This window comes from Cucurbita pepo, chromosome 15 (assembly GCF_057944985.1).
Source record: "Cucurbita pepo subsp. pepo isolate OVF chromosome 15, ASM5794498v1, whole genome shotgun sequence".
Taxonomy (NCBI): Eukaryota; Viridiplantae; Streptophyta; class Magnoliopsida; order Cucurbitales; family Cucurbitaceae; genus Cucurbita; species Cucurbita pepo.
Window position 1 is genome coordinate 7,938,002 of NC_141812.1, and position 114,066 is coordinate 8,052,067.

The following is a 114,066-nucleotide window of genomic DNA, read 5'->3' on the forward strand; positions in this document are numbered from 1 at the left end:
TAATCCCTCTCAAGAATAAGATAAAAAGAAATAAACTTGTAAGCTTGGAGAGAGCAACAAACAATGAAGACTTTGAACAAATGAGGATTGGAGAATGTATGTAAGTTGTTTTTTTTTAAAATGTGGGGAAGATGAGTTTATATAGAGGAGAAAAGTGGCAAAATGTAGGATTGAATATTGACCATTGGATTGTGTTAGGAATAATGGAAGGTGGAGATTAAAAGTAAATAAATAAGAAATTTTTCTAAATTCATTTATTTCAAAATTTTAATATAATAGTAATATAATATAATAATAATAAAAAGTTATGTGAGTAACGGTCAAATGAAATTCAAAATTTATTATAAATATAATAATATAATAATAATAAAAACTATGTGAGTAACCACCAAAATTTTAAAATATAATAATATAATAATATAATATTGTAATAATAAAAATCGATGTGAGTAACGGTTAGATTCAAATTTATATTTTGTAAAAATAACTTTATTTAAAAATATAGTAATAAGAAAAACTCCACCATTTGTTACTCTCCCAAAATCATAAATGTCATACTTTGATATATTTTGATTTGTCCATCATTTTGATTTTGCTGCCACATCATCACGTCGGGTATGTTGTCTCGACTGTAATTTCTTCGTTTTAGCTCTGATTTGAGTAATTGAAAAGTCGTTGAAATTGTTATTCCCGACCTTATACTGTGGACAGTTCAAAATACTGAAAATAATTAATAATTAAAAAGTAGGTTTGTTATCATCAAAACATCAATTAATTGATTGAAATTAATTAAAGTGAGATCAAGGCCAAAAAGCCAACAGTCGTTACTACGTCCAAGGAGGCGTGGGATACCCTACAGTGGATGTTTTCGTGGTCCGCGTGTGCTCGCATTATTCAGATCCGTGTTGAGCTCGCCACGTCCAAGAAATGTGATCTATCTGCTGCAGATTATTTTTGCAAGATCAAAGGGCTGGTCGTTGTCGGCTCTGCCTTGCGGGATGATGGCGTGAGCGCGTATCTCCGTGCTGGTCTTGACCCTAACTATGATCCCTTTGTCACCTCGATGACTACCAAGAGTGAATCCCTGATGCTTGAAGATGTGTTTACTCATCTAATGACGTTTGAAAATCGCTAACTACAACACCAGGTTGAACTTTAGTTAAATCCGGGATCTTCGACCAATTATGCTTGTCGTGGTGGTTAGCAGAAGATCCGTGGGCGTAGGGATTGTGGTCATAGCCATTCTCAAGATGGCATGCCCTCTCGTCCTGCTGGTGATCGTCGTGACCCTTATGCTCATTTTTCCTGTCATATCTCCGGCAAAGTGAGGCATACTGTCATTCGGTGCTGGCCTAGGATGGATGATTCCTATTAAGATGAACCGCCTTCTGCGACACTGGTGACTACTTCCTCTTACAAGATTGATCCAAATTGGTGCAGCGACATAGGCGCCACAGATCATATCATCAGTGACCTAGATCGTCTTGTTGTGCGTGAACGCTATCATGGAGGTGAACAAGTTCAAGTAGGCAATGGAGTAGGTTTGCGTATTTTGCATATTGGTCATTCTTCAATTAATACTGCTTTTCGTCCTCTTGCATTGCGTAATATTTTGCATGTGCTTGAAATTTCCAAACATTTTCTTTTCGTTCATAAATTTTCTCGTGATAATGACGTATTCTTTGAATACCATCCTTGAAAGTTTTCTATTAAGGATCGACGGTCGAGGAAAAGTCTTCTAGACGGAAGGTGTGAGTCTGGTCTCTATCCTATTAAGTCATCTGATGTCGATGATCTCAAGCACGCCTTAGTTAGCAGATCTACTACTCACGCCCAATGGCATGCACGTTTTGGACATCCTTCATCCCAAGTAGTAAAGTTAATTTTGTGTCTTAATAATATTTCATGTGCTAGTGAGTCACCTTTTCCAGTTTGTAATGCGTGTCAGTTAGCAAAAAGTCAATAGTTACCATACACTAGTTCTTTTCATAGGTCTTCGTCACCTTTGGAACTGATTTTTTCGGATGTTTAGGGTTCTACACCTCCATTTGTTGGGGGCTTTACATATTATATCAACTTCATTGATGATTTCAGTAAATTTTCGTGGATCTATTTGATGCAGGATCGTATAGAAGCTCTTAGTATACTTTTGCAGTTCCATGCTCATGTTGAGTGCCTCCTAGATACTAAAATTAAGTGTGTCCAATCTGATTGGGGTGGGGAATATTAGAAAATTCATAACACATTCTTTCCTTCCCTTAGAATTGCTCATCGTGTTTTGTGCCCTCATACCCATCAACAAAATGGGTATGTTAAACGCAAGCATTGTCATATTGTGGAAACTGGCCTAGCCCTTTTAGCTTATGTTGATGTACCTATTAAATTTTGGGATGATGCGTTTCTAAAACCATATATCTCATCAATCGTCTTCCTACTCGTGTCAATAAAAAATGCCTCATAGACATTGTTTTCATACCCCCACCAAATTACTCCTTACTAAAAGTTTTTGGGTGTGCTTGTTGGCCTCATCTTCGCCCTTGTAACAAACAAAAACTCTCTTTTTCGATCCAAGGAATGTGTCTTTCTATACTACTTTTCTTTACATAAAGGGTGTAAGTGTCTTGACATCGATTCTGGTCATGTCTATATTTCTAGAGACGTCATATTTGATGGGAATGTTTTTCTATTCAAGAGAGCCCCATCCGGTTCTTCCTCAACTTCGCAGCCGACGCACAATGCCCCTGATTTGTGCAACTGGCATTTGGGTAACAACAGTACTAATTTGTAGAATGATCATATGCATATATCTGTGTCTACTAACTCTTTGGATGCAGAAAATATAGTGCACACATCAGCTTCAGAATTGCCGCCGCAATCCTTTGCCTTGTTGTTGCGCGAATCTACATCTGTTGTTCCACCAATGATTGGGGCCTCAGATCCTCCGCCAGTAGATGATATAGCGTAATTCCTGGTCGGATCCTCGGCCGCTGGTCAACCGACTACTATAGCACCGGTTGCTCCCTTCGCAACGGTTGGTACGACTGTCTCCTCAGTTGTGGATCCTGCACCTACTACTCACCTGTATGGTACTCGATTGAAGAACAATATCAATCAACCCAAGGTGCGTACATATGGAACAGTAACATATTCTATGGTTCGGTCTTCTGCCTCTGAACCTACTTCACATATTACTGCTATGGAGCATCCCCTCTGGTGTCAGACAATGAAGGATGAATTTCAAGCACTTCTAAAGAATAAGACATGACACTTAGTTCCTCCTCGTGCTGATCATAACGTTATTGATTGCAAATGGGTTTTCAAACTCAAGCAAGCCAGATGGCCTACAAAACACGCCTGGTTGCTAAAGGGTTTAAACAGCAGTATGGCGTTGATTATGATGATACCTTAAGTCCAGTTGTTAAGTCCACTACCATTCATCTCTTATTATCTCTTGTTATTTCTCGTGGTTGGGCTATTCCGCAGATTGATACTCAAAATGTTTATTTCATGGTTTTCTTAATGAAGATGTTTATATGAAGCAGGCCCCTCGATTTTTGGATTCTCAACATCCTGGTTATCTCTACAAGCTGGATAATTCGCTTTATGGCCTCAAAAAAGCTCCGCGTGCCTAGTTTTCTCACCTTAGCTCCAAACTATTATAGTTGGGTTTTACACCTTTAAAGGCTGATGTCTCTCTTTTCATTTTTAACAAGACAGGCATTCGAATGTGTATCTTCATCTATGTTGATAACATTATTATCATCAACTCATTTTCTACGGCTATTGAGAAACTTCTTACACAGCTTCAAGATGATTTTGTAGTCAAGGATCTTGGCACTTTGAGTTATTTTCTTGGGATTGAGGTCTGATACTTCCAATGGATTTGTTCTGACACAAAATAACTACATTCAAAATTTATTTTCTAGAACCAATATGCCCACCGTGCTCACATCTATGCTTCCTAGTGAGAAGTTGTTATTGGATGGTGGTGAAAAGCTCTCGCCTGAGGATACGACTCGCTATCAGAGTGTCAGTGGTGCTCTCCAATATTTGTCTCTGACACGTCCTGATATATTCTTTTGTGTCAACAGATTGTACCAGTTCATGTCCTTCCCGACTTCTGTACATTGGGCGGCGGTCAAACGAATTCTCTGTTATCTACATGACACTATTGATATGGACTTATGTCTTACAAAGTCCAGCATTGATTTGTTTTTTATAACGTGAGCATATCGCAAAGGAATATTTCTTAAGAGTGATACTCATTCATGCCTAAAGTGACTCGAGATCTTCCACCATGTTGTGCTTCTTGAGACTTATATTTTCCTCTTCTAGGTGGGATGCCCTACACCATGTTTTTAATAGAAGAGGAAAATAGGAAAATATGTGGCTGGGCATCTCACATGGTGTACGTGGCTGGGCATCCCACCTAGAAGAGGAACCTTATGTTTCCTTCACCTAGATGAGATGCCCAGCCACATACTCTGGGAGACCTTGTGGGTAAACAGCATCCTCACGTACTCTGGGAATTGAAGCAATTCTATGTTGGATGACTTCTTAAAAATATTTCTAGGATGCATGTGAGTTAGGACAAACACATGGTGGGAGAACTTGTGTTAGTCTATAACGACCCTAAATTTCACCTATTTAATCTAAGGTCATTGTTGTACCTTGAAATGCGGAATATACATTAAATGGGCCCTGTTCATAAATGCGACTTACACTTCCCTTTTATTACCTCGTGAAAGATAAAATGATTACAAGGGAAAGAAAGGAAAAGAACATTATTGAAATAAAAGAAAAGAAACAAAATCGAAATGAATGTCTTATACTACCCTATGGTTTATTATGCGAATACAATTCAACCTATACTAACCTATACTAATAATGCAAAGCGAATTCAACCTAGACTATGAAATGAAAAAAAAAAAAAAAAAAAAAAAAAAAAAAAAAAAAAACAACAACAACTACCCTATGCTTGTGCCACAGTCCCGGAGTGTACGATGCCGCCGTTGATGTCACATGGGTGCCTTGCCCTTATCGGATAAGTAAAGTAGCACAAGGCTTGAGTATTTCTAGAATACTCAGTAAGTGACCCCTTATCGGGGTTATGCCACAAACACATGCAATGAAATGATGGGACCTATCTTTCGTTTTGTTTCGTTTTCCCTACAGTGTTGTCCTAACGGGTAATCGTGGACGTGTACCATATACTCTACACACAGCCCATACGTGCGAGTGTGGGCTCACCAGCTAGTTCACACACCGTTGGGCCACTTTCCTTATCCGGTGGGCATACTCTGGGAGCCCCTTATGCCGGGACCCGTTAAAACTAGTAACCGTCACGGCAGCGCTATGCAAAGCATAACGATCGTTGTCCTGCCATTGGATGTACGCGTCTGTACCCTCGTGATGGGATAGGAGTATCCCCCCAGCTGCATGAACACACAATATGCATGAGGTCCCCACTAGTCCTACATTTAACATTAATGAACATAACCCTTGTCACGTTTCATGCTTACATGTCGTTCTCATTTTCATTTCTTTACGTATCATACATATTCCTATCGGGGTTATGTTTCCATGCAGTTTACCGTATTTCATGTCATACATTTCATGCTGTTTACATTCAAATATTTCGTACAATCATGCCATAATCATTGAGGAACCACATATCGTCACATGCATATCATATCACATCAAACAAAGCAACATACATAACATACATTCACGTTCACATGAGTTCGTACTTAAGCACATTAAACTGGCATACAATTCAATGACACATGCAAATCCACGGGCACGTGCCAACATACAACAATTAACGCGTAACCTACGACGGGTGAGCCACTTACCTGGTTAACTTAAGTCGTTGTCACGAATATATCCTTAATGGAAGTTTGATTCTGTCCTTTGAAATCCAAGTCAACCTATGTGAGCCCATGACATTAGTTTCAAGTTTGAACTCTCTAAAATTATTTCTCTAGTTTACATGGTTAAAATTCTGATATTTAGACAAATTGAATGGAGTTTCATGCCCTCAAATATTTTCTGTTTTATTTTTAAATTTTGTTCAACAAATTTCTCTTCTCCCTCTTTGTAATTATTTTTCTGTAAATAAATTTTGAGTTCTGTAAACATTTTCAATTATGTAATTAAGATATTCCTCTAATTCTATATTTATTTTTATTCTGTAAACAAATATTGTTGGCCAATTTTAATCGATTGTTTGGCTACTACCGATTTATGGATCTGCTACTGTCTTAGGAATTTATGGATCTGACAACTAAAATTTTATTGATTCTAACCTTATTTACTCCCAGTGCTAACAAAAAAAAATGTAATTAATTGAATATGAGATCTCATTATTATAGGATCGAGTAAAATATGAAAAAAGATTTTATCCTAAATTTGATTTCTTATACCCATAACTATAAAGGAAAAAGGAAATCTGAGATATGTAACAAGCAAAATCTCTCCAAGTAGATCTGCATCATATCCTTGTTGAAACACCCTTTTACTTTTTCACATTTTTTTTTTCTGTTTATTTTTCGATGAACTGTGATATGGTGGGGCTGAGGAAAGAGGATGGGATTGGGACTAGGTTGGTAGAGAGAGGTGGGTAAATTTTATTTTTATTTTTGCTCCCCAGCCCATGTGTCGGGGTTGGATTTTAGCACTCGTTACCCATGATGCATGTCGTAAATTGTTTAGCATGTACACGAAAAATTCTGATGCTTAAGAGAACCCAGATGGATAGACGTTTGAAATGTCCAAGTGAGATGATTGACACATTGGTCAGATCCAAACGGATGTGTCCGAGCAAACCAATATGGTCGAGCTATCCCGAGACATGAGATTACTTCATGATTCATGGGTCGTATTGTAGGAAACCGAGATGACGATGAGATAAAACAGTGTTGTGTCACACACGGTTAAACATGCATGCATAGCGTGTGGTCAAACAAGCTTGGATTCTACATAAGTGATGTTTGGTTACCGAAGGCAAACATTGCCTAAGGTCCGACAAAGCCACAAAGTCGGGTGAAAAATGTGAATGTTGATTGAGTACCCCTTAAGATTTATCGTGAACGTGTCAAGATCACGAGGCCATACATTTAAAGAGGTATAAAATGGTCGAAGTAGGATTAGACTCTTTCCATAGTAGACACATTTAAAAATCATGAGGTTGAAATGACAGTTGTGAGATTTGAACCCGTTGGAACAAAGCCTAAATCTAGCACCTTGTACCCCTTAAGGTTTATCATGAACGTGTCAAGATCACGAGGCCGTACATTTAAAGAGGTATAAAATGGTCGAAGTAGGATTAGACTCTTTCCATAGTAGACACATTTAAAAATCATGAGGTTGAAATGACAGTTGTGAGATTTGAACCCGTTGGAACAAAGCCTAAATCTAGCACCTTGTACCCCTTAAGGTTTATCGTGAACGTGTCAAGATCACGAGGCCGTACATTTAAAGAGGTATAAAATGGTCGAAGTAGGATTAGACTCTTTCCATAGTAGACACATTTAAAAATCATGAGGTTGAAATGACAGTTGTGAGATTTGAACCCGTTGGAACAAAGCCTAAATCTAGCACCTTAGACCACTCAGCCAAACTGTGTTAAAATATATAATGATGGTCGAGCTATCTCAAGACATGAGAAATCTAGCACCTTAGACCACTCAGCCAAACTGTGTTAAAATATATAATGATGGTCGAGCTATCTCAAGACATGAGAAATCTAGCACCTTAGACCACTCAGCCAAACTGTGTTAAAATATATAATGATGGTCGAGCTATCTCAAGACATGAGATTGCATCCCGATGCAAGAGTCGTGTTGTTGGAAACCGAGATGACGATGCGCATGTCAAGATCACGAGACCGCACAACTGAAGAAGTATTACTAGACACTCTTGACAGTAGACATAACTAGATGGGCTAACAGTGGTCAATCTAGCACAATAAACCACTCGACCAAACTGCCCCAACAAAAGAGTTTGAATAAATAAAGATAGTTGAGCTATCTCGAGGCATGAGATTGCATCACGATGCAAGGGTCGTGTTGTTGAGAACCGAGATGATGATGAGATTCAACGTTGTTGTGTCCCACACGATTAAACATGCACACATAGGCGGCGTGTGTGGTCAAACAAGTTTTGATTCTATAAGAGTGATGTTTGAATGTCGAAGGAAAACCTTTCCTAAGGTTCAACAAAGCCACAAAGTCGGAGGAAAATGTGAATATGGATTGAGTACTCCTTAAGGTTTTTGCAAGCGTGTCAAGCTCACGAGGCCGCACAATTGAAGAAGTATGATCATGACTCTCTCAGTAGACGCGTTTTAAAATTGTGATGACAAAACGTAACTAGATGTGCTTATAGTTGTCCTGAGGCTTTACAAAAATTTAAAATAAATGACAGCTGTGGGTTTTGAACCCAGAGCCTAAATCTGGTGCCTTAGACCACTCAGCCAAACTATCCCAATAAAGATTTTTGAACAAACAAAGATGGTCGACCTATCTCAAGATATGAGATTGCATCTGGATGCAAGGGTCATGTTGTTGGAAACCGAGATGACAATGAGATTCAACATTGTTGTGTCGCACACGATTGAATATTAATGCATAGGCGGTATATGTGGTCAAATTTAAAGAAATGTAGCTTTTGCATGGAAAAAGTTAACTTTCTTGGGTTTGTAGTTTCATCTAATGGTGTTGAGGTTGATGAGGAGAAAGTGAAGGCTATAAAAGATTGGCCTACACCTAAAAATGTAAGTGAGGTAAGAAGTTTTCATGGTCTTGCAAGTTTCTACCGTAGGTTCATTAAGAATTTTAGTACAATTGCTTCACCCTTGAATGAACTTGTTAAGAAAAATGTATCCTTTAAATGGGAAAAAGATCAAGAACATGCTTTTAATACTTTGAAAGAAAAATTGAGTTCTGCTCCCTTGCTTGCATTACCTAATTTTGAGTCTACTTTTAAAATTGAATGTGATGCTAGTGGAGTAGGGACAGGTGCTGTATTAATGCAAAATCAAAGACCTTTAATGTTCTTTAGTGAGAAGTTGACTAGTGCATCTTTAAGGTATCCAACTTATGTCAAAGAGCTTTATGCTTTGGTTCGTGCATTGCAAACCTGGCAACACTATCTTTGGCCTAAGGAGTTCATTATTCATACGGATCATGAAAGTTTAAAGCATTTGAGAGTACAAAATAAACTCAACAGACGACATGCTAAGTGTTTAGAATTTATTGAAACATTCCCTTATGTCATAAAATATAAACAAGGTAAGGAGAACATTGTTGCAGATGCTTTATCACGAAGGTATGAACTCCTCAATACTTTGAATGCTAGGTTGTTGGGTTTTGAACACAAAGGATTTGTATCAACATGACATGTTCTTTGCTCCTTGTGAAAAAGGATTCATTGTGGATAATTACTTGTTGTTAGATGGATTTTTGTTCCGAAAAGGCAAACTTTGCATACCATCTTGTTCCATACGTGAGCTACTTGTGAGGGAAGCTCATGGAGGTGGTTTAATGGCACACCATGGAGTTTCTAAAACTTATGATATGCTCTCTGAACATTTTTTTTGGCCTAAAATGAGACATGATGTTCATAAAGTTTGTGCTCGTTGCATAGCATGTAAACAAGCTAAGTCTAGGCATCAACCACATGGTTTATACTCCCCATTACCGGTTCCTAATGGTCCATGGATTGATATATCAATGGATTTTATTTTAAGTTTACCTAGGACTAGGAAAGGTTATGATAGCATTTTTGTTGTGGTTGATCGATTTAGTAAAATTGCTCATTTTATTCCTTGTCACAAAACTGATGATGCAAAACATATTGCTGACTTGTTCTTTAGGGAAGTTGTACGATTGCATGGCATTCCTAAAAGCATCGTTAGTGATCGTGATGTAAAATTTTTAAGCCACTTTTGGCGTGTTTTATGGGGTAAGTTAGGAACTAAGCTAGTATATTCAACTACTTGTCATCCTCAAACAGAAGGACAAGCTGAAGTTGTTAACAGAACCATGACTGCTATGCTTAGGGCTATTATTGATAAGAATCTTAAGACTGAGGATTGTTTGCCATTTATAGAATTTGCATATAATAGGGTTGTTCATAGCACTACTAAATGCACACTTTTGAAATTGTTTATGGCTTTAATCCTTTAACCCCCATTGACTTGTTACCTATACCGTCACAAGAGTTCGTGAATTTTCATACAAATGCCAAGGTTGAGTTTGTTCATAAACTGCACAAGCAAGTAAAAGAACAAATTGAGAAACAAAATTCCAAGGTTGCCACCCGAATTAATAAAGGACGCAAGATTGTCATCTTCAAGCCAGGAGATTGGGTTTGGGTGCATTTCTGAAAGGAAAGATTTCCTACTCAAAGAAAATCTAAGCTTTTACCACGAGGAGATGGACTTTTTCAAGTTCTTGAGCGCATCAACGACAATGCTTATAAAATTGATTTACCAGGTAAGTACGGTGTTAGTGCAACTTTTAATGTTGTTGATTTGAGTTCTTTTGATGTAGGTGATGGCTTGGATTCGAGGACGAATCCTTCTCATGAGGGGGAGAATGATATGAACCACGACCAAGGAATTTCCATACCTCAAGGTCCAATTACAAAGACGAGAGCCAAGAAGCTACAACAAACCTTATACAGTTATATTCAAGCTATGGTGAGCTCATCAAAGAAAATTCTAGAAGACGCTCGAGACCTCCCTTATATGTTGTGCAAAGTTGAGGATCAAGAAAGAGATGAATTAAATGCACTTTAAGTTGCATTTAATGAACTCCGCTGAATTTATGAAACTAGTCTAACTAATAAGCACATTTTATCAATTGCATTATTTAATTATAGTTTAACTATTTGTTTGTCATATTTAAGCTAGTTTTAAATATAGGAGTTATTATATTATAACCCAAATAGGTTACTCTAGTTATTATATTATAACCCAAATAGGTTACTCTATTCCAATCAGATTTTGGAATTAAGAATAGAATTTTTATTTTAGCTCTGCTGGGAGCTAAACTTTCTTTGCAAATTCTTTTTTTATTTTAGCTGGGAGCTAAACTTTCTTTGCAAATTCTTGTGTTTAGAATTTGCATGTAGAGTCATTCAAGTGGTATTGATCAAACCTCTTGTGGAGTGATTCAAATCACAAGTTTTCTTTACTCTTGATCTTGATCATCAAGGTAATCCGTTCCATACTTTCCCTTGGGTTGATTTCCATATCATGTTTGAATGCCGAAGGCAAACCTTGCCTAAGGTCCGACAAAGCCACAAAGTCGGGTGAAAAATGTGAATGGAGATTGAGTACCTCTTAAAGTTTGTCGCGAGCGTGTCAAGATCACAAGGCCGCACATTTGAAGAAGTATGACCGTGAAACGATGCAATTGTCGGAGTAGGGTCAGACTCTCTCGACAGTAGACGTGTTTTAAAATCGAGAGGTTGACAACGAGACATAACAAACAAAAACAGACAATATCTGCTAGAACCATTTTAAAATCGTGATGATGACGACAAAACGTAACTAGATGTGCTAACAATAGTCTTGAGGCTTTACATAAAATTAAAATAAATGACAACTATGTGATTTGAACTCACACCCTTTTGAACCAAAGCCTAAATTTGGCGTCTTAGACCACTTAACCAAACTGTCCCAACAAATGTGTTTGAACAAACAAAGATGGTCGAGCTATCTCGAGACATGAGATTGCATCACGATGTAAGGGTTGTGTTGTTGGGAACGAAGATGACGATGAGATTCAAGGTTGCTGTGTCGCACACGATTGAACATGCACACATAGGCAAACGTTGTTGTGGTCAAACAAGTTTTGAATCAACATAAGTGGTGTTTGAATGTTGAAGGCAAACCTTGCCTAAGGTCTGACAAACCCGTAAATTCTAGTGAAAAATGTGAATTTAGATTGAGTAGGCTTAAGGTTTGTCGCGAGCATGTCATGATCACAAGGCCGCACATTTGAAGAAGTATGATTGTGACACAATGCACTGGTTAGAGTATGGCTAGATTCTCTCCATAATAGACGCGTTTTAAAACCATGAGGTTGACAGCGATACATAACAAGCCTTAGACAATATGTGCTAACAGCTGACAGCGATACATAACAAGCCTTAGACAATATGTGCTAACAGCTGACAGCGATACATAACAAGCCTTAGACAATATGTGCTAACAGAGAGCCAACTTGAGTCTTTATAGTCCTAATCTGAACTTAGTAGTACATATAGGGGGTGTTAAAGTTAGAATAGTTCATATCTATAGATAGTAAGATAATCTACTGATTTCCTAGTTTGTTACCATAGATCAAAGAGAATCTACTAGTTTGTTAACATGGATCAATCCCACCATGTAATCCTCATTAACACATTTATAAATACATGAAGTCGTGACCTATATAAGTCATAGTGTCATTCAACTTAACAAGGACAAAATAACTCAAATAAAGCCTATCATAAAAGGACGAAGGATTCAAAGAAAGAAATTAAGACATTCAAATAAGGGGCCATAGTAGTCAGCAAACAAATAATTTCAATACCTTAACCAGTAATAAAAAAAGATGCAATGAGGCGTGATCAGAAAATCCTCGATATCTTAGTTTTCAACTGTTTGGATCTTCACTGAATTTGATTATGTTCTAGAGGAGGTACACATCATCACATCCATCAACCATAAGTCAAATTTGAGGTCATTTGCTCGAGAGGATAATTCCAACGAGAAATTTAAAAACCTTAGACTCCAAATTATGATGATTCTGAGAGTTTTAATGTCAATTTAAGCCCCCTCTATAAAGTCTGAAGTGGGGACTTTCATTTGGATCAAGAATCTAGCCATTGAGTGTTTGGGTTTCCTATTCTTGAGTTTCTTCAAAACTCGAGAACTATAGTTCACCATTTCCCTTCAAACTTGTTTAAGAAACAAGATTACCCACAAGTTTGGTGAAGAAATGAAACATAAAAAACACCTAGAACCCATCCCCCAATCCTATCCACCGTTAAAGAAACTCAAAAAAAGCTTGAAAATCCAATCGGAGTCTACATGCAAATTCAATGAGTGAAGTCTATCCCATTCAGTTTTTGCACCTTCAAGGAACATTTTTGTAGAAGACCACGAAGGTTAACAAGTCCCGGAGTGTTCCAAATTGGAGAAAATCAGTTTTGAGTTCAAAGTGAGGGTAAGGATCGAATTTCTATCTACCGTTCATGGTTCTTAATGTTGAGCATTCCTTTAGCTTAAGAGGATTGAGATGAGTAACTTTGATGAAGAAATAGAGAGCTAAAACGCCCTACAACAAGATTACCAAAAAAACGAAAATTAGGCATTTTGGGTGAGTTGCAAATGCAGGAGAAATTTCCAAAATTAAGGCCACACATTTAAAGACGTCCCTCTAAAACAATTTCTTTAGCTAGAGGGAAGAATAAAAAAAAAAAAAATCATAAAGAAATCTGGCCCTGAAAAATCTCTAGAATCCGCAGCCTAATAAGAAGTTCTCTAGTTTGAATTTCGATGAGGAAACACTTTTCGGACAAATTTTGAAGGTGAATACCTTAAGTTATGATCCAAGAGAAGGTATGATATCAATCTCTAACTATTCTTTGTAACACCATCTTTAAGTTTTATGAAGAAATTGAGGGAGAAACATAATAAATCGAGCTCGAGGGAGGCGTTTTTCAGGAAGCGGAGACATTGCACGTGCCGAGATGGAGAAAAAAATTGGATTCCCGTGCTGATAAGCCGAGATGGAGCTGCAAAAGCCACCGAGCCATTTGAGCCGTCTGAGCCGAGGGCATGTCGCGCCGCGGGTGTGCCACGTGACGCAATAGGAGTCGCCGCGTGTGCAAGTCCTTTCGGGTCGAGGCGCTGGTCGAGCGCGGGTTGCGGGTTGCTGGCTGCGGGCTGCGGTCACAGGTTGTTGGTTGGGCCGCGTTGTCTGGTTTATGGGCCAAAACGCGGGCCGCGGTGTCGTTGGCTGTAGGCATTTCTGTTTGGGCCGAGAAATTGATTTGGGCTTCACAGTTTCTAGCGGTCACGGGCTACAGGCATATTACCAGTTTAGATTCGACCTGACCTGAAGTCCACGAACTTTGTCTTCTCCACCCGACTCATAAATTATATAAAAGTTAAACCATTGAATTACCAACAAATCAGAGTGGCGCAGCGGAAGCGTGGTGGGCCCATAACCCACAGGTCCCAGGATCGAAACCTGGCTCTGATAAAAAGAGAAAGGCTTCCGACTTCGACATCTATTTTTTTTTTCTTTTGGGTATTAGACGAATTGGGCCGGATTCAGAGGATGTTAGGCCCAAATTGGGCCCATTTAGATAATATAATAATTTTAGTGGATAAATTAATAGTTTTTTCTAACAGAACTTTTGTAAAGCTACTAATATTTTTGCCTGGTAACTCCTAATTTTTTTTAATTTTTTAATTTTTTAATTTAGATGTGCATATCTTAAATAAAATATGGAAAAATTCAATGAAGCTATCAAATTTGAATTTGAAATAACATTGCTTTTTAACATGAAAAATGAAATAAACAACCTATCGACTACTAAATGAAATTTACTTTAAAAATATAAGTGTAGCACGTGACTTGAGTATTTTAAGAAATAAGGTAAATCACCTCACTGTTAAGGTTAGTAATGCAATCACACACATAACATGATTGAGACCTATCCTTTAAAATCATAACATGACCTTAGTGTCTTTCTAGTTCCGAGCATGGTTGGACTCTTATTTAACATGACCTTAAAATCTTTCTAGAACCGTTAAGTAGCATAAAATCATATGTATCTTCACAATAACCATTGAATCCGTTGGATTGAGCTTAAATTTTTATATGTCCAAGAAGACTTGATGATCTTTAGATCCAACGGTTGAAATGCAAAATCATTGTCGGCAGCACCCTTATCGAAGTAGATATTTACGCCGAGTATTCTAGAAAAGTTTAGAAAATTCAGCACCTATTATGAAACAATCCATGGGATGCAAGCTTATCTATAAATAATCTAAAATGTCTAGTGTTATTTATAAAAATACGAGTAATCCTGGTTTGTCTTCTAAATCTAAAACTCTCTCGCTTCATGTAACAACGATTATAAATAATTTTACCATTATACACTTTTGGGTATTGCACATATTAAAAGTTAATATTATAGAATTATAAAAAAAATAATTTCTTTAAATAAAACTATTTAATATTTAAAATTTAAAATTTAAAAATGGAATGATTAAAATGGAAACTGTATTAAGACATCATTGTATATTTACAATATTGAGAATAATAGGTTACATGAAATTTTTTGATAAAGCAAGATGGATTGAGCAATCCTACATTAATTTTATTTATTAATACGTGAACATGATGTCATAAACATAATATAAAACTTGCACGTTTTATAGTTTATTCCTTAAATTGAAGGGTCCTTTAATATGGCCACTCCCCAATGAGATTGCCAGGTGGGTCATAGTTGCAGGTAATGAATGTACCACCATTGTTGCACCTCACTTTTGCACATCCAACTTTTGTCGTGTTTTGCCACACCACTTGAGTGTAGTGACCGCACATTTTTCCTTCGGTGCAGGTGTTGGAGGCATAATCGTAGAATTGTTGCTCATCCACCCACATTTGAACTGCTTCAATGCCTGTCATTTCACTAGAATGCATTGCAAGATTCTCGCCATAAGGCCCATTAGAGTGCAACAATTGACAGTCGTTGCCACGTTCATTGGCATATTGTGTAGCGTAGTTTGCAAGTTCTTCATCCCACTGGATGGGTTTGATACCAACTTGGACAGCAATCACTTGAGAACGAGCAATATTGTGAGCATCAACATAGTCTTGAGGGGAGTCTTGAGCGAGAGATGAAGGAAGGATAGTGATACAGAAGACACAAAAGAGAGACAAGGAAATCTTTACAAGACCCATTTAGATTGGTTCGTAAAGGTTGAAAAATATAAGGAAATGGGTGCGGAGAGAAATGGGATGGGCATGGTTTGTATTTATAAGCATCAAATTTAGAAATACTTATAATATAATTGAAGTTGGAAACTTATTGGGTGATGGAGAAGTTACCCAAGTTGGATGGCTATTTACAATTTGGCCCCACATATTTAAATAAATACGAAAACAACCCCTTTTCAAATATTTATAATAAAATAAAAAATAAAAAAAGAAAAAGAATAATACATTAGAGTTACCCATATTTTGTTTTAAATTACTTTTTGATCCCTTATTTTTCACAATTCCTTTGTTCGGCCAAGAAATTTTAGAATGTACCCAATTGAAACTAGAAATTTTAGAATGTACCCAATTGAAACTAGAACGTACATAAATCGCATAATCATCTATTTCAATTTTTTTTATTTTAAATTATCATGGTACGTGTTATATTCACGCATTAAGCAATTAATTTAACAAAACCTTTACGTGTTCAACACATCTAGATTCCTATAAACCAAATCCAAATTGAAAAAAAAAAAAAAAAAACTAAAACCGATAAGAATACCCTTAAATTACCAAAATATTCAAAAATAGCAAACTACCAAAATGCCCCTAACGTTTAAGAGTATTTAGGTAAATAACACTCATCCTCTTAAGAACTTTCAAATGACAAAGCTCAATGTATAACTTGAATCGATGGAAATTCAATCGTCCACCACCAATAGATACGAGGAGTTTTAAATCCAATAGCTGAAATTGAGTTTAGAAAGTCCATAGAGGGACGAAGAAGAGCAAACTTTTGGTGGGTCACATCAAAAACAGTAATAACTAAATTGAGTTGATTCTTCTAAAACTTTCCATTATAAATAGGAGGTTTGGTTGGACTATTTTGGGATAGGAATCATGCTTTGAGAGCTCTAAGGTCTCATGTCCATGGTTGAAAGTGGTCGTACCTCCTTTCTCCGATTAAACCCACCATTAAAATCTTAGGAAAAAACTTGAATTTGAAATCCGAGGTTACATAGGAATTCTTCTTGTCTAACCTATCTAATATGGGTAAACATAGTGGTTAATTATGGTCATAAATTAAGAAACCTGCAACTCTTGGAAAGTCTCATGGAAGGTTAAGAGTTTTGATTTTGAGGCTATATAAAGTCATGTATGTTAACTTTGTAGGAGAGACTTGGAAAAATACAGTAAAAGAAGCATTTGTGCTTTCCTCCCGCCAATGACTAAGTTTTTTTACAATTCTATGTAGTTTAGGTTGTATGTAGAAACATTCAAGTTCGACATGATCAATCTTACTTGTGAAGTGATTCAAATCTAAAACAAGTGTTCTTGTCTTGAAATATTCGATCAACAAGATAATATGAATCTTACTCCCCTTGTAGTGATTCCTTATCATTTAGCATCAGAATCCTTGGGCTAGTTCCATATCACAAGGCTTCATATTCCAAGCGGCATATTCTGAAACCTGCATCCAAAGATTCTTACTTTCCAACAGATGCAGTGGGAAACCTACTTCAAAGGCTTCTTAAGTTCCAGGCGTCGTAGTATAAGTCATTAATATGTTGTACCATGAGAGGTCTAAGAGTTTCTTGTCTTAGTGGACATAAGGGTTGTGTTGTTTTTTGTTTTTTTTTTTTGTTTTGGTCTTTACGAGTACTTTTTTAGTTTCTTAGGTTTCTTAGATTTTTGCCATTTTACATACCTCCTTAAGCCCTATTCAAAAGCTCATGAAAATCTTATAATACGATGCATAAATCATTTATAACCTCATAATATCTTAACATCGTAGTGTCATAATAAATCTCTGGAGGTTCATGGAAACTTTATGAATTCTTGTAAAGAGGTCATTAGAGGTATTTTGATCTTTAATACTTGAGTCTTAGTTCATACCTCAAACATGTTCTTGTCTAGTGATAAAATTTCATGTCCCCATGATCTTTTAAGTCTTTGTGGCCTTTTTTTCTTTAGTAAAACTCCTCATTATGCAAGTGAACCAAAATGCACAAACTCTTCTTGGGTACCTCGATTCTTACTTTCTTAGGCCACGGCTACTTCATGAAAAAATTTCAGCTCAACCCTCTATAGCTAATGGAACGATCAATTAGAAACGAGAAGGACCATAGGTAGAGAATTCAACTTTACCCCAAAACTTACCCGAAAATGATTTCTGAAAATTCAAGGTATTTCTAAGCTAGTTGCCTTTTCTTGTCTTTAATAGAAATAATTCTTGAACTTTGAAGAAGTGATTGGGATTTGTTAGACATTGAAAATTCGAATGAACCTTGGATTGCAATTGCAAGCTTTCTTCCAACCTCCTTTTCAAGGCGAATGAATTGGGCAAAGGGGTTAAGGACACTTTCCACCCTTATTTTCTTCATCAAAATTGTGGACAATCTTATTTAGAACGTGTAGAACTGATTTGAATGAAATGATTTACATCCCTAAATTATAGAAGAAACGGGAGGCAATGATACCCAAAATGAAACTCGTGTAACTCTTGTTTCATACTCCAAAATGATAGCGTATACTTTATAATTTATAGATGGAGCCTCAATCGATTTTGAAACATCAAGAATTCCCATAAATTTAAAACTTAAGGTTTATCGTGAACGTGTCAAGATCACGAGGCCGTACACTTAAAGAAGAATAACTGTGACACGATGCAATGGTTGAAGTAGGATTAGACTCTTTTCATAGTAGACGCATTTAAAAATCATGAGGTTGAAAGCAATACATAACAAGCCAAAAGATAATATGTGCTAGCCGGGCTTGAGGCTTTACAAAAAATTTAAGTAAATGACAGTCGTGGGAGACCAAAGCCTAAATCTAGCGCCTTAAACCACTCAACTAAACTGTGTTCAAACAAACAAAGATGATTGAGCTATCTCAAGACATGAGATTGCATCCTGATGCAAGGGTCGTGTTGTTGGAAACTTAGATGACGATGAGATTCAACGTTGTTGTGTTGCACACGATTGGACATGCACACATAGGCGGCGTGTGCGATAAAAAAAGTTTTGATTCTATAAGAGTGATGTTTGAATGTCGAAGACAAACCTTGCCTAAGGTCCAACAAAGCCGCAAAGTCGGGTGAAAAATGTGAATGGGCATTGAGTACTCCTTAAGGTTTTTTGCGAGCATGTCAAGATTACGAGGCCGCACAATTGAAGAAGTATGACCGTGACACGATGCAATTGTTAGAGTAGGGCCAGACTCTCTCGACAGTAGACATGTTTTAAAATCGTGATACTGACGACAAAACGTAACTAGATGTGCTACAAGTGGTGTTGAGGCTTTACAAAAAATTAAAATAAATGATAGGTGTGGGATTCGGAACAGAGGCTAAATTTGGCACCATAGAACACTCGACCAAACTATCCCGACGAATGTGTTTGAACAAATAAAGATGGTCGAGCTATCTCGAGACATGAGATTACATCACGATGCAAGGGTCTTGTTGTTGGGAACCGAGATGACGATGAGATTCAACGTTGTTGTGTCGCACACGATTAAACATGAACGCATTGACGGCGTGTGTGGTCAAACATGTTTTGATTCTATAAGAGTGATGTTTGAATGCCGAAGGCAAACCTTGCCTAAGGTTCGACAAAGCCACAAAGCCGGGTAAAAAATGTAAATGTGGATTGAGTACTCCTTAAGGTTTTTCGCGAGCGTATCAAGATCACGAGGCTGTACAACTGAAGAAGTATGACCATGACACGATGCAATTGTCAGAGTAGGGCCAGACTCTTGACGACAAAACGTAACTAGATGTGCTAACAGTTGTCTTGAGGCTTTACAAAAGATTATTAAAATAAATGACAATGGTAGGATTTGAACCCACGCTCTTTTAGACTAGAGCCTAAATCTAAAGCCTTAGACCACTTAGCCAACAATGTTTTAAAACAAACAAAGATATTCGAGCTATCTCGAGACACAAGATTACAACGTGTATGAGGTGCGAAAACTTATCCCTTGCGTGAGTACAGGCCTCGGTGATCCTTTTCGTGGTAAAATTTGGTGGTTTCGACATAAGTCTTCCTTTGTTCAAGCTTGCAGGTGTGGCTGAAGGATAGGTGGGAAGCGTGGCGATTTGTGGGCAGCAGAGGAGAGTAGATAGGAGTGTTGGAACGAGAACTCCGGTGCTTAGAGTTCTCGAGTGTTTGCCGAATTTTCTATTTTTTTAATTTCTTACCGTTACAAAAAATGCCCCTAAAGTTTAGAGTATTTACGCTAATAACATTCTTCGCATTAAGAATTTTTTTAAGGACAAAACCAACTATATAACTCAAATTGGTGGAGATTCAATCGTCCACGTCGTCCCAAATTTGAACTACCGTCAATAGACACGAGGGGCTTTAAATCCAACATCTAGAATTGAGTTTGGAAGTTGGCAACTAGATGAACACAGCAAACCTTTTGTGGAACTAGTGAAGAATGATGATATAGACATCTAGTACCACCCTGGAAAACAAACATGGGTGTTAATGCCTTAAGTCGAAAGACGACACGCTCGTCGACCATCATTACTAACAAGGTATGAGTACAAAAAGATTTCGAGCGAGCTAATATAGCTATAGTGACTGAAGGAGACATGAACGTAGCTATGGCATTTCATCTAGGTGAACAAAACATAAGGCCCAAACGTGACATCCTACTAAAAACATGGTGCAGGACATCCCACCTAAAAGAAGAAAACATGAGTCTCAGGAAGCATAGCGTGGTGGAAGATCTCGAGTCGCCTTAGCCATGATTAGAGTATTACCTAGCATTTTTTTTTTAGGGTTATAGTAAATTTTTAGGGCATTGTCATGTTCATGTCCTTAGGGTAGCATATCTTAGCATAATTTCATGAGTTAACCCTTGTTCATGAATTTCGAGGTCATTAGGGGTATTTTTGTTTTATATGGTTTGAGTTTGAGCCATATCCAAAACATGTTTCGTATATATCATGCATGAATTTCTTATGCCTTTTCATGTCTATAGTTGGAGTGCTTTCATATTCTCATAGTCCGCTATGTCCTTACTCTAAAAAAATTATTGTTAGAGCACAATTTCACAAAAGTCATGTTATAATTTTTTTAGACGCTAAAACAATTTGCACCCTCTATAATAATATATATATATATATATATATATATTTTGGGTGAGATATAACGAATAAAATAAAATAAAGTTTAGTTTTTAATTTAATTATTGAAATATGGAGCAGAATATTAATAAATTTTGTATACATTTTAAGTAGATTTTTTAAGGAATATTGAAGACTAAATAAAAAGAATCAACATACGTCCAAAGGACCAAATAATTATATTTTGAAATAAATCTAGAACCATTAAATTAACAACAAATTAGAGTGGCGCAGCAGAAGCGTGGTGGCCTATAACCCACAGGTCCCAGGATCGTAACCTGGCTTCTATAAAAATAGAAAGGCTTCCAACTTCGACTTTTTTTTTTTTTTAATTCTTTTGGGTATTAGACAAATTGGGCCCGATTCAGAAGGTGTTAGGCCCATTAGATTTATCCGTTGGGCTTCGGCAGTCTCCGGCTTCCGACATTTTGTTTTTATTCTCTCTCCAATTATGACGGTTTAATCGAATTGGGCCCATTTAGAGGGTATTGGGCCCATTGGATTTTCTTATTTAATACACATTCAGATTTTATTGAATTATATTTTCTATTTTTTATTTTGGTTTTACTTTTCCATATATATTTCTTTATATTATTTTAATTTACTCTCTCAGTTCCTTCCCATAATCTAATAATTTTAGTGGATAGAATTAATACTCCTTTCTAACCGAACTTTTGTCACGCTACTAACTTTCTTGCCTTATAACGCTTCTAGTTTTCTTACTTAATTTAGACAGGTCACGACATGCATGCCTTAAATAAATATGCAAAAATTCATAATAAACACTTTAAAATGAAACAATTGACTTAACATATTTAGTTCAAAACAAGAAATTAGAAATAATACAGTCTTTTAACGTGAAAAATGAAATAAACATCCTACCAACTACTAAATGAAATTTATTGCATACTACTCCCTATCTTGATTTCCATGGTCATCCTAACATTCGCTGTCATCTGTGTAGGAGTGCTTCACCTTTACCTTAAAAATATAACGGTAACACGTGACTTGAGTATTTTAAGAAATAAGGTAAGTCACCCCACTGTTGGGGTTATTAATGAAATCACACACATAACATGATTGGGACCTATCCTTTAAAACCATAACATGACCTTAGCCTCTTTCCAGTTTCGAGCATGGTTGGACTCTTATTTAAGACGACCTTAGAATCTTTCCAGAACCGTTAAGTAGCATAAAATCATCTATATCTTCACATCCAACTATTGAATCCGTTGGATTGAGCTTAAATTTTTATATGTCCAAGAAGACTTAATGATCTTTAGATCCAACGGTTGAAATGCAAAATCAATGTCGACAGCACCCTCATCGAAGTAGATATTTCCGATGAGTATTCTAGAAAATTTTAAAATAAAGAGAGAAAATTCAGTACCATTATGAAACAATCAATGGCGTGCAAGCTTCATCTATAAATAATCTAAAATTTCTAGTGTTATTTAAAAAAATACGAGTAATCCTGGTTTGTCTTCTAAATCTAAGACTCTCTCGCTTCCTATAGCAACTATTATAAATAACTTTACCGTTATACACTTTTTGGGTATTGCACATATTAAAAGTTAATAGTATAGAATTATAAAAAAATAATTTCTTTAAATAAAACTATTAAAATTTAAAATTTGAAATGGAATGATTAAAATTAAAAAGTGACAAACACGATATATTTAATATTTTATTAAGAATAATAGGTTACATAATAAACTTTGATAAAGCAAGATCGATCGAACAATCCTGCATTATTTTTATTTATGAATACGTGAACATGATGTCATAAACATAATATAAAACTTGCACGCTTTATAGTTTATTCTTTAAATTGAAGGGTTGTTTAATATGGCCACTCCCCAATGACATTGCCAGGTGGGTCATAGTTGCAGGTAATGAATGTACCGCCATTGTTGCACCTCACTTTTGCACATCCAACTTTTGTCGTGTTTTGCCACACCACTTGAGTGTAGTGACCGCACATTTTTCCTTCGGTGCAGGTGTTGGAGGCATAATCGTAGAATTGTTGCTCATCCACCCACATTTGAACTGCTTCAATGCCTGTCATTTCACTAGAATGCATTGCAAGATTCTCGCCATAAGGCCCATTAGAGTGCAACAATTGACAGTCGTTGCTACGTTCATTGGCATATTGTGTAGCGTAGTTTGCAAGTTCTTCATCCCATTGGATGGGTTTGATACCAACTTGGACAGCAATCACTTGAGAACGAGCAATATTGTGAGCATCAACATAGTCTTGAGGGGAGTTTTGAGCGAGAGATGAAGGAAGGATAGTGATACAGAAGACACAAAAGAGAGACAAGGAAATCTTTACGAGACCCATTTGGATTGGTTCGTCTAGTTGAAAAATATAAGGAAATGGGTGTGGAGAGAAATGGGATGGGCATGGTTTGTATTTATAAGCATCAAATTTTGAATATACTTTAATATAATTCAAGTTGGAAACTTATTGGGTGATGGAGAAGTTACCCAAGTTGGATGGCTATTTACAATTTGGCCCCACATATTTAAATAAATACGAAAACAACCCCTTTTCAAATATTTATAATAAAATAAAAAATAAAAATATAAAAATAATACATTGGAGGCTGCTGAGTAAAGATTTAGGATCAAATTTGTACAAATAATTAATTTAAAGCCCATTTGTACAAATAAATATTTAAGTTTAGAATTGCCCAAATTATAAACCATTTTTAATTGCTTTTTTATCTCTTAGTTTTTTTGTTATGAAATTTTAAATAACACAATTAAATACTCTATTTTATTTTTAATTATCAATAATTCATCCCAAAAAATCTTTAGGTATCCAAGAGTATGTTCAGTTACCTTAAGAAGCTTCATTATGTTCACTTACCTCAAGAAGCTTAATCCAACAATTTTATGCTCCTTCCAAGAATACGAGAATAGATCGACCAACCTTCTAAGAATACGAGAATAGATCTTAAAATTCATTTTTTTGTACTAAAAAAACACTTCAATAGTTCTTGAATTGACCCCAAACATCAAGAAAAACTCTTAAGCTAGTTAAATTAAGGGAAAAAACTATGGATTCCCGTAAGATCTAAAATTTTCAGCCCAAAAACAATCGAGAGAAAATTGAGAGCATACTCGAAGCATGAATGGCAACAAGAGTTATAATACCCGATAATTTTAAGGTATCACATAAGATCTATATAAAGTAGTTAAAATGATCTATATAAGCCAAAATATTAATGATAAAGGGGGAAAATAGTCTTTCCAATTTTTATAGAATTTATGGATTTTTTATAGAATTTTTGGAATTTTTAATTACTTAGAGATTATAGAGAAGAAATTTGAAGATACTAAATAAAAAATGGAAAAAAAAATAGAGTAATAGATAAATTTTAATTTTTTTTTTGTATTTTCCATATATATATATAGCAAATTTGTAACGTTTAAATGTAGAAAAGGTCATATCTATCTAAGAAGAGAATCTAATGATTTTCTGGTTTGTTAACATGGATGGAGGAGAATCTACTGATTTACTGAATTCTTACCATGAATCAAGAGAATCTACTGATTTACTAGTTTGTTACCATGGATCAAGGCCTACCATGTAATCCTCGTTATACACATTTATAAATACATGAGGACCCGACCCATATATGTCACAGTATCATTCAACCTAACATAATATCAAAACCAAGGTTTATTCATTAACAATGTCTATCATATCTTCTTCTTCCTCCACATCCACCACCTCCAACACGATCTCATCTACCATGGCGTCGACTTTTGGCCCAATCCCTCTCGACCACGTTGTCACAATCCGTCTCACCAAAAACAACTTCATCATATGGCGCGCCCAGTGTCACGGTCATGCTCGAAAGTGCGATTGTGACACCCAGCTCCTCCCCTACCTACGGAGTACGAAGCTTGGGCTACCTCGATGGCACCATTGCCACACCTGCCAAGTTGGTCCCTTCCTCAACCGCTGTTGCTGCTGGCCTAGTCTCTAATCTGGCCTATGATCGGTGGTATGATCAGGATCAATAGGTCCTTAAAGGCCTTCTCTCCTCCATGTCTGAGGAGATTCTTCATGATGTGGTTGTCGCTACTACGTCCAAGGAGCCGTGGGATACCTTGCAGCGGATGTTTTTGCCGTCAACTTGTGCTCGCACTATTCAGATCAGTGTTGAGTTTGCCACGTCCAAGAAACGTGATCTGTCTACTGAAGATTATTTTTGCAAGATCAAAGGGCTGGACACCGAGCTGGCTGTCACAGTCATGGTCGTCCAAGGCGTGTTGCCCATGGTCACGCCCATGACAAGCCAAACCCTTTATATCTTTCCATGTTGTAGTGTTTTACTTTTGTATTTCTAGGAAATATGACGTTTCGGAAAAATCATGTCTAGGCCTGCCAGACATGAAATGCCTCAAAATGTACTATGGGGGATATGACTAGTTATCAACTTCTCCCTACCCGATAGTTATATGCAGTAAGCCGTTGTTGTTGCCTTTTGCTACATTCCCATATAACACCAATCTCTGCCCCCGTTTTCTAAAACTTTCTTCTTGAACCGGGGCCAAAGACTCAAGCATACGTCGCTTGGCCGTAGGCGATGTAAGAACGAATATGCTTAACTCACTTGTTGCTGGAAAGTGAGTGCCACACAATCGCAAGTCCGCTGTCATCAAAGTGCGATTGTGACAAGTGGTATTAGAGCTTTGTTAGCTCCGTGACATAGTAAAGACCAAAATTATGTCGACACCCAAATCACAAGCGGACCGACTTACTTTAATAGAGGAGGAAATGTTGTTCCTCAAAGAAGTTCCTGACACCGTCCGCTTCCTGGAAGCACAAGTGACAAAATTGAATGGAAAAGTCGAAGAAATTGATGCAATGGGCAACTGCCTGGATGGGCAGCCTATCAAAGAACTAATGTTTCGAGTGGTCTTGCTCGAAGAATGAGTTGCTCCTACGAGCAGCTCAAGACCTGCTGGTAGCCCTGATAGCTCTGTCGCGCACAAGGAGGGATGTGACAAAGAGTTCGATGAGCTACAAAATACCATGATGAAGTTGTTTAATGGATTAGCTGATGAATTCAGAACGACGATCGATGCCATCCAAGAAAAGATGGCCGAGATGAATATTCGAATTGGGGTGACCATGAAAGCCATGAAGAACGTCACAGCAGGGCAAACTCATACAAGATCCAACAAATTGAAGTTTTCAGACCGCATACCCTTCAAAGGGAACCGGGATGCCAAAGAGTTGGAGAACTTCATCTTTGATATCAAACAGTACTTCAAAGCCACAACGGCCTGTACCAACGACATAAAAGTTAGAGTAGCCTCAATGCATCTCATAGACGATGAAAATGGATTATGCACCATCGACTCGAGGGAAGACCTCAAGAGAGAGTTGAGGGACCAATTCTTCTCAAAAAATGTAGAATACATAGCAAGGGAAAAACTAATAGCATTAAAACAAACTGGAAGCATAAGGGAATATGTGAGACAGTTCTCGACCCTGATGCTAGATATCAGCGGCACGTCAAAGAAAGACAAGGTATTCCTCTTCATAAATGGGTTGAAATCGTGGGCCAAAACAAAATATACAAGAAAAAGGTTCAAGACCTAGCCACCGCAATCGCCAGCGCCGAAAGACTCCTAGACTTTGGAAGCGACGCGAGTTTAAAAAAAAAACAACATAAACCCCAAACACTGGGGGCAAAGCATATAAACCGCCAGGTCATCGAAACGTAGGCCTCAATAGGCCAAATGGAAGTAACGACAGACCAAATGGATGGGCAGATAGACCTCCTCAGAACAACCAAGCGGGGACATCTCGAGAACCTTACCCTCAAAAGAACTACACGACGACACCTTTACAATGCTTGTTGTGTAAAGGCCCCCACAAACTGTCCTACTGTCCTCACCAGGCCTCTCTTAGTGCACTCCAAGTGTCCATTCAAGATAGCAACGACACAGGAGTCGAGACTACGCAAGACAAGAGGGAAGATCAAGACAACCCCCGAATGGATGCGCTTAAATTCTTGTCAGCCCTCCAACGGAAGGTCGACCCAAAGGAGATAATAGAGAAATGACTTATGTTCATAGACGCAACAATAAATTCACGATCGAGAAAGAGCACCTTGATAGACTCAGGTGCCACCCACAACTTCATCGCCGACCAAAAAGCCCAAAGATTGGGACTCACCATAGAAAAGGATCCCGAAAAAATGAAAGTTGTCAACTCCGAGGCCTTGCATCAACTTCCTTGGACATGTCATCAGTTATGGACAAATTGGTATGGATAGCTACAAGATAAAAGCTATCCAAGAGTGGAAAATTTCTACTTCCGTATCCGTTTTATGATCCTTCCTGGGATTGGCGAACTATTATAGGTGATTCGTCGAACGGTTTTCACAACAAGCCGCCCCATTAACAGAACTTCTGAAGAAAGACCACCCTTGGTCATGGTGAAATGAATGTCAAATGGCCTTCGAAGATCTAAAGGCAACCATGACGAAGGGTCCTGTCCTCGAATTGGTGGATGTTTCTAAATCATTTGAAATAGAGACAGATGCTTCCGACTTTGCCCTAGGTGGTGTCCTTATCCAAGAACGTCACCCTATCGCTCATGAAAATCGAAAGCTCAATGATGCAAAAATGAGGTAAACTGTCTCTGAAAAAGAAAAGCTAGCTATAGTCCATTGCCTACAAGTCTAGAGACAGTACCTCTTGGGATCACAATTCATGGTGAAGACGGATAATAGCGCCATTCGCGACTTCTTCGATCAACCGAAGTTGACGGCAAAACAAGCTTGGCGGCAAGAGTCGTTGGCTGAATTCGACTTCAAATTTGAACACAAGACAAGGAAGAGTAACCAAGCAGCCAACGTGCTAGGTCGGAAGGGAGAACATGTGGCCCTATGCATGTTAGCCCATATTCACTCAAGTAAGATCGATGGATCGATGCACGACATCATCAAAGAACATTTACATAGAGACCCGTTAGCCAAAGCCGTTGTTGAACTAGCCAAAGCTAGGAAGACACAACAGTTTTTGGTCGAGGGAGACCTTCTAATGACAAAGGGAAAGAGATTATACGTCCGAAGAATAGGAGAACTAAGGAAGAAACTCATTCAGGAATGCCATGATACTTTATGGGCCGGACACCCTGGGTGGCAATGAACTTATGCCTTAATCAAAAAGGGTATTTCTAGCCAAATATGCGGACGACATAATGCAGTACACCAAGACGTGCCTCATCTGCCAACAGGACAAAGTCGAGAAAGCCAAAGTCTCAAGACTCTTGGAACCTCTACCCGTGCCAACAAGGCCTTCGAAAAAGTGTCTCTAGACTTCATAACACACCTCCCAAAAGTCGGGAAGTATGATGCCATCTTGGTTATCATATACCGATTCTCGAAGTACGCAACGTTCGTTCCTACCCCTAAATTATACTCGGTCGAACTAACAACCCAACTATTTTTCAAACACATTGTGAAGTTATAGGGCATTCCATCGAGCATCATCAGCGATAGGGATGGTAGATTCATTGGCACATTATGGACTGAGTTATTTGCCTTCTTGGGAATGACTTTAAACATCTCCTCATGCTATCATCCCCAAACCGATGGATAGATAGAGCGGTTCAACTGCTTGCTCGAAGAATACTTACGTCACTTCGTCGACGCATGTCAGAAGAACTGGATACAATTGCTAGATGTCGCTCAATTCTGTTTCAATTGTCAAACGAGTTCGTCTATAGGAAAGAGCCCCTTCGAATTGTAAGTGGACGACAACCAGCCTTGCCCCATATTATTGATCATCCTTATGTAGGAAAGAACCCTCAAGCTCAAAAGCTTCACCAGAGAATGGAAGCAGGCAACAGATATAGCCCGGGCGTATTTGGAGAAAGCTTCCCAGCACATGAAGAAGTGGGCGGACAAGAAGCGTCGCCCCCTCCAATTTCGAGCAAGAGACCAAGTCCTCATCAAGTTGAGGCCAGAACAGATCAGATTCCGCAGTCGAAAGTTCCAAAGACTAGTTCAAAAATATGAAGGCCTGGTTGAAGTCCTAAAAAAGATCGGGGATACTTCTTACAGAGTTGTACTACCCACATGGATGAAAATCCACCCAGAAATTCATGTGAGCAACTTGAATCCCTATCACCCCGATCCAGATGACGATCAATGAAATGTAATCACAAGATCGAGCATCGATCTTAAACAAAGAGACACCAAAGAAATAGAGGAGATCCTAGCCGATAGGGTTAGGAAGATAGGAAGACGGAGGATTTGCGAATTCCTTGTCAAATGGAAGAATCTCCCTACGGAAGACACAGTTGGGAACGCGCTGAAGATCTGGACTCCACCGCTACCCACATCGCCAGGTTTGAAAATAGTTGGTTGACAGAGACGTCAACCAATTAGGTGGGGGAGGATGTCACGGTCATGCTCTGTTGACTTTTGGCAATTAAGAGGAGAACGTCGACGGAGTAAAAAACGACAAAGGAAAACTTCTGAAAAAAATAACGAAAAATAAAGGGAGAGAGAAATATTTGCGCTGAAGACCCGATTATTATTTCTAATTCAGTTGGATATTTAAATAAAAAATTTAATTCAAAAAATGGAAAGTAGTGGGCAACTTAATTAAAGGGCTTCCACTTGACGTGAACTTCCCACTCACTCTAATTGTGTGGATTTAACATAAAAGATAGTTACCTAAAAACTAGGAACGAATTTCAACCTAGCGATTTACCTAACAATCTTCTACTAAAGCCCTATGGTATATGTCTACCATATTGTTTTAACTCCGATTTGAGTCCTATGGCTCAGTGTCCTGGCGGCATGTCCTCCAGACTCCACGTTCGAGCTCGCGCGCCGCCAGTTCAGGTGGTTCACCTCCTCCCAGTAGGTCTTCCATCCTCCGATACCTGGCCACAAGATCATCATCATGATCGGCATCCAGCGTCGAATCCGCTATTCATGGTGTTGCAAACTTCACTGGTTCAGGGGGTGTAGCCGGAGTTGTGGTTGGGGTTGGCGTAGGCGTGCTAGGTGCAGCTGCTGGCGACGGTGACGATTTCTGATGCTGCACTCCTCCTTCTCTCAGCTCGGTGATGAGATACTCCACCGTGAATTGATTTGGGTTTCGGTCTGCCGCAGTCACGTTGTTCCACTACCAAAAGGTGCTCTCGTCAAAGATGACGTCGCGCGACACGTGAGCTCGCCCCTTCGCAGGATCATAGAGCCTGTACGCCTTACTCCCAAGTTTGTACCCGATGAAGACGACCTTCAGCCCCCTAGGATTGAGCTTGGCGAGGTTGGGACGCGCTATCTTCATGTATACGATGCAGCCGAACACTCGGAGATGATGTACCACTGGCTTCTTATTGTACCAGGCCTCATGTGGCATCTCCCCGTTGAGGCTACCAGTTGGCGATCGATTGAGGAGATAGACGACCGTCATTACCGCGTCTCCCCAGAATCTCCCGGGCATCCCGACCATCATCAGCAATGACCTCGCTGTCCTGACGATGGTCTGATTTTGACTCTCCACCACTCTGTTTTGTTGGGAGAAGTAAGGCGCCGTTAAGTGCTGTTGTACGCCGAACTCGTCGCAGTACTTACCGAAACTTGCCTAGGTAAATTCTTCGCCCCGGTCCGTGCACAACACTCGCATCTTCTTCCCACATTTGGCCTCTATTCGTGTTTGAATGCGCTTAACCGCCTCTGCCGCCTCACTTTTCGCTTGCAGCAGGATCAGCCACATGAAGTGACTTTTGTCATCGAGTAGCAGGAGGAAGAGGGTCTTGCCGCATGTGGTCTCCAACTTGATGGGCCAGGAAATATTGCCATGCACGAGCTCCAATGGCTCACCGGCGCGGTAAGATACCTGAGACGGAAAGGGGGTACGCCTTTATTTGCTGATGAGGCACCCGTCGCATAGCTTGTTCACGTACCTTTATTATTGCTCATTCAGTTGAATATTTAGAGGAGAACGTCGATGTTGTAAAAAACGGCTGAAGAAAATAACGGAAAACAAAGGGAGAGAGAAATATTTGCTCTGAAGACCAGATTATTATTTCTCATTCAGTTGAATATTTAAATAACAAATTTAATTCTAAAAATGGAAAGTAGTGGCAACTTAATTAAGTCCCACTCACCCTAATTGTGTGGGTTTAACAGAAAAGATAGTTACCTAAAAACTATAAATGAATTTCAACCTAGGGATTTACCTAACATGCTCGTCCAAGGCGTGTTGCCCATGACCGCATGCCCATGACAAACCAAACCCTCTATATCTTTCCATGTTGTAGTGTTTTACTTTTGTCTTTCTAGGAAGTATGATGTTTCAAAAAAATAATGTCTAGGCCTACCAGACATGAAATGCCTCAAAATGTACTCTAAAGGATATGACTAGTTGTAAACTTCTCCCTACCCGATAGTTATATGTAGTAAGCCGTTGTTGTTGACTTCTGACAATCGCGAGGAAATCGTCGATGGAATGAAAACGGTCGAATGAAATTTGTTGGAAGAGAAAAATATGACTAGTTGTAAACTTCTCCCTACCCGATAGTTATATGTAGTAAGCCGTTGTTGTTGACTTCTGACAATCGCGAGGAAATCGTCGATGGAATGAAAACGGTCGAATGAAATTTGTTGGAAGAGAAAATAACGGAACTAACAGAGAGAGAAAGTATGCGCTGAAAATAACGGAACTAACAGAGAGAGAAAGTATGCGCTGAATACTCGATGGATTTCATTTCTGATATTTAAATAACAAATTACATCTAAAAATGGAAAGATATGGGAAACTTAATACGGAACTAACAGAGAGAGAAAGTATGCGCTCAATAATCGATGGATTTCATTTCTGATATTTAAATAACAAATTACATCTAAAAATGGAAAGATATGGGAAACTTAATTCAGGCGAATTACATGTACTTCCCACTCACTTTAATTGTCTACGTTTAAAGTTACCTAAAAAATAGTTAATTAAAAATTAAGGATCACTCTCCCTGAAAGGCAGGGATTTATCTAACAGTTGTTGCCTTTTGCTTACATCCTATATAACACCCATCTCAATTTCTCCAATCTTGCTTTCAAAACTCTCTTTCGAAATCTCTCTGCCCCCGTTTTCTAAAACTTTCTTCTTGAACAGGGGCAAGAGGCTCGAGCATACATCGCTTGGCCGTAGGCGACGCAAGAACGAATAGGCTTTACTTGTTGTCTTTGACTGAGCGAATGTGAGTAAATCTTTATGGAGGAAAAAGCTGAACAAATTGTTGGGAGAAGAAAATAGCCAAAAAAACAAAAGAGAGAGACAGTATGCGTTGAAGGCGGGATGATTTTATTTCTCATTCAAGTTGGATACTTAAATAACAAATTACATCCTCAAAATAGAAAGAAATGGGCAACTTAATTAAAGCGCTTCCACTGGACATGTACTTCCCACTCACTTTAATTGTGTGGGTTTAACCGAAAAATAGTTACCTACAGAATAGTAACTAAAAACTAAATAATTTTCAACTTAGGGATTTATCTACATAACTCACTTGTTGCTAGGAAGGGAGTGCCGCACAATCGCAAGTCCGCTGTCATCAAAGTGCGATTGTGACACTGTCCGCCACAGGCTATGCCTTGCGGGATGATGGCATGATCGCGTATCTCCTCGCTGGTCTTGACCCTAACTATGATCCCTTTGTCACATTGATGACTACCAAGAGTGAAGCCCTCATGCTTAATGATGTGTTTGTACATCTAATGGCGTTTGAAACTCGCCAACTACAATACCAAATTGAATTGTAGTTAAATCCTGGATCTTCAGCCCAAGGTGGCGCGCGCTCTCGTCCTGTTGGTGATCGTCGTGACCCTTCTGCTCGTTTTTCTTGCCAGATCTGCGGCAAAGTGGGTCATACTGTCGTTCAAAACCTCCTTCTGCGGCACTGGCGGCTACTTTCTTTTACAAGATTGAAACAAATTGGTACAGCGACACATGCGCCACTGATCATATCACCAATGACCTGGATGGTCTCGTTATGCGTGAATGCTATCATGGAGGTGAACAAGTTCAAGTCGGCAATGCAGCAGGTTTGCGTATTTTGCATACTGGTCATTCTTCAATTAATATTGCTGCTCGTCCTTTTGCATTGCGTAATATTTTGCATGTACTTGAAATTTCCAAACATCTTCTTTCTGATCATAAACTTTCTTGTGATAATGACGTATTCTTTGAATACCATCCTTGAAATTTTTCTATTAAGGATCGACGGTCGAGGAAAAGTTTTAAGTCATCTGATGTCGATGATCTCAAGCATCCCTTAGTGAGCAGATCTAGTACTCACGCTCAATGTCATGCATGTCTTCGACATCCTTCATCTCAAGTAGTAAAGTTAATTTTGCGTCTCAATAATATTTTGTGTGATAGTGAGTCACCTTTTCCAGTTTGTAATGCGTGTTAGTTAGCACAAAGTCATTGGTTACCATACATTAGTTCTTTTCATAGGTCTTCATCACCTTTGGAACTAACTCTTTGGATACTGTAGCACTAGTTGCTCCCCTCGCAACGGCTAGTACGGCTGTCCCCTCAATTGTGGATCCTACACCTGCTACTCATCCGTATGCTACTCGATTGAAGCATAATATCAATCAACCCAAGGTGCGTAAAGATGGAAAAGTAACATATTTTGTGGTTTGTGCTGATCTTAACGTTATTGATTTCAAATGGGTTTTCAAACTCAAGCTAAAGCCAGATGACTCTCTTGATCGTTACAAAGCACGCCTGGTTGCTAAAGGGTTTAAACAACAGTATGACGTTGGTTATGATGATACCTTCAGTCCAGTTGTTAAGCCTACTACCATTCATCTCTTATTAACTCTTGTTATTTCTCGTGGTTGGGCTATTCGGCAGATTGATACTCAAAATGTTTTTTTCATGGTTTTCTTAATGAAGATGTTTATATGAAGCAGCCCCCTGGATTTTTGGATTCTCAAGATCCTGGTTATCTCTGCAAGCTCGATAATTCGCTTTATGGCCTCAAACAAGCTTCGCGTGCCTGGTTTTCTCGCCTTAGCTCCAAACTATTATAGCTGGATTTTACACCTTCAAAGGTTGATGTCTCTCTTTTCATTTTTAACAAGACAGGCATTCAAATTTGTATCCTTATCTATGTTGATGACATTATTATCATCGGCTCATTTTCTAAGGCTACTGAGAAACTTCTTACACGACTTCAAGATGATTTTGCAGTCAAGGATCTCGACACTTTGAGTTATTTTCTTGGGATTGAGCTCTGCCATACTTCCAATGGACTTGTTCTGACACAAAAATACATTCAAGATTTATTGTCCAAAACCAATATGCTTAGCTCCAAAGGTGTGCCCACACCTATGCTTCCTAGTGAGTTGTTATTGGATGGTGGTGAAAAGCTCTCGCTTGAGGATACTACTCGCTATCAGAGTGTCATTGGTGCTTTCCAATATTTATCTCTGACACGTCCTGATATATCCTTTTGTGTCAAGAGAGTGTACCAGTTCATGTCCAACCCAACTTCTGTACAGTGGGCAGTGGTCAAACGAATTCTCTATTATCTACATGACACTATTGATATGGACTTGTGTCTTAAAAAGTCCAACACTGATTTGCTTTTGATAACGTGACCATATCGCAAAGGAATATTTATTAAGAGTGATACTCTATTCATGCCTAAAGTGACTCGAGATCTTCCACCACGTCGTGCTTCTTGAGACTCATATTTTCCTCTTCTAGGTGGGATGCCCTACACCATGTTTTTAGTAGAATGTCACATTCGAACCTTATATTTCCTTCACCTAGATGAGATGCACTAGCCACGTACTCTGGGAGATCTCGTGGGTAAAGCATCCTCACGTACTCTGGGAATTGAAGCAATTCTATGTTGGATGACCTCCTAAAAAAATTTCTAGAGTGCATGTGAGTTAGGACAAAACATGCTGGAAGAACTCGTGTTAGTCTGTGGGGATAGTCTTCACTCTTAAGAAGTGAGATTGACCGCCGCCCAATGTACAGAAGGTTATGTGTCCTCGAGAAAGTCATTGAGGATGATTACTAAGTTAAGTGGGGGAGAACTTCACAACCTCACTTTGAGAATGTAGGTTGTGAGCCCCACTCCCAAGAAAGACAAGGGGTGACCCTCAAATGGCACCCATCCGGCAACAAGAGGGCCAAGATTGAGAAGTCTCATAATGCGACCGAGGAGAACGGTGCATTATGCAACACACCTAGATAATGAATTGAAGCTAAGTTGAGGAATAAACAAGTTAAAAGAGAACGAGACAACATAAGTGTCGAAGACAAGCTCAAAGAGGGTCGAGTTTTGGCCTTGCGACATAACCTTAGAAGTCAGAATTTTGATATGAGTTTCGACATGTAGCTCGAGAGTGAAGTCCCTCGAGAGACAAAGCCACAAAGTCAAGTGAAAAATGTGAATAGAGATTGAGTACCCCTTAAGGTTTATCGTGAGCGTGTCAAAATCACACGGCCGTACATTTAAAGAGGTATAACCGTGACACGATGCACTGGTCGAAGTAGGATTAGACTCTTTCCATAGTAGACGAATTTAAAACTCATGAGGTTGAAAGCGATACATAACAAGCTAAAAGAAAATATGTGCTAGCAGCGGGCTTAAAGCTTTCCAAAAATTAAATTAAATGACAATTGTGGGATTTGAACCCACGCAATTTTATACCAGAGCCTAAATCTAGGGCCTTAAACAACTCAGCCAAACTGTGTTTAAACTAACAAAGACGGTCGAGCTATCTCAAGACGAGAGCTTGTATCCCGATGCAAGGGTCGTCTTGTTGGAAATCGAGATGACGATGAGATTAAACGTTGTTGTGTCGCACTCATAGGTGGCGTGTGCGGTCAAATAAGTTTTGATTCTATAAGAGTGATGTTTGAATGTCGAAGGCAAACCTTGCCGAAGGCTTGACAAAGCCACAAAGCCGGGTGAAAAATGTGAATGGGGATAGAGTACTCCTTAAGGTTTTTTGCGAGCGTTTGAATATCTGTAAGAGTGAGCGTTTGATTCTATAAGAGTGATGTTTGAATATCTTCTAGAATCGTTTTAAAATCGTGATGCTGACAACAAAACGTAAAACACTAGATGTGCTAACAACTGTCTTAAGGCTTAATTAAAATACATGACAGCTGTGGGATTTGAAACCACGCCCTTTTGGACCAGAGCCTAAATCTAGCGCCTTAGACCACTCGGCCAAACTGTCCCAACAAATGTGTTCGAACAAACAAAGATTGTCGAGCTATCTCGAGACATGAGATTGCATCGATGCAAGGGTCGTGTTGTTGGGAACCTAGATGACGATGAGATTCAACGTTGTTGTGTCGCACACGATTAAACATGCATGCATAGGCGGCGTGTGTGATCAAACAAGTTTTGATTCTATAAGAGTGATGTTTCAATGCCGAAGGCAAACCTTGCCTAAGGTTCCACAAAGCCACAAAGCCGGGTGAAAAATGTGAATGTGGATTGAGTACTCCTTAAGATTTATTGCGAGCGTGTCAAGATTACGAGGTCGCGCAATTGAAGAAGTATGACCGTGACACGATGCAATTGTCGGAGTAGGGCCAGACTCTCTCGACAGTAGACGCGTTTTAAAATCGAGAGGGTGACAACGATACATAATAAGCAAAAATAGATAATATCTACTAGAACCGTTTTAAAATCGTGATGCTGACAACAAAACGTAACACTAGATGTGCTAACCAACAGCCCTAAGGCTTAATTGAAATAAATAACAGCTGTGGGATTTGAACCCACGCCCTTTCAGACCAGAGCCTAAATCTGGCGCCTTAGACCACTCGGCCAAACTGTCCCGACAAATGTGTTTGAACAAACAAAGATTGTCGAGCTATCTCGAGACATGAGATTGCATCACGATGCAAGGGTCGTGTTGTTGGCAACCTAGATGACAATGAGATTCAACGTTGTAGTGTCGCACACGATTAAACATGCATGCATAGGCGGCGTGTGTGATCAAACAAGTTCTGATTCTATAAGAGTGATGTTTCAATGCCGAAGGCAAACCTTGCCTAAGGTTCCACAAAGCCACAAAGCCGGGTGAAAAATGTGAATGTGGATTGAGTACTCCTTAAGATTTATTGCGAGCGTGTCAAGATTACGAGGTCGCACAATTGAAGAAGTATGACCGTGACACAATGCAATTGTCGGAGTAGGGCCAGACTCTCTCGACAGTAGACGCGTTTTAAAATCGAGAGGGTGACAACGATACATAATAAGCAAAAATAGATAATATCTGCTAGAACCATTTTAAAATCGTGATGCTGACAACAAAACGTAACACTAGATGTGCTAACCAACAGCCCTAAGGCTTAATTGAAATAAATGACAACTGTGGGATTTGAACCCACGCCCTTTCGGACCAGAGCCTAAATCTGGCGCCTTAGACCACTCGGCCAAACTATCCCGACAAATGTGTTCAAACAAACAAAGATTGTCGAGCTATCTCGAGACATGAGATTGCATCACGATGCAAGGGTCGTGTTGTTGGGAACCTAGATGACGATGAGATTCAACGTTGTTGTGTCGCACATGATTAAACATGCATGCATAGGCGGCGTGTGTGATCAAACAAGTTTTGAATCTATAAGAGTGATGTTTCAATGCCGAAGGCAAACTTTGCCTAAGGTTCCACAAAGCCACAAAGCCGGGTGAAAAATGTGAATGTGGATTGAGTACTCCTTAAGATTTTTTGCTAGCGTGTCAAGATAACAAGGTCGCACAATTGAAGAAGTATTACCGTGACACGATGCAATTGTCGGAGTAGGGCCAGACTATCTCGACAGTAGACGCGTTTTAAAATCGAGAGGGTGACAACGATACATAATAAGCAAAAATAGATAATATGTGCCTAGAACCGATGTGCTAACCAACAGCCCTAAGGCTTAATTGAAATAAATAACAGCTGTGGGATTTGAACCCACGCCCTTTCGGACCAGAGCCTAAATCTGGCGCCTTAGACCACTCGGCCAAACTGTCCCGACAAATGTGTTTGAACAAACAAAGATTGTCGAGCTATCTCGAGACATGAGATTGCATCACGATGCAAGGGTCGTGTTGTTGGCAACCGAGATGACAATGAGATTCAACGTTGTTGTGTCGCACACGATTAAACATGCATGCATAGGCGGCGTGTGTGATCAAACAAGTTTTGATTCTATAAGAGTGATGTTTCAATGCCGAAGGCAAACCTTGCCTAAGGTTCCACAAAGCCACAAAGCCGGGTGAAAAATGTGAATGTGGATTGAGTACTCCTTAAGATTTTTTGCGAGCGTGTCAAGATTACGAGGTCGCACAATTGAAGAAGTATGACCGTGACACAATGCAATTGTCGGAGTAGGGCCGGACTCTCTCGACAGTAGACGCGTTTTAAAATCGAGAAGGTGACAACGATACATAATAAGCAAAAATAGATAATATCTGCTAGGACCGTTTTAAAATCGTGATGCTGACAACAAAACGTAACACTAGATGTGCTAACCAACAGCCCTAAGGCTTAATTGAACTAAATGACAGCTGTGGGATTTGAACCCACGCCCTTTCGGACCAGAGCCTAAATCTGGCGCCTTAGACCACTCGGCCAAACTGTCCCGACAAATGTGTTCAAACAAACAAAGATTGTCGAGCTATCTCGAGACATGAGATTGCATCACGATGCAAGGGTCGTGTTGTTGGGAACCTAGATGACGATGAGATTCAACGTTGTTGTGTCGCACATGATTAAACATGCATGCATAGGCGGCGTGTGTGATCAAACAAGTTTTGAATCTATAAGAGTGATGTTTCAATGCCGAAGGCAAACTTTGCCTAAGGTTCCACAAAGCCACAAAGCCGGGTGAAAAATGTGAATGTGGATTGAGTACTCCTTAGATTTTTTGCGAGCGTGTCAAGATAACAAGGTCGCACAATTGAAGAAGTATTACCGTGACACGATGCAATTGTCGGAGTAGGGCCAGACTATCTCGACAGTAGACGCGTTTTAAAATCGAGAGGGTGACAACGATACATAATAAGCAAAAATAGATAATATGTGCCTAGAACCGATGTGCTAACCAACAGCCCTAAGGCTTAATTGAAATAAATAACAGCTGTGGGATTTGAACCCACGCCCTTTCGGACCAGAGCCTAAATCTAGCGCCTTAGACCACTCGGCCAAACTGTCACGACAAATGTGTTCAAACAAACAAAGATTGTCGAGCTATCTCGAGACATGAGATTGCATCACGATGCAAGGGTCGTGTTGTTGGGAACCTAGATGACGATGAGATTCAACGTTGTTGTGTCGCACATGATTAAACATGCATGCATAAGCGGCGTGTGTGATCAAACAAGTTTTGAATCTATAAGAGTGATGTTTCAATGCCGAAGGCAAACTTTGCCTAAGGTTCCACAAAGCCACAAAGTCGGGTGAAAAATGTGAATGTGGATTGAGTACTCCTTAAGATTTTTTGCGAGCACGTCAAGATTACGAGGTCGCACAATTGAAGAAGTATTACCGTGACACGATGCAATTGTCGGAGTAGGGCCAGACTATCTCGACAGTAGACGTGTTTTAAAATCCAGAGGGTGACAACGATACATAATAAGCAAAAATAGATAATATCTGCTAGAATCGTTTAAAAATCGTGATGCTGACAACAAAACGCAACACTAGATGTGCTAACAACTGTCTTAAGGCTTAATTAAAATAATGACAGTTGTGGGATTTGAACCCACACCCTTTTGCACTATAGCCTAAATCTGGCGCCTTAAATCACTTAGCCAAACTATCCCGACAAATTTGATCGAACAAACAAAGATTGTCGAGCTATCTCGAGACATGAGATTGCATCACGATGCAAGGGTCATGTTGTTGGGAACCTAGATGACGATGAGATTTAACGTTGTTGTGTCGCACACGATTAAACATGCATTGTAACGCAAAAAAAAAAAAAAAAAAAAAAAAAAAAAATCCAAGGGGAACCCCGTCAGATTCCCTGCAAAAGAAAGAAGGAGTTAGAGAGAAATCAGAGAGGAGTCAGCCGGGAAGATTAACGGACCACCGCCGGAATCCATCTCCAGACGAGACTCGTACAAGGATTGAGAGGCTAGCGGCCGACGCTCCGTCAAAACCTAAGAACATTTCGTAGGTAAGGTTTCTGAACGACATTGCTCAGATCTGAGTTTTCCCCTACGTGAATCAATCCTAAAATGCTGAAATCTTCACTTAGGAACAACTCACGCACGGTATAGGAAGAAGTTTGGCCGAGACCTCAACCCAAAGGCGGAGATCCGAGAGTCGTCCGAGAACGGTGAGCGAAATTCCAGCGTTCTTAAATCATCCGATAGTTAAGAAAAAATTACATAAAAAATACTAGGACGTAGCCTGTAACATGATCTAGAACTTTGTCGAAGGAATCATATCGATCTGATCTACGGATCGAAACATATTAAAATTGGAAAAAACAGACTGGGTTTCGGTTTTCAGAGGACAAACAAGAAAGAAGAAAGAAAAAGAAAAAAAAAACGGCCGGCGGGCGGTGGAGGGCGGCGACTGGCGCCGGACACACGTCGACCATTAGCTGGAGCAACGCAGCTCCAGCGATGCGTCGACACGTGTCGCCTACAAGTCGGGCCGAACCGCAACGCGAGCCGAACTGACCAGACCGGGCCGGGCCGGCCAACCGCGACTACGCGCAAGAGAGCGCGCGTGCAGCCTGCGACTGGCGCCTTCCTGCGCGCGTGACTACGCACTCACAGCGCGTGGACCGGCCAATTTGGCTCGGTTGTTTTCTGTTCGCCCGATTTTTGTCCCGGTTCCAGTTCTAATACTGTTTTTACGTGAACAGGGACCTAATTTAAAGAAATCAGTATTTTTAGACACCTCACGGGCAAAGAAACGCTAGCAAAAGACCACGCGTCAACCAGGTAAGTCACCACCCGGTATTTAAGAACAAATATTTGTAGGATTCGCTCGGATTGCATGCATGCTAGTGGTCCTGCTTCATATTAGCTCTCCATGTAAACTATTAGTCAGATTAACTGTTGTGTTTATATTGGGTAAATTATGTTGTTGTATGCTTTAAGTTTCCGCTGTATGTATGCATGCGTTAATTTATGTTAGGGTTGTGTATGCCGGGTTTCGGGTGCTTGATGGACGAATTCGCCCCATTGAGCCCGAACTTCGTGCTCTGGGTGCTTGATGGAGGTCATCGCCCCGCTGAGCCAGTATGCCTAGTCCCATTTCTATGATAAGATTAGGGAATTTCTGTTAGGAGCGGGTTTCGGGTGCTTGATGGACGAATTCGCCCCATTGAGCCCGAACTTCGTGCTCTGGGTGCTTGATGGAGGTCATCGCTCCGCTGAGCCAGTATGCCTAGTTTGCATGAATTACATACTATGATGTTAGAAGAAGATTGCATGCACCCTATGTTAATTGCTAGGGCCCATTTCTATGATAAGATTAGGGAATTTCTGTTAGGAGCGATATGCCGCTCTAGTCAGACTTAATTTTCCCCTAGAAACTTAGCGGTTTACCACGGCAAGAAGGTACCCCGGAGTGTTCATGTATTGCTAGCGTGTGAACGGTATCTATAGCTTCGTGGGAGGACCAAGGGGTCCCTGATCAGTCCTTACTACTCTTAGCCATTTCGCATGGGAAATGTGTCCCCACGTCGTACAGCCCATTAGCTGCATGGGAACGGGCTGGGTCGCGCCCCCCATAGGGGGATTATATGGGCGTAGGGGTACTCAGCACACCCCTAGGTTAAGTACCATGTAGCCCAGATAGCCATGTAAAGGTAGCACCTCATAGAGAGATACCGACCACATTAGCTTGGCATAAAGGACCTCTAGGCGTTTAATGAAAGAACGAAGAACTAGTGAAACCCAAGGGACCAAGATTAGAACCAGATGTTCTAGAACCGAAATAGGAAACCGTGGCAACCTGTTAAATTAAGATGCGAAGGGAGCCTACAAGTAGGTGGCTTACTGAGTATAATTTTTATATTCATCCTTGCTATGTTTTCCTTTTTTTTTCAGGAGCGTGAGGCGTCGGTCAAGAGTGGGCGTGATCAGGCGGGAAGTGTCATAGAGGAATGGGTTGTCCCGGGGCGTCAATCTAGTCTTAGTCTTTATTTTTATATTTGCATTCTTTTGAAATTTATTTTCCAACGGTCTTGTGTTCTGTGGTTGTCGTTCGAAAAACTTTATTGGAATTTGATGATTTTCTTTATTTCATATTTAAATCTCTTTGTGCATTTGTGTCGTGTCGTTAGTCACGGTACGTAGTAAAATATTGGGTTGTGACAAATTTTGTATCAGAGCAGCCAGGTTACAGGTCCTGTAGACATTTAGGATAGAGAGTCGTGTCCTCTGTGACTTCGCTCGTCAATCACATGCCGCTCACGACCAGACGTTCCCACGCGACGGAAACATAGAAACAAAGGCTAAGTTAGTATTTATAGAGTATACCATGACAGACTATGGCATTATATCGCACATTACCTAGGAGATGTGCTATGAATGAATTGTGACCATAGTTCCTTTTTCAATTGTGGTAGATAATGGCACCAAAGAGACGCGAACTGTATGTAGGGCCAGGACCCATAAGGGGTAGAAGAGAGGAAGTCCAGGACACCTCGGTTCCAACACCTGAAGAGGAACAACCTGAATTTCAGGAGGAGGTTGGGGATATGCCCCAAACTAGCGAGGGGACGGTACCACAGCCATCAAGATCAAAAAGACGCCAAATGAAGGCCAAGGCCCGAAGGCTGCTTGATATACCCCTTACTACTCCCTTCTCCGAGGAGGCCCCATCGGATCCAACCCCGTGTACAGCAGTCCCGCTAAACCAACCATTAGCCATGCCCTCAGTTGAGATGTTTCAGACGTTCATGATGACGCCGATGGAAAATCAGGCTCTGACGAACCAGATGATTCAGACCATGATGTCTAATCAGTCAACAGGGCAAGGGGGCAAGGATTTAGGGACTATGACTGTGGAGTTCCGCTACTTAAGAGATTTCCAGAGGCATAAACCGCCTTCATTTGACGGAGGCAAGGTGGATCCCATTGCCGCCGAGAACTGGCTAGAGGCCATAGAAACGGCCTTCCATTTTATGAACTGCCTACCAAATTATAAAGTTCATTGTGGGACATATATGCTGAAAGGAGAAGCGCACTTTTGGTGGAAAGGTGCTCAGAAAACCATTGTACCACAAGGAGAGTTTATTACATGGTGTTAGTTTAAAGACGCATACCTCCACAAATACTACCCAATCACTGCTAGAGTGAAAATGCAGGCAGCGTTCCTCGCATTGAAACAGGGAGACAGATCAGTGGAGGATTATGACTTGGAGTTCAATAGGCTGGCAAGGTTTTCTCCAGCCAATGTTAGTTCTGAGGAGTTGAAGGGCGAACGATTTATCGCTGGCCTGAGGGAAGAACTAAGGGGGAATGTGGCATCCCAGTCATCCTTTGTCTATACGAAAGCCCTTCAAGTGGCAACCCTGCTCGACTCACCCCGTACCGACAAGCTACAGTTGGGAATAGCACAATCATCCCACACTGCAACCCAGGGAAAGGGGACATACCCTAGCCACCCCAGAACTGGCAGACCACCTCGTGGCCGCACTGATAGGCGAAGGAGAGCCCAAGTATGGAACATGACCTTGTGTCCTAATTGTCGGCGTCCTCACACGGGGGAATGCAGAGCAGGAACAAGCGCCTGCTACAGATGCGGTCAGGTAAGGCACTTTGCAGTGGATTGCCCTCAGAGAAACGATCAGCTGGCTAACATCAGTAGGGGCGAGCTGTAGCCCATGCAACAACAGCCAGGCAAGCTGACCAGCTTGACGCAGTTGTCACAGGTACGCTACCCGTATTTGGTCATCTTGCATTAGTGTTGTTTGATTTGGGTTCGACACATTCATTCGTATCTAAAGAGTTTGTAGAGCTAGCACATATAGAGAAAGAACTTTTAGAGATTACCCTATCAGTGTCTACCCCTTCTCACGAGTTGTTGCTAGCTACCCATAGGGTTAAGGGAGGTGGAGTAACAATATCAGGGCGTGTCGTCGAAGCTACACTGATAGTGTTAAGCATGCAAGACTTCGATGTCATCTTGGATATGGATTTGCTAGGCGAGAATCGCGTTTTGATAGATTGCAAGACTCGAATAGTGACTCTCAGGCTCCCGTCAGGGGACAGCATACCTACAAGGGAGCCACTTCCAAAGGTGTCCCAAGCGTTATAACATCGCTAAGGGCTAAGAAGTTGATTCGTAGTGACGCAAGTGCATTTCTAGCCAGCGTAACCTTAGATAATAGTAACAAACAAAAAACCTCATCGGTACACATCGTCAGGGAGTTCGTAGATATCTTTTCAGAGGATCTCCCAGGTTTGCCCCCAGCTAGGGAAGTCGATTTTGGGATCGATTTAGAACCAGGAACGGTGCCGATCTCCAAGGCACCTTACAGGATGGCACCTGCAGAACTCAGGGAATTGAAGGAATAGTTACAGGAGTTGATGGATAAGGGTTTCATCCGACCCAGTGTATCACCCTGGGAGCCCCTGTTCTGTTTGTCAAGAAGAAGGACGGGTCCATGCGGTTGTGTATTGATTACAGGGAATTAAACAAGGTCACTATAAAGAATAAGTACCCTCTCCCGAGAATTGACGACCTGTTTGATCAGCTACAGGGAGCAACAGTCTTCTCGAAAATCGACCTAAGGTTGGGGTATCATCAGTTGAGGGTCAGAGAAGGGAATATACCCAAGACAGCGTTCAGAAGTCGTTATGGACATTACGAGTTCCTCGTTATGTCCTTTGGCCTTACCAATGCACCAGTCGTTTTCATGGAACTAATGAACAGGGTGTTTAAGGAATTCTTAGACACCTTTGTCATAGTGTTCATCGACGACATTCTGGTATACTCTAAGTCAGAGGCAGATCATGAAATACACCTCAGAAAAGTCTTGACAATACTGAGAGCCCAACAGTTGTATGCCAAGTTCTCTAAGTGTGCGTTTTGGTTGTCTGAAGTTGCATTTCTGGGTCACGTGGTGTCAAGCAAGGGAATTACAGTGGACCCAGCTAAGATAGAAGCAGTGATGAGGTGGCCACAGCCGACCACAGTCACAGAGGTAAGGAGTTTTCTTGGGCTAGCTAGTTATTACAGAAGGTTTGTTAAGGATTTCTCCAAAATTTTCTCAGCGCTGACTCAGCTAACCAAGAAGGGCAAGCCCTTTGCTTGGACTCAAGCCTGCGAACAGAGTTTCCAGGAACTCAAGAAGAGGTTGGTAACTGCACCAGTCCTTACAGTTCCAGACGGGTCAGGTAATCTCGTGGTGTATAGTGATGCATCAGGGAAAGGCTTGGGGTGTGTGCTCATGCAGAAAGGTAAGGTGATAGCATATGCTTCTCGACAATTAAAAGAATATGAACGAAACTACCCCACGCATGATCTCGAGTTAGCAGCGGTAGTATTTGCTCTAAAAACGTGGCGGCACTACCTGTATGGGGAAAAAGTACAAGTCTTCACTGATCATAAGAGCCTCAAGTACTTATTCACGCAGAAGGAGCTCAATATGAGACAAAGGCGATGGTTGGAACTGGTAAAGGATTATGACATAGAGATCTTGTACCATCCAGACAAAGCCAACGTGGTAGCTGATGCATTGAGCAGGAAGGCTGTGCATACTTTTGTGATGATCACCACACAGGAAAAACTACAAGATGAGATAAAGAGGGCTGGGATAGACGTGGTGGTTAAAGGTGGTAATGTTCAGATGGCACAGTTAACGATACAGCCCACCCTACGAAAGAAATTTATCGACGCTCAGAGGTCTGATGAACACCTCAGTAAAGTGTGGAGTTAGACTGAGACAGAGAGGCCAGTAGGGTATTCTATCTCCTCAGACGGGGGTCATCTATGGCAAAACCACCTGTGCGTTCCCCGAGACGAGGGAATCTTAAAAGATATTATGACCAAAGCCCACGATACATCTTATGTGTTCCACCCTGGAAGTACGAAGATGTATCAGGATCTGAAAAGGTTTTACTGGTGGTCCGGAATGAAGAGGGACATAGCGGATTTTGTAAGCCGTTGCTTGACCTGCCAGCAGGTGAAGGCCCCGAGGCAGCGCCCAGCAGGATTGCTACAGCCCCTTAGCGTCCCTCAGTGGAAATGGGAAGCACTCTATATGGATTTCGTTTTGGGATTGCCACAGACAAAGCAGGGTTTCAACGTCATCTGGGTAATTGTAGACAGACTGACTAAGACAGCCCACTTCATTCCAGGAAAGTCCACATATCGAGTGGATCAGTGAGCTCAGTGTCCATAGTATCAGACCGGGACACTAGGTTCACCTCTCAGTTCTGGAGGAGTCTTCAGAAGGCACTAGGAACTTAGTTGAGATTCAGTACAGCATTCCATCCTCAAATGGACGGACAGACCGAAAGGCTGAACTAGGTTTTAGAGAACATGTTGCGAGCCTGCTTCTTAGATTTCGCAGGGTGCTGGGATGAACATCTGCCTTTAATGGAGTTTGCCTACAACAATAGTTATCAAGCGACCATTCAGATGGCCCCCTTCGAGGCACTGTATGGGCGTAGGTGTTGAACACCTGTGTTTTGGGAAGAGGTAGGCACGCAGCAACTACTAGGACCAGAGTTGGTCCAGGTCACCAACGCAGCGGTGCAGAAAATCAAGCAGAGAATACTCACCGCACAGAGTCGACAGAAAAGTTATGCAGATGTGCGTAGAAGGGACCTCGAATTTGAGGTGCGTGACCACGTGTTCCTGAAGGTGGCCCCTATGAGGGGGGTGTTGAGGTTCAGAAAGAAAGGGAAATTGAGCCCAAGGTTCATAGGCCCCTTCGAGATTCTAGACAGAGTTGGGCTGTGGCTTACAGAATTGCCCTACCACCGAACCTTGCCGCCGTGCACAATGTGTTCCACGAATCCATGCTGCGAAAGTATACTCCCGACCCTACTCATGTAATCGAGCATGGGAGGCTTCCTCTTCGAGAAGATCTGTCTTACGAGGAGAAGCCTAGCAGAATTTTGGCTCGAGACACTAGGCGGTTGCGTAATAAAGATATTCCCTTGGTAAAGGTCTCATGGGGTAACCGCCGTGAGGAAGAGGCAACCTGGAAACGAGAAGAGGATATGAGGAACACTTATCTCGAACTCTTCCAAGAGATAGCTACTTTCGGGGATGAAAGTTCCTAAGGAGGGAAGAATTTGTAACGCCAAAAAAAAAAAAAAAAAAAAAAAAAAAAAAAGCGGGGGGCTAAGTCAACTAAGGGGCAAAAAGGTTATTTTGCCCCTCCAGCCCTAATAGGGGTTTAAGGAGAACCCCGCCAGATTCCCTGCAAAAGAAAGGAGTTAGAGAGAAATTAGAGAGGAGTCAGCCGGGAAGATTAACGGACCACCGCCGGAATCCATCTCCAGACGAGACTCGTACAAGGATTGAGAGGCTAGCAAGGCCGACCCTCCGTCAAAACCTAAGAACATTTCGCGAGGTAAGGTTTCTGAATGACATTGCTCAGATCTGAGTTTTCCCCTACGTGAATCATCAACTAGGAACAACTCACGCACGGTCTGTGAAGAAGTTTGGCCGAGACCTCAACCCAAAGGCGGAGATCCGAGCGTCGTCCGAGAACGGTGAGTGAACTTCCAACGTTCTTAAATCATAAGATAGTTAAGAAAAAATTATAGAAAAATACTAGGACGTAGCCTGTAACACGATCTAGAACTTTGCCGAAGGAATCATATCGATCCGATTTACGGATCGAAAGATATGAAAATTGGAAAAAATAGATTGGGTTTCGGTTTTCAGAGGACAAAGAAGAAAGAAAAAGAAAACAAAAAAAAGGCCGGCGAGCGGCGGAGGGAGGCGACAGGCGCCGGACACGCGTCGATCATCGGCTGGAGCAACGCAGCTCCAGCGATGCGTCGACACGTGTCGCCTGCAAGCCGGGCCGAACCGCAACGCGAGCCGAACCGACCGGACCGGGCCGGGCTGGTCGACCGCGACTACGTGCAAGCGAGCGCGCGTGGCAGGTGCGCGTGCAGCCTGCGACTGGCGCCTTCCCGCGCGCGTGGCTACACACTCCCAGCACGCAGCTGGCGCGTGAGCGCGCGTGGAACGGCCAATTTGGCCCGGTTGTTTTCTGTGTGCCCAATTTTTGTCCCGGTTCCAGTTCTAATATTGTTTTTACGTGAATAGGGGCCTAATTTAAAGAAACCAGTATTTTTGGACACCTCACGGGCAAAGAAACACTAGCAAAAGGGCACGCGTCAACCAGGTAAGTCACCACCCGGTATTTAGGAAGAAATACTGGATTCGCTCAGATTGCATGCATGCTAGTGGTCCTGCTTCAGATTAGCTCTCCATGTAAACTATTAGTCAGATTAACTGTTGTGTTTATATTGGGTAAATTACATGAGTGTTGCTGTATGCTTTAAGTTTCCACTGTATGTATGCATGCGTTAATTTATGTTATGATTGTGTATGCCGGGTTTCGGGTGCTTGATGGACGAATTCACCCCATTGAGCGCGAACTTCGTGCTCTGGGTGCTTGATGGAGGTCATCGCCCCGTTGAGCCGGTATGCCTAGTTTGCATTAATTACATACTATGATGTTAGAAGAAGATTGCATGCACCCTCTGTTAATTGCTAAGGCCCATTTCTATGATAAGATTAGGGAATTTCTGTTAGGAGCGATATGCCGCTCTAGTCAGACTTAATTTTCCCCTAGACACTTAGCGGTTTACCACGGCAAGAAGGTACCCCGAAGTGTTCATGTATTGCAAGCGTGTGAACGGTATCTATAGCTTCGTGGGAGGACCAAGGGGTCCCTGATCAGTCCTTACTGCTCTTAGCCATTTCGCATAGGAAATGTGTCCCCACGTCGTACAGCCCATTAGCTGCATGGGAACGGGTTGGATCGCGCCCTCCATAGGGGGACTAAATGGGCGTAGGGGTACTCAGCACACCCCTAGGCTAGGTACCATGTAGTCCCAGATAGCCATGTAGAGGTAGCACCTCATAGAGAGATACCGACCACATTAGCTTGGCATAAAGGACCTCTAGGCGTTTAATGAAAGAACGAAGAACCAGTGAAACCCAAGGGGCAAGCCCCAAGGGACCAAGATTAGAACCAGATGTCCTAGAACCGAAATAGGAAACCGTGGCAACCTGTTAAATTAAGATGCGAAGGGAGCCTACAAGTAGGTGGCTTACTGAGTATAATTTTTATACTCATCCTTGCTATAATTTCCTTTTTTTTTTTTTTTTTTCAGGAGTGCGAGGCGTCGATCAAGAGTGGGCATGATCAGACGGGAAGTGTCATAGAGGAATGGGTTGTCCCGGGGCGTCAGTCCAGTCTTAGTCCTTATTTTTATATTTGCATTCTTTTGAAATTTATTTACCAAACTTTATTGGAATTTGATGATTTTCTTTATTTCATATTTAAATCTCTTTGTGCAATTGTGTCGTGCCGTTAGTCACGGTCTGTAGTAAAATATTGGGCTGTGACATGCATGCATAGGCGGCGTGTGTGATCAAACAAGTTTTGATTCTATAAGAGTGATGTTTCAATGCCGAAGGCAAACCTTGCCTAAGGCTCCACAAAGCCACAAAGCTGGGTGAAAAATGTGAATGTGGATTGAGTACTCCTTAATATTTTTTGCGAGTGTCAAGATTACGAGCTCGCACAATTGAAGAAGTATGACTGTGACACAATGCAATTTGCAATTGTCGGAGTAAGGCCAGACTCTCTTGACAGTAAACGCGTTTTAAAATCGTGATGCTGACAACAAAACGTAACTAAATGTGCTAACAACTGTCTTAAGGCTTAATTACAATAAATGACATCTGTGGGATTTGAACCCATGCCCTTTCGGACCACAACCTAAATCTGGAGCCTTAGACCACTCCGCCAAACTGTCCCGACAAATGTGTTTGAACAAACAAAGATTGTCGAGCTATCTCGAGACATGAGATTGCATCACGATGCAAGGGTCGTGTTGTTGGTAACCTAGATGACGATGAGATTCAACGTTGTTGTGTCGCAAACGATTAAACATGTATGCATAGGCGGCGTGTGTGATCAAACAAGTTTTGATTCTATAAGAGTGATGTTTCAATGCCGAAGGCAAACCTTGCCTAAGGTTCCACAAAGCCACAAAGCCAGGTGAAAAATGTGAATGTGGATTGAGTATTCCTTAAGATTTTTTGCGAGCGTGTCAAGATTACGAGGTCGCACAATTGAAGAAGTATGACCGTGACACGATGCAATTGTCGGAGTAGGGCCAGACTCTCTCAACAGTAGACGCGTTTTAAAATCGTGATGCTGACAACAAAACGTAACACTAGATGTGCTAACAACTGTCTATAGGACCAGAGCCTAAATCTGGAGCCTTAGACCACTCGGCCAAACTGTCCAAACAAATCTGTTCGAACAAACAAAGATTGTCGAGCTATCTCGAGACATGAGTTTGCATCACGATGCAAGGGTCGTGTTGTTGGGAACCTAGATGACGATGAGATTCAACGTTGTTGTGTCGCACACGATTAAACATGCATGCATAGGCGGCGTGTGTGATCAAACAAGTTTTGATTCTATAAGAGTGATGTTTCAATGCCGAAGGCAGAGCTAACCCTAGGGTAATGCATAATGGTAACACATCCTATCTTTATGGCATGCTTAGAATCCATGACCCTAAAATACATCATTGTTCATGAATTTCAAGATCATTAGGGGTATTTTTATCTTATACAGTTTGAGTTGGAGTCATACACAAAACATGTTTGGTATATATCATGCAAGTTATGGCTTTTAGTGTCTATAGTGGCCTTAAGGTTTGTGTCATACTCCTTTTTTGGTACTTTTTTTATATTCACATAGTTTATTAAGTCCTTACTCCATGCACAATTCCACACAAAATCTTGTCATAATTATTTTTTAGACGGTAAAACCATTTGTCCCACCCAAATATATATATAATTTTTTTTTAGATTTAACGGTTGAAATGAAAAACCAATGTCGACAGCACCCTTATCGAAGTAGATATTTCAGAGAGTATTTTAGAAGTGTTTAAAATAAAAAGAGAAAATTTAGCAGCATTACGAAACAATCAATGGCGATGCAAGCTTCATCTATAAATAAGAAATTATGTGCAATATTTTATGACAAGATCGAGTGATAAGAATTCCTAAAACTCGAGTTTGAAGCTTTTAGATTATGAGTTTTTCTTCCTCGGATTTCTTCGAAATTTGAGGGCTATGGTTAATCATTTTTCCTTCTACCAACTCCTCGTTTCCCCTCCTACGAACTCCTACACATTCCATATGGGACTTCCAACCAGTTTCATGAAGAGATTCGGGGATTGATAAGTTTTAGAACATCCCAACCAACAAAAAGTTTTCTAGGTTTATTCGGAACAAGAACATGTTTTTCGACAAACTTTGGAAGGGTATCCATCGAGCTACAAATCACGAAACGGTATGAAATTGGTCTCTAACCCTTCTTTGAAACTTCATCTAAATATTTTTAGAAGAAATTGACTCAATTCAAGGTCCATACAGAGCTTTACGAGGGTAAAACTAGAGGTATAAAATTAGAAAAAATCATGATGTTCAAGCAACCCAAAGAAGAGGAGCCCTTCTAATTTAGTTCTAATGAATTTCTTTATGGTTGCTGAAACTAGACCAAAGATAGATCTAATAAAGAAAATTTGGAGCAATTTTGATACCGGAAGCTTGAGAATCGAGGACCTGAACGTGAACATCGAGGCAAGTAGCCATCTTAGATTTTTCTTAAGAAATAATTGTTGGAATAATTTGAACTTTAATATGGACCTTAATCTAGATACGAATGAAACGAATATGAAAGAAAAACACGAAGAACCATGAGTTAAGGCTCTGAACCGAGAAGTTTTCTCGGGATTCAAGTAATGTTAAAATAACCCATTAAATGAGCTCCGCTGCCCATAAAATTTTAATGCTAAGTATATTATAGAATGTTAAGATTACATATAAAAATTAGTGGTTGTTAGACAAGGTTAAGTAGCTAAAACAAGTAATGATCTAAAATGACCATAATGCCCCTAAGGTAACTTAACTTCGATTCATGATCCAAATGACCTCCAAATATTATCAAACTTTATGAGATACCTTATTCCATGATTTCTAAGGATTTTTTAAGTTTTAGAATCATTGGATCATGTTTGGGGCTTGAACCAAGTTTAGGATGCAAAATGACCAAAATACTCCTACCACCATTATCTTTTGTTTGAGACCTAAATGACCTCCAAATACCATGCAACTTTATGGTAGGCCTTATTTCATGATGAGTAATGAGTAGTTTTAAAGTTATTGGGATAGAAGCTAAAAAAAGAATTAAAGTGTAAAATGACTAAAATGTCCCCAAGACTCTTTAAATATTTCAAGGTCTAAACATCATCCAAATGACTCAATACTTTTGGTAAGGCATAAATATAAGAACCTAAAGATATATTCAAGATTATAAGTTATTCATAGCAAATTTGGAACCTAAACTAAGTTAAAGGCCTAAAAAACCTTGATCCTTGCCCAACATCCAAGACCCTTCTAGAATTATGACTTCATGTTATTTTTTATGACTTATAAATATTACCGATGGGTTCAGAATTTATGAGATTTAAGAAGGTATGTTATGGCCTATGCCACAAGAAATTAAAAACTCTCGAAATTTATAAAATTAAGAATAATTTGATTGTATAAGACCCAAGGATCCGATCCAAGGAAAGAAACTTAAGGGATTAAGTAGGACAAAGATCTTAAAAAAAATTACTTCTATGTCCTAACAAATAATTTTATGGATTTAAGGTATTTGGAAAAGGAATCGAAAGGAAAAAGTGAGCTTAAACGACAAAATTGTCATTTTTTCAATTTTGTAGGAACTTTCCAATTTTCAATTCCTCATCTAGAAGGAATTTAAGATGCTCAAGGGAAAAATGATCTTCTCCCAAGAATCAGAACCTCCATAATGACCTAATGCACAAAATTTATCGACTCTAAAAAACTAGTCACTGGATCTCCTCCAAAATTGGGCACAATCTAGAACGTTCACAGATCACTACACCTAACAGTGAGAATTCAAATTGAAAGTCGGTAGCTCGTTGATCGAAGAGGATATTTGCAATGGATTATCCAGAAAATTCAATCTTCAAATCACGAAGATTCTGGAGGTTTCAATGTCGGTGTATGTTTCCCCTATAAAGTCTGAAGTTAGAGCAATAGTATGGAACAAGAATCAAGTTGAATCGAGCTCCCAATCACAAGCAATAAGCATTTAGATTTTTGGTCTCCTACTCTCGAATTTCTTCCAAATTCGAGAGCAATTCCCCACCATTTCTCTTCAAACTTGTTCCTACAGTTTCTAAACAACATTAACCACAAGCTGTCTGAAGCAATCAAGCGTTGATAATGCCTAGAAACCATTCCCCCAATCCAATCCGCCATTGAAGAGCTTCATGGAAAACTCAAAAAATTCAATCCTAGGATACATGATAATTCGTCAAGCAAGGACAATCACAATAAGCTTTTACACCTCCAAGGAGTGTTTTCATAGAAGCCTACGAAAAGAAATAACCTCAGAAACGTGTCCAATTGAAGAAAATCCATTTCGGGTAGAATTTGGGGGTAAATATCGAATTCCTATCTATAGTCACGTTTCCTTCAAATTGGATAACTTTGATGAAGGAATCGAGAGCTAAAATATTATAGAATGAGCTGCCCAAGAAAAGAAAATTTTACGTTTCCAGGCGAGTTGCAAACCGAGGACGATTCTCTAAAATTAAAGTTTCATGCTCAAAGTCGTTCCTCCAAACCAATTCCTTTAGCTAGAGGGTGGATAAGGAAGAAGTTCCGTGAAGAAATCGAACCTTGAAAATCCTAGAATCTGCTGCACAATAAGATCCCTTATTTAGAACTCGGGCGGGAAACATGATTTTTGACAAACTTTGGAGGGTAAATATCTTAGGTTACAATCCACAATAAGGCATGAAATCAACCCTAGATTTTACTTGTAACACCATCTTTATGTTTCATGAAAAAATCGAGGGAAGAAATGTTGTAAATGGAGCTGTAGAAGATGAGTTTCAGACGCCAACACAGAGGACGCGCTCATCTTCTTCCTATCTAGAGGAAGAAGACAATGACGTGGCTGATTCAGTTGAACCGGCCATGTCAAACCACAATCCAATCTTTCCTTGGTTTTTTTCAATCTTAACCCTTTTCCAGATTGGTTCTCATGAATTTTTTTTTTTTATGGTTCCAGAAACTAGACACAAAAAAAAAAAAATCTGTGTAAGAAAATTTGAGGTAATTTGGATACTAGAAGCTCGAGAACGGAGGTCTCGAACGTCGCCAACGAGGTAAGTAGCCATCTTAGACTTTTCTTAAGAGATACTTGTAGGAATCGCTTGAATTTCTATATGAATCTTCAAGCAAGTATGAAATTGAGTATATATGAGAGAAAAACACCAAGAACCAAGATTTAAGACCCTGAATCGATTAAATTGCTCAAAATTTAAATAATGTTAAAATAACCCACTAAATGAATTTCGTGTGGGGTTTTATGTCCTAAAACTCATAGTTTGTAAACAAAGATATATTCTATTTTCAATAAAGTTATTATTGATGTTTATTCAGTAAAAAATTGTTATTGAATAAAGTGAACTTTACGATCATTAATCTAAATCCAATAAACTAAGAACACTCTGGCTATAGTATGATTACTTGAACTATATGTAGAGACATAAGAGTGGATCAAGTTCAAGTATATAGTCAAAATGATCTATAGTATAAGGATAAGGCTGAGTACCTTATTCTGGGGACACTATGGATGCGGCCCACTTTTGTATATGATATAAACAATGTGATCACTAAATTGTACATGTGGAGACATGTGAGTGGGGGCGTCCTATGCAATGAGTATTGCATAAGATCGGACCATGAAGAAAACCACTCTCACTTTATAAAGTTGTTTACTGTTGAGACTGATTTTCTTTTCATTCGATAACCTAGGTAACTCGGTTTTAATCCTGAGCTAACCATGAACTCCTGTTTATTCGGAATTATCCTTAGATTTGCATGGGTGAGAGTGGCTCTAGTTCGCCGACTCAACAGGCCTCCCATTTCAGGGGTAAGACTGGGTGAATGGCTGGGGACGTGGGGTGCAAGACGGAATTCACTCCTACCCACTTTTAGGGATAGAAGAAAGGTAGTTCCCTTAAGCACTGACTCCAGGTCTTGAACAAGGGGCCACACCCTCTCATTGGCCTGAGAGGGATTCGGTTTACTGGTTGGACCACAAACCAATTGTTCATTAGAGGATCAGTGAGACATAAGGAACAAGAAGTAACTTCAGGGGTAAAACGGTAAATTGACCCAGCTCTAGTTACGAACAACCTGTGAAGGATCGACTTACTAATCATGGTTATATCAGATGGACAGAAATATATCTATAGTGAGGGGAGTGCAACTACTAGGCTATAGTGGAGTGTCCTAGTAGTTAACGAATGTTGGTTAACCAAGTTAATGAGTTTAATCGGTTAATCTTGGATCGTTGGAGCCCATGATCTATAGGTCCATTAGGTCCCTCTGCTAGCTCATATCGGACTAAACCATAGAACAGTGTGACGAGTGAGTTCGAAGTGTTCGAATTCAAGTTAGGGAATATGCGTTACATATATACGATATATTTAACCGCAATTTTGTTTTATTTACGAATTAAACGAAAAGAGAGAATCTGAGATATTTAAATAAGATTTAAATATCTTAATCAATTATGTGTCGGAATTGATTGTGATTGGCATTTGAATTAATATTAAATATTAATTAAATAGTTTAATTAATCATTTAATGTTACCTTACTTTGAAATTCATTATTCAAATTAATTTTTGAATTAAAATGAAGAAAGTCAAAATGTTGACTTTCATCTAATGGAAAAATCCATGTTAGTGGAATTTTGAGGTGTCAAAATTTGGTTTAACCAAACTTGCATGTTTGCCAAATAAACCCCACAAGTTTGAGTGGAATTTTGAGTGTCAAAATTTGGTTAACTCAAACATGCATGCTTGCCACATAATCCCAAACATTTGAGTGGAATTTTAAGTGTCAAAATTTGGTGATCTCATTGACTCTTTAAATAGAGTGATCATGATACTTGGAATCTTCTTCTTCATCTTGATGAAAAAAAACCTTGAGAAAAACCTCTCACAAACACTCTCTTTCACATATACAAAATCCCTCCCAAGTTTAGTCACTCACCGGATTCCACAATCTCGTTCTAAGGCCGGAGGATAGTGGAGAAGACACTAGTGGTGGTTCGAAACCGGTTCGTGAGGCAAAAGGAGTTTGAACTACAAAAGGTTAGTATTTAAACTCATTAAGTTTTAATACTTATGAACATGCTAGTTATTTACAATAATTGATGTTCTAAAAGTGCCTAAGATCCAAATTGCTTCCGCATGTGTTATATTAACACCAACATTTCGCTGCCCATGAATTTTCAATAATGAGCATATTATGGCATGCTAAAGTTATATATGAAACTTGGTAGTCGTTGGATAAGGATAATTAGCTAAAGCAAGTAATGATGTCAAATGACTATAATGCCCCTAAGGTAATTTACCTTCGGTTCATGACCTAGATGACTTTTGAATGCTATGAAACTCTAATAGATCTTATATTATGATGTTTGATGATATTTGGAGTTTGAAAGCCATTGGAACACGTTAAATATCAAAACCAAGAATTAGGAGTAAAATGAGCAAAAAGCCCATATCACTTATGATATTTCAAGGTCTATCGGTGCACTAAATGACCTACTACTTTCTATAAGGCCTATTCTTAAGGACATGAAAATATATATGAGATTTCATGTTGATTAGAGTAAGTTTGAAACCTGAACCAAGTTAGGACTCAAGTAACACCTAAAGGAAACACCACAAGACTCAAGACTCTCCTAGAATCCTCTAATGAATTCATTACGACTCTATGCCTTTCTAGAATAACTCAGGCTTGTTATTATGATGGGTTCATATGTTTATGAATGTATGTTTCAACTTTTGTATCAAGGAATTATGAAACTTAAACACTTACAAGATTGAGAACTAAGGACAATACCCCACAAGCTCTACAACTACCCAGGTAAGAAGAATGCTAGGTACCACTCAAGGATAAGGGACCAAGATACTTAGACACAAAAACTCAAGAAACTCTTAAGATCTCCCACGGTGCAACATGTTCATGACTCAGACTACGCTGCTTGGAACGTATGAAGCTTAGAGCGTATGTATTTAGACTAAATTGTTCATGTGGAAGCACGTAAGTGAGGATATCAAATTGGACCACGAAATATTTGATCTATCTTTACAAATTCATCAATAGAGAAGATTAATATTTCTTTCGATAAATCATATGTGACTTGATTTCAATCTTAGGTGAGTTGTGAACTATGAGATCCTACATCGGTTGGGGAGGAGAACGTAGCATTCTTTACAAGGGTGTGAAAACCTCTCCCTAGTAGACGCATTTTAAAAACTTTGAGGGGACGCCCGGAAGAGAAAGCTTAAAGAGAACAATATTTGCTAACGGTGGGCTTGGGTTGTTACAAATGGTATCAGAGCTAGACAGCGGGTGGTGTGCCAGTGAGAACGTTGTGCCCCACATCGATTGGAGAAGGGAACTAGTGCCACTGAGGATGCTGGACCCCAAAGGGAGGTGGATTGCGAGATCCACCTCGGTTGGGGAAAAGAACAAAGCATTCTTTATAAGGGTGTGGAAACCTCTCCCAGTAGATGCCTTTTAAAAATTTTGAGGGTAAGCTAGAAACGGAAAGTCCAAAGACGATAATATTTGTTAGCAATGGACTTGGACTATTATCTGAACTCTTGCCTGTTATGTCTTGTTCTTTAATTTGCTTGAGTAATAATAACTTTTGTAGGCGATTTAATATGCCTACATTTTGGAAGCTTGACTGATTGAGAACGTGTGAACATAATTATATGAAATGGAATTCAATTTTTTCATATAGGATAAATAGATGAGAACTTTCGCCTTTTATACTAATTTGACATTTGTAGAAGCATTTTGAAGCCAATCATTTTGAATAACCAATCAACTTCGTCTCTTGAAACTCATGGTAATTCTACAAATGAGAATTTAGCTACGAACATTATCGACGTTGGTGCACTTTTGTTAGCCAAAATGGTCGCTTTGACCTTTGATGTGCTTTTGAGGGCTACCTCTCTTGGCTTACTGAGAGATGTGTCTTTGGTTATTGCACGTAGATTGTAAAAGATGACGAAGTTTACATTAAGAATGACACTGCAAAGACATACGAGCTCGTCCATAAGTGGTATGGCTAAGTTTAAAGACCTATCAAACTAATAATTTCGTCAAACACTTTCAATATCCTTCATTTATATCTCTACTCATGTTTGTACACGTGACTTTTATGAATAAGATTCGAATCAATGTCTATTAATGACAATTTATGATATATGTATTGTATTTCAATTCTAGTGTTCAACCAATACAACTTTATTGTTAGATCCCACATCCCTTGAATGACAATTTATAATAAACTTTCAAGGGTATTTTTTAAACATAGTACAGACAGTTAGAATATATTTAAACTTTTTTAAAAAGTTTGATAGGTATTAATGAAACTTTTTAAAATTTAAGAATATTTTTGAAATATTATTAAAAGTTGAAGAGTATTTTTCATCTAAAACTAAAAAAAAAAACAATGGTCAGAAGGACTATTTCCAACTTTGAGAGTTAATATTTGTACGGTTAGAGTAGTAGATGAAGTTGCTATAAAAATACATTTGATTTATAATATGGTTGAGTCCACAACTTGGAGTGCTGCTGCACAACCCCTTGAATTTGAAACCCGAAAAGACATGCCGTCATCAAGAGGCGCCGCCGAGAGCCGCCCTCCGTACATCCCCAGATCCTCCTCCTCCTCCGCCTCCTTCAAGGGCTGCTGCTGCTGCCTGTTCCTCCTCTTCTCCTTCCTAGCTCTCTTAATCCTCGCCGTTGTCCTTGTCGTCGTCCTCGCCCTAAAGCCAAAGAAGCCCCAATTCGATCTCCAGCAGGTGGGCATCCAGTACATGAACATAACCACTCCCAATCCCACCGCCGCCTCCCTTTCCCTCAACATTCGAATGATTTTCACCGCCGTTAACCCCAACAGAGTGGGAATCAAGTACGGGGAGTCTCGGTTCACGGTCATGTACCGAGGGATTCCACTTGGGAGAGCCTCAATTCCCGGATTCTTTCAAGACCCACATAGCCAACGCCAGGTCGACGCCACCATCGCCGTCGATCGTGTCAGCCTCCTCCAAGCAGACGCCGCTGATTTGATCCGTGACGCCTCGTTAAACGACCGTGTGGAGCTGAGGATACTCGGCGATGTCGCCGCTAAGATCCGCCTCTTGTCCTTTGATTCCCCCGGCGTTCAGGTACCACTAATCTCTCTAAGGACATCCTTGTAATTTCATCATTCTAATGCTCTTTTTCCCCCACATTTCTAAATCCTCAAGGCCACATTATGCATGACTAGAAAAGATTTGGATAGTTGTACTAAAACCCAATTACGATCGAGCTAAACTCATTTTAATGAGAACCCAATTACGATTGAGCTAAACTCATTTTAACGAAAACCCAATTATGATCGAACTAAACTCATTTTAACGAAAACCCTTTGATGTATGATTGTATTATAGGGTATGGTAATACGAACTATTAAAAAGATTTGTGTTAAGAACGAAGAACATAAGTGAGATAGAAAGTGTTATCTAACCATATACAAGTTACCTAACTGTTAGTAATGATTTAAAAAATCTGATCAATTCAGACTATCCACTCAAACCATAAAAGTTGAGTTGCATTAGATTTATTTATTTATTTTTGGTTGAAAGTCTAAAAATTCAATTCAGTTTGACTGTTGACATTTTTTTTGATCGAATCAATCAGACCAATTAAAAAATAGAGTTACAATCTGACACAATTTGACACAATTTTAATGTGACTTTTGGATTTTAATGCGACTTTTGGATGAATGTTTAGGTATCAGTGGATTGTGCAATCGTGATTAGTCCAAGGAAGCAGTCTCTCACATATAAACAATGTGGTTTTGATGGCTTAAATGTATGACTCACTCCCTCTTCCCTCTACATCTAAAAAAAATTCTTTCATTACTTTCGTCTTTTAACTCCTTCGTTTCGGTTCCTAAATAATTAGGTCATTCGGTCCTTATCGACAACTCGAAGGGCTTAAATAGATGAAAATTTAGAGACTTCAAGATTTTTTTCGAAACACGAAGTTGAAGTTAATATGTGATAACAACTTATATTTATAAAATTGAATGTTGTAATATAGTGGTGTAAATTATATTAAATGAAATATAATTATAAAATTTATACAATATTAATAATTTATTAAAAAATAATTAAAAAATTAATGTATATATAAAATAATTATTACAATAGAATACTTATTTATTTTTTATTAATTATAATTATAATTATAATTTGAATTAATTAATTATACCCATAAAATATATCTAATTGAAAAAAGAAAATAGAGTTATAAAAGAGAGAGAAACAATACTAAACTTATATAGTTGAAAAAAAAAAATTATATGTAACCACCCTAAATTTTTATATATTTAGAGTCGTTATCGATGTCTCTTGATATGGAAATACAACTCTTAAATAAACATCATTTATAACATGTACTTTGAAAACATTTAGAACAACCTTAAATTTCTAGAAAATACTTTCGATCTTAGGTGTTTCGAACAAAAACACTGGAATTTAAAACAATAAAAACAATTACAAAATAAAATAATTTAAATGATGAAATGCAATCATCCTATTCTAACCTAAGACTAAGAAATTAAATATGTGACTATCCTATGCACGTGCCACCGTCTCTATTTGCGATGCCGCTGTCATCTGTATATGAGCGTCTTGCCTTTACCTGAAAAATGATATGACACACATCTTGAGTATCGAAGAATACTCGGTAAGTGATCCCACTATAGGGGTCATGTTAATGCAAACACATGCAATCATGCTCTTGGGACTTATCTTTATTCTCTTGGGGTGGCCTCTAGTCTTGGACTAATTTGGATGTGTAGTACTTCCCTACCCACGACCCACACGTGCGAGTGTGAATCCCCAAGGGGCTTGCACACCCCCTGGACCCTCTCCGGTCAAGCTAATCTGTAGCGACGTTTGGAGGTCAGCTGAACCCCTTGGTGTCATGCTCCCCATGAACACACTCATCATCATACTGTGCGTGTTCGCACTCATCGTCTTTGAGGAAGTATCTCTATGCTTATGAACATACAACATGCATGAAATCCCTCTAATGTCCACCGTATCATCTCTTCTGACACAATCCTCTAGTTTCATCTATTTGTTACATTACCACATGCTCGTGAATATGTATATTAATATCATGTTCATGCTCTTAGGGTTGTGTCCTATGTCGGTCTATCGACATGATGCAATATGACACTCATCATCATAAAGCATGCTTAACATGGAAAACATCAACATATTAAAATAAACATCATGTAATCATCGTACTCATCATAATGCCATCAAATGCATCAAACATATCATGTACGTCATGCATCGGAACATAAATCACGTACATATAACATGCATCACAGCTCAAACATCATACTCATGTATCATCATAGCTGATACATCATCATGCTCGTAAATATAACTCTAACGCATACAATTTTCTGGTCTATCCTATAGTAAGGCCACTTCCTTGGTTGGCCTTGGCCGAAGTACTCCCTAATTAGCTAAGCGTAAGCTCTCGTTCCTTGTGAGCTGCTCCAAACGTTGCCGGAGTTTGTTTCCTATCACATCGTTCGTCACCTTCCGTTAGTATTTCACAATTAAATTAATAATTAATTAATAAACGTGAAATATGGCCCAAAATGACCTCAATTACCTTAATCGGGGTCGAAAATAGTCCAAAAGGATCGAAACGGTGGAAACCAAGCCAAAATCGAAGAGTCGAGCCAAACAGCCGCTGGGAGCCTCCGAAAAGCCATCGAAAAATTCGTCGGAGAGCCACCGGAGGGAGACTACGAGCCGTCTAAGCTGAGACTGCTTGTGTTGCTGGGTGCCATGTGGCAGCAACAAAGCGTGCCACATCGTATAGGCGCTCTGGGTCGAGGCACGGGTCGAAGGCTGGTTCGGGTCACGTCTGCAGGCTAGCTTCTGGACTTTAATTCACGGGCTAGGCCGCAGGTGAGTTTGGGTTGTGATGTTAAGGATATTTAGTAATAAATTATAATTTACCATACATATTATATTTGATATTTTATTATTGCCTTCCTTACCATAGGTATCTTTCCATTTATTACTCCTTCCATATCCTTTTAATTTATTTATTATAAATAAGATAACTTTCACATCGGTGGATTAAACAAACATTCTCACGTGGGCTACTGGGTCGAGCTAGAATTTGGGCCTCGGGTTTGCGGGCTGGACCGCAAGTTTGGGCTGCTGAACTTGGGTCGTGGATATGGTTGACTCGGATTGGACGGATCCTTCTTCCTTACCAGTTTGTCGCGATTTTCTCTCTCTTCTGTGCGGTGGTTTTCTACGTCTATTTCAATCAATTCTAGCACCTTCCTCTTTGTCTCCGTTAGCTTACTCTTCCATAAGGTATTTCGAGGTCGTTTTTTTGCTTTTGACGCAAATCCGTCATCTCAAATCTGGTTTTGAAACCCACGACTTCTGTGCAGCGTCCGATCGCCCGACGGTGAAGGTCACGGCCTAAACGTGACGTATTTGGTATTCTCAATCATGTCCTCTCTCTTTTATACCATCCCTGGAGTTATCCTCACGTATTTTCTCATCGAATTGTGTTCGCCGGAAACTTACAAATCCTTTCTCTCTCTCTTTCTGAGTTTTTCTCTATTTGCAGGAGTTGTGGGAAATGGTTGAAGGCTGGGAGGTGTTGGCGATCCATGGAGTTAGCTGTTGTGTGAAACGTAAAAATTTCGGCGATCGCCCAAATTTTTGCGTTTACCAGCAATTGACGCGATTTTTTTTTAGTCTTTGATTCGTTACATTATATACCCCTAAAAGAACTTTCATCCTCGAAAGTCTCCAACTGTTATATTAACTCGGGGTATTTTTCTCTTATTTCATCCTCACCCTCCCACATGGCTTCCTCGGTGTGGTGGTTCTACCATAACATCGCGCTTTCACTTCTCGGGCTAAGATTCTTATGGGTTTTTCCTTGTAACTAAAATCTTCATTGAGTTGGAGGGGCTCATAATCTATTATGTGGATAGGGTCGTCATGTATTTCCTCAGCATCGACACATGAAATACATCGTGTACTCCTGAGAGGGAGGGAGGTAGAGATAACTTATACACTACTGGACCAATTCGCTCGAGAATTTCAAAAGGTCTAACAAATCTAGGACTTAACTTGTCTTTACGTCCGAACCTCAAGACACCTTTCATGGGTGCCACCTTTAGGAATATTTGGTCTTCTATCTCGAACTCTAAGCTTCTACGCCTTACATCGGTGTAGCTTTTCTGTCTACTTTGAGCGGTACGCATCTTGCTCGAATTTTCTAGACAACCTCATTGGTGACTCAAACCAACTCATGTTCTATAGCTCTCTCTCACCTACCTCGTCACAAACGGTGTCATTCCGATATTGGCTTGGAAGCTGTTATTTTACCAGAACTCCATCAAGTGGAGCTTGGAATCCCAACTTTCCTTAAAATCTTGTACGCAAGCCTGTAACATGTCCTCTAGAATTTGGTTTAAGCGCTCTGTTTGTCCATCTGTTTGGGGGTGGAAGGCGATATTAAAGTCGAGGCGAGTACCCAACGCTTTTTGAAGTTTGCGCTGAAACGATGACGTAAAATGTGGGTCTCGATTCGACACTATCGACACTGAGACTCCATGTAATCTTACTATCTCTTTCACATAAGTTGAGCCCAGTTGTCAACTGTATATGTTGCTCTCCCAAGTAGGAAGTGTGCTGATTTGGTCAACCTATCGACAATTACCCAGATCAATGTATAACCTTTCAGCATTCTGGGTAGTCCTATTATGAAGTCCATTGCTATGTTTTTCCACTTCCACTCTAGTATACTTAGGGGTTGTAACATCCTCGCTGTCTTTTGTTTAGAAGCTTTCACTTGTTGAAAAACTAAGCACTTGCTCACAAACTCGACAACGTCTCTCTTCATGCTCCTCCACCAGAAGTGTTGTTTTAAATCTTGGTACATCTTAGTACCTTTTGGGTGCATGGAAAATGGCGAGTTGTGCGCTTTCGTCAGTATCTCTTTCCTTAGCTCCTCTATTGTCGGGACACACAGGTGTCCCTGATACAATGGTCCTTCATCTGAGAACTTCGAGAATTCGTCTAATAGACTCTCGGCTAGCTGGCTTAGGATTTTCTATAGGTAAGGATCCTCTCGTTGGGAGGTAATAATTTTCTGCCTAAGCGTAGGTTGTACTGTGAGTCGAGCCAACTGTGCTATGACTCCCTCAGTCGCTACAGCTATGTTGGATCGCTCGAAATCTCTTTGTACACTTACTTCCCTCATAATGAGGATCGACGAGTGGGCCGTCTTTCTACTTAGGGCATCTGCGACCAGATTTGTTTTTCCAAGGTTGTATGGGATATCTACATCATAATCTTTCACCAATTCTAGCCACCTCCTTTGTCTGATGTTTAACTCTTTATGAGTGAAGAAATATTTTAAACTCTTGTGGTCGGTAAAAATTTGGATTTTCTCTCCATACAAGTAGTGCCACCAATTTTTTTAGCGCAAATACTACAGCGGCCAACTCTAGGTTGTGAGTAGGGTAGTTCTTTTCGTATTTCTTTAGTTGACAGGATGCGTATGCACCGACCTTTCCATGTTGCATTAACACACATCTCAATCCATTCTTGGATGCAACACTATAGATCACATACCCTTCTGAACTCTCGAGTACCGTGAGTACTAGTGCGGTTACCAATCTTTCTTTTAGGTTCTGGAAGCTTGCCTCACAAGCATCCATGTAAATGGTACCTCCTTTCTCGTTAACTTGTCCTAAACGCCTTCTTCGATACGTCTTTTTCGTTGATCTTAGTTTGGTGATAACCAGACCGAAGGTCTATCTTAGAAAATATCGTTGCTTCTCTGAGTTGATTGAATAGGTCTTCTATTATAGCAGAGGATATTTGTTCTTTATGGATTACTTGTTTAGCTCTCTGTAATCGATGCATAGACGCATCGATATGTCTTTCTTTTTAACAAACAACACTAGCGCACCCCATGGGGATACTATAGGTCAAATGAAACCTTTATCTAGCAAGTCTTGTAAATGTGCCTTGAGTTCCTTCAACTTCGCTGGCGCCATACGATAAGGTGCTTTGGAGATAGGCCCATTTCCCGGCTCGAGTTCGATAACAAAGTCGACCGCTCGGGAATGGGGTATTCCAGGTAGGTCTTCCAGAAATACATACGATAACTCATGTACTATGGGTACATTTTCTAGGGTCTTCTCTTTTTCTCTTACATCTATGACACATGCTAATATAGCCCATCCGCCTGGTTGGACTAACCTCTTTGCTTTCATCATCGAGACTAACACACCTTTGGAGTAGTCTCGGTACTTGTTCCTTTAAATTTGAAGGTAGGTCCCACCAGTGGTGAAAAATTTACTTCCTTTTTTGTGACAGTCTATATTAGCACAGTTTTCAGCTAGCCAATCCATGCCTAGTTTGACGTTGAAGTTCGTCATGTTTACCATTATCAAGTCTACGCTTAGAATTTGGTACCCTACGATTACTTGACCATTATTTACTCTATTCCTAGCTACTAAGTCTACTCCGCAAGAGTGCTTTACAGACATTTCATGCAATAAGGGTTCTAATTCGAACCCTACTTCTACAACACAAGGCATAGAAATAAAGAAATGTGTAGAACCAGAATCGAATAAGATAAAAGAAAAATGACCTAAAACAGATAGTGTACCTGTCACCACGACATCAGACTTCCCAATGTCCTTGCTAATGGAAGCGTAAGCCCTAGCTTGAGCTCGCGGTTGCGCTGGTTGATCTATCTGCTCTATTGCTCTAGGCAGTATAACGAGTTGTGGCACGACTAGTGGTGGTGCAAGAGGTGGCAGCACAACTTGTGGTATGACTTGTAGCGGTATAGACCAACCCAATCTCTGATCCTTCTCGAGGTGGGCTATCTTCTGCCATACCCGTCCTCTTCCTCTAAGAGGGGGTCGTCCCCTTTCTCGTCTTCCTCTTCAAGGTGGCATGGTTTTATAAACCAAGATAAGGTTATTTAAGTCTAAAGCTTTATTACTATGCATGTATATTTTAAAAAAATATATTTACTAACATTAGATCATAGTGCCAAAGAAATAAAACATATGCTATACATCACATCATACTCATTAAATAATACATGTAATAACACAATAATTTCAGTAATATTAACAGAAAAATGCATGCGAGTTCGAAAAAGCTTCTCTTTTCTTATCTTATGCAAGGCGTACCTGACGGTGACGAAACATTGACATTGGGACCATGCAACGTTCCTAGCCTACATCGTAAGTCTACATAATCTAGCCCTGATACCATTTGTAACGATCCAACCCCACCACTATCAGATATTGTTCTCTTTAGACTTCCCCTTTCGAGCTTACCCTCAACGTTCTTAAGATGCATATGCTAAAGAAAAGTTTCTACCCTAACACAATAACAAAGATTGATTTATAAATGAATTATTAAAACCGTTTGCTTTCCACTTTTTAAAATGATTGTCAAACATTAAAATTGATTTAAATTATGGAGCGTAGATAAAAAGCCAAATATTTTAAAGAAAAAGTTGGAAGAGAAAAGTTTACTTTTTACGGACAACCTAAAGTGGAACGATAAAATATTTTAAAATTTTGAAATAAAAGTGAATTTAAAAATAAAATATCTGCACTTTGAAATTTTAAAATCATTAGAAAACATTGTTTCTAATATTAATAAGAAAAGATCTTATATAATTAAAATTCTACCCTAACCAATTTAAATTATTTTATATTATAATAATTAGTTATGAAATATATATATTTTTTTTTTTATTTATAATTTGATTAGTAGTATATTTTATTTTATTCTCAAAATTTAGTTAGTTTATATTTCCCAAAACACGATACACTGAGTATTTTAAATTTTATCCCTTCTCTCTCTTGTTTTGTTTTTTTTTTTTTTAATACTATTTTCTCAATTAAATCTCCACCCTTCAATTTTTACTTACCTACATCAAATGGACCTTATTAAATTTGTAGAATCCTCCTACAAAGGTTCTTCCTCCACCAATTACAAGTTTAAGCCACCAAAGATCTAAGTTGATGAGAAGTTAAATAAGAAAGCATTACCTTCATTTTTAATCCATTGTAAGGTAAAAGTATCTAGCCTTAAAATAAAGAATTTAATCCGAAAGTAGTAATCTACAAGTGAATTTCGTCGGTAAAATCTCTAAATTGTAGGTATATTGAGTTGATTCATTCTCACCTATGTAAATCAAAAGACAAGTCGTCACAAGGAGAAGTTTATAACCCACTCAACATTAAGATCGAATCACACATGACTATCCTTAAAATATTAATCTTCTCAATTAACGGATTGATAATAAGAGATTAGGTATTTCGAGGTCTAATCTTATATAGATTCATTGTACACGAAACCTCCTATAAAGCTAGAGTGAAGTTGGAAACAAAAAAGAAGGGCAAAAATGTAATTTGATATTTATGAGTGATAAAGCAACCTAATCGTTGTAGGAAAAACCAATCAAACAAATTAACACCTCCTTACAAAATAAAGATCAACCAACGAGATCAACCAAGAGATGGCTAGAATTAGATTACTCTTACTGATTAAAGATCCACGAGCAAGATTTGTAATCTTGTTCTAAATTGAGTCACCCAGATGGAGGCTAGATTGAATGGATAAGATGTAATCTACCAAGGTTGAAGCCTATAAATGGCAAAGATGATGCTTCTAATAACCACAAGTTATATAAAAATAAAAATAAAAAATAAAAAAATCTCAGTGTAGTTGTCGGAAAACGCAAGAATTTCAGTGACCGTCGAAATTCTCGTGTCCTCAACCGAGACCACACTCCCTCACTCCCCACACCGCTCCCACCTGCCCTTCAGTCATAGACACCTGCAAGGAGAATGTCAAAGAGAGAAAAAAATAGAGAAACACGAGTTAGAGAGAGAAAATCAAAGCATTTTCTGGCGAGCTTATATGACGACACATGCCTAGTGGAACCAGTACATGTCCTTTATGCTTCATGATTATGACGTATGACATATGATCTATGATGTATAATGACATGTATGAGTTATATGATGATGTTTAATGATGTATTATGATTATTATGACATATTTCCATAGTATTATGATGATAATGTATGATTATGACAATGCAGGATGTTATTTTCCTTAATTTGATATATTTTCCATATTAAGTTGAGATGCATGTTGTGAATGTCATATTGCATTATGTCGATAACTCGGCCTAAGACACAACCCTACAAAATATTATTTTATGAGGTTGTGTCATAAAGATGTTTTAAAGGCGATAAACTATAGAGACCTCATGCATTTCTGTATGTACATAAGCATCGAGATACTTTCCCTTTTATGATGATAAGTACAGACGTGTACGCTACGATGATGATGGTGATCATACCAAACATGACACACAAGGGTCTGCTGACCTTCAAATGTCACTACGAATATCTAGCTCAACTATGATGGGTCTAGGAAGGTTCGAACCGCCTGGACATTCAAGCTTGCAGGTGTGGGTCGTGTGTAGGGAAGTACTACACATCCAATTTAGTCTGGATTGGAAGCCACCCTAGTATGTTTTAATGATAAGTCCCTAGAGTATTATTGCATGTGTTTGCATCTTTCACGACCCCTATAGTGGGGTCACTTACTAAGTATTCTATGAAATACTCCTCCCTCTTTCCCTTTTATGGCATTGGTTTGGTTCGTAGAGGTCTGAATCTTCAGATCCGAGAAGGTACACAAAGGCCGAAAGTAGATCCTTCTTTTTCGAGGGTGTAGGTCGAGTATGGAGCATTGACATTTGTCCCCAGTGTGTGTATAGGTCTCTTGAGATATATTTTGTGGCGTAAATTGAAGGTTGCGTTTGGTTTTTTTCCCTCGCCAAAGTTTCATCGGGTTTCTCCTCTCTCCCCTATCTCTCCATTTTTTCTCTCTTTTGCAGGTAGTCGGTGTGTGTTCGAGATAGCTGACGATTTCACTCCTGTATACATATCATGAACATTGAATGCGGAAATACTTCATTTAAACTCTCATAAAATGTCGTTTTCATCTTAAAATACAGTCATGGACTTACATGTTTTGAAAACACTTTAAAAAAAACAACACAACAAAAAACTAAATAAAATAAATAAACGTTTAAATTAAAAACATCTTATTCTAGCCTAAGTTTAAGAAAATAAATATGACTACCCTATACATGTGACATGGTCTCGAGTTGTGATGTTGTCGTCAGCCGTATAGGAACGCCTTGCCTTAACCTGAAATATAGGTAGCACATGACTTGAGTATTTAAAGAAATACTCAGTAAGTGATCCCACTATTGGGGTGAAATGCAAGAACATGCGAATGCAATGACGAGACCTATCATATCAGTCTATTTTCCTACGACACTATCCTAACATGCAGCTTGGATGTGTACTATATACTCTACACACATCCCATACGTGTGAGTATGAACTCACTAGTCAGTTTGCACCCCAGTGGACCCTTTTTCTTGTCGGGCGACCTTGCTCTGGTAGCTCCTTATGCTGGACACCCATTAGAATTAGTAACCATCAACGATGGCATTATGTAAAACATAATGATAATTCACATGCCTAGTGGTGTACGCGTTCGTACCCTCGTGATGGAATAAGAGTATCCCCCAATGCATGAGCACACATAATGCATGAGGTCCCAATATTTTTCCGTTTTCAACATTATTAAATATAACTCTGCTATCGTTTTTCATTTATATCATATCATTTCTCATTTTTCAATCCTCATAATATACATAATTCTAACAGGGTTATATTTCATGTCATTTATCGGTGATTTCATGTTGTATACATACAATTTAGGAGACATAACATAACATTCCATGCTTTTAACATAATGTTTCATCATATATATACATATCATACCGTGATCAAGTTTGGTTATGGAGTGACTCAATTCAGAACAAGGTTCCAAATCTTACTTTCTAGATCTTTATTTTAAGAGTAATCTTTTTATAGCCTTATCTCTGGGTTGATCCAAATTTTGTACAAGGGGTGTTAATTTCTTTAATTCAAGGGTTCTTACTTCAACAAAATTAATTAGGGAGTATATCGGCTAGGGCGGACCAAGTAAGCGGCCGTACCGTTGTAGGTTATGTATGTATATTGTCTGCTGGCACGCGTTCGTGGTTCCACACGTGTTATAAAATGTATGTTTAGACCGTTATGATTTAATATGTAAAATGTTATGCAATGTGAACGTTACGCTGTCTTTAAATGAATTGATATGTGTTATAAGGTTATGTGATATTTTATTCTCGGATTGCATTATGTGACTGTTATGGTACTTACTGTATGATTTGCACGTTATGAACTGATATGTTGAAAGACGAAAACCTTATGTTATGTCTTGTGAATTGCATGTATAGCATGAAACGAATGACATGAAGAACGATAAATAGCATGAAATATAACCTTGACATAAGCATGAACGATATAATAACTGATATGAGAAACGGTATGATATAAATACAATGATAGCGGGAGTCATATTTAATAATGTTGAAAATGAAAAAATATTGGGACCTCATGCATTAATATGTGCTCATGCATTAATGTGTGCTCATGCATTGAAGGATACCCCTATTCCTTCACGATGGTACAAACGCATACACCACTAAGCAGGAGAACGACCATTATGTTTTATATAATGCTGCCATGAGGACTACTACTTCTAACGGGTGTCCGACATAGAGAGTTACCAGAGCATGCTCGCCCGACAAGGAAAGGGGCCCATTGGTGTGCGAACCGATTGGTGGATCCACACTCACACGTGTGGACCATGTGTAGAGTATAAAGTACACATCCAAGCTGTTCGTTAGGATAGTACCGTAGAAAAATAGACTGTTATGATAGATCCAGTCATTACATTTGCATGTCCTTGCATCATAACTCTAATAGGGGGTCACTTACTGAGTATTTTTAAAATACTCAAGCTTCGTGCTACTACATTTTTCAAATAAAGGTAAGACATTACTGTAAGGCTGACGGAGGCATCGCAACCCCAAGACCATGACATATGCATTAGTATAGGTTCACATTTCAAATTTAATAGTATAGGTTGAATTGTATTTACCTTTGATAATAGTATATTTTAGTATAGGTTAAGTTATATTTGCATTTAATAAAATATAGGTCGAGTTGTATTTGCATTTAATAAAGTATAAATTAATATAAGTTGAGTCGTATTTATATTTAATAGATCATAGATTAAGATTAGCCATTTAATTCACTAATGTTTTTTCCTTTCTTTTCTTGATTTATTCCCAAAGTAACAAGAGAGGTATGAGATTAATTTTGAATTTATGATAAAAGTTCATTAAAGGTTAAATGTAGAATGGCAGCCTTAGGTTAAATAGAAAAATTTAAATTCGTTACATATCTGGTGGGATGAACGAAATGTGAGTTATGTTTGTGGGTTGCATCCGACTCAACCCAACACTTGTGGGCCTTTTTTTCTTCACCCGAAACATAAATCTATTTTCCTCTTCACCTGAAACAACGATGATCCTCCAGCGACTAAGCTACAACGATAGACCCTTATTTCGGTGGCGAGACAACGACAACGGCTCTCTTGAAACAACCAATCAATAGTGGTTTGAAAGAAAATCAAAGAAAATCCAATTGGATCTTCACCTAAAAAGGCAACAAAAAAAATTTGAATAAATTGTAAGGAAACAAGCAAATTTTTTAATAACTTGATGCTTCATACACTTTTGCAACTTTTCCTAAAATATATAATTTCTAATAAAGTAAAAATAAAAACAACATTATACCTTTTCAACGTTACACAAATAAAGTAAAAGTTTTGTACATCAATTTCCTTTCTTTGTTGACTCATTGTCCATTCAAACTTTCCTTTCCAATTAAAAAACAATTAATTTTTATGCATTTTTATCACAATATTAATTAAAAATACATCCAAACTTATTTATTTCCGGACATTTTGGAAAAACAAAAATAAAGCTATCTACTGCTCGTATCCTCGCGACCAGCCCAAGGGTCAAATTGGAATTTGGGTTCAGTCTATAGGCCAAGACTGGAATTAGGAAGGACGGATCTGGTAATTTCTAAAGCTCTTATTTTTGCTAACTTTAGTTGCGACCCCTTGTGCAACGGGCGGGCTCATGGAGAATGTCAGAATGTTCTATTCTGAGCTATCTAAGTTCATGTTCCTATCAATATCTACTACCAAATAAATAAATAATTTTAATTATCATACAAAATTTATAAAATAAAAAAGACTCTACAATTGATTTAGAGATTAGAGGGTCATTGTGATGTCCTATATGGTTGGGGAGGAGAACAAAACACCATTTATAAAGGTGTGGAATCCTTCCCGTAGCATACGCGTTTTAAAGCTTTGAGGGGAAGCCCGAAAGGGAAAGTTCAAAGAGGACAATATCTGATACCGGTGGCCCTAGGGCATTACAAATGGTATTAGAGCCAGACATCGGATGATGTGCCAGCCTTCTCGCTGTTCCCCGAAAGGGGGTAGACACGAGGCAGTATGCCAGTAAGGACGCTGGCCCCGAAGGGGGTGGATTTGGAGGGGGTCCCACATCGATTGGAGAAAGGAACGAATGCCAGCGAGGACGTTGGGTTCCAAAGGGGGTGGATTGTGATGTCCCACGTTGGTCGGGGAGGAGAACAAAACACCCTTTGGTGGATCTGGGTCGTTACAGTCGTTTTCTTACTCTCGTAGGTTCGTCAATATTGAGTCGATGGACTAAAATTATAAAAAAAAAAAAGAAAGAAAGAAAGAATTAATTGCATTAATTTGAGAATATTTATTTATGTTAATGGAAAAAAAAAGAATGGCCAAGGATAGGAAGAAAAAGTAGTATAAATAGTGGTGAAGTGATTCTCTTGAATCGAGAAATCTTCTCCCTCAGACCTCAGTGGCCTTCTTCGCCCTCACTGGGTTTTTTATTTTAATTTTAATTTTTTATTTTTATTTTAGATAATTTAATTTTATATATATATATATATATATATATATATTAAAATTTATTTTCTTCTTCTTCTTCTTGTTCTTCGTTGTCAGAGGCAGAGGACACTCTCTGTCCTTCTCGGACTCGATCTCGAACTCCATAGCCATCCCTTTCCTTCCACCAGATGGCTCAACATTCTTCCTCCTCTTCCCTTTCCCTTTCCCCTTCCCAATCCGATCCATCTCTATCTCGCAACTCTTCTCTCAGTCGTCTCAACGCGCAGGCTCCTGAGTTCGTTCCCACTCGCCCCTCCTCTCGTTCCGATCTACAACCGCCGCCGCACTCCGCCGCTGGCCCTGCTCCTCCTCCGTCCAAGCAATCGCCTCGGATTCTGATCCCTTCTCCTCCGCCTCCTCCGCCGGCTATGATGCATGTTTATCCTCCCCCTCCCCCGGGATCTCCCTTCCATGTTCCCATTCAGAGCCCTGTCCCTGTCCCCACTCATGTGGTTTCTCTTCAGAATCATCACTATCATCGTCATCATCGTCACCACCATCATTCCCATCATGTTCCTGTGCTTTATCACCCTCATAATCCTCAGTATTATGCCGACAATGGCGGATTTCATGACCCGGACACGGTCGTGCAGCAAGCTCAGAAGCCTCAGGTTGAGACTGATTATGCTGCTCCATCTAGAAGTAAACTCACTGAGGACGTTTCTTTAAAGCTTTTGAATCAGGTTGCTTTCTTCTTTTGACTAGATCCTTTATGTTTATTCTCTTCTCTCTATGTCAACAGTTTGTTATCTGCTTGCTTCTTCAATAATTACTTTGGTATGAAGCTGAGTTTCATATTCATCTGTCGAATTTGTATGGATTTGCTGCGTGGGTTAATTTATGAAGCACCGTAACTTATGGAGCTATTGTGTTTTGATCCAGCGAATTCTGTTGTTTCTTTAGGCACACACATTGAGTTAGCTGGAAGTCATGGTTACTTGAAAGGTCTTAGAACTCGCTGGGAATTTTGTTCTGGATTCCCCTTTCCTGTTGTACGAATATTGTCGATATCTGCAAAATTTCTGTTTGCTTGAGACTGTTGATAAATGATAAACTAGGCATAGCTAAATATGATGGTAAAAAAAATTGGAAACCAACTATTTATTGCATACGACATTGAACAGACACAAAAGGTTCATTGGTCCTCGTGTGCACCGAGTATGGACATTTCCCGTTCGATCAATTTTAGTAGGATAGGAGCTGTGGAGACTCTCTCATGTCCAAAGTGTTGCTGTTGGACGTGTATGCATTGATACACTTCAAACCCATGTCTACATGTGATTTGGAGCAGGTTTTTCATTTTTTTTTGTTAACTTGTCCAAATTTCAGACAATTTGGGACTCACAAAACGAATTGGTAGAGACATGTTGAGCACACTCTAGGCATGTGGGGGCATTTTGAGAAGAAAAAAAAAGAAGAAGAAATTATGTTTAAGGTGCTGGTGAAAACCTAGGTTTAGGAAAACTGTGTGAGGGACAGGACTTGGGGAATAGGTTTGGGACATCATTGAAGCCCATGAGTTTATCCAATAAACTCCAAGCTTGGCAAACTAACGTAGTAAACATGTCACCTGAATCTAAACCCTCACGCAAAACACATCCCTATTTACCCCCTAAATGACGATGGCATCTAGAATCCAAGATTGTATAATTACTTAAATATGCTAATGTTTTGGAAGGCTCAATTGGTTTTTTGGGATGATAGCTAACATAATAACCACCATAACACACACTTTGGATCATTTATCTGCTGAAGAAAACTATGTTGATAGCTGGAGGACGACTTTCCATTGAAGAATATCCATAAAACTAATTGTTTGGGGGCAAGTCACATGAAAGGTGATGCCATGAAAGGACACTTTAAAGCTGTCAGATGGATATTCACTCGGAAGTGAATATTCTACATTTATTATATAGCACTCAGAAGCGATGATTGAAGTAGGTACCTAATGACGTCTCTTCTGTTCCTATGACCTGACACTAAGTCAAAAAAATGGAAATGGAAGAGGGCTGTGGAACAATGGATAAAAGTACTTGGATATCCTTATTTTAAAGTTGCTTTAGTGATGAACTGTCCTTTCTGTCTCAAGGTTATGATGTAATTCTTAAAACAAGGAGTTGCATCACGTATTTATCTTCTTAGTCTGGAGGTGCTGCTCCAATCGTTTGTATAACTGTGTGGATGTTGGTATCGTTGAAGATAATTAAACTACTGCCCTTCGTTACTGGCAAACTACTGCTTACATTTGGAAATTGATTAAAAATTAAATCTTCTTGTCATCAATAAATACCAAAGCAGCTAGTAATTGTCGTCTTAAGGATCTTGAAGCTGAAAATTTCCCAATTATAGTCCTTGCTGTGTCAATAAAATCCAACATTTTGAGGTTTTTGACATTCAGTCCCTGGCTTTTACTTCTGTTGTTATTGAAGTAAATTTATTTTGGAGGTTACTGATGATTGTCAATTTTAGTTAGTTGGATTATTCCTTAAAGCGTTTGGTTCTCACTATTCCTTCTCAGCAAAGATCAGTTTAAATATTGTGTTAGTTTTGGCATTTCTCTTTGATGACTTTGGAATCAGAAATTTCAATGTTTGTGACCATCAGTTTAGGATATTACTTTTCTACGAGTATGCTTTGAAATTAGTAGAAAGGCATATAAGTTTGCAGGACATTTACAGTCGTTATTAATTAAAAAGTTGAATGGTTGGTTTAGTAGGTTAGGTACTTCTGCTATGTTTTCCAATTCCCAGTATGAATTGGAGATTACTCTCTATGCCTACTTTTTATTTAACCTTATTTGCTTCATTGAATTCTTTGTAAAATCATGGTTTTTAGGTGGAATATTATTTCAGTGATTTAAATTTGACAACAACTGATCATTTGATGAGGTTCATCAATAAAGATCCCGATGGATATGGTAAGATCCTCTCTTGGCATCTTTATTTGAATTCCGTTAATGTGTGGAACTCCTGCTTTTACCATCCCACCACAGGTGGATTCTTTTGATTAAATTTACAACATAATGAAAATTTAGAATGACCTCTTAGAATTAGACAACCGAACTTCTTTTTCTATCTCTCCCTCCAAAACATTTCACCTGAGTAAGGTCCATTTTAATTCAGTGCCCATATCGGTTGTTGCATCATTCAAGAAGATTAAGGCTCTCATCAATAGTCACTCTCAGCTAGCAAATATTTTACGGAACTCTTCTAAGCTTGTGAGTATTTTATTTGTGATATTTTAAGCATCTTTCTTTACCATTGTTGTCCTTGAGTTATTCTCAATTCTCTGTCTGGTTGTCCACCTCCTGTTTTTTGTTTCAATATGCTGTAGATGGTTAGTGAAGATGGAAAGAAAGTCAAACGTAAGCAACCACTTTCTGAGTCAGATATGGAGGAGCTGCAAGTAGGGTTTGTTTATTTATTTGTTTTTATTTTTAAAATAATGTTTTAATCAATTTTGTAAAAGTAGTTATACGTATATATTTTATTTTTTTAATAAAAATTTAAAACCTTGTGCATTGGTTCTGTTCCATGTTACAACATGTGGGATGGTTCCATCCCAGTGTCCACAATATGTTATTGACTTACAAACCAATGCATTTAATCCTTGCATGTTGCTTGTTTTACTTGCCCACTGTCAGTCTCGCATAGTAATTGCGGAGAACTTACCTGAGGATCATTGCCACCAAAACCTCATGAAGATATTTTCTGCTGTTGGGAGGTACAAGTGTTAAATGATTTTGTTTGCATGTTCTTCAGCAGCTTGCTAAAGTTATATTGAATTATCATGCTGCTTTCTTCTTTGGCAGTGTTAAGAATATTCGAACTTGTCAACCTCAAATCTCAGATAGTGGAGCTTCTTCAACAGCTAAATCAGCAAAAGCTGATGGAATGCATTACAGTAGCAAGGTATACTTATTTTCTGTAGCATGCGGTATCTGAGCTTTTATGGTGCAATCTTTTTTCTCCATTAACCTCTATCATTGTTGGGACAATGCATTATTTCCTTAAAGTCTGTTGTATGGGTTATCCAAAATCTCCACAAGGACGTGTTGCAAATCAGGCGGGGAACGCTGGTTCAAACACATGAGAACTTGTTCCAAATCACGTGGGGAACACCTGTTTGAAATGGGTTTAAGTAAATGAACAGGAGAAACTTTTTCCCCTATCTGATTTTCAGGGACAAAACCACTCCCCCCCCCCCCCCCCCCCCCCCCCCGCCCCAGCCCAATCTTTTCTTTGAACAATTTGATAGGTATCTTTATTAATATCAGCTCTAAAGGATGGTTACAGCTGTCCAAGTAGTTGACATCTCTCTTTGTCTCAGGGTACACACTGTGCATGAATGACAAAAAGATACCTTTTTCTAAATATATAATTATATGTAGCATGTGTGCCTGCCCTCCGCTAGCCAACTTTTGGGGTACCCCTTGTTACCCTTTCTTAAATACACTTTTACAATAGGTGGCCAAACAACTTAACATTTGCACGAGGAGAAAGGATGCCTTGTCCATAAGGTGAAAATCTGGAAATTATTTAATGGTTCATGGTGATGCTTCAAACTTATAAATGTGTTTCAATTTGGTTAGGAATTCCCACGAACCATTATCTACACTCTTCTAGATGTGTAGTACCTCCTCCTTTGGCTTTCATTCATAATTTTCTACTCAAATACGGGGGAGAGGTTAAGCCACAACACTGCCAACAATATTTGAGTTGCTCATCTAAAGAGCAGACTATGACGATATTCTTCTAATGAGGTTTCTAGTAGGTCTTGTATATAAGTGTTGTAGATTAAGATATCATCATAGAACATTGATACAAACTGTCGTAAGTCTCTAAGATATCCTTCATTAGAGATAGAAAAGGAGAGGGAGCATTGTGCCAACCAAAAGGCATAAACAAAAATAGTTAGACTTGAGATCAATCTTAAACACTATAGCACCAAATAACTCATCAAGCAATTCATCTACTTCGGGAATAGGGTTCTTATTTGGGATAGTCGTATGGCTAAGTTTGTATTGCAACATATCTCATCGAATCTCTGTTTGATAAGAACCATTTCTTGCCTGTTCCACAAAGGATAAACCAACATCCTCCGTTATTTTCTCAATCTCTTTTCTTTGCCTGAACTACCATGGAGATTTTGTTTCTACCCTCGATGATTCTTTCAAGTCATTTTTCAACCAATTCTGGAATTCCATCTCATAAAGCTAGAAATTTCTAAATCAAGATGAAGATGGTTCCTATATTAGGTTGCCAACTTCTAACATCGAAAAGGAATGGTTTATTGAAGACTTCGCCAACATATACAGTTGTAAAAAGATTGAATGGCCAAATATGTTGTAATGCCCCATGCCCAGAATTCAGAATTCGAATTCGGCACCTGATGGCCCTAGCATTCCCTTGCATCACCAACGACATGGTCACGTTACCTACTCCTTGTTTCTTAAGAGTGAAGACTATCCCCATAGACCAACACGAGTCCTTATAGCATGTTTTGTCCTCACTCACATGCATCCGAGGAAACTTCCTAGGTCGCTCAACATAGAATTGCTCCAAGTAAATCCCACTGAACTATGAAGTTCCTATGATTGAGCCACTGAAAAGGAAGGTTCACCTTGTTGGTATAGGTAGTAATTTTCATTTACTTTAAGACTTTCTTAGTCATTCTATTCTCAGGATTGCTCTCATTCGGATGTGGTCTCAATTCATTCATGTACCCCTCTTTTACTTGAGTGTCAAATGCCTTGGTTTGTCCCCGAACCACATTTTATTGGGAGAGGTATCGCTCTGATACCATTTGTAATGCCCCATGCCCAAGATTCAGATCAGGATTCGAAATCCAGATTCGACACCTGATGGCCCCGACATTTCTTTATTATCGTTTGCGACATGGTCACGTTACCTACTCCTCGTTTCTTAAGAGTGAAGGCTACCTTACAAACCAATATGAGTCCTTCTAGCATGCTTTGTCCTCTCACATATGCATCCTAAGAAAATTCCTTGAAATTCACCCCCACATAAAATTGCTCCAAGTAAAGCACGTTAACTATGGAGTTCCTATGATTGAGCCACCAAAAAGGAAGGTGTACCTTGTTGGTATAGATATAGGTAGTAACTTTCATTTCCTTTAAACCTTTCTTAATCATCCTATCTTTAGGATCGCTCTTATTCGGATGTGGTCTTGGTTAATTCATGTACCCTTCCTTTACTTGAGTGTCACATATGTACCTAGGATTGCTCTTAAATGGGAATCACAAATCCTTCTCCTTCTGGAAGACCATTATTGAAAAAATAGAAAGAAGGTTATCAACATGGTCATCATGTTATACTTCAAAAGACAAAAAATCACCTTAATACAAGCCACACTATTCAACCTTCCCACTTGCTACATATCTCTATTCAAATTGCCTAGAAAAGTGGCTACAAAAATAGAAAGATTATTCATAAATATATGTAGAAAGATGACCTATCCTATTTGCCATAGGGTGGGTGCTGGGGGAAGCATAGTTGTAACGACCCGTTTTTAGATGCCTCGAATCATGGATCGCCATGTAGACTCAAGAGTAAAAATGGCGATAAAATCTTTCAACTTGAAATGCAGGAGACAAGGAAAAGTTTTAATTTAAAATGCATTAAAACTAACATAAGGTCAATTAAAAGTACAAAACAACGTCCGTGGAGTTAGTCCAAAATAGTTTACATAAAATACACCAAAAACAACATTTAAAGATAATAAAATGACAAGAAAGGAAGACGACTCGATCTAAAGGGCACCCTTGTAGCTGCACGACTTTGCACTCTTTTACCCTCGACCGTGATCTCCACTCCTAAAAAAATAGAATAACATGGGATTAGTATAAAATACTCAGTAAGCAGCCAACTTTTAGGCTCTCGTTAGATTTAGTACTTACAATAATTCCTTAAGTATGTGCTCACATGTTGACTCTAGTGTTAACCATTACCATGGTTACCATCTATGCTAACCTTATAGGCTTATATGTACCCAGGCCCTATACACTCCTACACTAGGGTGCATAACTAAGCCCCTCGGGTCATAATGTTGGGTTAGGTTGTACTCAACTTGTTGTTTATATCTCCCAAAGTCTACCCTTAACCTTGTGCTCCTAGCACATGAGTCAACTTGCCCTATGGCGAGTTCGTGGTTAAGTCTCGTGTGTATGAGGTAATTTGTGCAATATATGCAGGCTAGTGCTATAATCGCCTGCACCTCATACGAGCTATCTACAAGGTGCACCGTGGTAGCATACTCTCTACGACTCCTGGCGTCCACTGTAGGTGACAACTAACCAATAGCTACCAAGTAGACCCTAACCATACTATGGAAGTTCACAATTATTGGTTGTGCCCCAATTGTCCCTACTTGATTGTCTGGTCACCCGAGAACGCCAATGGGACCCAATGTGGGTTCTAAGACTAAAGGATGTGCACTAACCGTTCATAATCATGCATATTTATACCTATGCTCACTAGGACACATAACATATATCCAATAAAATATTCGGGCATACAAGGCTATGTAAAGGTTCCTAGGCTTAACTATAAACAACCTAATTAATTAGGTTTGTCGTCATGTTTTCTAATAAATATACATCTAGCTGAAATAGTCTCATTGTCATACTACCAAATAAGTATCTAACTTGATTAACTAGGTCTATCATCATGATTCCAATTGAGTATCCAACTTGATTAACTAAATTTATTAACATGCTTCCTAATGAATTTTGCCCATTGTCCTATCGTCCCCTACAAGTATTACTTGAATAATCCATGTAGCTACTTACATGTTTGTTGTCTTCCCGAGCTTGTTTCAGGTCTTCAAGAGTTTCCAAATTTCTCAAAAATCCTCATTAGGTCCATCGGGTCGGGGTCCAAATGGCGGGTTGGAGTCAACTAGGTGGGTCTGGTTAAGTCCTTTAAATCGAGTCAGGTTGGTTTCGGGCGATTGGATCACTAGGTGAGGCGGTTACTCGAGTTGGATCAAGTGGGTTGATAGTGTGGGTTGGGTCACTATACAGTTGGGTCACTCAGGTCGGTTTAGCCCAGCGGGTCAACTTCTTTCTTCTTCCTCCCCGTAACTATCTTTCTCTGTTCTATGCAATTTGCGGAGGCAGCGTTCCTTCCTTCCTTTGCTTCAGCTCCCGCCCATCCATCTTCATCTACGAGCAACGGGTCGTCCACGTGATCTGTATAACTTCGAGTTTCTCCTCTATGTGCACCATGGTTGTAGAGATGGACCTTTAAGTCGCAAGCTCCTTTGTTGGAATCTCTCTCGTGGTGTTGCCTAGACTCCAAGAAAACACTTGAGGTTTCGATCTACTTCCCTCATACTCCCTCTCTCTTGATTTAAACACAATGGCACCCCAAATCTGCTGAAATCAAGAAGGAAATAGGGTAGGTGGCTGACTTGTCTCCTTCCTCTGTCCGCTCTCTGCCCCCTCTGTGCATCCTTTTCACTTTGGAGGTCGCTGACCATAGTGTACGACCAGCGGCGCCATATCGTCCTTCCTTTCCTTTTTCATTACATCTATATACAGTTGTCATCGCTTCCCATCTTCATTTATTTCAATTTTGTACTGACCCTTGGATTGAAAACACTAGGCTAGCCTTGCAATATCCACTTATGTATAGACTCTCTCATGACAAAATGATCACGATCAAAGAAACATGGAAAGATGCCAACAAATTTTGGGACTTGAAGTTTGGGAGGAACTTAAAGATAATGAAGCTGTGGAATGGGCAGAGTTAAGCCTTGACCTAGCCCCAATTGTGTTGTCTAGAAAAGCAGAGTTAAGCCTTTTTGTGTTGCCTGAAAAAGCAGACTTATTAAAATGGCTTCCTAGCGCTGAAGTGGTCTTCTCTTTGGAATCTTTGATGAAGGACATAGGGGAAAAGGCAAAAGCAATCAACCCCACACTAGCAAAGACAATATGGAAAGGAAATCACCCTAAAAAGGTGAAGATTTTCTTATGGAAAACCGCGCATAAATCCATTAGAGCAAGTGAAAACCTACCAAAAAAATAAAAAATAAAAAATAAATAATAAATAATAATAATGTCCTACATGACTCTGTTCCCAAGTTGGTGCCTATTAGGTAAGAAAGACAATGAATCACAAAGCCATATATTTATGCTGCACATACCCATAATTTTTGGACAAGGATTCGCAATTTCTTCGGATGGTATCTCACTTTTCCCTATATGGGTAAAGGAGTTATTGGACATGGCCTTAGCATATCACCCCCTCCAAGAACGCTAAAGCCTTGCTAGGAAAAAAACCTCATTATGGCTTTTTTCTGAAATCTATGGAAAGAAAGAAATCAAAGAGTATTCATGGAGAAGGCAAACTTTTACGAAGCTTTTCTGCAACATTGTGTACCTCGCTATTTGTTGGTGTAAATTGTCAAATACTTTTGCTTCCTATAGTCACACCTCCCTCATCCGGTCTTTTGTATCCATCATTTTGTATCCATCATGGATAGCACATCCCTTTTGTAAATTTCAAATATTGGTTAAAAAAAAAAATACTAGTTATGTAACCCTTAATTCTTTGAACATGATGGAGTTGGTCTCTCTCATATTTGATCAAGTAAAATATGAGAGATTGATTTGGTATACAATCTGCATATATTTTCATTGCCTAATCCCACAATGTTTTGATCTTCTTTTGGTTTTTGTCGCATCCCCCTGATTTTCATAGAGATGCTGGCAGTAAAATATAATTTCTGATGTTTGTAGATTAGCCTGTTTTATAGAATAACCGATGGGAAATTTTACTGTATAACCGATGCCTTATAAAATGTCCTATATCAATGGCCTTGTGAATAGCGATTAGTCATTGTACATTTGAGTAATATAACTTTTTTAGCCTTAAATAGGCTACTCAAACTACTGCTGAATATCAACGTCCATGATATTTTAAATTAACTACAATCTTTCTTATTCTTTATTCAAGGGAATAACATAATTCTCAACATTTTATGTTTCAGTTGCATGCATTCGTGGAATATGAATCAGTGGAGCTGGCGGAGAAGGCTGTAAGTGCTTTCAATTCCATTACGTATGAAAGTTTTTTCATTCTTGTAAAGGAGATTCAGATGTAAAAGAAGTTGCATAATTTTTCAGGTTGCAGAATTAAATGATGAAGGGAATTGGAGAAATGCACTCAGGCTTCGTTTGATGCTTTCATGCCCGGTACTTAAACTAAGACTATACTTATTCCATGTATTTGATTTGGTTTCTGCTACATAGCTTAATATACTGTGTACTGTATTTCCTGTGTTTTATTGTGTGTTGCACGGGTTTTTTATATTCTCTTATTTGAACTTAAAAGACAGAACGGTGAGTTGCCTTCTTGACATGTTTAAGCATTTTTTTTATTTTATGTATACAAAAATTTATACTAGTTCCAAACCCTAAATTTGAAGCTTTGTTCTTGATTTATTTTCTTTCTTTGTTTTGTTTGTGCGTGTGTTTTAATTAAAAATTCATTGTTGTTCACAGTCAAAATCTGCTCTAGCTCGTGGAAAGAAGGGACATAGTGGTGAGATGAACTGCAAAGATGATGAAACCTCTGAACAACCACGTATTGAGAAGCATGTAGACGATCTTTCTGATCAAGTTGACATTCATCCGCATGAACAAGTACAAGTGAACTCCCTCTAAGCTTCTTTAGATTCCTGGAAGCTTTAAATTAATGCACTCTCTCTTTAATTTTTCTTAAATTATTTTTAGTGGAAGGAGTGAAGAGAAGAATTGGATATTACTATGAAATCATGGATAGTTACGAATGAGAAAAGGGTTAATATATATGTCATCAGAGACAGAAAGGAAATAAAGGATGGAAAAATCATAAAAGATAAATTGTTCAGATGGCGCGGAAGGTGTGTTGAGGAAACGATAGATCATTTTTAAAAGATAAATTGTTCAAACTGAATTGGAGTTGGCCCTAAGGGGGCGGTCAGGTTAAGTTGGGAAGCTTGAGGATTACAAAAAGGACTTCTAACTGTGGATGTAAAAATTCATTGTTGAGATTTGATGGCTTGCAAAGAAGAAAAATAAATGTGGATGATCATGCGAAGAGGTCAAATGCCAGTTAAAAGTCTCTATTTATGGCTCGAGAGTTAAACTACTGCTATTAAATTCTCTAACCTCATTGGCCTTTTTATTTTTTTATTTTTTTAATAAGAAACTGAGACATTGAGAGAGAAAGGAAAGAATGTACAAGGGCATGCATATAAAGAATAAAAGCCACCCAAAAAAAGAGTCCAAAAGACTGCTGTAGAAGATTCTAATCTAAAAGAATGAAGTCTTACTTATAATTAAAAAAACCCTTTGCCACTAGAGCTCATAAAGAGGCCGAACCTCCCACAGTTCCCCCTAAGACCTCTACCCACCTCTAAAATGTCTATTATTTATTTTAAGTTGAATCCCCCAAAGGACTGAGAAAAGGCACAATCCTAGAAATACTGTCCTTGACCCATAAAGAAGTTTGAGGTGGCTGCAGCACAGGAATAGAACCAATGTTTGAAAAGAATTTTTGAGGCTTACGCCTTGAGCATTGCTTTGGGAGAGAGGTTCAAGTTTCTAGCCTTGAAACTTGCACCGATCCACGAGCCTTACACCTCTATGAAAATGTTTTGAGCTTTTGATTCTTTCTGCCTCGTGTAAATAGTTAGAACAATAATAATAATTTTCTGCTTAGTTTAAGAAAGTATGAAAGCTCTTTTATGTAATGAATTAAATACTCTTTGACTTGTGGTTATTTAATCCCTTAATACAGCTAATGAGTACCATAAGAACACTGAAGATAAACATTAGAATAACTATTTGGCCTGTTTATTTAAGAAAGTTGATAGGAGTGTTTTTCCCTTTTTTTTTTTTTTTTTTTTTTTTTTTCTTCCTTCCTTTTATATGCTTGGCAATTCTTGATTATACATGGATCTCTCTTTGGTCTATTGAAGAATAAAAGAATGAAGATCATAAACTTAGTAGTTAGAAAGGTATTTCAAAACATTGATTGAGAGGGAAGGGATAAAATTCAATAATTTTGGTTCAATATTGTTGGAAATGTTCCAAGAAAGGCTGATGAATTTTGGGTGTAGTTAGATGTCTGATTGAAGTGTGAGGACATTATATCCATGTAACCCACCTTCCGTTTATAGATGGTCATCGTAGTCTACTCATCCTTTGTAGATTTTTAGAGCTTAACTGACAATCACCTTTAGCTCTGAATCTATTCAAGTTTTCTTTGGACTTCGCATAAGTTTGGAGAGATCTACCGTTTAGTGTATAATCTTGGCACTAGATCATATTTTTGTGGCGGTAGAAATGTTGAGTATTATGGCTTTGAAACTGAAGAGTTCTGGCTGTCGAAAGGGGGGTGGATGTGCCTTTGCGGAATGGGTACTCTCTTGCTTGTATACGTTGTGTTAATATGAAGGAAAATTTAGCGAGTTGGTTAATTGAGAAATTTGTTCCTCAACAATTGGTGGTGGAGGTGTGATTGGGAACTTGAAAGGGCGAATGGAGACTTGGCCAACTAAATCTTTGGGACGTTCTTTATTCAAACAGTTCAACAAAGTAGTTGCAACCAAATTGGAGTGTTTTCTATTAACTCCTGGTAGGAGGTTATAGTTCTATGATAGTTGCCACAGTAATTTGTATTACTCTCCTATCTTGTTATTCATCATAGAAGTACATACGCCTATTTGTAATAAGAAAAGCTAACTAATTCTGTAGGGAATAGGAAACCATAAAGAGAAGGAAACAAAAAAGGAAAGTTAACTTATCTTATGGGGAATAGAAATATTAGAGGAAAGGAAATTGAAAATAGGGTAATTCTCATATTAAATGGGATTACACCCATATTCCTCAAATTAAGATTATTTCTTTGACTTATATGAAACAATCAGTTGTGAAGTTCTTTTGTTAACACATCTTACAGATGAAGCCATGAGGGCAAATAACTCATGCATACTATCCCCTTTAACTTATCCTTAACAGAATGTCGATCAATTTCAATATGTTTTGTCCTATTATGTTGGATAGGATTATGAGTAATATTGATGGCTGATTTGTTGTCATGGTACAACCTTATCAAACTTTCTCCCTTAATCTGTAAGTCATCAAGAATGGGGTGGACAATCCCCATTTAAACACAGAATGGGGGAGGGAGCAGGAAAGCCTGTTAGCTAAACGGGGTTAGAGATAATATTCCCCACCCTTGTCCATGTCCAAATCCTTGTCCCGCCTCTCTTTTTTATAAGAAATATATATATATATATTTGTTTCTTTATTTCTTTATTTCTCTACCTAGTAAATAAAAAATAAATAAATATAAGTTTTTTAAGTTTAGAAGTTCGGTTTTTTAGAAATTAGGTTGAATATTATATTATATTTTTGCTTATAAAGATTTATTAGGATGTTTTACAATTTCTGATAGAAATTATATTAAAAAATGGAAATTATAAAAAGTTCTTGGAAAAATATAAAAATGGGGAAAAAATTCTTAGGGGAATCTAATCCCACAAGTAATCCTTACCTCTATCCCTATGAAAATAAATGAAGAATTTCGTGATGATAGAGATGGTTGAAATAGGAGGCGGGATAGGGATGGGGATGACTTCGCTGTCCCTACCCTATCCTGTGGGCATGGTCAAAACAACCTTAAACACTGAATCAGAGCTTACTGCCTGATTTCAGCACTTTTAGAGATCTATTGAGTCACTATAACGCTTATCAAACATAACTATGTAAATTGGAGCTTATCAAGCCACTATTATTGGAACATATCTACTTAATACAATGCTAATCGAGAACTCTCAAGTCTCACTGATACTTGTGCTCACTTCTCTTGGAGGAACACTTCTATGGATCAAACAATCCACTCTTTTGAGTTGCTTCTCTCTCGAGATTACTTCTACGGGCAAGCAACCAATTCTCTTGAGCTAATTTCCGATCGTTATGGCTTTCTCTTGGTTATGATTGTCCACTCTCAAGACTACTTTTTATTTTTTTCAACTGTTTCTTAACTCAACCACATTGTCCCTCTCATGCTCACTTCTAAGGTATCATCCTATTCTCTTGAGCTACTTCCCTCTCTTTATGGTTTTCTCTTAGCTATGAACGTCAAGAGTACCGTCACTTTTTCACTTTTTCTCTTAGCCATGAATGTCAAGAGCACTTCAAGAGAAGACCTCTCTTAACAACAAAAGCTAGTGCATCTACACTGGATAGTATGTCAAGCATAAGACTTCATATGCTCTCTTCTACTAGAATAAGAGAGATTGTTTCTTCAAGGGACGGTGTTTCTTATTTTCTGATGATCAACTCAGACTTGGTCAAACTTGTTGAATCCTACCGAAAAGTCATAATCATGGTTTACTCCTATGAGTTTCTTTAGAATCATGGCATCTGCAGTGCACTTCATTTTGAATACTCGATAATAATCGAGTTTCTGTCACAATGTTTGTTAGGCATTAGGATATTCTATGACAGTTTTCCCTTGTTGCATGGCTTTAGTTATGATCTTGATCTCATAGATTTGAGTTGCATCTTGAGCTTTTGAGTAAGTGCGATGAATGAAGGCACATATGGCTCGTGCACTCTAAAAAAAATAAAGATGTATCGCTAATGGATGGCTCCACAGAGTCTTAGAGCCATGACATTATCATGGAGTCTTCCTCGTCTATGTAGGAAATTTTTTACTGTCGTTGGTACCAAACCTTTTCCTTTCCTTTAAGGTATGTCTGCACGGTTTAAGGAAGTTTTTTTTCATTGAGTTGGTATGACAGTTAGATGTGTTGTAGGTCACCTGTCTTTTGGACGGTAGGAACCTCCTCTATCGATGATGTGACTTTTGATTCTTATGACATGATGGTGGAATAAATTGGAAGGTGGGTCTTGGTCATAATAAATGAGGGGCAGCTATGAAGGCATCACCAGTTAAGGTAGACTTTATTTTTAATTGGCTTGAAGGTGCATTACTCTTCTTTCTTGTTATGCATCAGAGAAGTACATAGGCCTATTTATATAATAAAGAAAAACTAACTCGTCCTCTGGAAAATATGAAGCAGTACAAAAAAGGAAATGAACAAGGAAAGCTAACTAATCCTCTAGGAAATGGAAAACATTACAAAATGGAAATAAAAAATAGACTAATTCCTTCATTAAATGATATTACACCAATAGTCCTCAAATTAATGTTATACCTTCCACCGATATAATTTTCTAAATTAAAAGTGTTGTGCATGATTTCCCGAAGGAAGGTTAAACCTTCCAATTTGGTTTAAGTATCTAGGAGACAGATAGGTGAGCCTAATTAGTGAATTAGTTCTATGGAAAAGAAAAGGAAAACTGATGCATGTCCAAGCTGGTACGGGCCGGGGCAAGAGAACTTAGGTGAGTTATAGGAATTGAGAGGATAAAAGGATACTTGATTCGATAATAAGAAAGTTGGGGAAAAGAAGACTCTGAAGGAAGAGCTTGAGGTGGACTGGGACCGATGAGAACCGATGAGAATAGAGTTCTAGATGTGAACTGCTGTTTTCGGCTGAGCAAAATCACTTATCCGAGTCGAGTAGTCTTGTTGTCGTATGAGTCGTATGTCTTACAATAGGCTTGCTTACTGTTGCACCATGGGTGAATACTTGACGCATATCACAAGGTTATGTGTTTTTTACTTTTTTTGAAACCTCCCAGAAAATTGCAGCTCTTACTTCTCTACTAAGAGCGAAAACTTTTAATAATTGCTCACTGGAGTAAACATAATTTGATCTAGAAAATCGTGTACACTATTAATCAAAGAAGTTAACTGAAGTCTTTATCCTGATGGGTGCAGAAATGGAAATAAGTTCGATTTTTGAATGTCGTTACTCAAGTTTTCTAATGTCGTACTGTGCGAGTAGTACGAGGGAAAATGGTAGTAGATTGAGGCAGATACTTGTGGGAAAATAAAGAAAAAGGCAACCTTTTTGTATTTGTTAGTTATGTAGGTTGTACAACTACAACTATGTCCTTGAGTTGTAAAAATAGTGTTGAAGAAAAAGAAACAGTGATCTGAACGTGAGGCATATTATATTTGTTCTATCTTGGAAAATGTATTTCTTTCCTTTTACTACTATGTTTGTTGCAGCGAGAGGAGCAGGGAAATGAGAAGGATGGCGGTGGGCAGAGAAGAGTTCGTAATAGGGTACGGGGTAAAGGACGTGGTCGATCACAGTACCACCATAATCACAATAACAACCATGGGAACCATGTGGGAACTCCACCTTTGAGTAGTTCTACCACCACCATGGAACTGGCAGGCACAATGAAGCAGCAGCAGCAGCAGCCTCCGGGGCCGAGAATGCCAGACGGGACGAGAGGATTCGCGATGGGGCGGGGGAAGGCGGTGGTGAGTGTGAGTGTGAATGTGAATATGGTATGAAAACCAAAGTACCTGAAGGGAAAGAAGGGAATGTATGGGTAAAAGAAAGAGTATGGTGAGGATGGAAGGTGTTGAATGAATAGAATGGTGTTTTGATGGCGGGGTTTTTAGTAGGGCTGTCAAAAACCATTGGTAAAATTACAGTGAAAGAGTAAGAGTTGTAGTTTTTAATGTATTTGGAAGAGAAGGTCGGTGTGGACCCCATCCCCCGCTTTCTAATCTCCTCCTCTTTTCCCTTACTTAGGGGATTCATATTATTATTATTTTTAAAGTAATATGTCGAAGGAAACCAATGGGGAAGTTGGCGACACTTCACTAATACGCACTTGGCTACTCAATTTGCCTTGTATAATCCAAACCTCCTCATTGTGTTTCTATTTCTCTCTCTCGTTCTACGTATTTCTTTATTTGTTTATCTATTTGAACGTTTATCTATTTTGTTCAATGTGCATAACGGAAAGTCTTTAAAATTTTATTATCTTGGTTGAGAGTGTATGTCTTAACTAGAATATACAAAAAGAAACTCAAGATATTTTATATCTTTCTCTTTGAATGAGATCTTGGCCGGAGTGATCTTTGAAATTGAAAGCTTTTCGACTGGAATGTGACAGCTTTGATTTGCCCACCTTTGAGTAGGTAGGTTTATATGTGAAGATCATCTCTCCAACTAATAGCCTTAGATTGAATCCATCGATAGCATCTGCTTTTACTATCTAAACTATCAATCAAGCAGCTTCTTTCGAAAGATTAATGAGGGTTCACTCCGGAACCTATTTATTCTTGAATGAGGTAGATAGGTGAAGTAGGGGTTTGCTTTTGAAAGATTAATGAGAGTTCACTCCATAACCTATGTCTTCTTGAACGAGGTAAATAGGTGAAGTAGGGGTTTGAGCCAGGGTTATTCTAATTTGGCAAAAAAAATAGAAAGAAATAAGAACATACGGGAGTAGGAAGAGAAAGTCTCTGTCATCTCCAAAAGCGGGGTGGTTAGGTTCGAGTAATTATGGTATACTCTCTCCATTGGTATGGGGTCTTTTGGGAAAGCCCAAATCAAATCTATGATCAAAGTAGGCAATATCATATCATTATAATAAAATGTATTTGTATATATGTGCATACCATGGAGAAACGTGAATACGACTCAATTGATTTAGATTTAGATATATACATTTGGTCTAAAAAGTCAAAAATTCAAAATGTATTTTTATGATTGTTTAATTTTGACCTAGGATCGTTATTTTGGTCTTACTTCGAATTTGCTTTAACGAAAATTCAAAAAATAATATTTTATAAAATCAATATAACTTTTCATTCGGGATTCTAAAGAGAAGAATAAAAGGAAATAACATTAAGTTCCGACTTATCTAAACTTAGACTCATTTTAAATTCGAGAAAATAAAGTGTAAAAGTTGATTAGTAAAAGTTGATTAAAAAAATTATTTTTAACAAATAAACAAATTTTGCTCGGGTCCCTTTAAAAAGTTTGGAAGCAACAACTCCGAAATAGATATCATAAGAAACAAACTTTTAACTCAATTTCACACCAAATCTCTAAACTGAATATAGTTCACAACTACCAAAAAATACTCTAGCGTTGGATATGCTCATAGAGTAATATAACAAAAAAAATTTAAGGGACTAAAATTGCTATAAAAAAAAATTGGGTCATTTAGTCCGTGACCAAATTAGTGTGTGGTCAAATTCAAAACATTAATCATCTCGCTCAAAACCTATGATATCTAGTATGTAATCATGGTGATACAATTCATCCATCCACATATGAGTAATTTCTACTGTTTTATTATATAAATACTCGACAATTCAGTACATACAAGATCTAAAACCAAAACTGTAGTGACAATGGTGACTACTTCTTTGAGGACATCTATACAAAAAACGATAGAGAACGGTAATACTGTAGTGGTAAAAACCTAGAGGGTAAGGACAATCAAATAAAAAGTTAGAAATAAAATGTTGTTGACCTACCCGAACATCAAGACTACAACTTGAATGCAGAAATCTAACTACCCTGACTTGTTTTTATGGCTTCCTCAGTTAATACTGTTTTCCGTATATGGGATCCTCGTCTTTATCAAGACAAAAATATCAATGGTTTGATATTTAAAAATACTCAATAAGTAATTCCATTGTTTGGGTCGAAAAATGCAATCATATGCGATTATGATTCATGATGGAACCTAACTTTTCAGGACTATTTCGAGGGCTCTCTACTTTCTTTTTTCGAGTAGGGTTGGATGTGTAGTGCTTCTCTACACACTAGGTGGTATATACACACCCCCTAAGGCTTACTACGGACTAGTGCATGCTCACGTTGCCGAAAATCAGAAAAATAAAGGAGAGTCTATCGTATCATGGGTATGCATTTGTACAGAACATACTAGGGAAATATCTCATGCTCGTGAACTTAAAAGTTAGAAATTGGAAAAATAACCCTCAAATCTAGAGGGCAAAAATAGCTCCCAAAGTCTGAAGTTTTAAATTTGTAGGGATCCGACCGTCTATGTCGTCCCAAATGCGAGAGGACAAAAAGATCGACTCTTGGTTGCAAATTTCAAACCAAAATTTAAGCTGATCCAAGACGATTTGAGACCAAATGAGGCATGAGTTATAAAGAGGAGAACAAAGACAAGAGATGTGCAACTTTAATTGAACAAAGAGTCCCTTAGTCTCGAGAGGCTAACGAACCCCACTTTCATGTAGTGGAGGTAAGACTTTGCGACTTCTTCCACTGTCGGGGAAAAAGATGACATGGTCGATTTAACTATTAATATTTTATCAATTTTACCCTCCTAATAGCGTTCTAGTAGAAATTTTAATAGTTCCCGCAAAGCTAACACATTAAAGGGACCTATCCAAAAAATTAGGAGAAATTTGAGATTGGAAAGGACCTAAACAGTGCCCGAGTGTGTTTGAGCAAGTAGGTAACCAACTCGATTTTTTCGATGTGCTCGTAGGAATCGCTTGGAAATACTTTAAGAAGTTGAGTATACTCATAATGAAGTGAATATGAAAAAATTATACCAAGAACAACCCGTTAAGAACCTACAATAGACATTATACTTGAGAATTTCTTAATAGGACCAAAAACTAAGTAACTAATGAAATCGAACCACTTAATGATCTCCACCGTGCATGAAAATTTAAGGTCTAACCTAATATCATGTAATATTGATGCATGCTAAATTTAGGATAATAACAGCATGTTTAGCGCATAAATCAACGTTAGGAGTAAGAATGACGAAAATGTCCTTCATATATCTACTATGTTGAACTCTAACCTGAAATTCTACACGCAACCAACTTATAGCTATGAATGATTTTTCATGATATCGTTCATAAGAACATGTTTAGAATATATACTAACCATATGGGCGAGCGACAACAAAGAATAGCTCTCATGAACCAATTTAGTGTTATTCTTCTAGAAGATATGTATTTGTTGCTCTAATCTCTTTTGTCATCTTGACCATCGTTCTTTTTCGAGAAACTTCTTGAACTTAGAAAATTCTTCGTTATCTAATTAATTTTCGCTTCCAAAGTCTTCGTAGATGAATCTTCACGCATATTTTTGCTAAATACTTCAGGCATATCTCATATTGCTTTAACAGATATTATAAGCGACAACTCAGTTTAAATTCACTAGAACACAAAGCATGAACCTGGTAATCTAGATTCAACATTTGATGACCCTAGCATTCCGTGCGACCTGACCAAGTTACCTACTTTTTGCTTCTAAGAGTAAAAATTATCTCCACAAACCAACACGGGTCCTTTTAACATACTTTGTTTCTCACTCACATGCTTCCTAAAAAAAATTCTAAGAGGTCACCCAACGTAAAATTACTCAAAAACACGTTTAATTTTGAAATTTTCTTGATTGAGTCATCAAAATAGAAAATGTAACTTAGAGTTAAATTGGCTAAGAGTATGGGTCATAATTATTACGAGAACCCGCATGGCCCAATGATCTTTTATATATTTTTCCCGTAGTAATTCTAGGTACTATTGCATGTAACGTGGGTTTAGCGGTTCTAGAACCATCAATGATTGGTGAACCTGCAGATCCATTTGCAACTCCTTAGAAAATATTCCCGAAATTGTATTTTTTTTCCCACATTTCAAATCCTTCGTACAGTGCCAAATAAGTTATTGGGTGTTCTTTTAATGGTTTCCGTACCAGCGGGATTATTAACTATACTGTTTTTGGAGAATGTCAATAAATTCCAAAATCCATTTTGTCATCCAGTAGCGACAACCGTCTTTTTGCTACTCTGGCCACTAACTTTATATTCTTTTAAGTTGTTCTTAATCATACTATCTTCGTTCATTCATGTATCTCGTTCATTTATATATATATATAGAGATAAATGTTGTAATAATTAGAAATGGAGGATATGTGAGGGATTTGGTTAGCTCCTCATATATTATTCGTTTACAGAAAAAAGGGGAAGAAAAGTATGAAAGAGAGGAGAAAATCAGAGGAGAGAGCAAAAGGAAAGGTGCAACGCGCAATGACTTCTGCTGCTGCTTCTTCTTCTTCTTCTTCTTCCTCTCTATCTCTTCGATTCATTAACACTCCCAATCCCTTCTTCTCCCCAACCCCTAATTTCCCCCTTTTCACTCATTTCTCCACGCGCCGCCCTCCTCTCAATTCAACTTTGGTAATTTCTCTCCCTTTTCTCCATTTCTCTGCTCTTATTCTTGTTCTTCTTGTTTTGGTGGATTTGGATTGGTTTGTCTTCGAATATCTCTAGTTTTACTGACTGATTCCGAATACTTCCCGGAATTGACAGAGATTATTGAGAAAATTTGAGAAAATTTGAGAAAAATAGAGGGTTATATGGACGATAAAACTACAATTAGTTGTTGATGGCAGTCGATTATGAACTCTTGAAGGCGGGTAGATAGTCTGGAGTTTGCTGATGTAAGGCATTGATTTTCTTTTGATGAATTTTCATTTTATGGCTCAAAATGAAAATTCCTTAAACTACAATTAGGATATTTCTTTCAAAGGGGGGGTCAAGTGCCAATTACAAATGGAAAGTAAGGAACTACATTAATCTCCTGCCAAGGGAACAGTCAAGTCTACGATTCGAACGAAGGTCTGCGCGAAAAATCCTGTGATCCCTTAAGAAAATTACACAAGAAGGGAGGGAGGCATTATACCCTTGAGCTGGGATCCCATAACAAAATTGTATTTCCAAATCATATTGTAAGGGAGATAGCATTATACACTTTAAAGCTGCCTTCCGGATCTCATGTCCAAGTCCAATGATCGATGAGGTTATTTGGTTGGAAATCTGCCAAAATATGAGATACCAGGAAGATTTTAACAAAGGTAGCCAACCTTAGTATTACTCAATTGGGTGAGACGTATATCCACGACGAAGAGGTCAAAGGTTCAAATTCTTATACTCCAATGTTGTTGAACTCTAGAAGGGGGAGAAATAAAAAGATCCTTCCAAAAGTACGTTGAAGAGCCAAAGCTTATGGCCACTTTCATTCTTGAGTAAATAAGGTCTTTGTGCTAGAGAGTATTTTTTCTATAGCCTCTTGGAGAATGAAGAGAAAGTGCCTGATCTCTTGCTAAACTGGAAGATCATCTCCCAATGTCATTAGTTCAATCATTTACCCTGCAATTATTGAACTCAAAATAGAACAAATACCATTTAAGATGTTATAAATAGTGCATGGATTTGTATGTCCTTTTTAAGATAAAGATAGGTTCTTAATGGGTAATACAGACAGCTTTCTCAATGGGTAATTTATGGAGAAGGGGGCATTGTGTAGAGTTTTAGGATTCTATGAAGATGCTTAATATTTAGTCTAGTCTGAGTGCGACCGTCAAGATGCAGTAAAAGTACATAAACGTTGTAAGTTCGTGAGTTAATGTCGAGATTGATTTAACTATATTTCTGGGATAACTCCTCTTTCCAATCCCCGATTCTCTCTCATTTATGGAAGCATTACTCTCCTAATTTCTATTTGCTTGATTTGCAATTGAGGGGCTTGATTGAACTTGTTTTTGTTGGGTTGGATTTTTCTGCTTTCATCAGTCATAAAGCTTTTAAGTAGGATTTCATTTATGACATAGACTCGGGTTCTGAAACACTCCTTTTCTTGTTCATCTAAAGGTGATTATAAAAATGAAGGTTCCTCATTTGTTGCTCTTTGACTGGGTTTCTCTGGGAAAACTAAATGAGCAAGTAACTACTTTCTTGGAAACTCTTGATGTATGGTGATTTTGTTGTTGAATTGTCAGATAAATTTATATCCATTTTGAGAAGCAAAAGAGTCAATTTTCATTGAGAATTTACAAAAGAAAGGAATGAAGGTCTCAACTCCAAGCCTTCTAGAGTATGATAATGATAGGAATGTATTAGGGTGTTATTAGGATATTAAGAGTTGGAATTTATTTATCAACAAGGACACTGAACCAAGGGAAGAATTGTAGAGCTTCTTCTCTCTCTATCCCAAGTACAAAACTCTCTCTAACAAGATACACTAGCAAAATCATACCCTTTCGAACCCGTCCTTATAGTATGTATCCATCTCTCACTACAACCCACTCTTGAGCTCCACCATTCTAACTAACTAATAGCAACATAATTCCCCACGCTCCTTCCTCATGTGCCTATGTTTATAATCATGCTTAATTGGGGTTTATCACTACTCGACCCCCCAAAAAGCCACCTTATCCTCAAGGTGTAATTCAGAAAATCGCCATGGAAATTTGAGTAACATCTTCCCAAGTAGCATTAGTGACATCAAATCCCTCCCATTGAAGCAACACTTCCAGCTTTCATCATCTCCAGGAGCTTGTCTCAACCCCAAAAGTTCGATGAGCTGCACATGAATCAACAACTCTGGCAAGAGATTATGTGGTAGAAGCAATTTGAACATAGTTCAATTAATTAACACATCAAGTCTTTGACCAAAAAGTAAGACCGTTCTAATTTCTATCCAGTTAGGCCTCCTATTACTAGCACTGTTAGGAATCACGAACCTCTATGATGGTATGATATTGTCCACTTTGAGCATAAACTCTCGTGGTTTTGCTTTAGGCTTCCCCAAAAGGCCTCATACCAATGGAGATAGTATTTCTCACTTATAAACCCATGATCTTCCTCTAAATTAGCCAATGCGGGATTCCCTCCCAACACTCCTCAACAAGTACTTATGTCAGAACTCAGAAGGAATAAAGATGGGATGAGTGGGGAAGGTTGACTTAATTAGCAATCCTATTTTGTTGTGCTTCTTGTCAGTTGGGTTGTTTTTATTTTTATTTGGGCCTTGTTATTATGGACCTTATTTGTCTTGTTGTTCTTATGGACATTTGTGGGCAGTTGGTTTTCATTAATGATTTACTATAAGGGGATATTTTTTATGTACTGGTTATAGTTGATTCAAGGGCATAGAAGAGGAGATAAAGATGGAGATGGTAGCGTGCCTCGGAAGAAGAATACAACACAGATGTATGGATTTGGATCTAATGATGAGTCAGGCACTCAAATTCCAACCCAAGCCCAATCCATTGTGGAAGGATCAGGGTCAGTTATGGTGTCTGAGTTCAAACCAGTTCCTGATGTTGATTATCTACAGGTGAGTGTTGCGGGTTCTCATTTTTTCTTTTTCTTTTTCTTTTTAATGGCTATGAAACTAGTAACAAGTTTAGTCCTACTCCTGTCCTTCCTCGAAAAGGAAATAGAAAAAACGAACAAGCTCACAAAATGTCCTCAACTACCTATAAGAACGGGCTTCAATTCGAAAAGCCCCGACATTGAAACAAATCTTTGGGTAACCTTTTATTAAAAGCTTACCCAATAAGCAGTAAGTGGACCTAGTCTTTGCCTTCTTCAGTGGCCAAGTTTCAGCGTTCAACGTCGGCCTACCACCTTTCTTTTTCAAGGTTGAGCTTCTTCAATTCAAGTAGTGTCTTTTTCCTATTCTTATTGGTAAATAGCGTCTGAAAGTGAAGACATTATTGAACGAAAGAGATGTCGGGTCGGTCAATTGTATTAGGTAGGAGATGTAGGACCTGTCTTAACTGTAAGTGCATTTGCTATTCGGTTCCATCCATGATCCCACCCTATTAAACTTCCGAATGTTCTCTCTCTTTGACTTTTCAGTGAAAAAAAGGGGGTGACAATCGGTAGACTTAAATTTCTATGCCGCCGTCTCATCACTGAGCATAGATTGATGATAGAGATGGCTTTTGTGCCGGTCAATCTGTATCCCATTCTTCAAGTATAGTTTTGTTTGATCACAGATGGGCGAGTGATCCATACTTTCAGCCACAGCTCTTAGTTAGCCACAGCCCACAATTTCTCGATGATAGTGCTTGGTGTGAAGTTGATCTCCTTCCAAATTACAATGTGTTTTTTTTTTTACTTTTGCAGGAGTTATTGGCTATTCAACAACAAGGTCCAAGAGCCATTGGTTTCTTTGGAACTCGAAATATGGGTTTCTTGCATCAAGAACTCATTGAGATTCTTAGCTATGCAATGGTTATAACGGTAGAATATGTGATTTAATGTGATGCGTTATACAGAGGGCTATTCTTTGTTTGATGACTGCATAACTTCACATTACTTGGTATCATCGTCTGTGCAGAAGAATCACATCTATACTTCAGGAGCATCTGGAACCAATGCAGCAGTTATCAGAGGTGCATTGAGGGCTGAGAAACCAGAACTTCTTACTGTCATTTTGCCACAAAGTTTGAAAAAACAACCCCCTGAGAGCCAGGAATTATTATCCAAAGTAAGTTTGATTGCCTATAAAAATCTTTACTCTACTTATTTATGTGAGAGATATCAATAGAACAGTGTTTGTTCTTGTTCATCGTCTCTTTGAGCTTTCTCTTTCGGGCTTCCCCTCAAGATTTTTTAAAACGCGTCTGATAGGGAAAGGTTTTCACACCCTTATAAAGGGTGTTTTGTTCTCATCTCCAACCAATGTGGGATTCTCACAATCCACTCCCTTCGGGGCCCAGCGTCCTTACTGACACACCGTCTCGTGTCTACCCCCCTTCGGGGAACAACCTCCTCGCTGGCACATCGTCCGGTGTCTAACTCTGATACCATTTGTAATGGCCCAAGCCTACTGCTAGCACACATTGTCCTTTTTGGACTTTCCTTTTGGGATTCCCCTCAAGGTTTTTTTTAGAACACGTTTGCTAGGGCAAGGTTTCCTCATCCTTATAAAGGGTGTTTCGTTCTCCCCAACCATTGCGAGATTTTCATAGTTCAATTGGATGTCATTTTATTGAATTCTTTATCTATTTCGGTTGAGTTGAAATTTGTAGGTTAAGAATGTGATAGAGAAGCCCTACAACGATCACCTACCTTTAATAGAAGCTAGCAGGTATGCTTTTTTCTATGTTGACTTATTTACATTTAATGATTTTTAATTATATTTTGTTGAGAAAAGAAAAAGAATTAGTTAATCAATAATCAAATTTGACTTTGATGTACCATAGTCAATTATTTTTATACTTGCATCTTTTTTCTTTTTTTTTTTTTTTTCTTTTTTTCTTCTTTTTTTCTTTTTTTGTTCGCTTACAAGTTAGTGTCAAATAGGCGTTTAAACTTTAAAAAGCTTTTAACAGGTCATTAAGTTTTCAATTTTGTGTCTAACAAGTACCTAGACTTTAAAACGTCTCATAAGTCCCTAAACTTTAATTGTGTCCAATATATCTTGCCCTATTCGACGTTAAAACCCTTCGGGACATAAAGTTTTATTATGTGTTGTTTCATGAATTTAAGATCATAATTTGAGTGTAGCTTGTCGAAGTATCATTGCATCGTGTAACAGAAGTATTAAGGTTACCTTTGCTTGCAGGTTATGTAATATGGACATTATTTCTCATGTACAGCAAGTCATTTGCTTTGCATTTCATGATAGTAGGTTGCTCATGGATACTTGCCAAGAGGCAAAAAATCTTCGAAAAATCGTTACACTTTTTTATCTCGACTAAGTTGCTTGCTTGAAATTCTGTAAATACATTGTTTAACAGAGTTTATTGCATATTCTGCCTAATTTTGCTTGTGAAGTTATTACAACTAAAACTTTCAAAAGAGAAAAACTTAAGAAATTTTCAGTCAAAAATAAGGATATGAATTGGCGCAACAAGAAAACAAAACTAGTGTTCATTAGAAGAATGAAGAGGAGAAAACTGTTGCTGTACGAATTAAACGAACCCCAAAAAAAAACTCAACGATTTGCCTTCGCAACTCTCTCAACCTCGTCCTTTTTCTTGATAGCGTAACTGTTAGATGAACCCTTTGCTGCATTAATAAGTTCTTCAGCTAAGCATTCTGCAATTGTCTTGATATTTCTAAAGGCAGCTTCACGAGCACCGGTTGTAAGAAGATATATTGCTTGGTTAACGCGTCGCAGAGGGGATATATCCACAGCTTGACGCCTAACAACACCGGCTGAACCGATTCGAGTAGCATCTTCACGTGGTCCACTGTTAACAACGGCATCAACAATAACTTGAATTGGGTTGAGATCAGTTAGAAGATGAATTATGTCCATTGCATGCTTAATAATCCTTACAGCCATGAGTTTCTTCCCATTGTTTCTACCGTGCATCATAAGTGAATTTGTGAGCCTCTCCACAATTGGGCACTGAGCTTTTCGAAAACGCTTGACAGAGTACCTCCCAGCAGTGTGGGGGACATAGGTAGCATGCTTGGAAGGAGCAACCCCGATGTAATCAACCAGAGACATGTCGTTCACATGGATATCATCGAAGCTCCACCGATTGAACAGCTTCACATCGTTATGTGTCTGGCTCAGTTCCTGGTTTGCCACTCCAACTTCAACAGCCATTGTTCCTGAACAACATCAAACACAAGAAAAGTGAGCGCCAATTGGTTGGGTTCCTAATTTGTGAGAATCCCACATTGGTTGGGAAGGAGAACGAACACTCTTAGTGTGGAAACCTTTCCCTGACAGACCGTTTTAAAGCCATGAGGGGAAGCTTTATAAGGGTGTGGAAACCTTTCCCTAGCAGACGCGTTTTAAAGCCATGAAGGGAAGCCCGAAAGATAAAGTCCAAAGAAAACAACATTTGCTAGTGATGGGCCTAAGCCGTTACAAATGGTATGAGAGTCAAGCACTAGGCAATGTGCTAGCGAGGAGGCTGTTCCCCGAAGGGAGATAGATACAAGGCGGTGTGCCAGTATGGACGCCGGGCCCCGAAAGGGGGTGGATTGTGAGAATCACACATTGGTTGGTGAGGAGAACGAAACATCCTATAAAGATATAGAAACCTTTTCCAAGCAAGAGTGTTTTAAAGCCTTTTCCAAGCAAGAGTGTTTTAAAGTCTCAAGGAGAGGCCCGAAAGGAAAAGCCCAAAGAGGACAATATTTGCTATCGGTGGGGTTAGCCGTTGCATAACCACTTTCATTTGCTACCATGATGAACAAATTATATGCTCATAAATTCCTCTTCTCCACAACGATCAATACAAAACCCGACATTTTCCCTCCAAAAATACAGCCAATATCAGGAATTCAAATAAAGAGTTCCAAAAGATCAATTCAAAAATTAGATAATAGGAAGGATCAAGGAGTCTATAATCCAAATTTCTTCTCAAATTGAAATCATAAGACAAGGTTGCGCCATAAAAGTTGTTCTTCCAATTCCAAAACCAAATATCCTGGACTTATCACTTGAGAGTTGAAACTAACTACAATCCTAACAGAACTCATTTTCAAAGACAACTAAGAAAGAAGAACTGAGATGAACAAGAGTAATAGAAACACAACAGATCAAGTATTTCAATCCAAGACATGAAGTACGTAAAGCTTCACCAATCCCAGCAAATCTATGGAACAACAAAACTCGAAAACCTCACCAGTTACTTCCAACAAAACTAAATCTCAAGTCGACTTCGGAATACGCATACAATGCTGAAGAACTCCAAACAAAAAAAAAAAAAAAAAACAAGTATAGGCATTACAGAATGAAAAGTATGAACGCCAAGGGGATATACCGTAATCGGGCGGCAAAGGCGAGAAGCGGCTAATGTGAAAGGATAAACAATGGGCGTGGAGGAAAGAAAAAACCCTAAAAACATACATATATATATTTATTTTGAAAACCGGTTCGGTTTTTTTTTTTTTTTTTTTTTTTTTTTTTTTAATCTTCTTTTGATTGATGTAGTTTTATTTTTGGGAGTAATTATTTATTGATACCATAATTTATTTAAATAGAATTCATTTTTATTAGGTATCATAATATTAATTTTTAGTTGATGTAATTTTCTTAATTAGTTGTTATTTTTTAATATCGATGAATTGTTTGAATAAAAAATATTATTATAAAATAAAATTAAGAAAAAAATTACATTTTTGGTATATGAAATTAAGATAGGGTAGCATGTCACAATCGATCTTTCAAACCACGACTTAGTAAAAACTTGAAAACACAAAAAGACATAAAAGAGGACAGTAATTTTTTTTTATTTGCATAAAACATAAATACATTTTATTTACAAATTCAAAATAAAGTTTATGAATTAGAATGCATTGAGCACGACAATACAAAACAACTTAAAACACTAAACATTTGAAAACTCGATGTCGCTTTATATGGTACCTATTCCATCCTCGATCAACTCCTTCTTATCACCTGAAAAATATGAGAGAACTTAGAATGAATACAAAATCTCAATAAGTAGTTTACTTAGGCTCTTAATCGTGTCCATGGTCAATGCTAGGGTACCACACTTATTTATTATCATGTTCTTGTTCTTGTTCTTATTCTTGTCCGGAGAACTTACATCCTTAAGTTTTGTTCTTGCGTTCTAAATTCTTATCATGGTTCTTGGCTCGAGGACCTTGGTCTTAAGTTCTCGATTATGATCTAAGGATTTTGGTTTTGGGTCATAGTTTTGAGAATTTGGATCTTGATTCTTGTTTTAGTTTCTTATCCTTGGTTCTCAGTTCTTTCTCTTGATTCTTGTCCTTGTTTTTAGCTCTTATTCTTTTTATTGTTTTGTACCCTAATACACTCCCTTAAGAATTATGGTACAAGATATGAACCTGACAACCTATGTTCGAGACTTCACGCGTTCCAAGCGACACAATCGAAAAAACTATGTCCAAAGCTTCATGTTTTCTAAGCTACGTAGTCTGAACTTGCATCTAGGGCTTCATGTATTTTCTGCGTGCAGTCTGAAATCTACATTCAAACTTTCTTATGTTCCATGTCGTATAGTCTGAAACCTATGCCCAAGATTTCTTACGTTCCAAGTGATTTAGTCTGAAAACCTATGCACAAGGCTTCTGACGTTTTAAGTGAGATAATTTAAATACCTATGCCCAAAGCTTCATACGTTCCAAGCGGTGTAGTCTAAAACCTACATCCAAGGCTTCTTACATTCGAAGTGTTGTAGTCTGAAAACCTACATCTAAAGCTTCCCACATTCCAAGCGATGTAACCTGAGTGATTAACACGTTGTACCGTGGGAGGTCTAGGGGTTTTTTGTTTTTTGAATTTGAGGACCTTGGTTCTTTTTCCTAAGATTTCCTAAGTACACTTGTCTATCCACTTGATGAGCAAGTTGTCGGTTTAATCCACCAAGGAATCTATCCAAAGTACGCTTGTCTATCCACTTGATGAGCAAGTTAACTGCAAGATGTAACAATTCTTGCATATCAAAGTACGTTTGTCTATCCACTTGATGAGTAAGTTGTCGGTTTAATCCACCAAGGAATCTAGCCAGGTGAAGGAGCCAGAGTGAAGGAGAAATCATTCATCGGGAGTCGAAATAAATGGGTTTGACCAATATTCCTGATTAGTAATTAGGAAGCCCTTTATCCTCCTCATCTTCATCATTGCATGCACTATTCATAAGGGTCTCCATTTGATATGAACCACGACCAATAAATTTTCATACCTCAAGGTCTAATTACAAGAAAGAGAGCCAAAAAAAAACTACAACAAACCCTGTACACTTATATTCAAGCTATGGTGATCTCATCAAAGGAAATTATAAAAGACGTTGGAGACCTCCCTTATATGTTGTGCAAAGTTGAGCTTCAAGAAAGAGATGCACATGTACTTTTAGTTGCATTTAATGAACTCAGCTAAATTTTGTGGAACTAATCGATGACTAATAATCACATTTCATTCATTGCACTATCTCATTATAATTTAAATATTTGTTTGTTATTTAAACTAGTTTTTAATATAGGAGTTAAGGTTATATTGTAACCCACATAGATTACCATATTCCACCATTAACTCGGGATTTTAATATGGATGTTACGAGTATTTCTCATTTACTAGTCAATTTAATTTGGGAGTTATGTGTCACATACGATAAGGTATAAAGTCTTCTTTTCTTTGATTAGAGACATCACATTTTGGAATTAAAAAAAATAGAATTTCTAATTTTTTAGCTTTGTTGAGAGCTAAAATTTTCTTTGCAAATTCTTGTGTTTAGAACTTGCATGCTAGAGTCATTCAAATGGTATTGATCAAACCTCTTGTGGAGTGATTCGAATCATGAATTTAGAGACGAGTTTTCTTTACTCTTGATCTTGATCATCAAGGTAATCTGTTCCATACTTTCCCTTTGGTTGATTCCATATCATTTGGTATCAGAGCTTTAGGTTCAAGATCGGATATATGTTTTCTTGCATTTATCTCTTTTGATCCTCAGCTATATATATATTTTCAATTTGTGTAGCATGTTCACATTCTGTCTAAAAAAATATATAGCAAAAAAAACATTATTTATGTGCTTTAATTCATGTTGACATATTTTATAAAGTGTTAGATCTAGATCTTATCAACACGTTGTTCTTCTTTAAGATCTTCTAAATCAATTTTCTGGTTGGTAAATTGATTGGATTTTGCCAATGAGTTACCGAAGAAGAAGAAAAAAGAAAGAAAGAAAGAAAGCTAGCTTATTGATGTTAAATGTCTTTTTGTTTTCTCTCTTTATTATTGTATGTAACTCTCATATGTTACTACATCTTAATTAATTCTTATTCATTTTCTTTCTTTAAATTCGTTTCTTTGTCGTTATTCGGATTACTCTTTTAATACCCTTGTTTATTTGTTGAGTGTGCTGTCTATTCACTTTGAATTGCACTTAGCTCTATAACATAGCTTGTCTCACATCCCAATTTTGTTTGGAGTGTGATTTGTGTGTGCTCAATTGTGAAGGTGAGTTTGTAAGGGAGTGATACGTTGATTCGAGTGTTGAGTGCTAAACACGAGTGAACTACATTTACGAGTGAACACACGTGAGGGAGCGCTTGTGAGGTCTTTTTTTTTTTTTTCTTTTTTTTTAACTTTCTTTTGTAACATGGAAAATCCAGACGATAATCCTAACATTATTGATGCACGATTGAGAGAATCACAACAATGAACCATGTAAAGACTAATTCGAGGAATTGAAGAGTTGACAGATCGAATAAGAAGATTGGAGATTCAAAATCAAGCTCGAGAGAGGATTCCACTACCTGCCCAATCTACCGATCAATATGAAGAAGACAATTTTGATCAACACGAGGATAATCCATAGGCAGTTGGTCGTGGCTTGATGCGAGGGAGAGATCGTGGAAGAAGGTATCATAATTTACAACAAGTTCCTTATGACGATAGAATTGATCGTAACATGGGGAGCATCAAATTAAAACTTCCCAAGTTTTATGGTAAAACTGATTCAGAGGAGTACCTTGAATGGGAGAAAACGGTGGAGTCGTGTTCAACTGTCATAATTTTAGTGATGAAAGAAGGTACTTGTATGCATTGCTCAATTCAAACAATATGCTCAAATTTGGTGGGATAAATTGATGTCAAGTAGGAGAAGAAATCTTGAAGCACCAATTGATTCATGTTACGAGTTCAAAGAGTCCATGAGAAAGCGTTTTGTTCCACAATATTTTCAACGGGACAAGGCGCAAAAACTTCAAGCATTGAAACAAGGACGCAAATCTGTGGAGGATTATTACAAGGAGATGGATACATTGATGGATCAACTTGATCTCGATGAGGACAGGGAGGTTCTCATGGCGCGGTTTCTTAATGGGCTAAACACAGAAATTGCAGACAAGACTGATTTACCGCCTTATTCTGATATCGAGGAGTTGTTGCACATTCCAATTAAGATCGAGAGACAAATCCAATGAAGGTCTCCACGGTATTCTTCTAAAACTTTTTCCAATTCTACTTCTACATGGAAAAAGGAGAGTAAGAACATTAATTACAAACATAGAAATCAAGAGGTTAATGAGAAGCCTCAAGCTAAATTTAAGAAAGGTGAGAGTTCTAGAATAGGGAAAGAAAAAGTAGAAAAGTCTAACATTCGAAATAGAGATTTAAAGTGTTGGAGATGTCAAGGGGTAGGACACTATAGTAGAGATTGCCCAAATGCAAAATTATGACCATCAAGGAGGAAAAATTGTTACAAATGACGAGGCACATGACGACATAAATGAGGAAAATGACGAGAGTGAGGAGTTTAGTGAAGAGGACCCTACACATATATCTTTGGTTACTCGACGAGCTCTAAACACCCACATTAAGGAGGATGACCTAGACCAACGAGAGAACTTATTTCAAACTCGGTGTCTTGTTCAATCTGTACCTTGTAGTGTTGTCATTGATAGCGGTAGTTGCACCAATGTTGTGAGTTCCATTCTGGTCAAAATACTTAATTTAAAGACACAACCACATCCAAGACCCTACAAGCTTCAATGGTTGAATGATCGTAGGGAAGTACGGGTAACTCAACAAACTCTTGTTTCTTTTACTATTGGAAAATATGTTGATGATGTTTTATGTGATGTTGTATCCATGCATGTTGGAGATTTACTACTAGGGAGGCCTTGGCAATTTAATCGTCGGGTAATGTATGACGGGTATGCAAATCGATACTCTTTTACTCACAATGGTAGAAAAATTACTCTTGTTTCATTGTCTCCAAAAGATGTATTTATTGATCATTGCAAACTTGAAAAGAAAAGGTAAGAGGTTGATACAAAAGCAGAGATTGAAAAAGAATCAAGTGAAAAAAAGAGATTGAGCGAAAAGCCAAATCAGTAAGCTTGTATGTTAGATCAAGTAAGGCTAGGAAAGTTTTGCTCACTAACCGGACTATTCTTGTACTTATGTGCAAGGGGTCTTGTTACTTTACTAACACACTTAACCCTTCTTTGCCTAGTGCTTTTGTTGTGCTTTTGCAAGAGTTTGAAGATTTATTTTCCGAGGAGATGCCTAGTAGTTTGCCACCACTTAGAGGGATTGAACACAAGATTGACTTCATTCCTGGCGCGCCCATTCCAAACCGACCAGCATATAGGACTAATCCAAAGGAGGTTGAAGAGATACAAAGGCAAGTAAGTGAACTCCTTGCTAAAGGGTATGTACGTGAAAGTTTGAGCCCCTGTTCTATTCCAATTACTCTTGTTCCTAAGAAAGATGGTTCTTGGCGTATGTGTGTTGATTGTTGGGCTATAAACAAGATAACTATAAATTATAGACATCCAATTCCTAGATTAGATGATATGCTTGATGAGTGGCATGGATGTAGTCTTTTGACTAAGATTGATTTAAAATCGGGTTATCATCAAATTCACATGCATATTGGGGATGAGTGGAAAACAGTTTCTAAAACCAAGTATGGTCTTTATGAATGGTTGGTTATGCCTTTTGGATTAACTAATGCACCTAGTACATTCATGAGACTAATGTACCATGTCTTACGAGAATACTTAGGTAAGTTTGTGGTTGTTTATTTTGATGACATCCTTGTTTACTCTAAATCTTTAGATGATCATATTACCCATGTACGCAATGTTTTGACTACTTTAAGAAATGAATGTTTGTATGTAAATTTAAAGAAATGTAGTTTTTGCATGGAAAAAGTTAAACGTTCTTGGGTTTGTAGTTTCATAAGTGAAGTAAGAAGTTTTCGTGGTCTTGCAAGTTTCTACCGTAGGTTCGTTAAGAATTTAGTACAATTGATTCATCCTTGAATGAACTTGTTAAGAAAAATGTATCATTTATATGGGAAAAAGATCAAGAACTTACTTTTAACACTTTGAAAGAAAAATTGAGTTCTACTCCCTTGCTTGCATTACCTAATTTTGAGTCAACTTTTGAAATTGAATATGATGCTAGTGGAGTAGGGATAAGTGTTGTATTAATGCAAATCAAAGACTTTTAATGTTCTTTAGTGAGAAGTTTGACTGGTGCATCTTTGAGGTATCCAACTTATGACAAAGAGCTTTATGCTTTGGTTCGTGGCAACATTATCTTTGGCCTAAGCAGTTCGTTTTCATATGGATCATGAAAGTTTAAAATATTTGAGAGCACAAGGTAAACTCAACAGATGACATGCTAAGTGGTTAGAATTTATTGAAACATTCCCTTATGTCAAAATATAAACAAGGTAAGGAGCACATTGTTGCAGATGCTTTATCACGAAGGTATTGTTAGGTTATGGAGCTTGCTGCTTATTTATAGCTTAGTCAACGGTTATACATAGTAAAGCTATATTTGGTAGATGAAATATAATAAATTATCATAAATAGTAAATAGGTATGTATAGTAAAAAGCTATATATAGTTATATATATATATATATATATATATAGTAGATTGTTATATCTGGTAAAACTATATATAATAAGCTAAACTATATATATATTCCTTTAGGTAGAGCTTTGAAAATGTATTGTATTCTGTCTTACTGTACATACTTGGAGTCATCAAGACAAATCCTTTAGCCAATATTCTCCTTGCATTTTCTCTATCCTGTTCTTTGTGTTCATCTAGATCAAGTGTGTGCATTGTTGTGCGATCCTAACGACTGGTATCAGAGCTAAGCGGAAGTCACCACGATCTGTGAAGATGGAAAGTTCAAAGATTAGAATTGAGAAGTTCAATGGATCCAATTTCGGTTTCTGGAAAATGCAGATTGAAGATTATTTGTATCAGAAAGGTCTTCACGAACCCCTGTTGGGGGTGAAGCTGGATACCATGACTAAGGAACTGTGGAAGCTTAAAGATCAACAAGCCTTAGGGTTGATCTGATTGACGCTATCCAGAAACGTGGCGTTCAACATCATCAAGGAGAAGACAACGTCAGATCTGTTGAAGGCGCTGTCGAATATGTACGAAAAACCGTCGGCTATGAACAAGGTGTATTTAATGCGAAGATTCTTCAATCTACAGATGTCTAAAGGTGGATCTGTTGTTGATCATGTAAATGAATTCAATATGATCGTAAGTCAACTGAGTTCGGTGGAAATTAATTTCGATGATGAAATTAAAGCATTGATTTTGATGTCATCTTTACCTGAGTCGTAGGATACTATTGTTGCCGCAATCAGCAGTTCTCAAGGATCTGATAAACTGAAATTTGATGAAATTCAAGATGTAGTTCTTAGCGAAAGTATTCGCAAACGAGAAATTGGAAATTCATCTGGTAGTGCTCTCAGTGTTGACCAACGGGGAAGAAGTAAACCGAAGGGCCCAAACAAAGGGCAATCAAAATCAAAGAACCGAGAAAAATCTTCAAATAGACCAAACATAACGTGTTGGAATTGTGGAGAAAATTGTCACTTTCGGACAAATTGTACAAGACCAAAGAGAAAGCAGAATCACAAATCTAGAGATGATGATGATTCTGTAAATTCAGTCGAAGACATTAGGGATGCTCTGATCCTCAGCGTGGACAGTTCGATTGAATCCTGGATTTTGGATTTTCATTCGTCTCCAAATAAAGAGTTGTTTCGGAATTTCAAGTCTGAAAATTTCAAGGTGTATCTTGCCGACAACAAAGATTTGGAGATTAAAGGAAAAGGAGATGTCTGCATAAAAACTCTGGCAGGAAATCAGTGGACATTAAAGGATGTCAGATATATTTCTGGTCTCAAGAAGAACTTGATCTTTATTTGGTCAGTTGGACATAACAGGTTATGCAACAGAGTTAGGGAAGAGTTCGTGGAAGATTATGAAGGGCGTTATGGTGGTAGCACGTGGCATAAAATCTGGAACCTTATACACCACTGCAGGGTATATGAACATATAGCTTCTGTTGCTGAGAGTGATTCAAATTCAAGTCTATGCCACAATAGACTTGGACATATGAGCTTGAAAGGAATGAAGATGCTGGCTTCAAAAGGAGTTTTAGAAGGTTCGAAATCTATTGATGTAGGCCCTTGTGAGAACTACGTTATGAGCAAGCATAAACAAGTTAGCTTCACAAGGACTGCCAGAGAATTGAAGAAAGTGTGGTTGGAAATGATCCATACAAATGTGGAACAAGGTTCCAAGACCACGAAGCAAGTAAGAGTTGAGCTCGAGTTGCGGGGAAATTCACTTAGTGATGTTGTAGCAGATACTCATGAAACTCCGGAGACTACTGCTGAGGAACCGGATGTGGAGCAAGGTTCCAAGACCACGAAGCAAGTGGGAGTTGAACTTGAGTTGTAGGAAAACTCGCTTAGTGATGTTGTAGCAGATACTCATGAAACTCCTGAGACTACTGTTGAGGAACCAAATATGGAGCAAGTTGAGCTTGAGTTGCACGGAAACTCACCTAGTGATGTTGTAGCAAATACTCATGAAACTCCTGAGACTACTGCTGAGGAACCAGATGTGGAGCAAGGTCCCAAGACAACAAAGCAAGTGGGAGTTGAGGTTGAGTTACGGAAAAAATCACCTAGTGATGTTGTAGCAAATACTCAAGAAACTTCTGAGACTGTTGCAGAGGAACCAGTGGTAGAGCAAGTAACACTTGAACTGGTGTTGAGAAGATCATCTAGTACTATCGGAGTACCAGATATGTATGTACCTTCATTACACTATTTGTTGCTGATGAAAGGGAACCAGAGCCCTTTGATGAGGCCCTACAGTTGGAGGATACAACCAAGTGGGAGCAAGCCATGGATGATAGGATGTCTAGGCTTCAAAAATGCATTGTACTGAGGCTGATTACGTGACAATAAGTGAAGCTGAAAAGAAGACGATATGGATGACTAATTATCTGGAAGAATTGGGCAAGAAGCGGCACGAAAAGATTCTTTATAGAGATAGTCAGCGTGTCATACAGTTGGTGAGAAACTCGATTTATCATTTAAAGACAAAAAACAAAATGTGATACCATTTTACTCGCCGGTTAGTGGAAGATGGTGATGTGTTTGGAGAAGATAGAGGGTACAAAGAATCCAACAAACATGTTGACAAAATGTGATGATGTTGGAATATTGAGGTTGTGCAAAACCTTAATTGGTATAGTGCAGTGAGGATGCTCATGATCGTTTGAGAATGAAATTCTTGGTTGACTGGATTAGTCTCCAAGTGGGAGAATTGTTAGGTTATGAAGTATGCTGCTTATTTATAGCTTAGTCAACGTGTTTTATGGGGTAAGTTAGGAACTAAGCTAGTATATTCAACTACCTGTCATCCTCAAAACATATGGACAAACTGAAGTTGTTACATGACTACTATGCTTAGGCTAATATTGATAAGAATCTTAAGACTGGGAAGGATTGTTTGCTATTTATAGAATTTGCATATAATAGGGTTGTTCATAGCACTACTAAATGCACGCCTTTTGATATTGTTTATGGCTTTAATTGTTTTAACCCCCATTGACTTGTTACCTATGTATCTTGTGAATTTTGATGCAAATGCTAAGGTTGAGTTTGTTCATAAACTGCATGATAACTCTTTAAAAGTAGAGTCATATCAAGTCTTTTTTGTAGTTAATATTGCACTCTTATTCACCATTTACTCATTTATTACCCCATTTATTCTACTTAGTGAGCATGAAATCGTTTATTGCGGTCCAACATGAAAAAAAATATGATTTGGCATAAATCGATCTTAATTGTATATTTAATTGAGTTATGTGGTAAAATTTCAGACATTTATGTTAAACCATGTGAGAGTAGCAAATTTGGAAACAAATGGGAGATGACATGGAAATTTTAAATCCACGTCAGCAGTTCAAGTGGGTCATTGACTACCCAATGAGGAACATCCTATGTGGACTACTTATTCCTTTTCAGCCCTAAAGGGGAACTCATGCTCAATATAAAAGGGAAAGGAAGACCAAGAGGAGGAGAGCCACATTTTGGGAAGAAAATCGAATTACACAGCAGCAGCCTCTACTGCAGTGAACTGCTGTGAAACTAGAGAAGAAGAAGAAAACCCTAATCCTGCAGCTGTTGACAGCAGAAGGGAAAGGAGACCAACAAGGATTGATTAGGGCAAAGAGGTGGACGTGAGAGCTCAAGAGAATGGAACTTCCATTGATGAACGGCAACAAACCGGGATAACTCTCTATTTCTTTATTCTCTTTCCTTATTCCATCAATTTTACATGATGAAGATGCGGATTCCTCTATTTAATTCAGTTTGTATGGAGAGTTAAACTTAATAGGGGAGGCGAGAGAGTTTTATATAGTTTAAGTATGTTGACGGTATGATTTTAGTTTATTAAAAATTTGTTAATGATTTACATGTATGTTTAATTAACTGCTTTACATACATAGTTGTTCTCTTATTCGGGAGAAGAGAGGGAGCAATGAAGTCCTCTTTAATACTATAGTTCCATAGCAAGGAGACTTGAAGGGTAATAGAAGGGTGAAGAATAATTCTTCTCCTAGAGCCTTGTTAATAGAAATTACAACGATTATGGAAATAATCACCATTCATGACCCTCGGAAGTGGGCTTGAGAATCTATTAAAATGAAGTAAAATCTACCACAAAACTCAACAACTTATCTATTTAATCTCTCTTAGTTGAACCTTCCTCATTATAGTTGATTTTCTCATCATTTTCTGTTTTTCGAGTGGCACTCTGTTTTAGTTTTGTTTAAATAGTTAAAATCTCCAACACCCATTTGAATGTTACCCAAAAACTCACTTAATTTTCAGTGATAAAATTAACCAAAAAGATAGGTTCTTTATGAAATCGATAATTTACTTATTACTTGCTACTTGTGATAGTGTATACTTGCACTTATTCTTGTGAATTTTACATCATTTTATTATATACATCCACAAGCGATCACTGCACAAGCAAGTAAAAGAACAAATTGAGAAGCAAAATTCCAAGGTTGCCACCCGAATTAATAAAGGACGCAAGATTATCATCTTCAAGCCAGGAGATTGGGTTTTGGTGCATTTCCAAAAAGAAAGATTTCCTACTCAAAGAAAATCTAAGCGGTTACCACGAGGAGTTGGACCATTTCAAGTTCTTGAGCGTATCAACGACAATGCTTATAAAATTGATTTACCAGGTAAGTATGGTGTTAGTGCAACTTTTAATATTGTTAATTTGAGTTCTTTTGATGTAGGTGATGGCTGGGATTCGAGGACGAATCCTTCTCAAGAGGGGGAGAATGATATGAACCACGACCAAGGAATTTTCATACCTCAAGGTCCAATTACAAGGACGCGAGCCAAGAAGCTACAACAAACCTTGTACACTTATATTCAATCTATGGTGAGCTCATCAAAGGAAATTCTAGAAAACGTTGGAGACCTCCCTTATATGTTGTGCAAAGTTGAGCTTTAAGAAAGATATGCATTTCACTTCAAGTTACATTTAATGAACTCAGCTAAATTTATGGAACTAGTCCGAGTATAATTTAAATATTTATTTGTCATATTTAAACTAGTTTTTAATATAGGAGTTAAGGTTATATTATTAGTTAATCAATAGGTTAAGTTTGTAAATGGTAAAGGTTTTTTTCTTAGACACATCACATTTTGAAATTAAAAAAAATAAATTTTCTATTTTTGTACCTTTATAGAGCTAAGATTTTTTTTTTGCAAATTATTAGTGTTTATAACTTGTTTTTTTTACTTGCCTGCTAAAGTCATTCATCTTGTGTTTATAACTTGCCTGCTAAAGTCACATTCATCTTGTGTTTATAACACATTCATCTTGTGTTTATAACTT

At 38.5% G+C, this 114,066-nt stretch overlaps 7 protein-coding genes and 8 non-coding genes across 16 annotated transcripts; 6 read left to right on the plus strand and 9 right to left on the minus strand.

Moving 5' to 3' along the window:
* The first annotated feature begins 14,192 nt into the window (after nt 1–14,192).
* TRNAM-CAU (transfer RNA methionine (anticodon CAU)) lies at nt 14,193–14,264 on the plus strand. Its single transcript has one exon. It is a non-coding gene; the product is annotated as a tRNA-Met (tRNA).
* Nucleotides 14,265–15,444: 1,180 nt separating this feature from the next.
* On the minus strand, nt 15,445–16,001 carry LOC111776294 (pathogenesis-related protein 1-like). Its single transcript, XM_023655715.2, has one exon. The coding sequence runs from the start codon at nt 15,975–15,977 to the stop codon at nt 15,477–15,479; it is 501 nt and encodes a 166-aa protein (XP_023511483.2). The 5' UTR covers nt 15,978–16,001; the 3' UTR covers nt 15,445–15,476.
* A 6,873-nt stretch (nt 16,002–22,874) lies between these two features.
* On the minus strand, nt 22,875–23,476 carry LOC111776284 (pathogenesis-related protein 1B-like). The gene has a single exon (XM_023655698.2). It carries the CDS (start codon nt 23,474–23,476, stop codon nt 22,976–22,978), a length of 501 nt encoding a protein of 166 aa, XP_023511466.2. The 3' UTR covers nt 22,875–22,975.
* A 9,295-nt stretch (nt 23,477–32,771) lies between these two features.
* LOC111776534 (small nucleolar RNA Z247) lies at nt 32,772–32,911 on the plus strand. Its single transcript, XR_002812268.2, has one exon. It is a non-coding gene; the product is annotated as a small nucleolar RNA Z247 (small nucleolar RNA).
* A 3,404-nt stretch (nt 32,912–36,315) lies between these two features.
* On the minus strand, nt 36,316–36,395 carry TRNAL-UAG (transfer RNA leucine (anticodon UAG)). Its single transcript has one exon. It is a non-coding gene; the product is annotated as a tRNA-Leu (tRNA).
* A 529-nt stretch (nt 36,396–36,924) lies between these two features.
* TRNAL-UAG (transfer RNA leucine (anticodon UAG)) lies at nt 36,925–37,004 on the minus strand. The gene has a single exon. It is a non-coding gene; the product is annotated as a tRNA-Leu (tRNA).
* Nucleotides 37,005–37,535: 531 nt separating this feature from the next.
* TRNAL-UAG (transfer RNA leucine (anticodon UAG)) lies at nt 37,536–37,615 on the minus strand. Its single transcript has one exon. It is a non-coding gene; the product is annotated as a tRNA-Leu (tRNA).
* A 493-nt stretch (nt 37,616–38,108) lies between these two features.
* TRNAL-UAG (transfer RNA leucine (anticodon UAG)) lies at nt 38,109–38,188 on the minus strand. Its single transcript has one exon. It is a non-coding gene; the product is annotated as a tRNA-Leu (tRNA).
* Nucleotides 38,189–38,719: 531 nt separating this feature from the next.
* TRNAL-UAG (transfer RNA leucine (anticodon UAG)) lies at nt 38,720–38,799 on the minus strand. Its single transcript has one exon. It is a non-coding gene; the product is annotated as a tRNA-Leu (tRNA).
* A 492-nt stretch (nt 38,800–39,291) lies between these two features.
* Nucleotides 39,292–39,371, minus strand: TRNAL-UAG (transfer RNA leucine (anticodon UAG)). The gene has a single exon. It is a non-coding gene; the product is annotated as a tRNA-Leu (tRNA).
* Nucleotides 39,372–46,224: 6,853 nt separating this feature from the next.
* Nucleotides 46,225–47,422, plus strand: LOC147789249 (uncharacterized). The gene is made up of 3 exons (XM_087118256.1): nt 46,225–46,446; nt 46,833–46,973; nt 47,030–47,422. The coding sequence occupies exons 1-3, from the start codon at nt 46,225–46,227 to the stop codon at nt 47,420–47,422; spliced, it is 756 nt and encodes a 251-aa protein (XP_086974382.1).
* Nucleotides 47,423–59,066: 11,644 nt separating this feature from the next.
* On the plus strand, nt 59,067–60,567 carry LOC111811938 (uncharacterized). The gene is made up of 2 exons (XM_023699012.2): nt 59,067–59,717; nt 60,325–60,567. Exons 1-2 carry the CDS (start codon nt 59,094–59,096, stop codon nt 60,409–60,411), a joined length of 711 nt encoding a protein of 236 aa, XP_023554780.2. The 5' UTR covers nt 59,067–59,093; the 3' UTR covers nt 60,412–60,567.
* A 13,095-nt stretch (nt 60,568–73,662) lies between these two features.
* LOC111811386 (la-related protein 6B) lies at nt 73,663–90,471 on the plus strand. The gene is made up of 10 exons (XM_023698201.2): nt 73,663–74,323; nt 76,476–76,557; nt 76,763–76,857; nt 76,974–77,045; nt 77,284–77,363; nt 77,452–77,551; nt 83,655–83,702; nt 83,791–83,859; nt 84,169–84,309; nt 89,801–90,471. Exons 1-10 carry the CDS (start codon nt 73,769–73,771, stop codon nt 90,092–90,094), a joined length of 1,536 nt encoding a protein of 511 aa, XP_023553969.2. The 5' UTR covers nt 73,663–73,768; the 3' UTR covers nt 90,095–90,471.
* A 4,066-nt stretch (nt 90,472–94,537) lies between these two features.
* LOC111811869 (uncharacterized) lies at nt 94,538–100,156 on the plus strand. The gene is made up of 6 exons (XM_023698906.2): nt 94,538–94,776; nt 97,517–97,717; nt 98,515–98,631; nt 98,729–98,878; nt 99,423–99,481; nt 99,959–100,156. Exons 1-6 carry the CDS (start codon nt 94,573–94,575, stop codon nt 100,092–100,094), a joined length of 867 nt encoding a protein of 288 aa, XP_023554674.2. The 5' UTR covers nt 94,538–94,572; the 3' UTR covers nt 100,095–100,156.
* A 94-nt stretch (nt 100,157–100,250) lies between these two features.
* LOC111811870 (small ribosomal subunit protein uS7) lies at nt 100,251–102,216 on the minus strand. 2 transcript variants are annotated; one of them, XM_023698908.2, is made up of 2 exons: nt 102,123–102,216; nt 100,251–100,959 (listed from the first exon to the last, which is right to left on the minus strand). In XM_023698908.2, exons 1-2 carry the CDS (start codon nt 102,208–102,210, stop codon nt 100,331–100,333), a joined length of 717 nt encoding a protein of 238 aa, XP_023554676.2. In that variant the 5' UTR covers nt 102,211–102,216; the 3' UTR covers nt 100,251–100,330. The 2 variants fall into 2 exon arrangements, with proteins under 2 accessions (XP_023554676.2, XP_086974093.1); XM_087117967.1 differs by lacking the exon at nt 102,123–102,216 and adding an exon at nt 101,985–102,076.
* Between the last annotated feature and the right edge of the window lie 11,850 nt (nt 102,217–114,066).

Excerpts from the sequence above, each read along its gene's own strand:
- LOC111776294 (XM_023655715.2), bottom strand. The coding sequence starts at position 15,977 with ATGGGTCTTGTAAAGATTTCCTTGTCTCTCTTTTGTGTCTTCTGTATC.
- LOC111776284 (XM_023655698.2), bottom strand. The coding sequence starts at position 23,476 with ATGGGTCTCGTAAAGATTTCCTTGTCTCTCTTTTGTGTCTTCTGTATC.
- LOC147789249 (XM_087118256.1), top strand. The coding sequence starts at position 46,225 with ATGTATCAGGATCTGAAAAGGTTTTACTGGTGGTCCGGAATGAAGAGG. Across the intron at positions 46,447-46,832 it reads AGGGTTTCAACGTCATCTGG|GTAGGCACGCAGCAACTACT; the intron begins GTAATTGTAGAC and ends TTTTGGGAAGAG. Across the intron at positions 46,974-47,029 it reads GAAGGGACCTCGAATTTGAG|AAAGAAAGGGAAATTGAGCC; the intron begins GTGCGTGACCAC and ends GTTGAGGTTCAG.
- LOC111811938 (XM_023699012.2), top strand. The coding sequence starts at position 59,094 with ATGGTTGAGTCCACAACTTGGAGTGCTGCTGCACAACCCCTTGAATTT. Across the intron at positions 59,718-60,324 it reads TTGATTCCCCCGGCGTTCAG|GTATCAGTGGATTGTGCAAT; the intron begins GTACCACTAATC and ends ATGAATGTTTAG.
- LOC111811386 (XM_023698201.2), top strand. The coding sequence starts at position 73,769 with ATGGCTCAACATTCTTCCTCCTCTTCCCTTTCCCTTTCCCCTTCCCAA. Across the intron at positions 76,558-76,762 it reads TAAAGATCCCGATGGATATG|TGCCCATATCGGTTGTTGCA; the intron begins GTAAGATCCTCT and ends ATTTTAATTCAG. Across the intron at positions 77,552-83,654 it reads GAATGCATTACAGTAGCAAG|TTGCATGCATTCGTGGAATA; the intron begins GTATACTTATTT and ends TTTATGTTTCAG.
- LOC111811869 (XM_023698906.2), top strand. The coding sequence starts at position 94,573 with ATGAAAGAGAGGAGAAAATCAGAGGAGAGAGCAAAAGGAAAGGTGCAA. Across the intron at positions 94,777-97,516 it reads CTCCTCTCAATTCAACTTTG|TTGATTCAAGGGCATAGAAG; the intron begins GTAATTTCTCTC and ends TACTGGTTATAG. Across the intron at positions 98,632-98,728 it reads GCTATGCAATGGTTATAACG|AAGAATCACATCTATACTTC; the intron begins GTAGAATATGTG and ends TCGTCTGTGCAG.
- LOC111811870 (XM_023698908.2), bottom strand. The coding sequence starts at position 102,210 with ATGTATGTTTTTAGGGTTTTTTCTTTCCTCCACGCCCATTGTTTATCC. Across the intron at positions 100,960-102,122 it reads GCCTTTGCCGCCCGATTACG|GAACAATGGCTGTTGAAGTT; the intron begins GTATATCCCCTT and ends GATGTTGTTCAG.